The following is a 125,722-nucleotide window of genomic DNA, read 5'->3' as shown; positions in this document are numbered from 1 at the left end:
CTTGGTACAATGGACCATGTTTGGCAAAGCTTTTGGAGGCCAAACACCCAGATTAAAAGGAATCTGCAGCCTGGTAGCCTCTGAAGGAAGTGCTTACTCTGTTCTCCATGGAACTGAGGAACTGCGATGCCAGGACTTTGTATAGGATACAGTTTTCACCCAAACTTGCTTCCCCCTCGAGGCCGCCTGGCTGCAGAGGCATACTGAAAACAGTTTGAGCCCTGGCCAGTTTGGCTCAGCGGTTAGAGCGTCGACCTGCGGTCCCGAGAGGCCCGGGTTCGGTTCTCGCTAAGGGCGCGTACCTCGGTTGCAGTTTGTCCCCGGCCCTGGTTGGTCGTGCGGGTGGCAGCCACTCGATGTGTCCCTTTCACATCGATGTTTCTCTCTCTCTCTCTCTCTCTCTCTGTTCCTGTCTCTCCCTCCCACTCTACCAGAACAAAAAAGGAAAAATGTCCTCGGGTGAGGATAAAAAAAAAAAAAACAGTTTGAATGCCACCTTTTCAGAGTCTGGACCATAGGCACTATTTTACCAAGTAATTCAGGTTTTCCCTCAGTCGTCGTGACAAAGCTCAGCTAGTGGTGGAACCTTCAGAATGTGTATTTCCATTCAGCAAACACCCGTGTGCAAGACCATGTGGGGAATGCAAGGATGCCAGCCAGAAAGGGGTTAAAAGTACAGTTGTGGGGCAAGTGCTAAATAAGTAATGCAAATTCGATGTGGCTAGAGGACAATGGAGTTCCTGCAGCCTTGAATGACAGTAACTGACACTGTTAACGGTATGCCAGTCATTTTTAAATGCTGTATATACATTCTCATTGAATCTCCATCACAATCACACAACCGGGAGCACCATTTATAGATAAGAAACAGAGCCTGAGAGAGGTTAGGTGACTTGCCCACGGTCACAGAGTTGCCAGGTGGCTGGGAAAAGCCCTGGTTTGGTACCACTTTCTCCAAGAAGTCTTCCTCACCTCAGTTCCCTTCCAGTTCCAGGATTCCACTGGTTGTCGTGCCCCCTCCCTCCCAAAACACACACACACACACACACACACACACACACCCTTCCGGTCACTTGCCAGCTCTATCAGAGCACAACCTTCCTTCACCTTCAGAAAAGACTGTACTCTTCTATCATCCTTGTTAGGTTGGGGGCCGCGGGGGGCAGGGAGCTGGTCAGCTTCATCTCTGATTAAGGGCACAACCCAGAGCAGCCCACTGGTTTATGGGAATGTGAGGCCATTATTTAAATAACACAGCTATCTCCAGTCAAATTGAGGTGAAATGAATTCTGCTATCACATGAATCAGCCCAGCACTGGAATGTATGCTGTCTAACCAGGAGCCTAGCACTGGGCAAAACAACCTGAGAATTACAGGCTCCATCCCAGACCTAAACAATGTGGACTCAATGTGGAGTGCCAAGGGATGCCCAGGGACACAGAATGACAGTGAAGAGGGCAGGAGCTTCAGAGACCCTGACCATGCCTGACATGAGGACACCCCCTTTACTTTGCCCCCTGCCTCTGCATGCAGTCACCATGCCATGTGGATTCAACCTCTTAAATAGCATCTCTACCCTTCACCCCATAACCATTAGAGGATCGTTTTCATCATCCCTCTCCTCTCCCTCCCACAATTGTACCTGCCTCTAACTGTGGGCCTGACTCCAGTCTCCCTCCAATCCTTAGTCCCCTCTGCATCCAGGCTCTGGTCTTGCCCTGGGCACTTTCAGTGGTAAATCTGCAGCATTTTTACCTGGCTTTACAAACTGGAAATTTATCTGTTGGGTAAACGGCAGACAGACTAGGCATGGGCTTAAGGCACTAGCAAAGGATTGTTTAGATTTGAGATTTGATCTTTTTAAAAGTGTGAAGTGATCATGGGAAAATGTGAATTTTACTGGACATCATTTATTTTGAGGTTCAGTTTTGAATCCACATTGGGGTACCATCTAGCGTCCCCACAAGGTCCTTTGTGGTCCAAGGCTTACCAACACCTCCAGCCTCACCCTCAGCCTTGCCATTTGCGCCCGGGACTCTCCAGGCTCCACTGAGCAGCTCACCTGCCCCAGCCCAGCTCCACTGTCGTGTGATAGGGGGAAATCTCTTAACCTTGTGGGCCTCAGTCTCCTCATCTGTTAAAAGAGTGGGTTTAAATGTGTGAGCATGAAAGAAGTGACACAGACTGTGCCTGGGACATGTTAGTGCCAGTTGTTACCACCCATTGTTATGCTTCCTTCAATCTCATGGCTTTGACACAAGCCATTTCCTCGTCTACCTGGAATGCTTTCCTCCCACTGACCTTTCCTGTCGTCCCAATCAATTCCTTCCAGCCTTCTGAGCTCTGTCTAGGAGTTGATTCCCCCCAGTGCAGTGCCTTGACCATAAATGAATAAATGCAGTGAGAACGCCCCTAGAGGAGAGCAGGCTGTGCTGAAGGGGACTAGCATCAACTTAAGAAATGTCCCAACCTGTGGAGACTTTTGATGAGTTTATTTGAGTAAAATTGATGACAACTGCCAGGAAGCAAAATCTCAACGAACTGAGAAAAATAATCCAGAGAATGGCAGTTTCGTAGCTTATTTTATACATTAGAATCAAAGGAGGAGACTAAGGAGGCTTACATGAAATTCACTGATGGCAGATAAAAGGGGGTGGGAGAAAGCGAAGCAGGGGAAATATCTGGGGGTTGGATGGAAAAAACAGACCTGTTCTTCTTTTACATTGGTGGATACAGGATAGTTAATAGTTAACGTTTACAGCACATCGAGATGGTATTTGGGAAACAAGGTAACAGTAACAGGTTGTGTGGTCTGGTGCTCTGATGTGGTGGGTGTGACCTGGGGCATCTAGAAAAGGAAATTACTCTGATATTTCAAAGGTATGTTACCTTATGCAAAAAGACAATACACAGGCTCACTTAGGGTAAAGATTGACCCTTGTCAAATCAAGGAAGCTACAGGACAAGCTAGGATGTGACTACACACCATGACCAGCTTTCAGTTAGGAATTTTTATATGCAGACCATCGTTCGTGGTTACTTTTCGGTCTCTGAGTTTGAAGGCTCACCATGCGGGCCTCCACTGACCTTGTCAGGTTTAGTGTTGCCCTTTTTTGTCCACACTAGGCAATCCAGGAGTTTCCGTGAGAAGCCTCCTCTTGCAAGCCGCTGAGGGCCTTGACAATTGAGAAGGCGACAAGGCGGTTCCGTGCTCTGGGGAAGGGTCCCAGAGCTCCTCTGCAGGGGCGGAGCCGGTGCGCGTCTCCTGAGCACGGCTGCATAAGCACCGGGGTCGGTAGCGGGCACAGCGAGAGCTGGTGGTTGGGGCCAAGGGTGTTGGCCACCCGGAGACTGGACTCCTAGGCAGGTGGTGGGCGGGGCGGGCGAGGGCGGCCGGCGGCGTTGCCTGGGAGCGCGCTGGAGCCGGGAGGGTGGGCGCCCCGGCAGCAGGAATGGAGCAGGCGTCCAGGAGAAGCCCTAAACAATGTACCCAAAAGGAGGGCGGGAAGGCGCCAAGAGGACAGCCAGGAACTACGGTGGCGGGGAACTCGGCCGGGATGCTGGTGGCAGAGGAAGGCGCCCACTCTCTGGACCTGGCTGGCACCCGCGGGGCCCTTCCAGACGGGTCCTGGGGCGACACAGCGCGCCAAGGCGGGGCTGCCCGGTCGCTCGCTGGCAAGACCAAGACTCGGAATTCCCCTCCCCACCCGCCTGGCGAGGGCGCTCAGGAGCACGCCCCGCGGGAGCGCAGGTCCTTACTCTCTCCTGACCGGCCGCCAACCTGGAGGCCTCAGACAGGCCCCGTACCGCCCGCGGGCAGCCCCGGACAAGCCTGACGACCCTGGTGTCTGGCCCTTGAACTCCTAGTCGAACCCGCCCACCACCCACCGGCAGGTCGAATCTCCCCGGCGCCAACACTCACGACTTCGATGACAGTTCAGAGCGCCCCGCGCCCCGCGCCCCGCCCCGTTGGTCCGGCCTGGAGGGGGCGGGACCCAAAGGCCTCGAGCTGGACCGGCGGCCGCAGCCTCGGCGGGCGATAGAGACCGCGGGTTGGACTGAGCAGGGCTCGTGGGTCCGCACCTCCCTGAGCGCCCGGACTGAGCGGGCTTCGGCAGCAGCCCGACTGGAGGGCTCGGCGGCGACAGGCAAATTAGCCGACGGTCCCCCGTCCCCAGAGTAGCCTCGGCCCCAGGTGCTGGCGTCCACGGCCACTCGACTCAGAACCGCGACAGGTGCCGCGCGCTGGGCTCGCTGGGGACGGCGCTGAGGCCGCGGGCGACTCCCGCTCCGTCCCGCCCGCCCCAAGCCCGGCCCGCCGCTCGCCGTCGGGGGTGCCCCGGCCCCGGGCCGGCGGCGAAGCGGATGCGCGTCGGGTGAGCGCCGGCCCGGTCCAGCCCGCCATGGCCGCGCGCCCCGGGCCGCTGTGGCTCCTGGGCCTGGCGCTGTGCGCGCTGAGCGGCGGCGGCCCCGGCCCGCGCCCCCCGCCCGGCTGCCCGCAGCGCCGCCTGGGCCCGCGCGAGCGCCGCGACCTGCAGCGCGAGATCCTGGCGGTGCTGGGGCTGCCCGGGCGACCCCGGCCCCGCGCGCCTCCCGCCGCCGCCCGGCTGCCCGCGTCCGCGCCGCTCTTCATGCTGGACCTCTACCACGCCATGGCCGGCGACGACGACGAGGACGGTGGCCCCCGCGAGCGGCGCTTGGGTCGTGCCGACCTGGTCATGAGCTTCGTCAACATGGGTGAGTGCGGGCTCCGGGATGGGCGTTGGTGAGTCCGCGGTGACCGCGCGACACCCGCGAGAATGCGTGTGTGGGGACAGCGGGCCGAGTGTCCGGGCGCTCCCACGGGGGGCCCTCGGGGAGGAACGCGGGCTGCAGGGGAGCGTGCGCATCCTTGGACAGTGGGTGCCCCTGCAGTGAACCAGGAGTCATCGTGTGGTGGACAGGGCCCCACAGGGCAGTGGGAACTGCCCAGGTCAGGGTGGCCAGGTCTGAGGGGTGTGGGGCTCAGTTAGCTGTGGGTCGGGCAGGGCAGACGCAGGAATGCTAGTCTAGGGGTGTGCCCAGTCACCCCGCTCTCAAACACACCCAAGGGTAGGAATCATGTGATGTCAGGTGGACCTGGGCAGTGCCAGGAAGAGTCTGGTCCTGGGGAGACGGATGTGTAAACAGAGGCTGTGATGCTGTCACTGTGATAAGGGCAGTACTGAAGAGAGGGACAAAGTTCATTGTAGAACACCCGGGTCACATCACCAAAATGACCAGATCGAAGGAAAACCCACATGTCGGAGTCCACGGTAGCCTCTTCCAGAGCCTGTAGGTGGGGGTGTGGCTGTCAGGGGATCAGGTGGGGTAGGAGTTGACTTAGCCCAGTGGGGCAGGTCTTGCCATTCATGCCTAGAACCTGGGACATGGCTTGACATGCAGTGAGTGTCCAGGCCTCTGGAATGGCCCAGTGGGCAGCTTGGACCCTCTTTGGTCTCCCAGGCAAAGCCCAGCTTTCCCTCTCTGCCCAAATTTCACACAAATGTTGGAAGCCATTTACCCTTAAGTTCTCAAAGATATCTTTTTCCATTACTAAACTCTCTTTAATCTATAATCATGAATATTTGTCCCCCATCCACTCTTTCTCCTTTCTGTGGCCAGTGATGGGCAGGAGTCTGGGCTCTGAAAGACACCAGACTGGACCTGGGGACTCAAAGACTACAGCTCAGCTCAAGGTGGGGAGAGCTGAGGGGCTGAGAGCCGGAAGAGGACCCTTACCCAGGCCACCAGCCTCCCTTCACCTGCAGCATCACTCAATCCTCCCAACAGCCCAGTTAACAGCCATGATATTCATCTGCATCTCCCAGAGGAGGACAGTGACGCTTGGAAAGGCAGTGTCATGCCCAGGATAGCACAGCCTCTCTGTGGCTGAGCCAGGACAGGCCCAGGTGGTGTGGCCCTACATCCAGTCCTCAAGGACATTTCTGCTGTGATGGGGGCAGACTTTTAGGATTGAGGGAACTTTCAGAGTAGTTTAGGCAGAGGAACCCAGAGGATGGAGCAGCAGCAGGAATTGTGGGGTCCTCAGTTACGTGCTTCCTACACAAGGGCACAGAGAGGGGACAGCCAAAGAGGCCTGTCCCTTCCAATCCAGAACTGATGGTGGGCTGAGGTGGGGGAATGAGCAGTAGGAGGCAGCTGTTAACTTCTGCAGAGAGCCCAGTACCAAGCACAGGACTTGGGTCACTGAGTTCTAGATGCTGCCTTCCTGGTTAGAGGGCAGGGTGGGGACTAGGGACAGAATATGTGGAACTGAGGCTGGAGCTCTGTACTTGGGACAAGCTGACCCAGGGCTCAGGACCAAGAAGAGCTGTAGATGGAGTCACCCGGAAAATGACCCCAAGGGAGCCATCTATTACAGTGAGTCACGGCCCAGCCCATGTCCTGCTTCAACCCGCATCCCCTGGGTCAAGGCGTGAAGAGCCCTAGTGGGAGCTGCTGCTGTGATTCAAGCAGCTTCCTGAGCTCAGGAAGACCTGGTTCCCCTCCTGACTCTGCTGTGTGATCTTAGGCAAGTCCCTCCCCTCTCTGAGCCTCAGGTCCCTTCTTGTAAAATGGGGCTCCTAGTGCTCAGTGCATCCTCAGAGTTGTGTGATTGGTTAATACATGGGAGGAGCAGAAAGTCAGCCCCCTCTTTTAGGGTGACCCTGGGCCTCATCACTGCTGAGTCCAGTCCCTTCCAGCTACCACCCAGCCTTGGTTCAGATGTGACATGAAAGTCCTCATGTGTCTTACACACATGTAAAACCCAAAAACAGAACTTAAAAGCCAACCACAGGTGTTTCCACCTAATTTTAGAATAAAGACTAGCATTTGAAGTTCCATAGCTCTAGAAGTCCTCATTTTATCCATGCAGAACCATGCGAAGCTGATTTACCAGCCTTGTTTCATGGGCTCAGAGAGTTTGAGTGGCCAGCCCAGGCCCACACAGCACATTCATGTCATCATCCAGGCTGTGGATTCCAAATCCCAGCTTCTTCCTCCACCATCGCTGTGTGTTTTGTTAAGATCTAAGGCCTGTGGGATCAACAGGCTGGTCCTTGTGCAGTGGAAGCCCAGTTGTGGGTGGGCCCAACCAGCGGTCAGAAGGGACGTCTTTATTCTGACATACTAATTGCACTAGTAGAACTCTCAGTGAAAGTGGTTTTAACTGGTAATTACCTAGAGTGATGACACCTAGCAGGACTCTTTTCTCATTTGGAGGCCCTATCCCCAGGCCCCTGAACCACGTGGAGTCTGATAGCAGAGTTGCTGTGCTATCAGTGCCCACGCCCAGGCTCCCACACCTCCTGCCTCTATTGGCCTCACCTGGCTCCTGAGAAACAAGGCCTGGTGCCAGCCAGGTCCCTGACCACAGTGGCAGCCTGTGGAACCCAGAGGCCACGGACTTCTCACAGGCCTCCAGCTCATCATTCAGGCCTTGGGTTCTGAGCAGATGCTTTCAGAGCTCATGTCGTGATGGACAATGCCTGTGTTAGGAGGCCAGGGCTGTGGTCAGAGCTGGCCGCCCTGCCTGGCCTGTCTGTCAATCTCAGCTTTGTAGAATCTTGGCAGGAAACAGTGATGGGGGTCAATCAATACCCATGTGGAGCAGACAGAGCCTGTCCCTGGTGTTGCTTGTGCTCAGCGAGAGGAGAGGAGGCAACACCAGCGTCTTGTCCTGTCAGGGCTGCCGTGGATTCCTCCATGTCCTGAACCATGTCCCTTCCCTGCGCTGGGCCTCTGGGTTCCCATCCAGTCGACAGTGATGGAGCCAGAAAAATGAGGGCCTCCCCGCTCTGACCATGTGACTCTGTCAGAGATACCTCCTCACACCACCACCCCATCCCTCCGAGCACAGCTCCTTGGCTGCACCTTGGGCACTTTAGGCCGGCCCAGCCCCTCCTAAGGGGAGAAGAGGCGAGAAGGACCAACTCTGTTTCTCCTGAACCTTTTATCTCATATCAGTGTGGTGACAGGTACTCCTCTTCCAGATTGAGAAACTGAGGCACAAAAGCACTGCAGGCAGAAGTCCAGCCAGAAATGAATGGAGCCATCTTCCCTTTTGTCCTGCCCCTTCCCTGCACCAGACTGATTTCTTCCTGAGTCTTGGGTGACTGAGGACAGAGGTGTTGACAAACAGGCTGTTGGATTTGGGAGAGGCAGAGCTTGGTGGGAATGAGGCATTGGGCCCAGGTCCTGCTCAGCCCCGAGACCTGGAAGGGATGACTCTGTACCTCCATGAGCTCCAGGGTCACTTTCTTTGGTTCTTCACTAAGGAATTCTTCCGTTTTTTTCACCAGTTCACTCAACAAATAGTCATGTGGCACCTGCTCTATGCCATGCACAGTTCTAGTTACTGAGATATGACTGAACAAAACAACATCCCTTCCTCATGGAAATGACCTTGTAGTGGGAAAGACAAATAACAAACACAAGAGCCATAAGGGGATTGTCAAGTGGTCTAGAGAGTGACACCCCTGTCTGGACACAAGGAGGGGGTGGACAGTGGGAGAGTAGACAGGACTGGGATGGAGAGTTCTGACCTGGGACTTGACAGAATTTGCATTTTGACTCCACCACCTGCTCTTAGTGTGATCTGTACTTTCCAGTCCACCTCTCAGATCCTCAGTTTCCTGTTCTGTAAAATAGAGATGCTCATAGTACCCACCTTGTGGGGCTGCTCAGGGATCGTATGAGATGACACCCAGGGATGACCCCATGCCTAGACCTCCACACCTGTTCCTTCATTTGCATCGCAGGGTTATTGTCACATCTTTGTTTTAAGGAGTGAGGTTCAGAGAAGTTAGGTGATTTTCCCAAGCCACACAGCAGGTGGTCTCCCTGCCTGTACACCCTCTGCTCTTCTCTTACACAGAAGCTGCCTCTCCACCACCCCACACCTGGCCCATCATTAGGTCCAGTAAGTGCCTCTGAATCAGAACTCTACTGAATGGATGTTGTAAACTGTTTTAGAAGTGTCTATTGTTTGCGGGTTTACAGAAAGAAAATATGCTCATTACACAAAATTCAGACCACACAGGAACATATAACATGAGTGCCCCTGGGTGAGTGCCCTAGCAGCTCACCCCTCAGGCTCTGCTTTTCGTCACCACTCTTCATGTGGCCTGTTCTTTGATCTTCCTGTGAGTGGAATCATACAGAACATGCTCTTGTGTCTGGTTTTTCACTCAACATAGTATTTTTGAGATTCATCCATGAGGTTGCAGCTAAAGTAATTTTTTTTTTTTTAATCCTCATTCGAGGACATTTTTCCATTTTTTGTTCAGACAGAGTGGGAGGGAGAGAGGAAGAGAGAGAGAGAAACATCGACGTGAGAAAGACACATCAAGTTGTTGCAACCCACACAACCCCAACTGGAGTCGGGGACAAAATGCAACCGAGGTACGTGCCCTTAGTGGGGACTCTCTGGACTGCAGGCCGATGTGCTAACCGCTGAGCCAAACTGGCCAGGGTGCTATAGTTATTTTTTATAAATCAATTGTATTGCATTGCATGACTACACCACATTTATCCATTCTTATTAATGGACATTTGGCTTGTTTCCAGTTTGAGGTTAAATAAAGCTGCTCTGAGCATCCTTGTACTCATCCCTCTGTGGCTAAATTAAACCTGAGAGTTCATCCAATTCTGCCACCTGGGAGCTGTCAGATGTCTCCTCACTTTTAAGACACCTTTCATGTCAGCCAGTGTGGCTGAATGGTTGAGTGTCGACCCATGCACCAAGAGGTCACCTGTTCGATTCCCAGCCAGGGCACATGCCCAGATTGTGGGCCCGATCCCAGTGGGGGGCATGCAGGAGGCAGCCAGTCTATGTTCTCATTCATGGATGTTTCTGTCTCTCTCTCCCTCTCCCTTCCTCTCTCTCTAAAATCAATAAAGGGGAAAAAAAATAAAGACACCTTTGAGGTGCAGGAGGCCTACCTTCCAGGGCTGTGTGGGACTAAGCGAAATGTGCAGTAAGGCCAGCTGGGTGCCCGCCCATGGTAGGAACCTCACGGATGGGAGCTGATCGGTGCATTCCACCCTACTTCAGTGCCTTTGCCCATCTTATACCCTCTGCATACACCACACTCGCCTCCCTTTCTGGTTTTAAAAGTGGGTAGGCAGGGGTCTCCATAGACCTGACTCCTCCCCCCCTTCACTCCTCCCAAAGAGACAGGCTCCTTCCATGGTCAGAGCCTCCATGCTCCATCGTGTGTGTTATTCTTAGGGTTCCAGTCTCTTCCTGCTTGTAGATTCAGGTGTGTGTCTACCCTCTTTCTCCTTCTCCCCAGGAGACCATGCACCGTGAGAACAGGGACCCAATCTGACTTCCTGCCCCTCCCCCTGCCAAGCACCCCATCTCTGTGAGTCAGGTGCTCGGGTGGAGGAGCCTGGCTGGCGGGCGAGGCAGGGCCAGCCCTCTCTGTCTTTTCAGAAGCTGACGATGGGTGCGGCATGTCCCTGGGTCCTCCCCCGGGATCCTGAGTCCCTTCGGGGTCTTGCTTGGAGGAAGGTGGCTTCAGCAGGCATTCTCAGGGCACCTGTTGACAGCAGAACCTTGAAGACAGGTGTCCCCTGTACTGCCACCCAGGGGAACTCTAGGGCCGCTCATTTTATATCAGCTCGAGCCTGAAAGTCCACGTGGAGGACCCCAACCTGACAAGTGACCCCTGGCAAGTCTGCCCCTTCTGGGCCTCAGTTTCCCCACCTATGCAGAGTCGCCCTGAAGGCCTTTGCAGCTCTGACCAAAGAATGTGCCCACCCCTGCCTCCTGATGGGGGCTCCTCCAGGGGTGAGGCCCAGGGTGGAGGCACAAGCAGCCCACCTCCTCATGGGACACATTCCCCAGGGGAGAGAGGGACGTGTTCCCGAGACCACATCTTTCTGGGAAGCGCCCACAGTTCAGTTTTCCCCGGGTCTGAACTGGAGGGATCGCATCCTCCTTGCTCACATCTCCTTGGATCTGTTTTTGGCCGTGGCCGGCTTGATGTGGTGGCGTGTGCGGTGTTCCCTTTAATTTGGGTCTGAAGCCGTCTGAGGCCCGGACCGGTAATTATGAGTGCAGAGCCATTTATGGACAGAGCTTGAAAAAAGTCAGTAACGAGAACTGACTAAAAATACCTCAGCAATGAAACCCTGGGCCTCCTCTCAGCAGCACTGAGATTTCTGGCTCAGGAAGCCCTTCAGGAAGCAGAATCGATAGGTGATCAATTCTGTGGCTCCCCAGTGGGCCTGCACGGGCCGTGGGGACCCGCGCCTTGTGTTAGGTCTGAAGTGGGCCCCTTGGCCTCCGTTACTGGCAGGACCAGCCAGACAGGCCCAGCCTGTCCGCCTCTGGGGCCCTGGGGGAGCCTGCCCTCCACCTCAGGACTGGCAAGTCCCACGGGAAAGTGAAAAACATGAGTGGCCTCTGATGGACACACTGTGATATGGAAGCCTCTCTCAGACCAGTAGCAATTCCCTAGCTCAAGGGCTAGGGGTGCTGGACACTGAGCCACTCTCCTGGGGACCAGGAGCCCTTGGGAGAAAGGGGCCTGGCCCCCCTCTGGGCCATTGGAACACAGGGGGTTAATAAGGGGGCCACGGAGAGCTTCCCGCTTCCACTTCGCATTGTTTGGTCTCTGCCCCCAAACTGCTCACCGGCCATGGGGCGGATGAACCAGGGACAGGGGTCCCTGGGATGGGGAAAGGGCGAGCCCAGCAGGCTGATCTGTGGGGTCAGAGGAGGACAAGGGACTTTCACAGCTAGACTGAGAGGAAAGCAGCCTTCAGACATGGGATGGGGGCCACGCGGAAGAGGGTGGCTTCCAGGAGGGACGCAGGGGAGGGTGTTGGCAGCCAGTGGACCGGCAGGGCCAGCTCAGGGGGGTCCTGGAATGCAGAGCTGAGCTTGGGGGTCCTGGGGCCCTGCAGGGCTGGGGAAGAGTTTGAGGGCAGGAAGGACAGACGGTCAGAAGACTCTAGTCTCTTAACAGCTGCCTTGGGCTGGAGGAAGTGGGGGTCTTGTGAAGTCTTACTTTTGGGTCAGAAACAAGATAGACTTAGGTCATCTAGGTGACTCTAAATTTTGTCCAGGGCACAAAAATAGCTGAAGCCTTTGCTGGTGCAGGGCTGGTGGGTGCAGGGTGTGGCATCGGGAGGTGTAGCCTGTGAGGGGCGGGTGCAGGGCCTCAGGCATGGAAACGCAGAATGTTGACTGGTCGTGGCGGTAGAGGCCGCCTCCTGCCCACAGGGGCCCTTCCTGCAAACGTGGGACCGAAGGTTTAGGGTTGGAGGAGAAGGTCCTGTAATGCTTTAATTTTTTTTGGAGCCAAGGAAGGGGATTAAGAAAGTAAATCCTTTGAGTGTTTGCCACCAAGTGGAGTTTGTAGAAAATAAGGTGCCTGTAGAAACAGTGTCTGTCCCTGACCCTGGGTCCATGCCCCACCAGCCCTGGTGTCCATGGAGCTGGCTGTCAAGTCTCTGTTGGCTGCAGGAAACTCCAGGGGCTTCCAACCCACCTCCTGGGTCATGGACTGGCACCGCATCAGCAGGAGTTGAATTTCATCACACTGTTGCTGAATCAGAGAGATTCCTCGAATCACTGTGCCGAGTTCTTGAGGGTTGAGAGATAGAACTGAGAACTGGCCGTGCGAGTCACTCCAGCCTCATCTCGGACACCTCGCCCTGGACCCCTAGATTCCAGCTCCTCCAGCTTCCCGAATGTTTCTGGGACGTGCAGGAGCTTTGCCTTTGCTGCTCCCTCTGCCTGGAAGGCTCGTCCTCCGCCTCTTTATATGACTGGCCCCTTTCCTCCCCCGGATTTGACTGTTTCTCCCCTCATTTACCAGGTTTTAGAATAATGAACTGATTCCTAGCAGTCTTCCCAGGGGACAGTTGGCACTGCCTGAAGATATGGGGTTGTTGGACTGCAGAGCCTGGAGATGTTGCTAAACCTCTGCAGTGCTCAGGACGGTCCCAGAGCAGAGGAGTATCTGGTCCAAAATGACGAGAGTGCCAAGAATGAGACACCCTGTCCACAGCAACATGTTTCATGATCTGCTGCAGGTGTTATTCTCTTTGATGCTCAAATTGTCCTTTTTGGACCATTACAAAGCCTCTTCATGTTGGCTTCTGAGTACTTTTAACTCTCTCCTGGAGTTTCTGAGAGCTGCTGGCCCTCTGGTTCGAGCTGTCCCGGCTCTGCTCATGCATTCCCTGCCCTGGGTGGGAGAGCGGCCACCTCTCCCGGGCCTGGCTGAGGGGCGGGGTCCTCCGAGACTGTGCTGGGCCCTGGGGCTACCCTGGCCTGGCCATCGTGTGAGGGCTTTTTCAGTGGACAAAGCTAGGGAATATGTGTTTTCTGAGAGGAAAACACAGATCATGACATCAAACTGACATTTCCAATTCAAATTTAGGATTTTAGGCTTTTAGTTCAATCTTACATTTTTTATTTCTATTTTCTTTTTCACTGAATAACTTGGTCCTAACATTAACATACTATTTGCTTTGTCCTACAATTTGATGTGCTTAGAAGGGGACATCACTTCTGTGCTAGTCTTGGCTAAAATCCATAATTTCAATCTAATTTACCAAGAGAGCATCAGATAAACTCATCTGGAGGGACATGCCACAAAATAACTGACCAGTGCTCTTCAAAGTGTCAAGGTTAGGAAAGACTTAGCAACGGTTATAGATCAGAGCAGACCAAGGACACCTAACAACTAAATATGAGGTGGGATCCTAGATTGGATCCTGGAACGGAAAAAGAGTATTAGTGGAAAAACTGGTAAAATTCAGGAAAAGTCAATACTTAGTTAACGGTATTGTACCGATATCAATTTCCTGGTTTTTTATCATTATCCTATGGTTTGTTTATGTAAGATGCTATCCTCAGAAAGCTGGGCAAAGAGCTTGCGGGAAGCCATGTACTATTCTTCAACAGCTTTTCTCTACATCTAAATACTCTAAAATCATTTCAACCTAAAATCACTCCCACCCGTCCTCCTTGCATTATCCCCCGTGCCTCCCGTCCCGATATCCTTCACAGCTTTCTCTTGTTCGATAAGCACTACTTTACAAGTCGAATAAATGAAGTGGAAGTGAGTAACACTCCTGGATGGACTGGGGAAGGGGAGCGTTCTTAGAGCGTCTCCAGAGCGTAGTCAGAAGTCATCTCTCACATGCTCGCCCCCACCCCCTAGCCATTAGCAATCCAAGCCCCAGATTTTGCAGATGGGGGAAATAATTTACTATCCAGAAACCTTGCTCCAAATGCCAGTGGTTCCCACGCCCACCAGCGCCACCGCGGAGAGGACTCCTGGCAGGACGCACCTCTGATGGCCAGATTCCAGAACACAGGCCAGGCGGGGAGCACCCCCTGCTCCCACCCAGCCTGTCCGAATCTGCCAGGGAACCCCGAATGAACTTTCCAACCCCACAACCAGCAGCAAAATTTTACTGGGAAAACCCGAGAAATCACATTGTACAGACCTTCGCTTTTCCCATAAACTCCCTCCGAGGACCACGGGACACTAGCAGCAGGATGGGAGCAGCGACAGGCCAAGTCCCGCTTGGCTTTTCCCCTGCTGTCTCAGCCTCAGACGGTGGGGGGAGGAACACCGCAGTGGAAGGAGCCTACACGGTGGGACTCCTAGGCCCCTCCAGGTGTGTGGAACTGTGCAAGGAGACTGTGGTGATCTCTGTCCTTTGAGCTTGATATCCAGGAATCATCAGCACTTTCATGTAAAAAGGGTCAGTTTCTGCTTTGTGCCTGAGCCAGAACTTGGGTGCTGGCCCCCATGGTGTTGCCTGAGGGCTGCCTCTCGGAGCCTGGGCATCTTCGGGAGATTCCAGACCCTGGTTATGGGAAAGGTGGAGGCTGGGCATGAAGAGTTACTGAAAAGGAAATGCTCCTGAGTAATGTGTTAAAGCTGGGCTGTCACCGAATACCAGCTATAATAGCACATGGCTTTTTACAATTTCATTTGACCTGGTATCAATTGGTCATTTTGCAGGTGGGGACACTGAGGCCCTGAGGATCAAATGCCTTGACAAAGGTCAGGCAGGTAAAAAGGAGGCACCTTGAAGCTATCCAAATGCCTTTCAGTTGAATTGATACATTTGATGTTCTATAATCTTTCATTTCATACTTTTATTCAGAAAAAGAAATCAAATGGCTTTTTTTCCCTTCATGGCTCTTGAGTTTCATACATGAAACTCCTGATGGTGCTGGCTGGATGTCTTCACTTTGATACATCAATTAAGTTCAGAAATTGGAGGTCAGCACCCATCCCGACTCCTAAGGAGTAGCCGCGGCTCCGATCTCATAGTCCCTGTCCTTTGTAAAGAACTTCGACCGCCCTGCGTGGAAAGGCTCCTAGTCTCCCCACTGCACAGATGAGGAGACTGAGCCCACACGGGGAAAGGACCGTTCAGGGCGAGGACCAGAAGCTAAGGTTAGCGGCCAGGGCACCTACCCTTCTCAGTGCTATGTCCCTGGCTTAAAACAAGGCAGCCTGCCCAGGGACTCCATAGGCAGGTCCCAACAAATGCTTTTCCTCACTCAGCTTTTGGGGATATCTTCCCTAACCCAAAGGAGCAGCCAATGAAAGCTCTGCATCCACAGAGTTCCAGCAAAGAGAGGGGGCACTCCCTTTGGCCAGTTACAGGAATGTCTACTTTACTGGTAGGTCCCAGAAAGTTTTAAAAGCATTATTTTCCTAAAAGTTCCCCACTTTCTGGTGCTTGTCTGGAACGGCCAGGGCGGGCAGTTTCCTGTGCTGGAGCTCCCGGTGGTTCAGCAAAACACACGGGACGGAAGTTGGGAACTAGAGTCAGTTCAGGGGAACAAGGTGCTCTTGACCCGGGAAGGGAGGGAGGCCGCAGGGTCGGTGCCCGCCTGGAGCTGGCAGGTTTGTGGGTTGTTCCCTTTGTCCCAGGGGCCAACGTGAAAATCTGCATCAGGCCCGAAGACAGGGACTCCCAGTGACCCTGTAACCCACCTGTCAGCTCCTGGTGACCTGTGTCAGGGTCTGATGAAGGGTGTGAGGAATGACACCCTTCCCTCTCTGTGCCACACCCTGTGACGGCCAACAGCCTGGACCTGGTTCATCCTGCAGACCGGGGAGTCTTACACAGCCACGTAACGGAGGTTACGTGTGGTCCCTGAACCCGTGCAGTTGTCACCAAAGTTGTCTGTCTAGAACCCTGCCCTCCACGCTCTCCATCTGTGCGGAAGGACCCCGATGCCACCCTGTGTCTCCCTGCGGGTACTTGCTGGGTGTCCAGTGCCCTGTGTGCTGATGGCCTGGGGGTGAAACACTCCTCTCCTCCTGCCCAAACGTGTGTGCGCTGGCCCCACCCCGCACAGCTGTTTGCCCATCCATCACTGGACCAGGTTCCCACCACAGGACAGGAAGTGCTCCCCACATCCACCTCCGCCACCAGCCTGGTGACTTGTGGTCACTGAGCCCAGTAGCCAGAGAGAGAATTTTTAAAAAGACTCACAGACATGCAATTAAAATCTCAGTGTTGGGTTTGGGGGAAGGTGCTGGGCGGCTCCTGCCCCTGCTTTCCGGAAACACAGATTTTTAGTGTTTGAAAGTGACAGAAGGCTAAAGTGAGACGGCCCTAAATACACTGTCCTGGGCATTTCCGGCAGCTGGGGAAATGTGGGATTTATTTTGCACAAGCGGCCTCTTGCCCAGAGTGTTGGACCAGCCCCCGCAACGCAGCCACCTCGGGTCCCCCTCCAGCTTGTGCTTCTCCCCACCTCCACGCACAGCTTCCACACCACGCCACCCACCTGCTCCCCTGCTGCCCGGAACCCTGCCCCCCACTGGCCAGAGGCACAGCCCATGCTCCTAGGCCAGAACTCCAACCCTCCTCAGTCAGGCCACAGCCAGACGCACACCCATACCCCACCCTGCTGAGCTGTGGGTGGCCCTGGCCCACTCAACCTGTGCACTCGATGTCACCTCTGCCTAGAATGCCCTCCCACCAACTCCACCTGCCAAGACCCCGTCCCGTCCTTTAAGCCAGTTCAGATGTCACCTCCTCCAGGAAGCCTGCTCAGATTCCATCACACATGGGACCCTCCGACTTCCCCAGCACTTGACGGGGCCTCTCGAGAAGCTGTGACTCCTACCTTGTTGCTTCTTGTTCCTTTCCACCTCTCCTCTGGCCCTCCCTCCTCCTTCATCTCGTCCCAAGAGGAACCTTGACCGTTTGCAGTGTTTTATGGCTGTTGTTTCCCTGTCTGTGCTGTCAGTCCCTCAGCTCTAGGCCTTTGCTCACACTGGTCCCTCCCTCTGCAGTGTCCGTGTCCCATGTCCTCACAGACACCCCTCAAGGCCCAGCATGAGCATTCACTGTTCCCCAGGTCCCATCCACACACATCGATAGACTCAGAAGTGTACTCGGTCATGGCCCTGCCCACCCCGTGGCCTCTTCTGCCTTGGGTCTGAAGTCCAGCTCTCCAGAGGAGGGACACGTCCTCTCTGCCTCACCTGTGGGTCCCAGAGCCAGCAGGGGGCTGGGCTGAGACCTGCTGGGTTTGAGGCTTGGGGGCCAGAAATGGAAGCTGCCCTTGTGGGCCCCGCTGTGTGTCAGGCGCTGTGCCGGGCACCTCACTGCAGGGCTCACGGGGCCCTCTCAGCACCTGGGGCAGAGCCTGTGAGCCAGCCCATTCCCCAAGGAGGAAATGCCCCTCCCAGCTGCCCAGGACCCTGGCTCCCTCTGGGCCCTGCCCCCCGGGAGCCCGAGCCCAGAACCGGGAGTGAACTCCAGCCCACCTTGTCTTGCAGTGGAGCTCGACCCCGCCCTGGGCCACCAGGAGCCCCACTGGAAGGAATTCCGCTTTGACCTGACCCAGATCCCAGCGGGGGAGGCGGTCACAGCTGCTGAGTTCCGGATTTACAAGCTGCCCAGCACCCACCTGCCCAACAGGACCCTCCATGTCAGCATGTTCGAGGTGGTCAGAGAGCAGGCCAACAGGTGCTTGCCCCACACCCTGCCCCCAGCCAAGCCTCTGTGGGTGTGTCCGCCCAGCCGTGGGGGTACATTTCCCCGGGGACAGAAGGGGAGCTTCCTGGGAGCACATCCTCAGAGATGAAGGGTGCTTGGCCCAAGGCCCTGGCACCCAGGCACCCTGGCATCCTGGCATCCTGGCTGTGGGACCTTGGACGGGTCACTGAGCTCATAAACCTCAGTTTCCCCATCTGTCCACGGGGCACTAGCACCTTTCACGGTCGATACAGTGAGATAAGGCAGTGAGGCGCCCAGCTGAGAGCCAGGAGGGTCGATGCCTGCCCCACGAGTGGTTCCCAGGTGGGCACTGGAGACACGAAGGCAGCTGTGCCGGCTTCGGTTAATTGTTCTTTCGTATCCACAGGGAGTCTGACTTGTTCTTTTTGGATCTTCAGACGCTCCGAGCTGAGGACGAGGGCTGGCTCGTGTTGGACGTGACAGCAGCCAGTGACCGCTGGTTGTTGAACCACAACAAGGACCTGGGACTCCGCCTCCACGTGGAAACAGAGGACGGTAAGACTCAGGGGTCCGGCAGCAAACCTTCCCTGGGCTCTGATCAGAGAGGTCTGGGTTGAATCGCAGCTCTGCAGCTTCCTGACTGAAACCGTGGCAGGTTACTTACCTTACCAAGCCTCTGTTTTTCTCATCTGTAGGGAGGATTCACTCATTCATTCATTCACCAGGTGTGTGGGGACAGAGCCTCCTTTATCCCAGGCAGTGGGGATAGAAAGCCCGAAGGTGGGCCCCAGACTGGCGTGTGTGGCGACATCGAGGGACTGCCATGGCTGGAGCAGAGTGGACCAGGAGAGGCTGGAAGGAGAGGAGATTGAGAGGCAGGCAGGGCATTCTGAGTCGGGGTAAAGCAGGGTAAGGGGTTGGAGTTTTTAGGGAGCTTCTTGAATGGAATAGCAGTGGAAGGTGGCAGGATCTGATTCAGCTTTTTGTGGAAGACCCCCCCAAGGAGGTGGGCATCACTCCCATCCCTCAGTGGGGGCTCTCCTCCGTGACTGGCTTCTCGGAGGACAGTGTGTAGGGGGAGGGGAGGGAACTTGACAGTGGGGAGAGCTGACCAGCTCCATCTCAGCCAGGTGGTCAAGGTTCCTATGAATAACTCATTTGGCTCCTGGATATGGGGGATGAGAAGGACACTTCTCCTTGGGGGTCTTCTCCCAAAACCCATAACCCCAGTGTAACCATGAGAAAAACATCAGACAGACCAAAATGAAGGACAGCCTGCAGAATGCCTGACAAGTACTTCTCAAAACTGTCAAGATCATCAAAAACAAGGAAAGCCTGAGAATTTGTCACAACCCAGAGGTGCCTGAGGAGTCGTGATGACTCAGTGCCCTGCAGGATCCTGGGAGATCAAACGGAATTTGGGGAAAACTAATGAAATCCGAATGAATGGTGCTGTTAAGTTCATAAGAAGATACCAATATCAGTTCGTTGGTTGTGACACGTGTACTATAGTCATTTAAATGTCACCATTTCCCAGGGACATGGGGTCTGGGTATATGGGAATTCTCTGTACTATCTGCAACTTTTGGTTCATCTCCACTACTGTAAAGTAAAAACTTTATTTATCATATGCATAAGAGGAACGCCCCTTGGCTTCAGTGGGGTGTGTAAACTGGGGGACGAGAGTGGCCGAAGCCAGACCTGCCCGGCAGCAATGTCCAGGTGGGGCTGTGAGGGTGGGCAGCAGCAGAAACGAAAGAAGTGGGTAGCAGAGCCCTGGCCGGTTTGGCTCAGCGGTTAGAGCATCAGCCTGTGGTCCTGAGAGACCCGGGTTCGGCTCCCACTAAGGGTACGTACCTCGGTTGCAGTTTGTCCCCGGCCCTGGTCGGTTGTGCGGGTGGCAGCCGCTCGATGTGTTCCTTTCACATCGATGTTTCTCTCTCTCTCTCTGTTCCTCTCTCTCCCTCCCACTCTACCTGAACAAAAAATGGAAAAATGTCCTCGGTTGAGGATAAAAAAAAAAAAAAAAGTGGGTAGCAGAGTCGGAACAAAGTGGACTGAGCCAGGGGATTTTTTTAATAGTTTTTTTTTTTAACGGAGGGGAGGTTTGAGGCAGGAAATGCAGAGTTCTCTCTGGGCTCTGATACCCTTGATAACCCTGGCAGTCATCCATAAAAATGTCATTCCGGGACAGGAGCATGCCGGAGACACAGGAACCAGTGACATATAAAAGTGCATTTAGAGTGGGGAGGGGGTGCCAATGGGGTAAAAAAGGAGAAATATCTGTAACAAAAAAATAAATAAATAAATAATTTTTTTTTTTTAAGTGCATTTAGGGCCTTAAAACTGGAGCAAGCCACCTGGGGAAGGGGCTCAGTGACGGAGAAGGAAGGGACTGGCGGCCCAGTCTTCTCCTGAGTGGCACCCATAGGGGGCCTCCGTGCCCTAGGACCAGGTGGCTACTCAGGGTCAGCTCCTTCCCTATCTGGGTGAACAGTCCCAGGCCAGGTCTCGCTGCTGTCTGCCCTTCCTGGGCCAGAAAGCTCCTTACCTCGGGTGCCCCTCAGTCAGAGACGGAGGCCAGGCGGCACAGGGGCACCAGAGGGCCAACGCATCACCTCCCTGGCACCCCAGCCAAGCCTGTCCCTGGCAGGGCCCATCCCAGCAGGCTCTGGAGCAGCCTTCAAGGGCCAAGGGCTGCATATGTGGGCCCACCACCTGCACTTGTGCCGGGGCCAAGTTCTACACGGATCCACAGAGGCCGCGAAGGACATCTCTGACGGGGCGAACATCATGGTTGGCGAATTCGGGCTCTGTGGGACTCCCCAGAACCTGATAGGGGTGCTGCTCAAGACCCACATGAAGGACTTGACCGTGATCAGCAACATGGTATGGACAACTGCTAGCTGGACGTTTTACTAGTGACCAGGTGGGTCACCCACATCTCATCAGCCACACCTACCTGGGTGATGACATGCTATGAGCGCGAGTTATTGGCTGGTGCACTGGAGCTGGAGATCACACCCAGGGCACCTTGGTCCAGTGATCCGTGCAGACAGGGCCAGGTGGGGCTGGGGTACCCACCTTCTACATGCCCAGGGCCTAGCGGGACCCAGTTCAGGAAGGAGGCACCCCCATCGGGTACGACCATGACTGCCACATCACCATCATGAGTCAGCCCAGACAGGTGAGGGAGTTTCTCCGGCAACACTGTTTTGGGGCACGCATCACGGCGGATTTTGCTTTGGTGAAAGGGTGGAAGGGCAGCTGTGTGGGAAATGTCATTTCCAGGAATGTCAATGTGCCCATGTGCAAAGCTGCCGAAACCTCTGTGGCGGAGGTTGAAGAAATTGTGGATGTGGGGTCCTTTGCTCCGGAAGACATTCATGTTCCTGACATATATGTAGATCACGTGATACAGGGAAAAAGTATGAGAAAAGAATTGAGCCCTTAACACTCTGGGAAGAGGAAGAAGGAGAAGCCAAGTCTGCAGATGAAGGGAGTGAATCGTCGAACGGCAACTCTTGAATTTGAGGCTGGCATGTATGCCAACGTGGGCATAGGAATCCCTCTTCTGGGCAGGAACTACATCCACCCAGTATGACTGTTCATCTCCACAGTGAGTGGGATCCCGGGCTCGGGGCCATTTCCATTAAAAGAGGACGTAGGCGCAGACCTCACCAATGCGGGCAAGCAAACGGTCGCCATTCTTCCTGGGGCTGTTTTCTCCAGCGACCACCCATTTGCTGTGATCCGAGGGGACACACCCACCTAACCATGCTAGGAGCCATGCAGGTTTCCAGACAGGTGACCTGGAAGAAGGTGAAGGGAATGGGGTGCGATGGATTTGGTGTCCAGTATCAAGGCCAGAGTAGTGGTCACTGTGGAGCACCGCACCAAGGCCAGGGAGCCCACAGGCATGGAGCAGCGCTCGGTGCCCCTGACTGGGGAGCGGTGCGTGGCCCGAATCATCATGTAAAGGGCCGTGTTTGACGTGCACAGGAGGAAAGGCCTGGCGCTGGTCGAGCTCCGGGAGGCCTGGCGGCGGAGGACTCCCAAGGGGCACGGGGAGCGCCTTTGCCGGCTCACCCGTCAGACCCGCGCAGCAGGTGACAGCCTGGCTGGGAAGGGGACCTGGCTCACAGAGGCTGTTTTTCACTTTAACCTCAGGATTTCATCCACACGAACTTGGGAACCGCATTTATCCATTTCCCAAGCAGTCTGACCAGTTTTCTCCGGCATCTCAGGCTTTCTACTGCTAGAAAGACTTTGTTCTCTCAAGAGGGAAATCACTTTAAATAAAATAAAAGGAAAACAGAGAAGTTTATCTTGTATGTTGCGAGTACTCAGAATGGTCTGCTATAGCTGTTGAGGACATTGGATGCCCTCTTCACTGTGATGCTTACGTTAAATCTAGGCAGCTTGCCCGGCAGGTGTGGCTCAGTGGTTGAGCGTCGACCCATGCACCAAGAGGTCGCTAGTTCAATTCCCCATCAGGGCACATGCCCAGGTGTGGGCCCGATCCCCAGTGCAGGGCATGCAGGAGACAGCCAATCAGTATTCTCTCTCAACACTGTTTCTATCTCTCTTCCTCTCCCTTCCTCTTTCTCTAAACAAAAAAAAACAAACAAACAAAAAAAATCAATAAAGAAAAAGAAAATCTATGCAGCTTGAGATGATCCCGCAGGAAGGATTTCCTCCTTCATGAATGAATCATGGATGTAGGGGAAATCAGGAGGGAGGGAATAACTCCACCCAGAGTGTAGCTAAGGCACCATTTTACTAGTACTATGAAATGTATGTAACATAAGTGTCGTTTTGTGACTGGAAGACATGCTTTCTGAATGAAGGATTTTTCTCCTTTGGCCCTCCTGACTGTTCTGCTGGGGTCTTTCTAAACAAATTGTTGCTAAATTTGTTTCCCTGTAGCCTCACCTCTCTTCCCCACACATATCTCCTCCTCATAGCTAGACGTCTCCGGAGGAAAGAAAGACCACCTTGGTGGGACAGTGACCCGGTCATGGGAGCTACTGAAGGGGCGAGACGGTTGGTGCTGACATGCCGCCAGGAGTTTCCTCCATAAATATTCTCAAAGACTTAAAAGAAAAACGTGGCTTTACCTGTGTGTGTTTGGAGACCAGGGTGTTCAAACCTGATATGGAGCTTGAACTTTTTGAGCATAGCTCTAGGGGGCGTACAGCCAACATGAGCCCTTGGGTGAGAGCAGGAAATTCCCGCTGATCAAGGAAGCCCCCTGTCCACTCAGGGGCTGCTGGGAGGACTTGTTCCTAATTGATCTACTGTGTCAGTCTCTCTACACCCAGGAGACCCCAATAAGATCCTTGAACAGACAACTGCACAAGGAAAAGCAAACAATGAGTAGCCTCAGGGGAGCAATCAGTGCTGGCCCCTCAGTGGACAGGGCTCTCCAGGGAACCGGGACAGGGCAGTGGCACACCCAGGCCCGGAGGGCTGCCCGGGCCCACGGCTGTCCCCATGTGTCAGCCAGGCCATGGAGCTCCCTCCAGTGCCACCTTGATGACAGCTGCCATCGCTCTGGCTCCCTTGCCTCCTTGTCCCAGCCTCAATGGCCTTTCCCCTCTGCTCGCAGAACTTCCTGCGTCTTGTGGCCTGTGTCCTGGTGGTTCTGCTGCTTCCTCATGACAGCACCTTGCCATGACCCAAACTCTCCCAGACGGCTTCTGTCTGGGCTCCTTCCAGCAACAGCTCCTGCAGCTACAACCTCTTGTCTTAGCAGGTTCAGTCCTGCGTGGAGCCTCTGAGGGGCCCGCGCATTGGTTTTGTGGCAGGTGACATCATAGGTCAAAGGTTAGTCTCAGGATTAATAAGGTGTTCAATTCACTAAGGCCCCTGGACACAGGTCTAAAGCACAGCTGTTTAAAAGCTGACCTTTGAGCCCGGCCCCTGTGGCTCAGTGGATTGAGTGTCACCCCATGGACTGAGAGGTCCCAGTTCGATTCCCAGTCAGAGCACATGCCCAGGTTGCCGGCTCCACCCCCAGTGGGGGATGTGCAGGGGGCAGCCAATCATTGTTTCTCTCTCACATTGATGTTTCTCTCTCTCTCAAAAAAAAAAATCAATAAAACTTTTTTTTTAAAGGAACTTGGGCTCTGGAATGAGGCCAACGTGGGTTAAACCTGGGCCCTGGGACTTTGGTCCAGTGTCTCCGCCCACTGAGCCCGGTGTCCTCTGTGGCGTCAGGAAACAGTGAGTGCCCTGCTGTGGGCACTGCTCAGCTGAACCAGCATGGGCCAAGCCCTGGGGCTGCTCCCGTCGGCTGGTGTCCTCAGTCCTACAGGAACACCCGGGAGTATGGGGGAAGGTGGACCTCGGGCAGAGCCCCAGACCGAGGGGGAGTGACTCTGGAGGTCCTCAGTGACAGGGAGGTCCAGGATTACCGCAGAGACGAGGGAGACCATCAGTGTGAAATAACACTCACACCTGTATGCTTCACGAGTGGCCGTGCACACGACTCACTAATACCGACCCTGTGGTCCACCGGCCCTCCTCCCTCTCCTGCAGACCTGCCTTCCTGGGGGTGGGGGGGCCGGGACTCGGGTCTTCAGATGAGGAACCGAGGCACAGGGCTCCCCTCGGGTCCTCCGTGGTGCCCCTGCCCCCGCCCCCGCCCCGGCAGAGGTGCCTGCTGTGCCCACGTGCAGAGCCACTGCCCTCAAGTGACTGCCCTCTGTCCTCTCCCTCAGGGCCCAGCGTGGATCCTGGCCTGGCCGGGCTGCTGGGGCGACGGGCACCGCGCTCCAAACAGCCTTTCATGGTCACCTTCTTCAGGGCGGGCCCCGGCCCCATCCGGGCCCCTCGGGCAGCGAGGCCCCTGAGGAGGAGGCTGCCGAAAAAAACCAACGAGCTGCCGCATCCCAACAAGCTCCCGGGGATCTTCGGTGAGGTCCGGAGCGCCTGGGTCCGAGGCCCGCACATTGGCCGACAGCCAGTGGTGGTGACAGCCTCTGGCCCTCAGAAGGGGTTAAGCCAGTGATCACCTCCAGCCACCTTTGCTCATACCCTCCTTTGCCCCGGTGGAACAGCCACTGCACTGCCGCTCAGGCCTCCCTGCCACCTGGAAGTCCCTTCTGTGCTTTGTCCTGGCCACCAGGCCTGCCCAGAGGTCTCCGTCAGAGTCAGGGGCCCTTCCTGCGGGCAGCCCTGCCTGCAGCCCTCAGCCCCTCCCAGGCCCCCTGCGGCCCTCAGCCCCTCCCAGGCCCCCTGCGGCCCTCGGCCCCCTACCTCCCAGGCCCCCTGCGGCCCTCGGCCCCTCCCAAGCCCTCGGCCCCCTCCCAGGCCCCCCGAGGGCCGCTGCTTAAGCTAAGGTCCCCCCACCAGGCAAGACCCACAGGACCCCCTGACCCGACCATGTGCCTTCCTTTCCTTCCTGGGAGTCGGCCCTTGGGCTGGCCTCAGTCGAGCCACTGACCTTGCAATGGGTATGGCAGGACAGGTGGGGTGAGGGCAGGAGGTGTCTGCAGGAAAGGAGGACGTGCCACAGCCTGAAGGCAGACGGATTCCCAGGACTTTATTGGAGCATCAGGAGGCCCGCAGGCTGAAGTCAGGGGAGGCTGGGCTGGACTGGGCATGGGGTTACTCGGGAGCCACTGGGAGCCATGGAAGGAGTTGGGCTGGGTCATGGCACCAGGAGGGCTGCAGGGATGGGCTTTATGAGACCAAATGGTTTCTTTTTGCATCATTCATTTATTCCACAAATGCGCTCATCGGGGTATTCCTCACCCTGGGATCCGCCGTGGTAACTGCACAGAGCAGGACCCCAGAGAAGACCTTACACCATCTGTCCCTTGCAGATGACGTCCACGGCTCCCACGGTCGGCAGGTTTGCCGTCGGCACGAGCTCTATGTCAGCTTCCAGGACCTCGGCTGGCTGGTAATTTCTACTGTACCCTTCTTTCTTAGATGACGACCCCCACCTGAAGATTCTAAGTGTATCTCCAGGAGGGGACAGAAGGGAGAATTTTACTTTCTCATGTGTTATTTTCTTCTGTATTTTCCATATTTTCTACAAGGAGAGTGTATTATTTTTCTAGTGGAAAAGTGCATTTTGGTAAAAACTATAAAAATGGAGCCATGACCTATCTGGCTCAGCTGTTAGAGCATCAACCTGCAGACCAGTGTAGTGGGTTTGATTCCAGTCAAGGACACATACCTCTGTTGCGTGGTATGTCCCCGACTCTGGTTGCACAGGAGGTGACTGATTGATGTGTCTCTCTCACATCTATGTTTCTCTCTCTCCCTCCCTCCCATTCTATCTGAAGATAAATGGAAAAATATCCTTGGGTGAGGATTTAAAAAAACACAAAACAACTGTGAAAATGGAGACAGCCTGAACCCTGAGCCGTAAAGTGTCAGAGCTACAACAGGGAGACCGAGGCCAGGGTGGCCGTGCCTCTGAGCCTTTGCAGTGACAGCAGCTACAGGAGACGTGGGCGGGGCCGGCAGGAGGGCAGTGCCCAGTGCTGATGGCAGGTGTCGGGGACAGAGCTCTTTCCAGCCCTGACTGCTCTTGGGGATAGATGTCAGGCTTTGGGGGTCCCTCCCCAGGAGGGGTCCGAGGGTGGGTTGACAGGTCCCTGAGGCTGAGTGAGGGAGTGTGAGGGGCAGCCCTGAATCCTGCTGTGACAGGTGCTGGGTGGAGGACTTTGGGAAGGGCCACATGGGTGGGACTCACCTTCTTCCATTCCCTCACCCAGGATTGGGTCATCGCCCCCCAAGGCTACTCAGCCTATTACTGTGAGGGGGAGTGCTCCTTCCCGCTGGACTCCTGCATGAACGCCACCAACCATGCCATCGTGCAGTCCCTGGTCAGTACCCAACCTGTCCTGCCTGGACCCCAGGGAGGGTGCACTGAGGAGAGGGGCTGGGACAGCCTGGAGGGGATGGGAGCACCTGTTGGGGTCTCGGGGAGATTGCTCTGCCTGGAACCTGGGCTGAGTTCATGTGTAGTTAAATTCTTACACCTGTGCAGGTGCTGGTCCCCCATGGCCACACTGAGTCTGTTGACTGCTGGTGCACACACACGTACACACACATACGTCTTCAGCCTGGGACGGGGGCCCCTCATTAGCCGCTCTGTCGACTTCACCAACGCCCCCAGCACCCATCCCAGTGCCCTCATCTCCCTGCACAGGCGTGGTGCCAGCCCGTGCCCCAGGTTTCCCTCCTTCCTGCCTCTGCACTTGCTGTTCTGCCTGGAGGACCTGCTCCTCTGCCCTGGGCTCAACCAGCTCCTGACGCCCTGCATGCCTGACCGGTGGTCCTTCCCTGCCAGGGTGGTCACCAGCACTCTTGCTCCTGCCGTGCTGAGGGCCTGCTGTGATTGTTGTGCCGCTCCTGGGGGTCCCGATTATCTATTGGAGTGTTTCCCCTGTGTCCTCTTCCCACCCCACCAAGGATGAGAGCAGGGACCATGTCAGGGACATTTCTGTGCTCCCTGTCCTAGCACAGCAGCCACAAGGCATGTGTGAGAGATACATTTGTGTTGGAAATGAAAAAACTACCATTATGCCCATTTAGCAGATGAAAAACTGAGGCCCATGGATGTGCGATTTATACCCAAAGTAACAAAACTTCTGATTTGGTCTCTTAGTGGCTCAAAAACTAATCGAATGGAATGGCACCTTAGACTCCGCAAATCAATCTGGTGCCAGATAGAATAAAAAGTCGCTTCTCTGTCGCTGATCTGATAAAGCTCTGGTCTAGGTTGGGGTCCCAGAAAGGCAGCATCCATGAGGTGCCCACCTTCTCTCTCCAGTGTCCCAAGTCAGGAAGGGCCCTCCCCGGCTCCCAGCCACGTAGAGCCCCAAGGCTGGCACACCAGGGTGGTGGTGCCTGGTTTCTTTCACATGGGCCCACGAATGCCAAGCCCAGACACCACAGGGGAGCTGGGAAGTTGGGGAGCAGTGGCCCCCATGTCCCACTCTGGCTGGACATCTCTGCAGAGACCTCGGCTTCCCCAGTGGGTTGCAGAGGTTCTGGACCCCAAGCCCGGCTGACAGTTCTCCTGGAAGGCTGGCTCAGAGCTGGGGCTTCCGGGACAAGGCTGGGCACTGGGGAACAGGGAGCAGGCTGCTGGACACGCCCCCCTCGGACAGCTTCGTCCAGGTCCAGCTCTGCATCTCCAGAATCCTGGGCGGTCCTGGGCCCTGGGAGAGGCCACAACACAGGGATGGAAGCAGGTTTCCTTTCCTCTCCTGCCCGCGTCAGTGTGCGGCCCCGGCGAGGAGTCCAGTGCAAACTCAGCTCATCCTGCCCGGTCTCAGGATAAATATTTGTATGGAGGCCGAAATAGCTCCTCCGTCAGGCTCTTTCTTGGTGGGAAACTGTTCAGGCGGAGGGAGCGGGCGCGCTGCACCTGGTCCAGGTCCTGCCACGACCCCCGTGGCCTGTGTGTCCCCAGTTTCCTCAGCTGCCAGAATCCCACTTGTCTTAGAAGCTGTTAGGAGGGGTGCAAAGTGCTCTGAGAAGGAACGGCGTTGAACACCCAAGGGTCACCCAGGAATCCTTGGCTTTATCCAGCTGTCCCATGAACACTCACTGGGTCCCAGTCCGGAGGGGAGACAGACCACAAACAACGAAGGTGGACAAGACATGATCAGGGACGTTACAGAAGCCCAGAGCAGAGGGAGGGGTGGAGGGACCCCAGAGGGGCGGTGCTGCAGGGGCCTCAGGCAGAGGGACCTGCCTCCAGGTGCAGTGTGTGCTGGGGACCAGCAGGGGCCTCAGGTCTGAGGGGAGTGGGTGTGGCGGGGAGCAGGCAGGTGCCCAGCTGTGCCCTAAGGGCCTCAGGGCAGAGAAGGGGTCAAGGAGGGCAGATTTTCTCATGAGCCCTGCCCTGGCTGCAGGCCAGGGGAGCAGGGAGCAGCTGGAGACCCAGGTGCAGCAGGAGCTGGGGCTGGGCAGGTCCTGGGAGGCCCCCCGTGCTCAGGCCTCTGCCTGCTGCTCTCCCTGGCCAGGTGCACCTGATGAAGCCGGACGCGGTCCCCAAGGCGTGCTGCGCGCCCACCAAGCTGAGCGCCACCTCCGTGCTCTACTATGACAGCAGCAACAATGTCATCCTGCGCAAGCACCGCAACATGGTGGTCAAGGCCTGCGGCTGCCACTGACCCCCCCTCCCCCAACTGCAGCATTTCCCCTGATGCATCAGACCCTCTCCAGAGGCTGAGACCCTCAAAATGCCACCATCGCTCTGGTGGGGCCCACAGAGGGCTCTCATACCTCTGCCCATATACCCCAGGACTGGTTGGTCCTCTCCAAGCTCGTGCCCCTTCCCCGGGCCGTGGTTTGTCCCACCCCACTTGCAGGGCCCGATGCACACAGCCCCTTGGGGTGTGACTGGTGTCTGCAGTCAGCGCAGGCCTGCCTTAGGGCCTGTCCTTGGTGATCCTGGCCATGCTGTGGGCCACCTCGGCCAGGCAGAGGAGCACCTGCAGGGTAGGCTGGCTGGGCCAGGGTTACGGTGTGGGAGCAGACACTGCCCCTTCCCGGGGCCTAGTTAGACACAAACATGCCCTCAGTAGTGTGCTGGGCTCCTGACTCGGCCTGCCTGGAGCTGGCACATTAGAAAAAGAACAAGCTGGATGGGTTCATGCTGTGGGCCTGCCCTCCTGCCTGAGGACGAGGTGTGACCCCCAGAGAAGCAAAGAACCTTGGGGGCTTCCAGACCCTCCCAGTCGCCCTGTGGGGCTCAGCACTGACATAGGTAACTCCTTACAGAGGCGGGGCCGGCGTGTGCAGTGAGGTCCTGGCCGACTAGAGGCACAGACGTCAGCACTGCCTGTTCTCCTGCCCAGGGCCATCAGTAAGCACCTGGGCACTTTTCCCACTGAACCTGGGCAGGGTCTCGAGACTCAGCACAAAACTTTGGGAGTTGAAATGAACTGGTTCCCACCCCCCCACACACTCCCCATGCTAAGGAGCAACTCATTCCCCTGCAACAGAGCGCCTGGGCCGCCTCTGGCCAGGGTGGGGCGAAGTGGCCACTGCCCATGTCTGCTAGGGTCTATGTGCCCGAGTCCTGTCCTGTTTCTGGGGGCCTCTGAGCCAAAAGAAAAGGCCCCTGTCCCAGGAAGAGACGGGCAGTAATTAGGATGAGCTGGGCGGGAAGATTCCCGGAAACCACTGTTCTCCTTGGAGCAGCTGAGGCAGTTGGAGTGTTTATTTGATTTCTGACTTGCTAAACCTATAATTTACCTGCTTGGAACAGACAGAGTTCAGCTGCCCAAACCCTGAAATACTGTGTGATTAAAAGCAGATCCTAGGCCCACCCCAACCCACAGACACAGCCCACAGAGGCAGAATGACCCATGGGCTCAAGGACACGCATCCCTGGGATTCACTCCGCACCCTGAGGACAGGCTCGGGGAGAGCAGGTCTGGAGCCGGGGTGGAGGCTGCGCCATGTGCAGGGCAGCAGCCCCGACAGCTGCCCTGGGAGGGACTCTGGGAGAAAGTGCAGAGGAAGAGACCCTCCCCGTGCGCACAGAGGGCGGCCCAGACTCTGGAAGGTAGTGAGTTTCCCGTTAGCCTGGGCTTCAAGTTCAGGCTGGCAGGACTGGACCAAGCACCGGTGGAATGTCAGGGGACGTCTTCTGGTGCCAACTCGGCCACTGTCCCGCTTGCTGCCTGGACTAGTCCCGTCCCTGATTCCGGCTTGTTTCCCATCTGTGCCATGAGCGCACAGGACTTCCATCCCCAAAGGCTCTTTGAGCCCGAGGATGTGCCTGCCACCCTGACCCTTGTCTCTGAGCTGGTGCCCAACTGCCACAGGACATGAAACCTGCCACTTTGGGACTCCTTGAACAGTTCTCCGCCCAGCCCGGGCCAGTGGAGGCCTGGACACTGCCGACATGTCGACGTTTGCTCTCTCCACTGCCTTGCCCCTCGTGTGCCGACAGGAGCGTGACACTGTTCACCCAGGAGAGCTGAAAGTGCAGTTGTCACGACTTCCAGGCCTTCCAGCACCTCCGGCCACCCAGGCGGACACAAAGCCCGCGAGACAGCACTGTCCCGCTACCAAGGCCACCTGTTTATCTTCTGCCCCCGCCACATCCAAGGCTGCACATGAGAGGCATGAACAAGGGAGGTCAGCTCAGGCCCACTGACAGCACAGCAAATGCTGCCACTGAGGACGCAAAGGAGCAGGCGGGTCTGGGCCCCTCAGTGTGGTGTGCACTGCCCTGTCCTCCCCCTACCCCCCACCCCCCACGCGGCCAGCACACCAGCCAAAGCCCTGTTCTTTCGTGGACGTAGGGAACTGGGAATATGCTCCAAGAAACCCCTCCAGTTTCTCAGGAAAGGAGGCTGTGGCCAAGAGAGTGCCTTTTGCAGCCCGCAGACCTGGCATCAAATCTGGCTCTGCCTGGTTAGTCTGACTAAAGGGCGTGACCTGAGTGCGGTCCTCCCCTGCAGAGAGGGGTGTTGCTTCTGCCCTGGCAAGGCCATGATGGGATCAGCTCTGTCCACAGAGCACTCTGCACCGTGTCTGAACAGGTGTGTGGAGTGCGTCGCATCTACTGGTGGTCTTATTTTAAAGTAATTTGCAAATGTGGACCTCTGGTGTGCCTTCTAGTAAACCTCCCTCTTCCCAGGGTGTGTCCTAGAGGTGCTGCTGTAACTTCAAAGCTGTGCATTTCCTAAAAAATCTAAAGTTGGTAATCACAGGATGGGGGTAGACCTGCACTCCCCTGCCGGGAAGGAGCCCAGGCCGCCGTGTCTGAGCCACCCCCCCACCCTCCCCACCCCACCCCCCCGCCATGATCCGAGCGCAGCGCCCACCCGCAGCCTCCGCAGAGGGTCTCCCCTTCCTGGGAGCACCGAGAGCTCTCTCTGTCAAGGTTTTCCTCGCTGAAGAAGGTATTGCACATACACTGAGGAAATTTTTGAAAATGAACAATACAGACATGCATAATCCTACCGCAAAGAGATAACCATTGTTAAAGATTCCTTTGGTCTTTTTTCTTGGTACATATGTCTTCATACATAAAATATGGATATTTACAAAGATAGAATCATATTCTATGCACTGCTTGGTGATCTGATTTATCCAATTTATGATACAACTGGAAATGTTATTAAATGTTCTTTGAAAACATAATTCGCAGCAGTGTTCCACGCCCAAACTTCTGCCTTGGTTTCCTCACAAACCCAGTCTCACCAGTTCTTCCCGAGAGAGCACTGAGGGGCCCTAAAGACCCTACCATCAGAGCCCCCAGGATTGGGATGGAGACAGCATGGTCACCGGGCCTGGACCTGGCACCTCACCTCTGAGCCTCAGGTCAGACTTGTACAAGGGTCACGGGTGGGCCCAGGGTAACTTCTGGGGAAGCCCATGCACAGCACAGGCTGAGCAATCGTCACCCTAATGTCCCCAACCACCAGCCTCCTGGCCACTCTGCTGGTCCCCTTCCCAGGACAACCAGGGAAGCACAGAAGTGACAAGGTCCCCCCACCACCTCTCCCTTGTTTCACAGGGTTGTGAGGCCAGCCCTCCATCCTGGGGTCTGGCCTGGAGCCAGCCTGCTCCATGTCCCTGCAGGTCATACCTAGATTGGCCGTGCTGAGAACTTCACACACACCCTCTCTCTGGGACAGCACACTGGCCCTGAATGGCTGCCATTCTCCTGGCCTTGCTGCTGCCCGTCCTGACAGCCGTGACTGACCACCTGTGAGAGGAACACCGGATTAAGAGGTGGCCTCCGCTGGGAACATTGGCCATGGGAGTGGGCTCCAGCCAACTCCAGGGGGAGAAGCCCCACTGAAGCCTCACACAGGCTGGCTCCGGATGCCAGGGTAGGGTTGGCACCCTCCCTCTGCAGGAGCTGGCCTGGGATTGTGTGGGCCACAGGCCAGCAGGCTTCTCCCCCCACCCCCAGGCTCAACCTAATCTCAGCCCAAGACAAGAACTAGCCCAGCCCAGAGGTTTCTGAATGTCGAGACTTGACTCAGTGACTGGCAGGCAGCAGTCCTGGGAAGGTGGCCCAGCCAGCCAAACACTGCACGGCGAGCGACCCGCCTAGCACAGGCTACAGACCACGGCACCAGACTTCGATGTCCAGGTGAGGGGGCGGAGGTAGGAACCACCCTGGCTGGTTTCCTATGTGTCCCCAGCACCAAGCACAGTGCCTGGCAAAAGGAGGATCCTGGACACTCTGTGGTAGTACAACTCTGACTACTGGTATGAGGGCAGAAGCGGAGTCCATGCAGTACCGAGCGAGAGAGGACAGTGGCACTTTGCACCTGCTCTGACCTCTGCTGCTCTGCTCGTAGGAGGGTGTGCCCTCAGGGACGGCCGGCTGGGAGGTGGAGCAGCAGGGGACCTGCAAGCAGGAGGCAGCACAGGAACTAGGATTTATTTTACAGGAAGAAACGCCCAGGAGCCACACTGGTGGGCCCAGAGGGGCCTTGGCAGCAAAGGCCTAGGAAGGCCACGCACAGCCATCCACGTGGGAGGGTGGCGCCTGTGTGGGCTCCCGGGCCCACGACCATGCCTGGGAAGAAAGAGCCACAGGAAGCCCAGGCCATGCTGGGAGAGGAGTGCTCCAAGCTGACCCTGTGAAGGGCCACGACACGGACACATTTAACAAGTGCTGGCTCCCGGGGCTGCGAATCCTGGACACGCAGGGGCCATGCAGAGAACACGCCTCTCACACGTACTCCCCACAGTCGGAGATGATCACCTTCTCCTTCGGCTTCCCGTCCTTGCTGCCCTGGGCCTTTGTGGGTGGAAAAGAGAAGAAACTGGGAGGGAGGGTGAAGATTAAAGGGGGCTTAGAGACACCCACCCACCTCCCATCCCCAGCCTGAGCAGAGGCAGCCTCCTCCGGGAGCAGCTGAGCCCATCTCCAGGCCGCAGGGCACCTGGCCCCGTCCACGGGCTGTGCACCCAGGGCCTGGGCAGCCACCCACCTCAATCTGCCGCAGACAGACTGCTGATGCCCATCTTCCACTCAAACGACAGTTAATGAAACGAGGAGTAGGGTTGTTTCAATTATTTTGTACTGATTTAACCTTTCATTCACTCAACAAATACTTACTGTCTACTTTGTAACCAGACCCTGTTGAGCCCTGGGGACACAGGTCCCAGCTCTGGTGGAGCTCAGTCTAGTGGAAAAGAGACTTGTGCTGTGACAGCGATGACACAGCCAAGCCCAGTGACAAGACACCTGTGCAAGGGACAGACGCATAGAGGCAGTCAGATGAGGGGCCGTGTGTGTGTATATATGTGAGAGAAGTGTGTGGGTATGCTATCATGGAAGGCTCCCCGGAGGAGGGGACATCTGAGTTCAGTCTAACAGGCCCAGGTCAGCAGGGCTGAGGGGGAGCACGAGGCGCTGCAGCTCGTCCTTGGCAGTGAGAAGGCCGCCCCCTCAGCTGGGCCTCCGCACTGCGCTCCCTGTGGGTGGGGACCGTACCCCATTCTCCCTCAAGGCCAGAGCGGGGCAGGGGGTCTGGCCCAGGACAGACCAGCCCTGTGAGCACCTGTTTAAATAGCCGTGTGTGTGTGTGTGTGTGTGTGTGTGTGTGTGTGTGTGTGACAGATCCAGACACGGTGGTGCAGAGCCTGCGTCCTGCTCTCACGAGGCTGACATTCTCAGAAGGGAGACAGAAACTAAATAGGCAGAAAAATAAATGTGTAACATAATTTCAGGTGGTAAGTGCGTGACGGAAAATGCAGCTGACTCCAAAGGGGAAGGAGATGGCAGGAAAGGCCATGTAGGGAGAGAGGGAGGGCAGGCCCTGGACGAGGTGACACGTGTGACCCTGGAGGAGGCGAGGGCGCACCCTGTGGACACAGGACGAGGAACGCTCCAGAGAGGAGGCAGCATCCGCGGAGACCCCGAGGGGAGTGAGCTGTGGGGTGTGAGGAACAGCGATGAGGTGGGGACACAGGCAGCGGGGACACAGGCAGCACAGCAGCAGGCCCGTGAGGTGGGGAGGGTCCGGGCCCAGGCCGTCAGTCAGCCCTGCTGGACGGACCCTGCAGGTGAGGCAGCCCGGGAGGGCGTCCGCAGAAGGAAGTGCTTGGGTTCCATGGAGAGGGACCGCTCTGACCACCTCGAGATTAGACTCCGAGGGGGAAGAGGCGGGAGCGGAAAGGGAGGCGAGCTCGGAAGACCTGGGTGGTGGAGGGTGAAGAGCGGCTGGGCCACAGGGGATGAAGACAGATGGATCTGACGTGTGGTGACGGAGGACAGGGGTCCGGGATGAGTCCTCAGTTCCTGACTCACTGGCCGGGTGGATGGTGGGGCCACTGACTGAAACAGGAAGAGGAACTGGAAGAGTTTGGGGAGAAGAGCAAGGCTGTTGGATGTGTGACGCCATGGGGGTCCCAGGGGAGCGGCAGGGAGAGACTGGCCTGGAGAATGAAATGTGGGAGGAGTAGCTCAGAGATGTGACAGAAAACCAGGGATGGGATGGGGTGGGGTGGGATGGACAGGGGTTCTAAGTAAGGTAACTCTGCCCCCTGGAGGCTACTTGGAAACTGCATGGTGTGTTTTTGGTAACACTCAGGGAGCTACTGGCATTAGTGGGAAGACAGCCAATGTCCTGTAATGTCCCACCTAATGAATGACACCTCTGGCAGGGCAGAAAAATTATGGTGTTGGGGGAACAGAAGAATGTCAAGTTTTATAACAAACTTCATAGAATAATTCTCTTTAAACTATGTGTAAGTGTGACTAATACACATTTTTTAAAGTTTAGACTGAGCCCTGGCTGCTTTTGCTCAGTGGTTAGAGCACTGGCCCGAAGACCAGAGAGTCGAGGGTTGGACTCCCAGTCAAGGGCACGTAACTGGGTTGCGGGTTTGATCCTTGGCCCGTCGGGGTCATGCAGGAGGCAACCAATCAATATGTCTCTGTCACATCGATGTTTTGCTCTCTCTCCCCACTCTCCATCTAAAAAAAAAAAATCAATGGAAAAATATTCTCAGGTGAGGATTAAAAATGAATAATAATACAAGGCTAGACTGAAACAAAAGGATTATGGGTAAAACCACCATTATGCATGCTCAAGAAAATCTGAAACACAACAACTGTCAACAGCACTTACCTCTGGGAGGTGGGCTGCAGACCTTAGGGAAAACACTTTTTTAGCTTTTCATTTAAAACCTTAAAAATAGTAACTCTCCAGTGGAAAAACCTGGCAAAGACCTCCTTAACCAGCTGATCAAAGTTAACATCCTTACATGATGCACCGACAAGGAAACCACATTCTCCCGGGTATTCTGCCAAATACATCATCTCACCTAATCCCGAGGAAGCACCGGGCTGCAACCTGAGGGACGACCTTCAAAGACAATGAAAACCGAGACGGAAAAGATGGACCTCAGTCCAATATGCACACTCCTGTCAGGGAAGAAAAATGGCCGAAATTACTATCAGGAAAAATATTGGGATGATGAAATTTGAATATGGCCTGAAGATCAGTTAATAGTGTTGTACTGATGTTAAGTTTCCTGATTTTGATAGTTGTACTGTGATTAGTAAGGGAATATTCTTGTTCTCAGGAAATACATACTGGAGTATTTAGGAGTCAAAGGACATGATTTCAACTTCCTTTCAACTGGTAGAGGAGGGAAAACATATGTATATAAATAAAATGATAAAGTATAGGGGCAAAAAGGACATTAATGAATGGGAAAAGGACATATGAGAGTTTCTTATACTATTTTATAAAATTCTTATTATATATATTCCTGTAAGTTTGAAAATATGTCAAAACAAAATTATCGCAAAAAAATCCCAATAGCCCTGGCCGGGTTTGCTCAGTGGTTAGAGCATCGGCCTGTGGTCTGGAGGGACATGGGTTCGGTTCCTGCTAAGGGCGTGTACCTCGGTTGCAGTTTGTCCCCGGCCCTGGTTGGGTTGTGTGCGTGGCAGCCACTCGATGTGTCCCTTTCATATCGATGTTTCTCTCTCTCCCTCCCACTCTATCTGAACAAAAAAATGGAAAAATGTCCTCGGTTGAGGATCATAAAATAAATAAATAAAAATCCCAATAAAACCAAACCAGGTGGTAATTAAAATATTTTATCTTTCAACTGCTTATTCTTTCCAATGGTCCTATGCCTTTACAGAGTTTCAAAAATGCCTCACAGTTACTGGCTGCTGGGATCCAGATGCCTCCCGTGGCCTCAGGCAGAAACAGCGTCAGTGGTGCCGGATTCCAGCGGCCTCGGCCTCAGCTTGCTCAGCCAGCAGCCTCCTGGCAGTCCTGGCCGGAGCCCGCTCACCTGCCATCAGGGGAACCATCTGGATGCGGCTGGCTGGCTTGTTCCCAATCTTGATGTCCATGTCCACCTGAGGATTGGGCCGGGCCTTTTTGGCAGTGGGCTCTCCCTAGGCGCAGAAGAAATCGCTAGGTTAGAGAGAACTCCTGACTCCCCGAGTAGGACAGCGAGTCTTCTCCTGAATACACGCCCAGAACCCAACCGCGGGGAGCCGGCTGGAGCGAGGTGCCGACAGGGGAGGCCGTGGCCCTGATGGGGCTGCAGAAGGCAGAGGCCACGGCCATAGCACCCAGCTGGACATCAGTGCCGGGAGACCACAGCACCATGTAACTCGAGCCCCACCCGCAGGTACGGCATCTCATCACACTCGTCCTCCCTGCAGTCACAGGGTAACACTGTTCTGGCCCAACACAACTCTCAGCACCTGCAAACCCCAGCGCAAGCCCCCCCACCTCACTCCGGTTAAACGGACCTGACCCCCTCCCTCTCCGCCTAACCCTGCGTAGTCACAGGTTGGCTGCACTGGAACCAAGGCGGGCAGTCAGCCGTCTTTCTTGGGCCTAAGTGCTCAGAAGTCAGGAGGTTGGAGCTTGCTTTAAGCTCCAAGCGGACAAGGCTGACTAGATAAATAAAACGTTCACTACAAACCCTCCATTTGCTTGACAGAGAAAACTCTATTGTCTCTGACCTCCTCGGAATGTGGACAGGTCAACAGACAGGTACTGAACTGCCAGGCCAAGCACTGGGGCTGTCACGGAAGACGTGGCTCCTGCCCTGAAGAACTGGCTATGTGGGGAGGGGGATGGCCACACGGTGACAGGCGCACAGCCTTGCTTCAAACCTCAGCTCCCCACTGGCAGGCTGTGTCACGTTCAACACGTTATTTGACCTCACTGTGCCCAGTCTGTCACCTAGAACTGGGGATAATAATAGTACTTATTGAAAAGGACTGTCAATAGGATTAAATATTTGTGAGGCACTTAGAACAGTGTCTGGCATTGAGCAAGCAACAGTCAGACACTGCTGGATAAGTCATGACAAAACAATGCAGTCAGTGCTTGGACAGAGGGCTCCACGGAAGCCCAGAGGCCATGGGAACCCAGGAAGGACACCTTCTAACTCAGCAAGTTTCCTGGAGAAGTAGCAGCCAAGCTCAGCGGTGAAAGGTGAGTAGGAGTTAGCCAAATAGGTTGGAAAGGGCATTTTAGGCAAAGGAACTGCTTATGCAAAAACATGGAGATTTATAGGTAACTACAAATCTTGTTTCCTAGAATAAAAATGGGGATACAGCCCTGGCTGGTTTGGCTCAGCGGTTGGAGCGTCGGCCTGTAGACCAGAGAGTCCCGGGTTCAGTTCCCACTAGGGGCACATACCAAAAAAAAAAATAGGGATACAATGTGGAGAAATGAGCAGGGTCGGAACATGGGAGCCCTTCTACGCTGTGATGGAGCCCCGACTCAACCCCAGATGAGAGATCCTGGAATGCTCAAGAGCGGCATCATCAGATCTGCTCTTCAGGAAGCTCCCCTCGGTGCTCAGGACGAGACACAGGCCTGGAGACCAGTCGGGAAGCTGCCATCACTTTCACAGGAGAGAGGAGAGAGGCTAAGCCAGGAAAGTGCGGCAGGAACACGGGCGGAGAGCCTCAGGAAGACATGAAGATGAAAGTAGCAGGCTATGGCAATGCATCGGGAATAAATGGTGAGGGGTTTGGTGACCATGTGGAAGACAGCAAAGTTAACAGGATCAGCCCGCTGCTAATTAGCTGTGCCCAGTTCTTTGCCACTTTGCTCTCCAAGAGGACACCTCATGTATGTGTGTAACTTGTACCCAGGCAAAAAAAGTTGTCACCGGGAAATGTCAAGCCTTCAAGTCCAGGTCTTAGGAGAGGTGAATGAATGACAGTAAGAGAGACTAAGCTGAGCAAAGGGAAGTCCCACCCTTTGTCAAGGCAGGAAGGGCACGGTCTATGTCTATGTCCAAAACCAAGACTTTCACAGGGACAATGCCTCTAACTTTGCTGAGAACCTCAAACTCTTTATTTCCCTGGAGGTGCTACATTCTCCCTCCACTATGAACTACTCTCTTCGTGTACACACTACCAGCATAGCAGGAAGTGAGGCAGGGATAAAAAGGCAAGAGGCCAAAGTGGAGGATATGATGGGGAATCCGTGGTTGGCCCCACTGGCCTGGTCTGGAAGAGCCTTCCTTAACCCCCCATCATTGGTTTGGTCAAATTGAACTGTCCTCCCAAAGAGTTCAGATTTAGTCTGAAAAGACTGGCTTGGCCCTGGCAGGTTTGGCTCAGCGGTTAGAGCGCCGATCTGCGGTCCAGAGAGGCCCGGCTTCGGTTTCCGCTAAGGGCACGTACCTTGGTTGCAGTTTGTCCCCGGCCCTGGTTCTGGTTGGTCGTGCACTTGGCAGCCACTTGATGTGTACCTTTCACGTCGATGTTTCTCTCTCTCTCTACCCCCGCCCCTCTCCCTCCTGCTCTGTCTGAATAAAGAATGGAAAAAAAGTCCTCCAGTGAGGATAAAAAAAAAAAAAAGACTGGCTTGGCCGGTGTGGCACAGTGGATTGAGCCTTGCCCCTTGGACTGAGAGGCCCCAGTTTGATTCCCCGTCAGGGCACATGCCCGGGTTGCAGGCTCGATCCCCAGTGGGAGGTGTGCTGGAGGCAGCCAACAGATATATCTTTCTCATATTGATGTTTCTCTTTCTTTTCCCTTCCTTTCTCTCTAAAAAATCAATATAAACATTAAAAAAAAAAAAAAACTGTCATATACTCAGCTGCTTAAACCTTGTTAGGTTAAAAGAACACCCAAAAGCCTGTCATTTACTTCTAAGAAGTCTGAGACTTACAATTAATTCTCAGCTGGGAGCCCGCACCTCCCTCCCCCAACAGCAAGCTAAGCACAAAGCTAACCATAAAAAGTCCCTGAGCCCCATACACTTCCTTCCTCCCGACAGGACGGTCTATGCTGGCATGGTCTTTGGATCTGAAATTATAAGGGTGAATGCAGTTACCAAGTACTGAGTCCACCTTAAAAGTCAAGTTCAGCTCTGTAACTGGAGAAAAATGGGATCGCTGAATGTTGGGAGACACGTTTCATTAGAGAGTAAGAGAGAACATGGAATGAAGCATGGACTATTCACTGTTCAAGAATAGGTGGTCATAGGGCCCTCCCCCAAGACAGCGGCAGCCGAGCAGACATCACCGCTACCGGGGCTCCCCCGCTGTTGGATATCAGCGCGGTTTCTGGGAGAAGTGGAAGCAGCGGCCAAACCCAGCAGTTCCGGGGTAATCCAAGAGGTGTTGAAAGGACTACACCTCCTTAAGAAGGCTGCCAAAATGTTCTCACAGCTCAACTTGTTCAGCCAAAGTGAAGATCTGGAAGAGACTGCTTCCACCGACCTGAAGTGCCTGACGGAGCCAGCATTTCAAGGAGGCCTCGCCATGAAACAAGCGAGCGCCTACATCCCTTGCAGTAGGCTGGAGAACACTTTTTAAACTACTTAACTCGGTGCCAACACTATCATGTGGCAGAGTTTGAGTTGCCCAAAACCAAGAACAACTCGGCTGAAAATAACACTGCTAGTTCCTCCACGGCCCATCCTAGTCTTGTTGCTATGGCATCACAGACAGGCTGAAACAGAGATACAAGCAAAGGAGGAGACGAGCGTGGGCTGTCGCACTGAAACCTGCCATGGGAAGTGGGGAAGCTGATGATAAATGTGCTCCTGAGGATTACCTCCTCCACCTCCGAAGGTAGACCGGCATGAGCTTAGAAGAGACTGAGCACTGAGCAGGAAATAACGATCCTGAGAGACTCTTCAGAAGAGGCATCAACTTCTCGCTCATCTCATCAGGCCAAGTCTGCAGGGAACCCCTCCTTCTCTCTCGGCACGCGCCCCGAGCCCAGTATTTGGAGCAGGCTATCCAAGGCTGGCGTCGGTGACTGGGAATGATTGGTATGCTCAGCATGAAGTCAGGTGCTTCACCAGATCAAGGACTAGCAAAGACATCATTAGGTTCAAGAGCAGTCGGTGACAGGAAGAACAGGAAGACGAGCAAACACACCCCCCCCCCCCCCCGCGCTGGCAGTGGGATGACTGGGACACCCGTCCCAGGGGCTGTGACAATGGACAGAACATGGGTTAGTCTTCCCACAACAAGATGGGACTACGGGGCACACACCTTCCCCAAGAAGGAAAGCTGTGCAGTCTCCCCCTCAGCTCTGTACCACAAAAGCAAAGACATTTGATCCAGTGAAGTGTCAAGCAATTAAGTGAGTATTTGTCGCCTAGATGAAGAACCAGCGATTTCTGTCTTGGTATTATCTTTGTCATGTTGTATTTCAATTTCTTAAGTGTAAAGAATACTGAGAAATAGCTCTGTATAATCAAAGGTTGCATGAATTCTCCTTGAAAAATAAAAGTGCCCCAGCTGGTTTGGCTCAGCAGTTGAAGTGTTAGCCTGCAGACCGAAGGGTCACAGGTTCAATTCCTGATCAAGGGCACGTACCTGGGTTGCAGGTTCCATTCCCGCCCCAGTCGGGGTCGTGCAGGAGGCAACCAATCAATGTGTCTCTCACATAGATGTCTCTCTCTCTCTCTCTCTCTCTCTCTCTCTCTCTCTCTCTCCCCCCCTCCCTCCCTCCTTCCCTTCCACTGTATCTAAAAATCAGTGGGAAAATATCCTCCAGTGAGGATTAATTAACAACAACAACAAAGTCCCTTCTATTACGTGAGCCTATGCAGAAAAAAAAAAATGATACTAGGAAAAGTAGATTTTTCTTTTTAAGGGCTTGTTTTAGACCTTTCCATAAAAATCAAAAAACATGAAATAAGATTCTTAAATAAGATTTATGTTGCTCATTTTCTTAGAAACAAAGCTGAATAAGGTACTATTTTTATTTCCAGCAATTAATAAAAAAAAAGACAGCATGAAATGGCATCCTTATTTCATGCATAGTCATGAAGATTGATCACAAAGATTATTTTTTATCCTCACCCGAGGACATTTTTCCATTTTTTGTTCAGGTAGAGTGGGAGGGAGAGAGAGGAACAGAGAGAGAGAGAGAAACATCGATGTGAAAGGGACACATCGAGTGGCTGCCACCCGCACAACCAACCAGGGCCGGGGACAAACTGCAACCGAGGTACGTGCCCTTAGCGGGAACCGAACCCGGGTCTCTCAGGACCGCAGGCCGACGCTCTAACCGCTGAGCCAAACCGGCCAGGGCCAAAGATTATTTTTTAAATGGCCAAACACTTAAGGGTTTTGTGTAGGCAAAATAATGCCCCCCACACTCACCCCCTGCTAAGGTGTCCACATTCTACTCCTTGGAACCTGTGAATATGACATTACATGGCACAAAGGAGTTAAGGTTACAGATGGAATTAAGGTTGTCAGCGGATCCTAAAAATAAGGACATTATCTGGATGGGCCCATATAATCACACGGATCTTCTAATGTGAAAAGGGAGGCAGAAGAGTTAGTCTGAGAGCCACAGTGTAAGAAAGACTCGCCTGGTCATTGCTGGCTTGAAGATGGAAGGGGCCAAGAGCCAAGGAACGTGGTCAATCTCTGGAAGGTGGAAAAGGCAAAGAAACACATTCTCCCCTTGAGCCTCCAGAAGGAACACAGCCTGTCGACACCTTGACTTGAACTTGGTGAGACCCATTTTGGACTTCTGATGTCAAGAACTGCAAGACAGCACACTTGTGTTGTGTAAATCACCGAATTTGTGGTGACTTGTTACAGCAGCAATAGGAGTTCATTTCTTCTGAAGCATCCAACCTGTCGCGATCCTGTAGGTTTTCTCTTCCTCGGATGTGAACTGGTTTAACTTCACAGCCTCATTTCTCAATGGCTCAGAAGAGCCTCACTTTTTAAACTAGAGACAGAAACAGCAGCTTCCATAATCTCTTCTGGATACTTCATGAAATCCTGCCTCTTATGCAAGATTCACGATTTTACCTTGCAATCAATTTACACTCTATTTGCGGTGTATTGCCCTAGAGCAGTAATTTTCAAACCTTTTCATCTCATGGCACACACAAACTAATTACTAAAATTCTGCGGCACACCAAAAAATGTATTTCTGCTGATCTGACAAAATAGGTATAATTTTGATTCATTCACACTGGACAGCTATTGTGTTTGGCTGGTGTCGTTTTTTTATTTGACAATCCAAGGCAAAAGAGATCAGTGCCCCTGACTAGTCATGGATAATATGTTTTAAAAGTTCTTGCGGCACACCAGTGTGCCCCAGCACACTGATTAAAAATCGATGCCCTAGACTTTTTAAAGGTCAACACACTTTCTGAAAGGATTGGAGAGTATTTTAAGCTTTGCAGACCACATACAGTCATACAGTCTCTGCTGCGTATTTGTTTTTTTCTCCACAACCTTTTAAAAATATAAAAACCATTTAGCTCATAGGCCATACAAAACAGGCTGCAGGATGATGGCTCTGGCCCATGAACTGTAGTTTCCTGATCTCCGACGTAGATACAGGGCAGTCAGAGAAAGACTGGCCAACAAAGATGGTTGGTATTTATTCACATGTTAAATGGGGAGAATATCTAAACAAGACTTAATTTTATAAATAGTTCTTAGTGAACACTTTCAAACAATGACAGCTTTTGCTTCCTATACAACTTTGACTATGGAAACTGGAAACACAGTATGTGCACGAGGGTCCTGTGTACTGTAAATAAGCACCAAATAACAGCTTCAGTAAAAAGCAAAGATTCTCACCCTGGCTGATTTGGCTCAGTGGTTAGAGTGTCGGCCTGCGGACCAATGAGTCGCGGGTTCAATTCCAGTTAAGGGCATGTATCTTGGTTGCAATTTGTCCCCGGCCCTGGTGGGGTCGTGCGGGAGGCAACCAGTCAGTGTGGCTCTATCACATCCATGTTTCTCTCTGGTTCTTTATCTCCCTCCCTCCCACTCTATCTGATAATGAGTAGAAAAATATCCTCAGGTGAGGAATAAAAAAGCAAGGATTCTCAGCCATACCATGTCATCAGTAGCTGTTGCAATATCCTGCCAAAAAAAAAGTTCATGTCTGCTGTTCAACTCTTCTTGTAGTTAGCACTTAAATGAATTTCCTATCTCTTGGCAACTGTCACCATCAAGCCACTGTAGAGGTTGAAGAGTACCCCTCAAATTTCACATCTACCCAAACCTCAGAATGAGCCTGTTTAGAAGCAGGGTCTTTGCAGATGTAATTAGTTAAGATGCCACACTGGATTAGGGTGGGCCCTGAAGCCAATGAGCAGTGTCCTTCTAAGAAGAGAAGACACAGACAGACACGTACAGGGAAGGCCATGTGAGGATGCGGCAGAGATTGGAGTGATGCAGTTACAAGCCAAGGAATGCCAACGATTGCCTGAAGCCACCAGGAGCCAGGAAGTCTTCCTAGAATATTCTGAGGGAGCATGGCCCTGCCAATACCCTGATTTCAGATTTCTAGCCTCCAGAGCTATGAGAATAAACTTCTATTGTTTTAAGTCACCAAGTTTGTGGTAATCTGTTATGGGAGCCCCGGGAATCTATTATACCCACCCAAATGGAGAGTGGCACCTTTTGTAACAAATGACAACAGTAACACTAGTCAAGTAGTGAACAGTGAAACTCACCTCTTCCAACTCAAATTCAACAAAAGCAAATCCTCGGTGCTTTTCTACAATAGCAGAAATAGGTAGTTAATTATGTGGGCAATAGGAGGAGGCAGGGCATATCTAAATGCCATTGAAAAAGTAAAAACCTGGCCGTGACCGGTTTGGCTCAGCAGCTGAAGCGTCAGCCTGCAGACTAAAAGGGCCTCGGGTTCGATTCCCACTCAAGGGCACATATCTGGGTTACAGGTTCGATCCCTGGCCCTCGTCGGGGTCATAAGGGAGGCCACCAATCGATATGTCTCTCGCACACTGATGTTTCTCTCTCTCCCTCCCTCCCTTTCACTCTATCTAAATATCAATGGAAAACTATCCTCCAGTGAGGATTGACATAGTTAACAATGCTTCCAGAAATATTAGTCATTTTGTTTACATCAATATAGCTAAACAGTGACAAAATTTTAAATTTTGTACTATCAAGGTCTACCGCTGCACAATACAAGTCTTCAGTTATTTTTCTAAGCATTTTTTTTTTTTATCCTCACCCGAGGACATTTTTCCATTTTTTACTCAGATAGAGTGGGAAGGAGAGAGAGGAAGAGAGAGAAACATCGATGTGAAAGGGACACATCGAGTGGCCGCCACCCACACGAACCAACCAGGGCCGGAGACAAACTGCAGCCAAGGCACATGCCCCTAGCGGGAACCGAACCCGGGTCTCTCTGGACCGCAGGCCAACGCTCCAACCGCTGAGCCAAACCGGCCAGGGCTTTTTCTAAGCATTTTGATAACATCTGTTTACAAGACTTATAGACTGTAGGGAAAAATGCTATCTATCAGTTATTCATTCCAATTGAGCATTAACTACATACAGAGTGCTGACCTCACTTCTGAGTTAGGTGACGACTGTTTTAGCTGACGGAGAAGAAAAGCAACAGGAGTTACTAGTTTATAGAATGCAGGGGGAGAAGGGTCCCCAAAAGCCAGTCTTACCATTTTATTTAAGAAGTGAAGAACTTGCCCTGGCCAGTTTGGCTCAGTAGTTAAGAGCGTCAGTCCGCAGACCAAAGAGTCACAGGTTTGATTCTGGTCAAGGGCATGTACCTCGGTTGCAGTTTGATCCCTGGTCCTGGTTGGGATCGTGTGGGAGGTAACCAGTCAATATGTGTCTCTCACATTGATGTTTCTCTCTCACTCTCTCCCTCTCACTCTATCTGAACATAAATGGAAAAAATGTTCTAGGGTGAGGATTTAAAAATAAAATAAAATTAAATAAATAAAAAACATGCCAAAAAAAAAAGAATTGAATAATTTAAGGCTCAGAGAGTTTAAGTGTCACACACAAAGTTAGTGGCAGAGCTGGGTCTAAAACTATCTTAAAAAGTAACAACCAAGGATCAAATATAACCATGCACTGTAACTGTGATACCGACTGAAGGAAAACTCACCCAGGTGAGCAGAGACCAAGGCTCCATTGTCGAGGCTGAGCTTCCCTGATGCTCTCTACTTTTTTAAAAAGCACAGCTGCCAAGAAGGGAGGTCTAGTCATAAGATGTGGTGGGGTTTCAGCTACCCAGCAAGGGGTATGAAACACCAGTCCTTTCAAGATTCTTCAGACTATCTTCTTACTGATTCTTACTATACAGTTTATGTATTAAATGATCAGAAATCAAAGGCCCTAAATGGTTCCAATGTGGAAAAAGCCTTTATTCAAATCCAACAAAATGTCAATCTCTGTAAATTTCAGCTCATAGCCATACCACCATCGTGGCCTCATTGTCACATTCTTTTTCCGTCACCAAAATCAGTGATTTTGACCTACAGAGACACCCTCCTGAACTTCATTACATATCAAACATACACAGGAGGCACATGATGTTTTTTTCTCAAGTTCTTTCTCTGGCATTAGGAATCTAAACATGAGACACACTGAAAAGACTCATCTGTTGCATTATCCAGTGGAATCTGAGTATCTGTGATGTCTCCAAAAAGAACAAAAGCAGCATGAAGAACTTTGCCATCCACTTCCTCTGTCAGCCCACCTGCAAAGGCACAAGCTCCTTCTGAACTAACGTCCTCCATGCTCTTGGTACAGTTGCTGCAACAATGTGTTAGCAAGATATCCACAGGGAGGAAAACGAGGCGTCCCTAGTCTTTTGGGTACACAAAATGACTTCTCCCCATCCCTCTTCAGGCCTCCATCTAGCCCCTCTGAGATTCCTAAATGAGCTCACCACCTCCAGTTTCTCTTTCCTCCACACAGCCACTAGAATGATTCTAAGAGCAAACCTGACTACAGCACTGCCCTGCTTAATATGGCCCCATGCTCACCAATGCCCACAAGATGGGTCTAAATTCCTTAGTATGGCATGTAAGACCTTCATAACCTGAGCCCTGCTCACCTCTGTAGCCTCTTCTCCCCTCCGCTTGGTACTAGACTACTTCACTATTCTGCGCTTTTGCTCGTGTTTTCCATTCAGGCCAGCAGTGTGCTCCCACTTTGGATGCCTAACTCCTGACATATATACATACATATATATATATTTTAAATATCTCTTTACTGATCTGAGAGAAAAACACTGATGAGAGAGAACGACTGGACGCCTCCTGCATGCTCACCACCAGGAACCAGACCCACAATTTGGACATATGCCCCCACCAGGAATCAAACTGGTGACCTCATTGTACATGGGTCATGCTCAACCACTGGGCCACGCCGGCAGGCCTAACTCCTGACCTTTCAAACCTATCTCTGGCCTCTGCGCCTCCAGGATGTTTGCCCTCATCTTTCGAACTCCCAGGCCAACCCTCTCCGACAGTCACACGATTGCATCATAGTGCTCACCAACCGCAGTGAGGCTGTTTCCATAACCCCCCAGCTATTCTGGGAATGCCTTCACCCAAGGACCCAGGGCCCAGAGTTTAGGATGCGGTCGGAGATCCCAGTAACAGATCTTCTCACCAGCTCTCTAGGTCCAGGGTCAGAGGGAAAAGGGCTCTGGGCAGCGCTAGGACCAGCGGAGCCATTATGTCGCGAGCACCATTCAGACTGCGGGGTGAAGCCCCATAAGATACCCAGTCCTGTCCGCCTCGTGCCACCCGGGGCCAACCCCGACCTCCATTCAATCAAGTCCTTGCCAGTGAAGACCGCGTTGCCCCACGCCGCCTCACCCACCCACGTAGAGAACCCTCTTGGTGGCAGCCATCTTGTATCCCAGCTCTTCCGCCGGAAGCCAGTGCCCGAGCCCCGCCTCCCCCCGCCAGCTGGCGCCGATGCTGCTGCACCAACCAGGTCCGCCAGCTGCTAGGTGTGGAGGGGCAGCCAGACAACAGAAAACACAAATGCGTAGCCGCAGTAACCTCGGTCGTCAGAAAATGGGAGAATCTACTGTAGACTGGGCCAGACTTTAAGGAAAAAGGGGAGCTGGCCAAAAGGAAAGAACATTCCATGGAAAGGGATCACGTGGGTAGGGCCCTGAGGAAGGACAGCCTGCCGGCTCAAGGAAGGGAAAAAGGAAGGGTTCCTGGAGGACGGGGAGGGGAAGTAGACTGGTTGACCTTGCCAGGCTCTGGTAGTTTCCACGACTAAAGGAACCACAAAACACCTCGGACTCAAGCAGTTGTTTGCTGTTGTCACCAGACCCATCTCCCAAACCTTTTCCCACAGCCAGGGGAAGCCCCAGTTGCAACATCTGGGCAACTGTACCTGCTGACCTGCATGCAGGGCAAACCTGTAGGAGACAAGCCACCAGCAGCACATCATGGAGGGAGGGGCCAGGTTCTGCGTATCTCATCCTGTGTCCTTCAGAAATGTGCCATCCCTGTATCAGATCCAAGGCCTGCTCTGATCACTTGTTCCCTCAACTTAAAAGGAGCCAATACAAAGTCCTCCAATAACAGAATGCAATGGGACAGTTCTGCACACCTAGCTAACCCACAATAGCCTGCTTATAAGGCCAGGAAAGGATAAGCTATACAGAACTTTGACCCTATCTGCATCCTAAAATTACTTCCAGTGAAATGAGATTTATAAAAGAAAACTGTGTGGTCAGAGTAAAACATAAAACAGAGGCAGTTTTATGGAGATTTTTTTTTCTTTATTGAGAAACTTAAGACTTGGGTACATCAAATAAAACCAATTTCTGGGGGAAGGCGGGGGTAGAATCAAAACCCACAATAGAAAAAAACAAAACAAAACAAAGTTAAACACTATCTGGGGCCACAGCAGAACCCAGATAATATATTCTTTTAATTGAAAAATTCTAGGTGCTTCATAATTGACCTTTTGATACAAAATGACCTATTAAATTTGCAATTTGTAGTTCTTGGTGTTGAGGTCCATAGGACAAGCTAGGGAGTCTTCAAACCTTGAGCTGAATTCCATGAGGGGTTATTTGGCTTTTGAATCCTGAAAAGAAAAGCACCAACATAAATAATAAAAAGAACCCCCGAGATTCACTGAAATCTCTGGCGATAAAAGAAGGTATTACAGAGTAGGGCTTCTCAACCTCAGTGCTGACATTCTGGCCTGGATACAATTTTGCTGGGACTGTCCTGTGCAGTGCAGGGTGTTTAGCAGCATCCCTGGCCTCCACCCACTAGATGACAGTGACATAGTCCTAGTTGTGTTATGAAAACCAAAAATGTCTCCTGACATTAGCAAATGTCCTCTAAAGGGGCACACCTAATTGAGCACTGCTATAACTACAGTCCATAGAGACACCCACTTTTCCAAGCCATCTTATACTAAAAGTTTATACAATTTTATGGTTCTCTTGCTTAAATTCCAAATGACAAGCCAAGGGGCCATGGCTCCCAAGTCCAAAAGTTGACTGGAACACATACTGTAACTGTCGTTAGGTGTGTACCTGTCTCTCCCACTTTGACACCAAGGCCTGTGTCTACTGTGTTCCCAGGGCTAAGCAGTGGCTATACACACAACTGACCTCACTAATCTCAAACCAAACCAGGGAGATGCACATAGTTTCAATGTGCATGACAACACCTGTATATTCATCATTATTCCAAAACAAAAATGGGATTCTTGAGAAAGTCTGCTTATAACATCAGAAAAGGAGAATAAACTAACCAGGTGTTCTTTATTGAGAAAAACCGTTGTTTTGCTCCTTATAATTTACCACCTGTACTCTTTTCTCCATGTTAACTCATCCAGATGCCAGAAAAAGAAAAAACAAAAACACAGATGACAGCATACCCAAGCTACTAGGTTAAATGGCAGAAACATGGCTCTACATATTGTCCCTTATATTTTAGTAAGATATTCACCAGCCAAAACCATTATAGAAAAAAATAGCCAAACATACGTTTTTTTCCATGTCTAAGAGGTAGCAGCAGCAACAGCGCCCACCTTCTGGGCAGCTTCTTTCTTGGCATGATGAGCCTGTAGAACCGCCACAGCTTCATCCACCTATGAGAAACCTCCTGGTGGTCAGTGACATCTAAGGAGAGCCCCTCCACTCCTCTCTAAGGCCCAATGGTGGCTTCTGGCACTAACTGCTTTCTCAAATATGCGCACCACAGCAGCCCTTTCTCTCTGCCACACCTGGGGGTCCAGGGCTACCCGTCAGCCTCCGTGGCTGAGACCACCCTGTTCACCTTGGAGCGGAGAGACTCGGGGGACTCCAGCATGTGCAGCAGCTCGGAGTTGTCGATCTCTAGGAGCATTCCCGTAATCTTTCCAGCCAGGTTTGAATGCATTGTTTGGATGAGTGGGAACAAACGTTCTCCTGTGGGGAGATACTCAAGTAAAAACTCTGTTAAATCCCGGAAAAGAATGGACACTGTTGTCCAGTACCAGGCTTTGGCCCACTCCTCTGCAAACACGTACCCAGCATCTGTTTCTGTTCCTGGGGGGGTGCTGCAGCCAGCATGGAGGCAGTCAGGGGCTCCTGCCCCTGCACATGGACCGCAGGCTGGGGTGCCTGGGAACCAGGAAAGGCAGCAGGTTAGCATCAAGGAAAGGACACTTGATGGTGATCAAGAACCTGACCCTTCAACATCTATGTGAAAGAGGAGGTGGAGGTAGTTGCCCTTACTATCAAAAAACTAACTGCGGTCTTGAGGGGTGGCAAGTGTGAGGCGAGGAACCATGGTGTGGGCATAGACACACAGCCAACTACAATGAGAACAGCACGCTATTAGAAGTGAAATAAGAAAATAACCTACAATGCTTGGCAAACATCTATCAAATGATTTTGATTTAGTCAAGGCTATTTACCCAAGGTTGCCCAAGAGTTTGAAACCTTGTTAATAAATAAAATACAGTGAACGTGTATATATAGCTTTTGCCTGAAAATTAGTTTTTTCCCTTTTGAGTGAATTCCTAGTAGGGAGCTGGTCAGAGTCTGAACAGCAAATAATTTATAATTAAATCCCACATCACTGTATCAAATGTTTTCATTGTATCTAACACTTGAGGACTATTAACATGCAAGGTTCAATGCCAGGTACAGCCCTAAAAGTAGGGCCTTGTAGGCAAAAAATACTTCGTACAGCATCAAGTTCCAGGGAATATTCAAGTCAGAGAGCACGGATCAGGAGGAAACAGCTCATGGATCACAAGGCTGAGTATGGCTCCTCCAAGCAAAGCGCTACTGAACTTTTCAACAAACAAGGTGCACCGTGGCTTGCCTGGGTGGCACAGCTTGAGACAGCAAGTATCAGCTTAAAAACCTGAGATCTGGGTCCAATTAACCCAGCTCTTCAGAACTTCAGAAGTTCAACACCTCTGAAGCTGAACTTCTCTGTGACATGAAGTCCTTTCCTGCCTCAACGTACTAATCATCTTACAGAGCAGTGAAAGGTGACTAGGCCAGTGGAGGTGAAAGAGAAATGAAATTGCTCAAAGAGTTGAATGAGAACATAAGATGTTGTAAAAAGGAGAGTGGGAAGCACCAGCTGTCTCCTCTGGGGCATTTCTGAGTGAACTGTTATCAGGAGTAACACTTTTAAGCCCATTACTGCCCACTAGAGAGCCCCTCAAGGGCAGTGTCACCACACAGGATACAGCATCCTGACACAGAGCAGGCATTTAATACCTGTTTAGGGAATCAAAGCAAGGCATCTTTTTTTTTGGGGGGGGGGTACATGCCCCTAGTGGGAACCAAAGCTGGGACTCTAGTCCACAGGCCGATGCTCCAACCGCTGAGCCAAACCGGCCAGAGCAAAGCAAGGCATCTTTTAAATCACAAGGAAATGGGGGAAGTCCTTTAGCGCTGTGACAGGACCTCACCTGCAGAGGCGGTATGGCGGGGTGGGGACTACGGACACTGGAGGTGTACTTGTAAGGTGCAACAGCCCGAGGAGCAGCAGTAGCCACAGTAGCGCGAGGGGCTAAGTTCTGCACAGCTGTGGGAACACCTTAGGAAAAGAACAAGTAAAATTAAAGCCCATCAGTCTGGGCAAAGACCCGTCAAATCCCATCTTTCCCCATTCTGTGTGCATCCAATACCACCTCCAGACTGGCAGCTGTCAGTCAGCCCTTGCTGGGCGGCACCAGCCCCACCAAAGTCCATAGCCAAGCGGTCCGGGCACTCAGACCCTACAACAGACCAGCAAATGCACATCAGTGTTGGCAGCAGAGGTCCAACTGGCCACGCCCCACGGAAGGAGAAATTCCAAAGTATGTTCACACAACACATCACATATGGGGTCTCTACTGCTACTATTAAGGAACAGCCAACAGATAATATACAACTCTTTCCACCTCTAGGAATACAGGACATTCTCTGTAAAAAAAAAAAAAATTCCTTATCTCTTCCAACTCCACCCGAGAGAACGGGTTGCCTCTAGTCATCCAGATAACAAACTTCTACAACTAACCTTTTTCACGAGTCACCAATGAGCAAAGACTCTTAAAAGTAATCAACACTCCTAGAACGAATTGTTTCTCTGCCCTTTAGTACCTACCTACGCACACAGCTAAGACTGCAGAACCAGGATGCGAAGATGAGCCCAACACACTGACCGACCCTGGGCAGAGCCTAGTCATCTTGACTCCCTCCTCCCCAGGCCACACTTCTCAAGGCCAGTTTGCTCACCGACTCTCTGAGCAGTAGTAGGGAGGCCACGAGAGGCCGGAGCATTACCAGTTGGCGCCAGATGGCGGAGAGTTGGACGAGGCCCAGACTGGCGTATAGCACTTGGCATTCCTTGGAAGCCTGGTAGAAGACAAAAATTGTACATCAGCGATGAACAATGTGAACCAGAACCTAGGCTGCACCTCAAGGGAGGCAAGGAGGAGAGGCAGGGGACACCAGGGTAGGTATATCCTGAATGATCAAATCCCTGTTCCCCACCACCTACCTTGAGGTCTCCCACCTTGCTGCCAGCGTGGATTAGGTCTCATCTGTGCTAACTGGTTAGGTGTGTAATATGGAGGTCTTCCCTGAGCCTGGAAGAAAGAGCACCCAAGCCCTTTTATTTTAAGGATCTCAGTCCACACTAGAGAAGTATCTTATCTCATCTCACTACCAGGCCTTGACTAATTCAGGTAGAGGCTCTCTCTACTCAAAAGCTTGGGGGAAGGGAAGGTCAGTTAACGGGGATTCTTTTACTTTACCCTGATCAGTGTATGTATGACCATGGATAAGTCCTTCCTCATTTTATTTGAAGGACCCTTAGGCTGACGTTCTAGAACTCTGATGTCCCTGACCACTGCAGGAGCCGCTGTCAGGCAGGCTCGGAAGCCATGAACATAGAGCAGAGACCCACCTGTGGAACTGCTGGCACAAAGTAGCCACCAGCTGCAGGTTGGAACTGATTTAAGATGGCATTGGCAGGGAGTGCTCTCATTCCGGCCACCCGCTGCATATACTGGTTGGTCAGGTGAGCCTTTCGCTCTTCCTTCCTCTGGGCCAGGGCGACATACAGTGGCTTGGAGCCCACGATGCGTCCATTCATTTCAGTGACTGCTTTGGTTGCCTCTTCAGGAGATGAGAAGCAGACAAAGCCAAACCCTTTGCTTCTCCCATCCTCCAGCATTACCTACCAAAGGAGATCAGCTTAAGAAAAAGGCGTTCTGTGTGCAAGCAGCTATTAAGAGCCAGAAAACCTGGGTTCTGCTGAGAGTTATCATGTCTAGGAGAGGTGCTCTGCCCCGTCCCAGGATGCACCCCAGACCAACTGAATCACAACTTCTAAGGGTAGGATCCTAGGCACTTTCTTTGTTATATTCTAAAGTTCCTAAACACCATGATATGGCTAATGGTTAAACCAGGAACTGAAAGATGTTTCCTGATACCTAGCAGCATAGCTACCTCCGGGTACCCACAAGACATCTGGACGGTAGTGTCAAGCAATTTAATTATAGAGTTCATCTGCCCAAGACTTGGGTGAACAAAAAATACGCTCTTAGTACAGTTAGGATGGTTCTGAAATACTACATGTGGGAAGGAGTTAAAACCAATGACTGCCACCATTACTTCAATGGAAGTAACAGCAGAAAAATGACCAGCTGGGACAGTTGGATTCTGGTCCCAGCTCTGCAATTTCTAAGCTGTACAACATTAACAGAACCCTTACTTGCCCTCTCTGAGCCTCAATGTCCATGAGGCAAATAACTACAAAGTCACACGTCTACTGGTGCAGGTAGTCTTTTTTCAACATTAGTCGTTCATATAGACAATCTTTTCCTCACCTACAAAGATTCTTTATTACTTTCCCTGGCCAACATGTTCAGAAGCACTGTGGCAATGTGAGCGTGCTTGGCACCATTCTGTCTTAGCTCACTGCCCGGAGAGCCTCCTGAAGGGAGAACATGGGAGTAAAGATGTGCATCAGCCCAACAACTCTCTACCAATGAAGTGGGCCACAGGTAAGATTAAGACACCTTCATCATGAAAATGGTGCCTATGAAACTCGAAGATGTGGTTCTTTTGCCCTCTTCTTGCAAATGCCAAATGGACTACTGTTCTGATAAGACTAGCATTCCCTGCACTGATGGAGGCCAGTCAAGGGGATGATGAGAGGGAAGGGGCGAGAAACTGGAGAAACTCCATAGGGTGGCCTCTAGTCAACTCCCTGCTATAACTGATGATGACACTCCAGGTGGTGAGTAACTGAAGCTAAGAGCCAGGGCAGGGTCACCTGGAGTCTTTACTGGCCCAGCTGGCATCCTTTCTCATCACCGAGAGGACTTTGTGACACCTGCTGCACTTCTGCTGAGGTGGACTAGTGTCTGCAATAGGCTATGACCCAAAACTTTCAGATCCTGTCACACTCCCAAAGTACCAAGGACAGACAGTATACCATCTTCATGTAACCAGCACTCTCTTGCTCAAGGACTCAAGTTCCTTGACTTTAAAATGGGGTTCATAATTACTCACCCTGCTAATTCAGTTAATTTGATTATCAAAGAAAATCACAAATGACACATATGGCAAAACATGAAAAAATCAACTTCCTGCTTCCTGAGATGGAAGTTCCCATCCCAGCCCCCAAATCCTCACAATATTATCTTCATTCAGGGAAAAAGTGTCGCAGAGTTGTAGAGACAAGCCCCAAGACAAATGGAAAACCCGTCTGGATTTCCTCTGCTCTTTCTGTGGCACCATCTGTCCCCACGCCAGCACAAAGCAGCAGAGAATGGGAAAGATTCAGGTGCTCTGGGGGGTTGGCAGTAAGGGACTCAGTCAGATTCATCTCCATATCCCAAGACTTGGGAGACAGCGCAGTAACAACCTAATAAATTGTCATTCTCCAGAGCATACACTCAAACAGCTAATTGAATGCCAGAAGGAGTTTGCCAGATTAATGTGGTAGCTATTCTCAGAAATGAACACAATTTAGATCCTATTCCGTCAGTGAAACAAATGCCAATAAACTGCTAAAAGATTACAACTTCTGCTTTCAATCCCAGAATCTCAGTATAAAATACCTTAGCACTGGTGATGGATCCGAAAGGAGAAAACTCTTTCCTTAACTTCTCATCATCAATGGTGTCATCCAAGTTCTTAATGTAGAGATTCACCCCCTACAGTAGAAGGATCACTGTTAATTGCTCTTTTATTTTATTTTTAAAAAATATGTTATTGATTTTATGCCCTGGCCAGTTTTGCTCAGTGGTTAGAGCGTCAGCCTGTGGTCTAGAGAGACCCGGGTTCGGTTCCCGCTAAGGGCACGTACCTCAGTTGCAGTTTGTCCCCAGCCCTGGTTGGTCGTGCGGGTGGCAGCCACTCGATGCGTCCCTTTCATGTTGATGTTTCTCTCTCTCTCTCTCTCTCTCCCTCCCTCCCTCCCTCCCTCCCACTCCATCTGAACAAAAAAATGGAAAAATGTCCTGGGTGAGGATAAAAAAAATATATATATATATATATATATTATATATATGTATGTTATTGATTTTAGAGAAGGGGAAGAGTGAGGGAGAGATAGAAACAGCAATCAGCTGCCTCCTGGAGATGAAACCAGAGACCTCTGGGTGCATGGAACTACTCGACCAACGGAGCCACACAGGCCAGGGCAGCAACCCATGTTTTTTTTTTATCCTCACCTGGGGACATTTTCCCATTTTTTTATTCAGATAGAACGGGAGGGAGAGAAAGGAAGAGAGAGAGAAACATCGATGTGAAAGGGACACATCGAGTGGCTGCCACCCGCACAACCAACCAGGGCCGGAGACAAACTGCAACCGAGGCACGTGCCCTTAGGGGGAACCGAACCCAGGTCTCTCTGGACCGCAGGCCGACGCTCTAACCGCTCAGCCAAACTGGCCAGGGCGCAACCCATGTTCTAATAAGCCCTGCAGGGGATTCTGATGCAGGCTCGAAGTCGAGAAACCACTGCCCTAAGATTCCAATGACAGGAGCATTAACGCAGTCGGCTGCCATTATCGTCCACCCTTATAGCTGCTCCGGCTGACCACTCACCCAGCAGGGCTCTTCTTGCCCCCATTCCTAAGGGAACCTACATGACTACAACAGACTGAGGCTTCTGGAACAAAGTCCCTAAATGACCTGCTACATCTAGGTGCCTTGTCCACACACACAGTAAATTCCCTGCTGGCAGGCTGTGCAAGACCACCTCTCACCTGGTATCGACTGATTCGCTCTTGTTTTAGCTGTTCAAATTTCCGTTTTAACTCAGCCTGCCGTTCCACTTTCTTCTGTGCACGGCCCACAAAAATGACTTTTCCACTGATTTCTTTTCCATTCATCTCTTCCACGGCCTAAAGAAGAAATAAACATGCATGTTTAAAACAAATGCAGAGGCAGGGGCCTTGCTCTGGAGGTTTGTAAGTCCCACCAAACATACCGAGAAAGAAAACTTCCCTACAGGGCTAAAAACTAACTCCACTCCATCTCTGAAGTCAGCTAAGCAAATCCAAACTTCCTCATCAGTAAAATGGGGTTAATATTTAGATGGCTTATTGGCCCAGATAATACAGGAAAGAAATAGTACAGTTGTATAAATACACGCATAGCAGATATGAGCCTAGCTTGATCATCTGGCTGTCACTAGATTTCTCAGGTTCTTTTGTGGGTATTAAGTGACACATGTCCAGGGCCTAACACAATGCTTCACCCACAAGTAGCTGTTGTCCTGTTATCAAATCAACAACTCTCTGGCCCTTAGTTCCCTCACCTATGAATGGGAACAAACACCTGTCCTATTTTCAACCTACAAGGCTGAACAGCTAAGGTGACAGGTATGTGCCAAGTGCTTCGAAAACAGTTAACTGATACGTTAAGGTGTAAAACCCCTTAAGAAGGCCACTCCAGAGTACAGTAACTGTGCATCACTACTGAACACCAGATAATTCCAGCTCCATTCTACATATTATCAAGGCCCTGCCCACACTCTGGGGCCACTTCCTACAAAATTTTCCCGACCCTCGTGGTACTCTCACCTTATTGGCATCCTCGTGTTTTTCGTAACTCACAAAGCCAAAGCCTTTGGATTTCCCACTGGGATCTCTCATCACCTTGACACTTAGGGTCTTACCTATTACCAAAGGACAGAACTATTAGTAACACCATCTCTACCACAGCTCAAGGAGAGAGGCTTCTCTAGGAGCCCATCTGAAGCAACCTCTTGCTGAATGCAGATGGACTAGAAGAAAGAGGCACCATGCCTGGCCTTCTAATTCTGACCAAGCTGCTGAGATGGCCTTGGAGCTCAAATGAGGTAGAGGTAAAGCCAAGAGCCAAAGCCTGGAATCTGTTCTTATCTACCCTGTGACCTTTGTCACGCAAGGTATTTTAGTTCTGGGTCTAGGTGCCCTGTTCTCTTAAACAAAAAGAGATGAAGTCCAGGTCTGATGGACTGTGAGAGAGGACACATAGAGTAAAGGACCCAACTTACCAAACTGGCTGAACAGCTCTTTCAGACTCTCATCATCGACCTCTTCCCCAAAGTTTTTGATATACACATTGGTGAACTCCTTGGCTTTGGCTCCAAGCTCAGCTTCTCGCTCTTTTCGAGACTTGAATCTGCCCACAAACCTGAAAAGAAACCACAAGAAACTGATCATCCCGAGGAACAAAATTTGATTTCCAGGGGTCCAAAGTTAAAGGCTGACAGGAGAGGTTAAAACACAAGTCCCAGTCCAACCACCAAGAGAGTAAGCTCAGAGATGCCCAACTCCCCACAGAAAGAGAAAAGAGGCAGGACTGTCCTGCAGGGACCAGCCCCAGGGCTCCTGGCTCAGACCAGGCTACTCCTACCACATCACACTGCCTTCGTGAAGAAACCTGATGACCATGTTTTTTTAAACGTTCATTTCTGTGCATCTATGTAAATGCATAGAAAAGGTCTGGAAGGATACAAACCAAACTGTTAACAGTGGTTAATGTGAGAAGTGAAATTGCTGGAGTGAACTACCTTTAATTTTTCACTTTATTCATTTTAGTGTTGTTTACACTTAACAGGAATGTATCCGCACACTGAGTATCTTTAGATGTCTTTCTAGTGATACCTTTAGGAGATTTGACAACTGGGCACATACACATTATCAGTGCAACTTATCCCTGGTCTGTTCAACAACACAAAGGATAGAAATTATTTTAGCTTACTATTGCCAAGACTGACTGTTCCTTCTCCTCTCCCTGCATGGCTTAGCTAAGATCCCCATCTCTCCATTCTGCAATAACCACACCAAAGCAACATGGTCTATTATGAATATCTTCTGCAATGGGATGAGATTTTTCCATTGTAACCAAATTTAACTATTACTATGGAGCCAGCCTTGGGTTAGAAGGCTACCGAGTCATAAGTTAGCCAAGTGGAGATCTGGGGACAATTTGGCATCAGCCCTAGCAAGTGACCCCATGGACAGACCAAGGTCTCATGGCTAATATACAGCTCCTGGTCAGTCCAGGGCCCTCTCCACTCTGCCGCTGGCCAAGACCCCTGCTCAGAGTGGGCTTAGAGCTGTCTTCCAGCCAGCCCCAGTTGCCGATGCTCACAAAACCCACAGACGTATGCATTTAAGGGAGAGGCGGCAGGCAGGCCATGGCTTGGGCAGGAAGCCCACCTTGGCGAGTCAAAAGGGCTGCCATGGCTCAGCAGGGAGACTCACCAGCCCTGGAGTGGAGAGGTAGGAGCAGGCCACACTTAGGCCGAGAGAACCAGTAGCCGCCTTGTGTGTGCCAGTTAATACCGAGGTGGGGCCACGGCTGGCTCATGCGATGGCTGTTGCTCCGGACTGGGACACTCACACTTTGCGGTCATTGAGGAGCATGCCGTTCATCTTCTCAATGGCCTTGTCTGCAGCCTCTTGGGTCTCGAAGTGAACAAAGGCATAACCCTTAGAGCCGTTCTCATCACACACCACCTGTCAAAGACAAGGCAGGCCACTTTAGTGCCACCGCGCAGCTCCAGAGATTAGAGGGTCTCTTCCTCAGGGTTTCCCGTGTCTGAGGCCTCTAGCCCATCCATGAGCAAACAGCAAGAGACTACAGCAGTTAAGGTTTTTCTTAACAGGCACCCAATGATGTTCCATTTACAAATGGTAGCCACTATTAGGCTGCTTCTATTCCAAATGTTTTCTTCATTAAAAACACTGAGAGATCTTGGTGCAAAACCAGTGCTGCAGAAAGACAAATCATTTCCCAAGCCTGCAACAGAATTTCAGTCTAGTGTGGAGTCAAACATGTAAACAACCACCACACAAGTTGTACACAAATCTCCACATAAACAGGTGCATAAAAAAGGAAGAAAGTGAACTTATGCTTCTAAGATGACTACAGCTTCCTGGAAACCAGAGGCACTGTTCTGAGTCCCCCACCCGAGAAACCTCTTCATGCTTTCCAAAGTTAGAAGACAAGAAAGATGTTTCAGGCAGAGGAAAGAACAAAGACACAAAAGCACCTGCTAGTTATGCTAGGCTGTGGTACGAGATTATCTGCAGGGAACTTTTAAGCCTAGGAGCCATTTCCAGAATTTTGGAAATTACCATACCCTGTCACCCAATTCCTTTTTTTTTTTTTTTTTTTGGTACGTGCCCCTAGCAGGAACCAAACCCAGGACTCTCTGGTGTGCAGGCCGACACTCCAACTGCTGAGCCAAACCGGCCAGGGTCTTGTCACCCAATTCCAAGGCAGTTTCCCGTTTAGTATTTATCTTGTTTTCAGGATGCAATAATTATTCTGCTGAAATCATTTAATCAATGTTTACCTTGCAGGACAAAATGTTTCCAAAAGCAGAAAAAGTATCATAAAGTGCCTTGTTATCTATAGATTTGTCCAGGTTCTTGATGAAGACGTTTCCCACACCAGATTTTCTCAAAGAGGGGTCCCTCTGAGACCACATGATGCGGATTGGTTTTCCCTTAATCACATCAAAGTTCATAGTGTCCAAGGCCCGCTCAGCTGCAAGAGAGAAACACATTTCAGTCAAGGATATAAAACACCTCACAAAGGTAACAGCCACTATCCCAGGAATAGATAACTCCAGAACTTTTCAAGGTAATCACGCTGACAAAAGGCAACTCTTAAAATTAAAGGGCATCATCTGGCTGGTATGGCTAAGTGGTTAAGCATTGACCCATGAACCAAGAGGTCGCCAGTTCAATTCCCAGTCAGGACACATGCCCAGGATGTGGGCCCGATCCCCAGCGGGGAGCATGCAGGAAGTGGCCAATCGATATTCTCTCTCATTGACGTTTCTCTCTCTCTCTAAAATCAAGGGAAAAAATAAATTAATTAAAGGGCATCAACCTGGTTGGTGTGGCTCAATGGACTGAGCGTCATTCCATGTACAGAGAGGTCGCTGGTTGGATTCCCAGTCAGGGCACATGCCCAGGTTACAGGCTTGATTCCCAGTATGGGGTGTGCAGGAGGCAGCCAATTGATGTTTCTCTCTCATCGATGTTTCTATCTCTCTCTCCCCCTCTCCCTTCCTATCTAAAAAAAATATATTTAAAAAAAATTAAAGGGCATCAGATTGTTCTAGCCTGCGTTGCTACTGAGGGTAGAATAAGTTCTAGCCGAAGAATTTATGTCATGGCTTAAGACTCAACCTCTCTCTGGGTCTGCATCCTTGTTGAGTAAGGTGGGGAGTTAGGCAAGATCATCTTAACAGCCTGTGGCGCCAGGATCAAATGATAACAGTGGTGGGGGATTTGTTCCAGTTCCAAGGCACCCCCCTCATGGATGCTTGACACCATGGATGGCACCAAATCTTATATATATTGTGTTTCCCTATATATGCATACCTATGATAAAATTGAATTTATAAATTAGGCACAATAAGAGATTAATAGTAACATACTATAATGAAAGTTATAAAAATGTGATCTCACTGTCTCAAACTATCTTATTGTACTCTACTCAACTTTTCACTTAAATGAAGCACTTTCCAAATTGTCTGCATCACTACTCTTGTGCTGTAGGGCCATTATTAAGTAAAATAAGGGTTACTTGAGCACAAACACTGCACTACCACAGGGCGATCTGATAACTGAGACAGCTACTAAGTGACTTGACTAACTGGAGGGTAGGGTAGTACACAGAGCACGAATATGCTGGACAAAAGATGACAAACTGATTCAGACAAAAAGCCTGAATCATCAAAATGATAAACACTAATGGTCATTCATGGAAATATTCTTTGTATTATGAGACAATAACAAGGATAAAACTGCAACACCTTTCTGCCTAAGTAGACAGTGCAAGTAGGCCCTGCACCTGGTGGTTTCCAGGCCTTCAAATGACTTGGTGTCCCACCAAGTTCTCCATTCAGGTTGGTTCCTTAGCTTCCCAACCAAATCCATGTGTGCACCATGGAAACCATTTAAAGGACCAGAAGCTAAAATGTATCATCACCTACAGTTAAGAGCAATTCTCTTCACTTGAGTAATAAGGACCCAGAGCTAATGGCCACTTACCCTGACTTATGCAATGATGTATTACCCAGGAATGTCCTCCACAGAAGGGATGGGAAGTGGGGGTGGGATTTCCTACCTCAGGCACCATCCCACTTAAAAAGGGGACAAAATTCCCTAACGGCCCCTCCATGAGCTCAGCTGTACACCCAGTCAAGGGAGTACCTCCTTTTCAATAATTTCCAATCACCTTTCCCACCTTCCTCAGGTGGACTTCTCAGTGTGGGAGGGGAGGAGGTCAGGAAATGGGAGACAGGGCAGCTCCAAGTCAGGAAGTCCAAGCACAGCAGCGTTTGCTTGTGATCGCCAGCTGAGAGAGAAAGCCTGGGACCCCAACTTATGTTGTGTTTCATTAGTTAGCAGCGAAGGAACCCATTTCAACACAGCTCCTCTTCTATTTCCAGACAGCACTGCAGAAGGCAAGTCAGCTTAGTCTGACAAATCGGACTGCACTTATTTATAGCAAGGAGAGGTCCTGCAGAGGCATGTGTTGGCAGACACACTGACCAATGGCTCCTGCTACTATCTCTAAGTGACAGAACTTTTATTCAGAAGAGTCAAGAAGGCAGGCATCAGCCAATGTACCCACTACTCCCACCTAAAAAGGCCATCCTCAGCTACCTTCTTTGTGCCTGTGGCCTGATACAAGTCAGCTCACAGCACACTAAATTGATGGGAGCAGTGCCTTGTGTATTTTAAGTCCAATCCTCTGGTCTCAGCTGCATCCTGAGCAAGTGACACTCTGTGCTTCATGGACAACAAAGTGGGGACAAAAATAGGGACCTGGAGATCCTCTGCCACAGAATGGCTTGTTTCTCCCAGTAATGATCTCTACAGTTGTTCCTTTTTAGTCCGGAGTCACGTGCAGCCCCTGATTAGGTTTCCTCTGGCCTCACCCCTGCCACCGCGCCTGCAGCATACCTCTCCACTCCACTGCTCCAAGCCAAGGCCCAATGTGGGCTCACAGAGCACTGCACTGGCAGTTCCAGCTTAGCCTCCCACCTTCTGCAGTCCCTTTTCCTTCTCAGGAGTCCTCTATTCTCCAGATGGGATGAAGTAAAGGGTTTTGACAAGTGTAAAGCACTGTTCACAGGTGAGATGATATTTCCCACCAGCCCATCAGATTTCCATAGCGAAGCGTCCCCAAACTTTCTTGAGACTCATTCTCCACAGCCCAGGGCTTCATCCAGGGTGAAGAACTCCTCTACCCTAGCTGCAAACACCCGGACCAGGGAGCTGGCCTGGCACATGAAGCTCTGGTGGTGCACACAAGTGCTTGCTCAAGTTTAATGCACACAATTCTTCCTTGAAAGACCTTATCAGCATAAAATAAGACAGACTCTTAGTCCAGAGTAAAGTAGGGGAAGGGGCAACAGTTTTGCAATCTACAATTTTTGCAGGAATTGTGTTTCAACTGTCCTTTTTGGCAGGCCTGTGAGGGGCACCAGTCCATGCCCACTCGCCAGCAAGGGTCTCGCTAATAGACTAGCCCCACTGGAGCAGGACCACACACACGGAATGACGGTGACTTCCCTCTGAAACCGTTTCAGTCTCCTTGGGTTCCAACTCCACTGCCACCACCAATCAGCCCAAGGTCACCCAGTTAGCAAGTGGTGGAAACAAGGCTGAAACTCTGGTCATCTGATGCCAGGATCCCGTGTTCTCAAGCCCCGCATCCTGTTCCCCACTACGGACTCTGTGGCAACCTGCTGTCGTGACGCCCCTTCCATGTGGGTAGCGACCTGCCCGGTGGATGACTCCTGGGGCCCCCTGGGATCCCGAGGATTTGTGGACACGGGGCTTCCACTCACCGTCAGCCGGCTGCTGGAAGTTGACGTAGGCATAACCCAAGGAGCGGCGGGTGATCATATCGCGGCAGACCCGGATGGACAGCACAGGCCCCGCAGGACTGAACTTTTCATACAGCATGGCCTCGGTGACGTCCGAGTGCAGGTCACCCACGTACAGGGAGGCCATGGGGTAGCTGCTGGCCGCAGCGTTCATCTCCCCAGCCCCCACCACCCCAAGCCCCGCCAGGAGGACTTCTTACAGGGACCACACAGGACAAAAGGGGTTCTCGGGCCGGGCCGCGCCGCGGCGCACAGGTGGCAGAGCGAAGCTGGGAAGCTGGAGGCTCAGCGCAGGAGGGGACAGGGGAGTTCGGGGGCGGCTCGCTGGAGGCTGAAGACCGCAGACAAAAGGCTCTCAAAAACAATATGGCCCTCCCTGGGAGTTTGTAATTTTCAGCTGTCCTGGTCTGAAGCTCCAAATTTCAAAAAACAAATGTATTAAGACGGGGACTTCCCTCCAAATTACAAAAATTCGTAAGGAGCCAACCAAACGGTGCCCACGCGGCCTCCGGGACACGCGTTTCTCTTTAAATACAGGCCTCGGGCTCCCGGCGACTTAAGGCTACAGCAGCCAGGGGAGCGGGATACAAAATAGGTGCGGGTGCCGGCTGGGCGAGCGGGGGCCGAGCGCGCAGCCGCCTCCACGCCGGGCCGCAAAGGGCAGCGCGGACACGTGGTGCGCGGGGAGGCCGGCGCGCGGGGGGCGGGGGCGAGGGGCTGCCACGCGGCGCGGCCGGCGGCCGGACTGGAGGCGCGTGGACGCGGGCGGCTCACCACCGGACCGACAGACGGGGACCGACGGACGCCCAGGTGCGGCGGCGGCGGGCGGGCAGGCCGGAAGCGTGCAAAAGTGACTTCCCCGCGGGCTCTCCGAGGAGGATTCGCTTTTTCTTTCTTTCTTTCTTTTTCTTTTTTTTTCAGATTTTAAAGCGTTTTCGGGTTTTTTTTTATCTTTTTCTCTTTTTTTTCTTCAGGCTGCTGAGCCCGAAAGCGACAGAGGCTGCGGCGACCCGGAGCGGAGAGAGGCGGCTGGGGGAGCCACCGCTCCATTTATACCCGCCCCGGGCGCTGCTGGTCGAAGGGCGCCTCGCGACCTGGGCGCAGTCGTGCCCGCCCACTCGGCCCGGGGGCCCGAGGCGGGGCGGCCACGCGAGAGCGACCCGGCGCGGCTGCGCAGTGCCACAGCGACCCCTGGCGCGCGGAGGACCGCTCCGCGGGGGGCCCTGTGCCAGACCCAAGGACCTGTGGCCAATTGAATGCTGGTGCCAACAGCTTGCCTCTCCTGGGAAAAGAACCCAAAGATAATTTAACCCACCCACATGCATAATGTTTATAAACAATGGACTGCTTAATTTTAAAATAAAGATGACATAAAATAAATTATAATTATATCATAGATGTTCCGATATGTAAATGTTTGAGCCCAAAGTAGGAGAAACCATTCTAAAGTTTTCAGAATACTGGGACCTAGCTGTAGAATCAGGCATGGACAGCTACAACTGCAGTAGTATCTATGGGTGATGGGATTTTCTAGAAAGATGAACAAGTTTTGGTAAAGTTTCATAAAACAAATATCATCATCCCTCTATTTACATGTTAATAGTATGTCTGGAAAGTTAGTTGACATTCAAGAGCGCAGAAATACTTTCTGTTTCTATGTAAAAGGGAGTTTGTGTCTAGGCTCTGTGGGGGAGTAACTTTATTTCAGCTGTTCTAATAATTAAATTGACATGAAACATTAACAAGAGAAAATAAATAAATGTAATGATATATGTACATATAGAAACTCTATACATGAGATAGTCAGACCCACAGAAGAGGTTCAGAGACAGAAAGTTGAAATAAAGTTTACATGACATTCTGAGCTAAGTATGAGGTAAGGTGCCTCCGGGCTTCAAAGGGGAAGAGGGTCATTTGCAGGACAAGAAGAGCAGATGTTGAGTAATTAGATGTTTGCCTACCCTTTCAATAGGTTGTAAAAAGTGACTTCTGGTAATAACTCTTATTATAGGCAAGACCTCCTATTTAAATTCTTTAAGGGATGGGGTAAAATTTTCTCCTGAGCCCGCAGATCTCGATTGCTTTCAGCTCAAAATAATTCGCATGCCACAATGACATACCTTATTTTTTTCGTTATTGATTTTAGTGAGAGAGAAAGGGAGAGGGGGAAAGAGAGAGAAACTTCAATGAGAGAACAGCGATTGGCTGCCTTCTGCATGATTTGGCCCACAACCTGGGCATGTGCCCTGACTGGGAATCAAACCTGCAACCTCTTGGTACATGGGTCAACACTCAATCACAGCCATACCAGCTGAGCCACAATGGCATATCTTGGAGAAGCCTATTCTGAATGACTTTAGTCCCACCTTTAAAATGTCCTGAGAAACCCTGGCCAGTTTGGCTCAGCGGTAAAGTGTCAGCACGAGGACCAGAAAACTTCCTGAGAAGTTTTACATACCAGAACTTGTGTTTGATATATTGTTCCATATCTCACTAAACCAGTCTCAATCATGAGAATAGGTCAGCTCAGTTAAGCAGTTGTGTCTCATTTCAGGAGACAGTGGTGCAGGTGACTTCCCAGAGGGAGGCCTAGGGTGCAAGCAATCAAGAATTTAATAAGAGGCATCTGTATGTAAACAAAAGAAAAACAATGGTTAATGATTAGAACAGACTATGCAATCCCATTTCTGAGTTCTCAAAGTAGCCAGTCGAGATTTCTAGATGTCTGTCTGGAATCATCTTTAGATGGAATGAAGGCAGGCAGTTACAGTCTGATCAATTTTCCTGGTCTACAGTTTACATGTCTCAGGTGATCTATCTGCAACAGGCATGAAGATTGTCCATGTATGAGCTGTTCTGGTAATTTCTCTGAAGTTTATATTAAGTTGTCACATTTTAGCTTGCATGGATTTGGGGAAAGGACAGTTTTAGTTCTCAATGATTACAAGTTAGAAGGGTGGCAGAAAATTGGAAACATTCATTTGCAGAGTCATAGCTAGATATTGGCGGAAATTAGAAGAATTCAGCATCTAGTCCAGTTTATGGGTAGAAAACAAAAACCTCAAAAGACCCTTTCCGCCCTGGCCGGTTTGGCTCAGCGGTTAGAGCGTCGGCCTGTGGTCCGGAGAGACCCGGGTTCAGTTCCCGCTAAGGGCACGTACCTTGGTTGCAGTTTGTCCCCGGCCCTGGTTGGGTCGTGTGGGTGGCAACCACTCGATGTGTCGCTTTCACGTCGATGTTTCTCTCTCTCTCTCTCCCACTCACTCTATCTGAACAAAATATCGAAAAATGTCCTCGGGTGAGGATAAAAAAAAAAAAAAAAAGACCCTTTCCAATTCCTTCCACCGTCTCCTTCAGGCCTGAGCTGGAGCTCATTGCCCACGGGGCTCGCCTTGCCGTCGCCATGGCCCTCAGCGATGCTGACGTGCAGAAACAGATCAAGCATATGATGGCTTTTATTGAACAGGAAGCCAATGAAAAAGCAGAAGAAATAGTTGCAAAAGCAGAAGAAGAGTTCAACATTGAGAAGGGTCGTCTTGTGCAAACTCAGAGACTGAAGATTGTGGAATACTATGAGAAGAAAAAAAAGCAGATAGAGCAGCAGATGTCCAATTTGATGAATCAAGCAAGACTCAAAGTCCTTAGAGCGAGAGATGACCTTATTACAGACCTACTAAATGAAGCAAAACAGACTGGGCAAGGTGGTAAAAGATACAACTAGGTAACAAGTTGCTGGATGGACTTGTCCTCCAGGGTTTGTACCAGTTATTGGAGCCCCGGATGATTGTTTGTTGCCAGAAACAGGATTTCCCTCTGGTAAAGGCTGGAGTGCAGAAAGCAATCCCTGTGTACAAAACCGCCACCAAAAGAGATGTTGATGTCCAAATTGATCAGGAAGCCTACCTGCCTGATGAGATAGCTGGTGGAATTGAGATCTATAATGGGGATCATAAAATAAAGGTTTCCAATATCCTAGAAAGCCGACTGGATCTCATAGCTCAGCAGATGATGCCAGAAGTATGAGGAGGCTTGTTTGGTGCAAATGCCAACGGGAAGTTTTTGGACTAAGCCTTTGGGAGGTGGAGTTCATGCACTGCTCCGACGTGGAAGTTTCTGATATTTGAAGACAGAATGATCTGTGTAGCTTCCTCTCTGCTGTTTTAATATTCTCTATGTATCAGTGGATACCCTGTACTAATGTCCTCGCCTAATTGTTAACAATGGGAGAAAGGTTCACTTAATGTGATCAGGAACCTACCTAAAAGTTTATCTAAAAGGAACACAACTCGCAGTTGATTCTGCAGCGTGAAGGTGTAATCCGGTGGTGGTTGCATGGATGTTACCCAGTCTTCTGCTTTTCCTTTGCTTTAGTTCTCTCTCCAGAGGTGGTGTGTGTGGTGCCTGCAGCAAGTCTCTGCTCTGTAGGCTCAGCGTGCACGTGGCCATGCGTTCCTCTGCAGTAGTTGCTTCACGGTCACCACTTGAGCCTAGCAGTTCTCTTATCTGTGACTGATTTCAGATCTCAGCTGTGATGCTTTATTTATTGAAATGCTTAAATGAAAAGAAAAAAAATCTTCAAAAGACAACGGACAGTACTATAATCTATTATCCACAAAGGTATATTAGTGAAACATAATTTTCTCTCTAAAATCATCTCCATTTTGCCCTGGCCGGTTTTCTCAGTGGTTAGAGCGTTGACCCGTGGACCAATGAGTCACTGGTTCAATTCCTGGTCAAGGGCATGTACCTCGGTTGCAGTTCAGTCCCTGGCCGTGTGGGCAACCAGTCGATGTGGCTCTATCACATCGATGTTTCTCTCTGTCTCTCTCTCACTCCTTTCCTCCCACTCTCTCTGATGATTAAAAAAATAAAAAATAAAATCTCCATTTTTACCAAAGATAGCCAAATGAAAACTAATTTGTTTGCAAAATAAGTCTAATTTAATAAACTTGGCCTGTTATTTGTATAGTTACAACAAGAAATAGCATCTGATCATAGATCTTTTAAATCTGCTTTTCTGGAATTTTTCATTAGGAATCTACAGATTGAACTTTAAATGGCATCTCAAGGCCAGAAAAGCCAAGCCAAGGTCTTGCCATCAGACTTTGCCAGCAATACCTTTAGATTTGGGTTAATTCTTATCTTTTTCATGTCCCCAAAATATCTTGAGGTTCCTGAATCTGTATATAACTAGTTTCCAATTGTGTCCTGTTACAAGAAGGACAGATTCTTATTGAACTTATCAAAAAGCAATATTGCCGTGAAAATAATACTCACTGAGAGTTTCTGAATTCTGGGACGTATCAATTGGTTGCCCCTTGCACAACCCTGACCAGGACTGGGGACCGAACCATGGCCAAGGTACGTGCCCTCCACCGGGATTAAACCAGCGACTCTTTGGTCCGTGGGCCCACGATCTAACCACTGAGCCAAACCAGCCAGGACGCTGAGATTAAACTTTATATTAAATCTGCTCAGACTTTGTAGTCCACTATCCTCCAATACACTCAGTATTTTCCAGGTATTGTTCAAGTATCACATATCAGAAACAAATAGTTCCCATGTTTTTAAGTAGAATATAAAATTTTCTCTAAACTGGAATCTATTGGATCTAGTTACTATATTAAATTAAAAATGGATTGTGGCCCTGGCCAGTTTGGCTCAGCGGTTAGAGCGTCGGCCTGCGGTCCGGAGAGACCCGGGTTCGGTTCCCGCTAAGGGCACGTACTTCGGTTGCAGTTTGTCCCCGGCCCTGGTTGGTCGTGCGGGTGGCAGCCACTCGATGTGTCCCTTCACGTCGATGTTTCTCTCGCTCTCTCCCTTCCTCTCTCTCCCTCCCTCTCTATCTGTACAAAAAATGGAAAAATATCCTCGGGTGAGGATAAAAAAAAAAATGGATTGTGGCCCGCGGACCAGAGAGTCCCAGGTTCGGTTCCTGCTAAGGGCATGTACTTCAGTTGCAGTTTGTCCCCAGCCCTGGTTGGGGTCGTGTGGGTGGCAACTACTCGATGTGTCTCTTTCACATCGATGTTTCTCTCTCTCTCTTCCTCCCTCTTTCCCTACTGCTCTGTCTGAAGATAAGTGAAAAATGTCCTCAGGATAAATGTGAGGATAAAAATAAATAAATAAAAATAAATTAGGGCCCTGGCCAGTTTGGCTCAGCGGTTAGAGCGTCGGCCTGCGGTCTGGAGAGACCCGGGTTCGGTTCCCGCTAAGGGCATATACTTCGGTTGCAGTTTGTCCCCGGCCCTGGTTGGTCGTGCGGGTGGCAGCCACTCGATGTGTCCCTTCACGTCGATGTTTCTCTCTCTCTCTTCCTTCTCTCTCTCCCTCCCACTCTATCTGTACAAAAAATGGAAAAATGTCCTCGGGTGAGGATAAAAATAAATAAATAAAAATAAAGAATGGATTGCTCTGGCCAGTTTGGCTTGGCAATAGAGTGTCAGCCCGAGGACCAATGAGCTGAGAGTTCAATTCTGGTCAAGGGCACGTACCTTGGTTGCAGTTCCTCCCGGCCCTGGTCGGGGTAAGGCCATTCTGGAGGTAGCCAGTCAATGTGTTCCTCTCATGTCAATGTTTCTCTCTCCCTTTCTCTCCTTCTCACTCTATCTGAAGATAAATAGAAAAATATCCTTGCCCGGCTGGTGTGGCTCAGTGGTTGAGCTTCGACCCATGCATCAAGAGGTCGCTGGTTCAATGCCCGGTCAGGGCACATGCCCAGGTTGTGAGCCCAATCCTCAGTGCGGGTCATGCAGGAGGCAGCCAATTGATGTTCTCTCTCATCGATTTTTCTATCTCTCTCTCCTTCTTCCTTCATCTCTCTCTAAAATCAATAAAGAAAAATAAAATTAAACAAAAGTTTCTGAATTCTGAAAGGATCAAGTAGGGAGAAAAAGATGTTTCAATTCTGCTTACAAAGTGTAACTTACCAAATTGCTATAAGTCATAGTTAATTTCAGAGGAAAGTGCTGCCCTGGCCAGTTTGGCTCAGCGGTTAGAGCATCGGCCGGTGGACTCGAGAGTTCCAGGTTCAGTTCCCACTAAGGGAACATACCTCGGTTGCAGTTTGTCCCCAGCCCCGGTTGGGGTCATGTGGGTGGCAACCAGTCGATGTGTCTCTCTCACATTGATGTTTCTCTCTCTCTCTTCCTCCAGCTCTATCTAAAAATAAATGCAAAAAAGTCCTTAAATGCAAAAAAGTCCTCAAGGGAGGATTTTAAAAAAAGAGAGAAAAGTTGTACTTATAGCTGGAAAACCAAAAACAAAAAATTAAAGAGCTAACAATGTCTCAAACAAGAAGTCTTAAAATTATAACCATCTGCCCTGGCTAGTTAGCTCGGTGGTTAGAGCATCGGCCTGCGGACCAGGGAGTCCCGGGTTTGGTTCTGGCCAAGGGCGTGGACCTTGGCTGTGGTTCGTCCCTGACCCCGGTTGGGTTCGTGCAGGTGGCAACCAATCCATGTGCCTCTCTCACATTGATGTTTCTCTCTCTCTCTCTTGCTCTCGCTCTCGCTCGCTCTTTCGCTCTCCCTTCCACTTTGTCTGAAGATAAATGTAAAAATATCCTCAGGTAAGAATTAAAAAAAATTGTAACCATTCTTTTTTCTTTTCTTTTTTTTATCCTCACCCAAGGAAATTTTCTTTTGCATTTATCTTCAGATAGAGCGAGAGGGAGAGAGGGGGAAAGAGAGAGAGAAAGAAACATCAACGTGAGAGAGTCACATCAAGTGGCTGCCACCCACACAACCCCAACCGGGGCCGGAGACAAACTGCAATGGAGGTACACGCCCTTAGCGGGAACCGAACCCGGGACTCTCTGGACCGCAGGGCCGATGCTCCAACTGCTGAGCCAAACTGGCCAGGGCTGTAACCATTCTTATCAGTTCATTCAGTCTTATGTAATTAAAACTGTGCTTGAATCCAATTTTTCCGTTAGTTTTCTGGACCTTGCTGGATGATTGAGAGGAATAGGGTTAGTGATAATTCCAAGAAGTTTGTAAGACTTCCTGTCAAGACTTGTATGATTTGCTCAGTGAAGTGTGTGCCTCGGTCACTAGAGAGTATGGAAGGTAGATTTCATGTGGGAAACACATTTTCTAACAGTTCCTTTGCCACTGTGAAGGTGTCAGCCTTGACAGGGGAAGGCTTCAATCCATCTGGAAAACATACATACAACAAGAACATACTCATAACCCATACTAAGTGGCACTTGAGTGAAGGCCCGCTTAAGTGCACTATGGTGGATGAAAAGATGCAAAAACCAAAAAACTGAGGTTTGCAAGGGAGCCTAATAGAACCAAGCTTCCAAGCCCAGTCAGCGTGGCTCAGTGGATTGAACATAGTCCCACGCACCAAGAACCAAGCATCCGTCTCGGATCTCCCATAGCCCTGACTATTTGTTTAACTTACAGCCATTGTTTTCCCATCTTAGTTTCTCTGATTCAGTATCAGACTGTTGTCATATTCCACGGGCATCAAGGTGGCCAAAGTCTGGCATTGAGGGGTTGTTTTTGCAGAAGCAGAATGGACTTCATCCACATGTGCCGCAGCCTTTATAGATTCCGTTGCTGCTGCCTTGGCATGCAAGTCAGCTAGGGCATTTCAAGTACAGAAAGTTAGCTCTTACTCTTGAGGGGGTTCGGTTTTCTTAAGTAATCAGAGACCTAATATGACAGCATAAAACAAAATTATCTTGGTAAAACTAAAATCTTTGCTTTTTCAGCAGAAAACTTTTCACAGTATCTTATCAGGAGCAGACAATAGTCTAGGAAAACTTTGTCCTTTCAGCAGATAAGAGAATATTAAATTTAAGTACATTATTGATATTAAAGCTTTTTAAAACAACCCTTCTAACAAATTCATTTAATCTTATCCAGTTTGATCACACATAAAATTTCTTTCTCAAGATTTCTTTTCACAAACCTTCTACAAGTTTCTGTGTTCCTTTTCATTTGTCTCTTGTTCTCTTACCCCTTCAGAAACAACAAATTTATTTTGGGGACAAATCTTTTCTTTTTTAATTCTCTCAAAAATGTATTTTTATACCTAGATTTCTATTACTGAAAATATGTTATTTTCTTCCACATTGATTAAAATTTTTAACCCTTAGAAACCTTAATTTTTAGTGAAAACTAGTAAGTAGTTGTAAACTATCTGTTACACCAGTATTCTTTAGATCAATAAATTTACAAACACATTCCATAACTTCTAGAATACATGCTCCCCCCCCCCCCCCAGGGGAGAGCGCGAACGCAGTCCCCCACTACCACTAGTTGTGCAGTGGAGTTTCCCACATTTGGGGAAATCGCAGGGGTCAGCACATCCGTGGTGCAATGGACAAGACTCGCCCTGGGAAAATCACCTTCACGATCATGGTATCTCCCTGCCAGGTAAGTGTAATACATGCTTTTTCATAGTACAACCTTTCAGGGAAGTACAAGACACATTTACTAACAGACCCAAATTTCTTTAGCTCCTCTATAATAGGAAGCCAAAACTAAGTAAATCTATGTTCAGTGATGAATATTTCACTATTTTGTCTCATTTGGAAATGCTCTGGATAGTCAATGAATTTCCATCATTTAATTTAATTTATCAACACTTTAATTTTTTTTTTTTCCTTTCAAGGGTAAAAATTTTATTTTTAAAAATATAGAACGCTTCACGAATTTGCGTGTCATCCTTGCACGGGGCCCTGCTGATCTCTGTTTCGTCCCGATTCTAGTGTATGTGCTGCCGAAGCGAGCACTGATTTAGCAACGCTTTAATGTTTCAAGTTATTGAAGAGATCTAGGAAACCATTTTCAAGTACATATAAAGTATAATGATTGCTCAAAAGTTCACCTAAAAAAGCTTTTATTCTATTTACATCTATTTAATTTATTTTTTTCTCAATTACGTTTAGATTACTTATGAGAATTTCATCACACCGAGTTCTTTTTCTTGCTGACAAATTTTGCAAAAGTTATAACATGAGCCCTGGCTGGTTTGGCTCAGCGGTTAGAGTGTCAGCCCATGGACCAGAGTCCCGGGTTCGGTTCCCGCTAAGGGCAAGTACCTTGGTTGCAGTTTGTCCCTGGCACTGGTTGGGGTCCTGTGGGTGGCAACCACTCATGTGTCTATCTGGCATTCATGTTTCTCTCTCTCTCTTCCTCCCTATCTCCCTCCTGCTCTATCTGAAGATAAATGTAAAAATGTCCTCGGGTGAGGATTAAAAAAAAAAGTTATAACATGAATCCCCAGTCTATTTGGCTGCCAAATGCATACTGATATATGCACATTCCGATGGAAAAGACCAAAGAGGAGGTCAAAACCAAGCTCTCAAAACACAGGCCAAGATTGCCCGGCTGGTGTGGCTTGGTGGTTGAGCGTCGACCCATGGCACCAAGAGGTCGCTGGTTCGATTCCCGGTCAGGGTACATGCCCAGGTTGTGGGCCAAATCCCCCCCGGGGGGGGGGTGCAGAAGGCAGCCAATCAATGTGCTCTCTCATCAATGTTTCTCTCCCTCTCTTTCCCTCTCCCTTCCTCTCTCTCTAAAATCAATAAAAAAATTTTAAAAAACCCTAGCTAGTTTGGCTCAGCGGTTAGAGCGTCAGCCCACGGACCAGAGAATCCTGGGTTTGGTTCCTGCTAGGGGCACATGTCTCAGTTGCAGTTTGTCCCTGGCCGCAGTTGGGGTCGAGTGAGTGGCAACCTGTCAAAGTGTTTCTCTCACATCCATGTTTCTCTCTCTCTCTTCCTCCGTCTGTCCCTCCTACTCTATCTGAAGATAAATGCAAAAATGTCCTCGGGTGAGAATAAATTAAAAAAATAAAATAAAACATAGGCCAAGACAAATTACATAACAGCACAACAGTGCCCATCTCTGGGAGGAAAGGATCCAAAAAACTGAGAGTACTCATACCAAATAACCCAAAGTCACTAAGCCCAAGGAATTATCTCCACAGATATATTCTCCTGCTAATCTAAATGTAGAAAAAGGAAAACAAAAGGACTCTCACCACTCTGCTTCCACTGAACTCTGCAGATGGAGATCTGAGAGTCTGACTTGGCAAGAATGCCTACCTTTCTTTGCTCCTGTTTGAAGTCTGAGGATCTTTCTACAGCAGCAGTTCAGGGTGAGCAGTGCCCAGCTGGCAAAGTATCCTGCTCACAGCACCAACTCTGGGGAAGGAAGGAACTTTCCCCTACCCTCCTAGGTTATTTTTATTTTATTTTTTTTGTGGTACATACCCCTAGTGGGAACCAAACCTGGGACTCTGGTCCGCAGGCAGACGCTTAACTGTGGAGCCAAACTGGCCAAGGCAAGGTTATTTTTTTTTAAAATATATGTTTTTATTGTTTTTTTTTAGAGAGAGAGGAAGGGAGAGATAGAAACATCGATGTGATCGGCTGCCTTCATCTTGCCCCCTACTGGGCATTGAGCCTGCAACCTGGGCATGTGCCCTGACAGGGAATCGAACCAGGACCTCTCAGTCCATGGGACGATGCTCAATCCACTGAGCCACACAGCCTGGCTACCCTTCTAGGTTTTTTTGGCTGGTCTAATAAATCGACATGAGACCGACTAACAAGTGAAAATAAACAAATTTAATTACACACATACATGCAGAAACCACACACACATGGGTCAGAGACAGACAGGCAAAATGAGGTATATACGATTTTTTTTTTTAATCCTCACTTGAGGATATTTTTGCATTTATCCTCAGATAGAGCGGGAGGGAGAGAAGGGGGAAGAGAGAGAGAGAGAAACATCGATGTGAGAGACACATCGAGTGGTTGCCACCCACATGACCCCAACCAGGGCTGGGGACAAACTGCAACAGAGGTACGTGCCCTTAGCGGGAACCGAACCCAGGACTCTCTGGTCCACAGACCCACGCTCTAACCGCTGAGCCAAACCGGCCAGGGCTATATATAGTATTTTGAGCTAGGGATGAGGTAAGGCACCTTGGGGCTTTCTAGGGGAGCAAGGTCATTAGCAAGATGATAAGAACAGATGTTTGGTAATTAGAAGTTTTCCCTGCCCTATAGATAGGTCATAAGAAGTTATTTCTGGTGATAACTCTTATTATGGGCAGGCTCCAAAATTAGATTCTTTAAGGGAAGGGGTAAAAATTTCTTGTGAGCACACAGGGTATCAATTGCTTTGGCTCAAAATGATTCACATGACAAAGTGGCATATTTGGGGCAGGCCTGTTCCCAACGCCTTCAACACCAGCCTGTCTTCCTGTCTTCAAGGCTCTTACTTCTACCTGAAATAATGTTGCTCATACATGTGTTTACCTGTTTGGTGCCTGTCTTTCCCCCCATTATATAGTTACACGCTTCACGAGAGCAGAAACCCAGAACAGTGCCTAACACGGCACATACTCAATGTTCAATAAATACTCATTAAATAACAAGTGAATACTAGGCACCCACGAGCAGAGCCCACTCAGTCCCTGTCCTCATAGCGAGAAGCTTGCTTCTGTATGACCTTGAGCAAGGGAGTTCACATCTCTCACTGTCAGGTTTCCCACTGTGTCATTGTGAGAAAAAGCTAGTACACATAAATACTTGTGAATTGTTTGTATACATGTCAATTGTCATTATACCAAGCTACATTTGTGCAAAGAGAGGAGAGTCACTGGAGTGCAAACGAGACAGAACAGCCTGTGTAAAGGCCCTGAGCAGGGAGTGGGCTGGAGCTGAGAACTCCCCCACTCTGGGGGAGGTGGAAAATGCAGCCTGCTCTGGGAGGCTTGAAACAGTGTGGACTTTATCCTGAGATCAAAGGGCAGAGCTGAAGGCTTTTAAGAGGGAAGTGCCTTGGCTCAAATTACATAAAAAACAAATAAACAACAAACAACAACAACAAAAACACACCTTTCTGGCCGTAGAATGCAAAAGTATTAGAGGGTGAGCGCAAGGGAACCTGGGAGGTGATGGCCACTAAAATGGTGGCCATGGAGATGAAGTAGCTTGATTTGTAAAAATTTAGTATCATTTGTGGTCAAATGGACGTGGGGAGTGAGAGAATAGGAGTCAAAGAGGGTTCCCAAGTTTCTCAGAAACAAAAAGATTAGATTGCGCACATCTAAACACAAGGTTATCACGTAGTCTTAGAAGGAAGAGATATGCAAAGCCACCAAAGCAGCCACCTGGATTCCAGGACTGCAGACTACAAACAGGACTTGGACTTGATCAGAGCTAAAAGGAGGTGGGCAGAGGCTGAACAAATGACCTGGCCAGTGATCTGGAAGGAGGCCCAAGTACATCAGAACAAATCCACCTTTATTGGGGACGGGAGGGGTGCAATTTTTTGTTTCACTGGGGCAGAACCTACTCTCTGTGGGTCTGTACTTGATAGGTGTTTTGACATGTCAAGGGAAAGAATGTGATCAAGGTTGGGAAGAGGAAGAAGAAAACCTTCAAAGTAAGGAGGTGGGGCCCAGCAGGTGTGGCTCAGTGGTGGAATGTCGACCCATGCACCAAGAGGTCGTTGGTTCGATTCCCAGTCAGGGCACATGCCCAGGTTGTGGGCCCAATCGATGTTCTCTCTCATCAGTGTCTCTAGCTCTCTCTCCCTTCCTCTCTCTAAAATCAATAAAGAAAAAATATTTAAAAACAAACAAATAAATAAAAGCTGGAACGGACCTAAAAATACTATCTGTAAAGGTCAAGGGGATAAATAAGGAGATTCATTACGGCTGTCTTCCAGTGCAGGGCCCAGGCTGGCTGCTGGCCGCAAAGATGGGCCTTTCCCTGGAACTGGTCACAGTCTGGTGGGAACAACTGACTTCCGGGTCAACTATGACAACCCAAAGTCTATGGAGTTAGGTGGCACAGACAGGAGCCCCAGGCATTAAGGGGGGCAATTATCTGTATCAACTGTGACAATCAAGGAAGCCTTCCTAGCCCTGGCCGGTTTGGCTCAGCGGTTAGAGCGTCGGCCTGCGGTCCTGAGAGACCCGGGTTCGGTTCCCACTAAGGGCATGTACCTCGGTTGCAGTTTGTCCCCGGCCCTGGTTGGTCATGCGGGTGGCAACCACTCAATGTGTCTCTTTCACATTGATGTTTCTCTCTCTCTTCCTCCCTTGCTCCCTGTGTTCTTTCTGAAGATAAAATGCAAAAAATTGTCCTCGGGTGAGGATTTAAAAAAATGGTATCTCTCTGTTGTGTCAATGCACGGTTAAGGTGATTGCCTTTTCATATTTTTTTATTGTTTTCATTGCATTATCTTTGAGTTGACTGAGCTTGGCATTGGAAGAAAAGGCATTTACCAAGCAAACAGGACCCTTGGTAGAAGCCATTCTGAGCTAAGACTACAGACACCCCAGCTGCACTGCCCCTTCCACCCTTCAGGACCTGTGCGTTAGCTGGAATCTCTCCTGGGACTCACCTTCCTGGCTGGTGCCTTTCTAATTCTCTGACTCAGCTCAAGTCATCTCCTCCTCCCCTGAGAGGTCATTTCCCTCTGTGATTCTCTGCCATGCACTCTGCTTTACCCTTGCGGAATGCACGAAAATATAGACTGTAGTCATTTATTTGGAGTGTGAGCTCTGTGGGCCAGGGGCATCCCAGGTCTTTCTTCTGCTTCAGTTCCCAGCACAGAGCAGGTGCTCAAAAATCTTTCCCACTCACCCAGTTGCCCAAACCAGAGATTGGGGGCATCATCCAGTTTCGCTTCTCACCCAGCTCCCCCAATCACATCCAACCAACCCATCTCCAAGTCAAAAATCCTGATCCCACTGAGTGGTATTTTCAAACCTGCCCCGACCCTCCCACTGCAACTGGTCTCTCAGCCTGGGCCTCCTCCCCACTCCCTTCCACTCTCTGTATAGCAGCCAGTTATCTTTCCAAAGTGCAAGTTCCATCCTGTCACTCCCGTTAAACCCTTCAGCAACGCTTCCTTGTCTTAACAAAAGCTTCCACAACGCCTAGCCTGGGTTCTCCTCTCCCGCCTTGCCCTAGCTTCGCCCTGCACCTTCCCCACCTTTTTTGAAATCTTCAGCCAGGAGGTCTGCTCTGGAAAGACATCATGTGCTGGAAATGCCTCCTTCTTCATGGCCCGGGGGTGCCAGGTTGTGTCAGTCTTGTTCACCATTGTATTCCTGGTATTTAGCACAAGGTGACATTTGGAAATCCTTCCTCCCCAACTCCTTCATCAAATAGCTAGTGAGCTGGAGGCTTAGAGGGCAGTTTTGCAGGAATCTAAGCAGAGAGGTCTTGTTGTTTTGCAGGAGAAGGGAGGGATGATGGTTTAGCAGCTGCAGTGGGGAAGGACCACTTTGGGTGGAGGATAGGAGAAGGAGCAGACAGGCCCTCGGGGAAGCAAAGTCCAAGGGAGTCAATTCTTCCTGAAGGCCGAAGGCTTGGGAGTGATGCAAGCTGTGGAGGATGGGTCAAGAAGACCAACGAAGCTGTGCGGGCTAGTGGTAAGGGGCTTGGAATTTCCGCCGTACAGATTTACCAGTTATCAACATTTAAGTGCTAGAAACTGTGTAACCCACTTCGTTCCTGGAAGTGCGCAGAGTGGTCAGCGGTGGGACGCCTTGGAATGGAGACTATAGCACCTGATTGGTGGTCAGCCAAGAGTCCCAGCACTGGTCTGCCTGAATGAAGCTGGCTGCACACTCGGTCTGGAATTCAGGAAGCCCCAGGGCTGATGCTGAGATGGGAGGATTGCAGATGAATCCACTTATCTGCAAAGGCCTTGAATCAGCAAAGGAAGATAAAGGAAGAATTTTCTTTTGGGCAGAGGGTGCGGCCTGGGTGGGCACTGGTGGGAGGGGCAAGCTCCCCCTCCCTGCAGATCCCCATGGCACCTCCCTGGTTGCCTGCAGGAGCCTCCTCACCTCCCTCCCACTCCTTTGCCATCCACTCTGAAGGTGACAGCCAGAATCACTTTTCAAAAATGTAAATAAGCCCTGCCAATGTGGCTCAGTGGTTGAGCCTCGATCCATGTACCAAGAGGTTGCTGGTTCGATTCCCTGTCAGGGCACATGCCCCAAGGTTATGGGCCAGATCTCCAGGGGGGTTCGCCGGAGGTGGCCAATAGATGTTCTCTCTCATCGATGTTTCTATCTCTCTCTCCCTCTCCCTTCCTCCCTCTCTAAAAGCAATAAAAAAAAAAAAGAAAGGTGAAAATTCATCCATTACTCCCCAATAAATAAACAAACTGTTAACAATATAAAAAAATGTAAATAACACCATATCCTCAATGAGGGAAAAAGGAGAAACATCTGTAACAAAAATAAATTTATAAAAAGTTTTTGAAAGAAAAAGAAAAAAAGACCATATCACTGGTCTCAGCCTCACCCGGACGAAATCCTGTTCGTCTCATGGTTGCTAAGATCGGAGCTAGCAATGTTTTTTTCCAAACTGAGGTACTAAGGGGGATGATTTTTGGTGGGACAGGAAAATACATTTTGAAATTTCAGCCAAGTATTAGAAAAAATATGAGTGGTATGTCAATCCTTTGATTTCACTAATATTTTGCTTAGGGAAAGGATACACAGGGAGCCAATTAAAAGGAAAGTTTTCAGGACGCCCTGGCGGGTTTGGCTCAGTGGTTAGAGTGTTGGTCCATGGACCAGGGAGTCCTGGGTTCGATTCCAACCAAGGGCATGTACCTCAGTTGCGGTTCGACCCCAGCCCCAGTTGGGGTCGTGCGGGTGGCAACCAATTGATGTGTCTCTCTCACATCAGATGTTTCTCTCTCTCTCCCTCCCACTGTCGAAGATAAATGTAAAAGTGTCCTCGAGTGAGGCTAAAAAAAATTTTTTTTCTAAAAGGAGAGTTTTCAGGAAATAACGAGCACAGGTGGAGCCCCATGCAGGGGGCACTGGAATGACTGAGGCCCCTTTTCAGCCTCGCCTGCCCTCTCTGCCCTTCCCGCTCGGCTCTAGTATACTGGCCTGCAAGTCCTTGAAGATGTCACCTGCTCATCTGCCAGGAATGTTCTGAAATGTTCTCTCCTGCCTCACTCCTCCACCACCTCCCCCATCTTTTGCTCAGATAATGCCCACTCTCCTCCAGAGCTCCACTCCTCCCTCCCTCTCTCCTGGGGGTGGGAACGGGGTACCTTGTGGTCAGGGTCCCTGGTGTGTTATCTCTCAGGCTCCTGTACTTGTCCTTCCGGTACTTTGGGATGGCCTATTTTGTGTCTGGAATTGAATCCACAGCCACCACTAGAATGCGAACTTCTTGAAGCTGGACTGTGCCTTCCTCACCATTGTATGCCCAGCAGCTAGCACAGGGCCAGGCACGACTACGCACTCATGCAGATGAATTCATGAGCAAATGAGTGAAGTCAGTGACTCCACCTAGAGTGTCCAGCGTGTTGACACACCCTGCTTTTGTGGCTGCCCCTGTGGAATTAGGAATTGCTTCTGCACCAGCCTTTGAAAAGGCGGCCCACATTTTCATGTTGCATCAGGCCTCACAAATTATATAGCTGGTCCTGAGCAGAGGGTGGGGGAAATTGGGAAGTGAGGACAATGGGGGTGGGGTGAGGTGGGGGTATGGCTGAAAAGGATGAAGAATGGGGTCTCAGCCTCTCCCTTTTCACCTGGTACTGGTTCTGTCACCATGTGGCAGATCTGGGTCCTCCTCCTAGGGGGCTCAGGAGCGACATGCAGGTCAGGGGCTTCTGTTCCAGGTTTCTTTAAAAAAATTTTTTTTTCTTTATTGATTTTTAGAGAGAGAGGATGGGAGAGGGAGAGAGAGATAGAAACATCAATGAGAGAGAACACTGACTGGCCGCCTCCTGCATGCCCCTCACTGGGTATTTGGCCCACAACCTGGGCATGTGCCCTGACCAGGAATAAAACTGGTGACCTCTTGGTGCCACACCAGCTGGGTGTCCCAGGTTTCTAAGGGCCTCCAGCCACTCCTTCCTGGCCCTGGGTTTGACCTCTTCCTCCTGGCCTCTCCCCACACCTCAGTGTTTGCTCTTTCTAGACACCCTGCCCCTTGATGCCAGACCTTTGCTACAGGAAGGTTTAGGTCCAGAATACATGTTTTAATTAAAATATTTTCAAAACATTTTCAAAAATCCCAGGGAATAATGGAACAAACGCCCATGTGTTCATTACCCAGCATAATCGAGTGTTAACACTTTTGCTCCAGATACAATTTTTATATAAAATAAATAGAACACTGCAGATAAGGCTGAAGGTCACTTTGTTCCTCTCCCCAGTCCAGTTCCTCTGCTCCTGTCCATTCCCAGGCACAGCTGTTATTATTCATCTGATGTGTATCCTTCTAATCTAGTTCCATTCACGAAACAGACTGTGTGTTCATAGCAGCACTGTTTGTAATGGCCAAGTGCCCGTCAACTGATAAATGAATAAACAAGTGTGATATACCCAGATAATGGAATATTATTAAGCATTTAAAAAAGCTCTGGCTGGTTTGGCTCAGTGGTTAGAGTATCGGCCCTTGGACCAAAGGGTCATGGGTTCGATTCTTGGTCAAGGGCACATAACTGGGTTGCAGGTTCAATCCTGGGCCACAGTCGGGGTCCTGCAGGAGGCAACCAATCGATGTGTGTGGGTCTCTCTCTCTCTCTCTCCCTCCCTTCTTCCATTCCACTCTATCTAAAAATCAATGGAAACATATTCTTAGGTGAAGATTAACAAAAAACTGAAAAGAAATGCAGTGCCATCCAATGCTAACACAGACCAGCCTGGAAAACGTCATAGGTGAAGGAAGCCAGACACAAAAGGCCACACAGCCCTGGCCTGTTTGGCTCAGCGGTTAGAGCGTCGGCCTGCGATCCAGAGAGACCCGGGTTCGGTTCCCGCTAAGGGCATGTACCTCAGTTGCAGTTTGTACCCAGCTCTGGTTGGGTCGTGTGTTCCTTTCACATCGATGTTTCTCTCTCTCTCTCTCTCCCCCACTCTATCTGAACAAAAAATGGAAAAATGTCCTTGAGTGAGGATAAAAATAAAAAAACAAAAAACAAAAAAAACCATGTAAACAAAGCTGACAAATCCGTGAAGACAGAAACGAGATTAGTGGTTGCCAGGGGCTGGTGGGGAGGAAGGAGGAATGACCAGTGACTTCCTTGTAAATAAGGGCTTCTTTGGGGGTGATGAAAAGGTTCTCCATTAGATGGTGGTGACAGTTGTATAACTCTGTAAATGTAATAAAAACCACCGAGTGTATACTTTAAAATAGTGGAAATGGTGAATTTTATCTCAATCATAAAAAAAGACAGAATGTGATTTTTAAGTATTTTCCTAAGTTTCATACTGTAGCTATCTTTCGGCATCTTGTATACTCAGCATTTATTGCTACATGTAGGTCTGGTTCATTTATCAGATGCTCAGTTGTTTTCATTAGAGGAACGTGCCTTAGTTATTTTTCTAATGGTGGGCATTACAGGTGATGCAGTTTTTCTGTGTGAGCAGTGCTTCCCCCAACAGCCTTGACAATGTCTCCTGGGGCACATCTGGGGAGAAATTCTCTGGGGTAATTGCTGGACTGTAAGGAAGACAACTTTTCAAAATGTGTCAAATTGCTCTGTAAGTGGTTGTATCAATTACACTCCCATCAGCAGCTTATGAGTTTCCACAAGTCCTTACCACCAACGCTTGATATTATCAGACTTTGATTTTTACCTATCTGATGGCTGAGCAGTTTTATTATATTGGTATTTCCTTTAATCCTAGTCATTTTCCTTATGTTTCTCCTCCCCGCCTTCCCCCCTTCCTGCCTTCTTTTCCTTTTTACTATTTTCTTGGCTATTCTTGGACCTTTACACTCCATATGGATTTGGAATCAGTTTGTCTAGTTCTTGTTTAGGTTTTTCATTGGAATCGTTTTGAAATTATAGATTTATTTGCAGGTTATCTGGGATCATTACTATATTGAGTATTCCCACCCACAAACAAATGATATATTTCCATTTGTTTAAGTCTTCCTTTACTTTTTAAAATAGACTTTATTTTCTAGAGAAGTTTTAGGTTCCCTGGAGTGGCAAGTACAGAGAGTTCCCACACCCCTTTGTCCCCTGCATACGACAGCTTCCTCCCTACCATCAACATCCTGCACATCCCCATCAGGAGAGAACATTTCTTATAATCGGACCTCCACTGACACATCATTATCATCCAACTTCATGGTTTACATTAAGGTTCACTCTTGGTATTGCACATTAAAAAAAAATATATATATATGTTGTCACTGCCCTGGTTTGGCTCAGTGGTTATAGCGTCGGCCCGTGGACCAGTGAGGCCAGGGTTTGATTCCGGTCTAGGGCATATACCTCGGTTCGGTCTCCAGCCCTGGTGCTGGAGGGCACCAGGGCCAGAGGCAGCCATTCGAAGTGTGTCTCTCTCTCTTTTTCTCCCTCCCCCACTACTCTATCTGAAAATTAACAGAAAAATATCCTCAGGTGAGGATTAAAAAAAAGGTTGTATTTCTTTCTGAGAAAACATCTAGTATTTTCTTGTTAAACATAGTTCCAGGTGCTTTATAATTTTTTGTAGCTATTAGAAATAGTATTATTTTATTGTATTTTCTTGTTTCTTGTTGATAATACAAAGAATTCAACTAAAATGCTCTTGTTTGTGTAGGATTATCTAGCATTTAGCAATCCTGCTAAATATTCTTATTAGTTGTAATACTCTGCATTAAATGCTTCCTTTCTATTTTTTTAAAGAGAATTAAAAATATTTTCTTTCTTTATTGATTTTAGAGAGAGGAAGGGAGTGGGAGAGATAGAAACATCGATGAAAGAGAACATCGATTTGCCACCTCCTGCATACCCCCCACTGGGGATTTGGCCCACAACCTGGGCATGTGCCTTGACCAGGAATCAAACTGGTGACCTCTTGGTGCATGGATCAACACTCAACCACTGAGCCACACCAGCTGGGTGTGCTTTTAATCCTTTAATGTATTAAAGCTCAGAATATAGGAATTGTTTTCCTGGTGTTAAACCATCCTTGCATTTTTGGCTAAAATCTACTATGTATTTCTATATTTTTATATAATGTGCATTTTTATGTTCTATTATTTAGGATTTTTGCATATATAATCATAACTAAGCTTGTTCTAAGATTTCTCACCTATAGTTGCACTTGCCTGGGCTTGATGCCAAGGCTATACTAGAATTAGAAAATGAGTTAGGTAGCTGTCTCTCCTTTTTAATCTCCTAAAACAGTTTGTATAAAAGTTGTATTAGAGTTCTCCAGAGAAACAGAACCAATAGGGTGTGAGGGGGCTGGGAGAGGGAGAGGAGAGGGGAAGGGAGGGGAAGGGAAAGGAAGGGAAGGGAAGGGAAGGGAGGGTGGGAGGGAGGGGAGGGGAGGGGAGGGGAGCGGAGGGGAGGGGAGGGAAGGAGGACTTATAAGAAACTAGCTCATAAAATTTTGGAGGCTGAGAAGTCACAAGACCTGCAGTTGGTAAGCTGATGGCCCAGGAGAACTGATGTATATAGTTCCACTCTGAGTCTGAAGCCTCAGAACCAGAAGCACTGATGGTGTAGGTTTCTGTCCAAAAGCCAGCGAGCTTGAGGCTCAGAAAGATCAGATGTTTCTGTTTGAATCAGAAGACTAGAAAAGACCAATGTCTCAGCCCAAACAGTCAGTCAGGTCAAGTTCCCTTTTACTCAGCCTTTTGGTTTTATTCAGGACTTCAGCTGATTGGATGGTGCCCATCCACATTATAGAGAGCAATCTGCTTACTTAATCAACCAATTCAAATGGGAGTTTCATCCAAAAATACTCTCACAGCCCTGGCCGGTTTGGCTCAGTGGTTAGAGCGTCGGCCTGCAGTCCCGAGAGACCCGGGTTCGGTTCCCGCTAAGGGCATGTACCTCTATTGCAGTTTGTCCCCGGCCCTGGTTGGGTTGTGCGGGTGGCAACTACTCGATGTATCCCTTTCACATCGATGTTTCGCTCTCTCTCTCTCTCTCTCTCTCCCTCCCCCCCCCACCCCCACCCCACTCTATCTGAACAAAATATCCAAAAATGTCCTCAGGTGAGGATAAAAAACAACAAAAAAAAAACAACAAAAAAAAATACTCTCACAGACATACCCAGAATAATGTCTGAGCAAATATCTAGGCACCCCATGGCCCAGTGAAGTTGACACATAAAATTAACCATCACATAAGGAGAACATGTTCTTTGAAAGTATGGAAAACTCAGCTGTGTAATTTATTGAGCCTGTTATCCCTTTGTGTGTGTTTGTTTCGGTGGGGAGTTTGGCTAACTTATTTTTCATGAGCATTATTTCTGTGGAACCATTCTGCCCTGCAGGGACCCACATGGGCTAGTCCTTCTTGTTTTCCTCTGAGGAAGACTGACCTCCACTTAGTCTATGAATACTAATAGGATCCAGGAGACTAAAGGAACCAAGAACCATGGACTGTTTTATTTGTAAAAACTGAGAACTTTGGGCCTGCACCATTTAGGGGTTTAGATTTAGCATAGCAGTTATGAAGTTGTTATTTTATTTTATTTATTTATTTTTTAATCCTTACCCGAGGACATTTTTCCTTTTTTTTGGTTAAGATAGAGTGGGAGGGAGAGAAAGGAAGAGAGAGAGAGAGAGCGAAACATCGACATGAAAGGGACACATCGAGTGGCTGCCTCCTGCAAGACCCAAGCAGGGCTGGGGACAAACCGCAACCAAGGTATATGCCCTTAGTGGGAACCGAACCCCGGTCTCTCTGGACCACAGGCTATGCTCTAACCGCGGAACCAAACCGGCCAGGGCCGAAGTTGTTATTTTAATCGACCACTAGAGGGCAGTAATGGATCAAGAATGAATACAATACAATAAAAGGGTTTAGAATCGCTAACATTCAGTAGATGAAAGGTAGGTTTTCCCGGTTTGTCCCATAAGGACCCTGAAGTTTAAAAAAATATTTTTTTGGCCCTGACCAGTTTGGCTCAGCGGTTAGAGCGTCGGCCTGCGGTCCGGAGAGACCCGGTTTGGTTCCCGCTAAGGGCATGTACCTCGGTTGCAGTTTGTCCCGGGCCCTGGTTGGGTCGTGTGGGTGGCGACCACTTGATGTGCCCCTTTCACGTCGATGCTTCTCTCTCTCTCTCCCTCCCATTCTATCTGGGCCATCTTTTTTGGGGGGGCAGGTACATGCCCCTAGCTGCAACCAAACCCGGGACTCTCTGGTCCGAAGGCCAATGCTCCAACCGCTGTGCCAAACCGGCCAGGGCCTCCCACTCTATCTGAACAAAATATTGAAAAAAGTCCTTGGGTGAGGATGAAAAATAAAAAATAAAAAAAATATTTTTTTGTTGACTTTTTAGGGAGAGAGAGGCAGGGACAGAGTGATAGAAACACTGATCGGCTGCCTCCTGCAGGCCCCCCAATGGGGATCAGGCCTGCAACCTGGGCATGTGCCCTGACCAGGAATCAAACTGGGACCTCTCAGCCCATGGGAGGACGCTCAGTCCACTGAGCCACACTGGCTGCGTGAGGATTCTGAGATTTAGAGAAGCTAAACGCTTGTCCAAATCATGTATTCTGGATACACAGACAATCTGGAATTTTAACCTAGATCTGCCTGACTCCAAAATTAATTGTTTCTGGTATAAGTAGAATAAATACTCATCTTGCACTCAATTTTTAAATTCTAGATCATTCATTCTAGATCAACATAGCAGAGAGGCTAATAATTCAGGTCTGTCGTCAGACCATGTGGATTGAAATTCTGGCTCCATCACATACTAGCTAGCTCCATAAGAGCTCTATGCCTCAATTTCCACATCTGTCTATGAAGACATTAGAATTTACCTCATAAAATTATTGAAAAATGAAGTGAGATGATACATGAAAAGTATTTGGAACAGCCCTGCTGGTTTGCTCAGTGGTTAGAGCATTGGCTCTCAGACCGAAGGTTCGATTCCAGTCAAAGGCCTATACATCGGTTGGATTCGGTCCCTTGTCCTTGTCAGGGCCGTGAGGGAGGCAACCAATCAATCAATGTGTCTCTCTTGAGTCGATGTTTCTCTCTCTCTCTCTCTCTCTCTCCCTCTCTCTCTCTCCCTCCCTCCCTCCCACAGTATCTGAAGATAAATGGAAAATATCCTTGGGTGAGAATTAAAAAAAATTTTTTTTAAGTATTTGGAACAGCAGTCTGGCACTTAGTAAGTACTTAATAAATTTGAGCTATTGTTATTAACTCAACCAATATTTATTAAGTCTAATACCACTATTTTAGGTTCGGAGGATGCATAACACACACACACACACACACACACACATCCCTGCTTCCTGCAGCTTACCGTCTAGGGAGGGAGATCAACAATAAACAAAATAAGAAAAATTTATATTTTTCATAGTAAGAGTAATGAAGTTAGCCCAAAATAGAGCATGAAATAAGGAGTGCTGGGCTGGCGGACAGAGCTGCCCTGGTGGAAATTAATTTCTGCTTTGATTCTCCAAAAGCGTCAGTCCTTTTCATCCTCACAAGTTGGACTCCAGTTCACCTACTGAATGGAAATTGACCTTAAGTAGGAAAGACATCCTCTTATTCGCACCTCCTTATGGAGCCCACCACTCACAAGTTAAATCATCTCTGGGGCCTGGGCACTGATATTTTTTAAAAGCATCCAGGTGTTTCCACTGAACAGGTGGAATTGTCTGAATATCCCTCTCTCAGTCAGCTGTCCACACCACCACAAACAGGAGTTTCTTGAACAAGGTCTGATCTTGGCAGTCACTCGGCAAAGCCTTCCATGGTCCCCACCGCCTGCAGGCTGAAGCCCAACCGGCGCAGCACGGAGGCTGTTCACACTTTGGACCCAGCCTCTTTCCATTAATGACACGAATGGCTATGACTGACTGAGCGTTTCATAGGACCCAAGCATATCATATAAAGGCTTCCCATGTACCCCATTCACCTAACCTTAGGAGAGATGACTGAGCTCAATTTCCTCATTTGTAATATGGGAACATTCCAAGAAAAGCATTTAGCATGATGTCTGGTACATAGGTGCCTCTCAGTTAACAGTAGCGATTCCTGTATCATCCGTGTGTTTTTTTAATCTTCACCGGAGAATATTTTGCCATCTATCTTCAGATAGAGTGGGGTGGGGGAGACATGAGAGGGGCACATCGACTGATTGCCTCCCGTGTGACCCGGCCATGGCCGGAGACAAACTGCCATGGAGGTAAGTGCCCTTGGCTGGAATTGAACCCACAACTCACTAGTCCTTGGGTCGATGCTCTACCGCTGAGCCAAACCGGTCTGGGCTCATCCTTGTTTATAGGTGAAAAAGCTGAGGTTCAGGGTTTTAAGTAACTTGCCCAAGGCCATAACCCTGGTAAGTGACAGAGCTGGAGCCTGAACCAAGTCTGGTTTCAATGCCCAGACTAGCTACCTTTCGCTCTGTCGCTGTAGGCCTGTGTTCAACAAAGAGCCAGCTTCCAGAGCTCACCTTGAGGAGGTCTCCAGGTCTTTGCACATGCTGTTAGAAGTCGCTCTCCGGGAAGCCTTCCTCCCGGCGCTCCCCTCCCCCATGACCACCCTGGCAGAGGCAGATACCACCCTGCGTCCCGCTCGGTCTTTTCAACAGACCTCTCTGCACTCTCACCTCACCAAACTCACTTAGAGAAAGGGTACACGCCCTCAGGATGACAGTGTCCTTGTCACCTCTGGCTCGGCCATCCCCGGCCTGGCATGGCACAGACCTCCATGAATGTTTGTTGCATCTGTTGTGAGTCAAATGCATGAGAGAGCCAGGCCAAGGGTGGAGGAGAGCAAAGCTGCTGGCAGGGACGCCTGCCTGTCCTCAGCTGTCATGTGCACACTCACACTTTTCTCTGGCCAGAGCCTTCTCACCATTGGCCAGAACTTCCAGTCCCCTGGCCCTGGCTCTCACTTCGCTCTCTGGCCTCCTTCCAAAGCTGACCAGCGGGTGTTTCACCTCTGTAGGGGCCTGTGCTATCCAGCAGTTTGAGTCCGGAAGATTCCTCCCCTCCCCTCTTCATTTATTCAACAAATGTTCATTGAACACCGACTTTGAGCCAGGAACAAGGCTTGGATACAGGGTAAAGAGAGAACCAGGCATTGTCCTGGCCTCACGGATCTTACGTGCCGGGAGAGGGGGAAACAGTCAACCAATCAGCACACCTGTAAGTGGATGTACAGTGGCAAGTTCCTTATAAAGAGAAAGAACAGGGGGCGTTGAGACAGGTTAACTAGTCAAGCACAGTAGTCAGGGAGGGCCTCTTTGAGGAGGTGACTTTTAAGCCAAGGCCTGAGGGTATGCAGAGCTCAGCCAAGCAAAGGGTAGGGAACAGCCTTCTGGGTGAGGGAATAGCATATGCCAAGTCTGGGATGGGGAACGCGGTTGGGGTGCTGAGTCCATGAAAGTGGGGCAGGGTAGCCGAAGCACAGGGAACAAGATTGGGATTGGCAAGAAATGAGGCTGGAAGTGAGGCTGAGACCAGAAGAAGCAAAGCTTGGATTTCATTTTTGGAATAAGGGTTTTAAACCAGCGTCAACGTGATATAATTCACACGTTTAAAGCTCTCTCTGGTTGCTGCTGAGACAAAGCAGGAGGCAAGCGAGGCGACCTAGGCAGGCAGGGGCCCGGGGGTAGGTGATGTGGTCTGTCCAGGGGAGGCCGGGGGGGGGGGGGTCAGGGAGACGTGGATGGACTCCAGAGATACTTAAGAAGTAGAATCTCTCAGAAGTTCCCAGAATTCCAGAAGAATTTTTAAAAACTTTATTGGATGTCTGCAACAACCCCAGCAACGGGGTGGGAGTTGGGGGCACCAGAAAGGCTTGGGAATATGAACCAAAGATACAAATTCTCAACCACAGAAACAATGGTCAGTCTCCCCACAATCTCTCGGGGAGAACGAACCCAAGATCAGCGAAGATGCTGAACATTCTGGGCCATTTCCACCTCATGCAATGGTGTCAACAGGTTCTTTTCGAGTTGAGTGCTGGGAACATGGACGTGAGGTTCCCATAGCCCCATCAGGAGTCATGCTGGGGCTTAGGAAGTCACCAAACTACCAGACTGACCTGGGGGGTGGTGGAGGAAGAGGGGCAGAAGGGGGGTGAAGAGGAGAGGGAAAGGTGGAGTTGGTCTCACCCTCTGCCACGCCCCTTCCCGTCTCAATTCCCAGGAGCCTGCTGCTGGCCCTGCCCTCCCTCCGGCTCCCTCAGGAGCACTCCAGGCCAGCGCCCACTCCTCCAAATGACCCCTCGCCCCAAGGCTGTGCATCTCAGGGGTGCAGGAGGGAGCCATCTGATGGGACTAAGCTGAGGACTGAAAGAATGACGAGCTCTCTACGCCCCCTTGAGGAATCTGCCTTTTCAAAGGAGCTTTCTGGGTCGTTTAAAGATCTCTGCCCTCTGCCCTACTTCTCCGAAAGGGCTCTTTTTCCCTAGGGTTTCTGCAAACTCTACTTTTGAACCCAGGGAGTCTCCTCAATTTAGCCTCTGGGGAGGGTAGTTCCATCAAAGGGTGAGGGTGGGAGAATATTTCCAGGGGTGACATTTGAAGTATTTAATAACCAGTGTGAAATTAAGCACCAACAAACACATTGCTGGCTGCAGGGCCCCATGACCTTGGGTCTGCCAGGCACAGGGTTCTGGGGGCAAAGCCATGTGGTGGGGACACTTGGAGCCACTCGGGGGATGCAGGTATAGGCCATCGAGCACAGGTGTGTTTCTACATTTTAACAACAGGTCTGGCAACACTGGCCCTGCTGAATGGCAGTCCTGGGTCTGCCCCGATCTCGTCCACTCTTCTCTCCCGCGGAGAATGGTGGCTGGGTCATCTGTTCCCTCTGCGCGGGGAGCAGTGGCCTGGAGCTGGGTAAGGCAATGGCCTCTGAGCACAGCCAGCTGCGTGGAATCCTGGGTGACTAGGCTCTCAGGCCCTGGACTCACTGTGACCTTGCCGGGCCAGGCCACCTCCGACTGTTCTTCCTCTCGCCCCTCCCCGTAGTTATTTTCGGCCAGCCTGACAGGCCTTGGCTGTCCCAGCAGCCTTGGCTCCGCGAGCCGGATGCAAACCAGGCGGCACAAACGTCTGGTTCTGAGTCCCAAGAGGACTCCTCTCTGGGCGCCATCACGTGGGAACATGGCTGTCCACACGGTGCACCGAGCAGGGACCACATGCCTGGGGAGGGTGACAGTGCAGGAGGCGGAGAGCTGGGCTCTGCTGTCCTGGCTCCTGTCTGAGAGTGCTGTCCCAGGCCTGGCGGGAAGGACAGACCCCCTGTGGCGGAGCTGTGCTGCTGCGGGGAAACTCCCAGCGTGTGCAGGGAGCTGCTGGTCAGCTGGAGGGTGGGTGTCTGCAGCTGGGAGGAGGCAGGAGCAGGCCCTTCTGCCCCCCCCCCCCAGGCCTTGGCTGTGGTGGACAGCGGGTCTGTCCTGCGGTTTGCTGTGATGGGGTGGGCCAAAGACAGGGGGCAGGGGCAGACAGCGCTCCCAGGAAACCCCTTTGTGGCGCCTGATCCTCTGCTGTCTCAGAAGCAAGGCAGACACTACGCCCGGCCCCGTGGGCCTGGGGAGGCTGCAGCCGGTCAGTCCTTGCTCCTGGCTGGGGTCTGATCTCTCTTGGGAAGCAGCCAGCCTCAGGCCACTGTGCTCTTGAGGTAAAAGCTTTGTTCCCCGAGCTGAAATTCATGCCTACTGCCCATGGACACGGGCAGGACAGGCCTGGGCAGAGCCTCAGGGCTCTTCAGGGGTTCATCTGTCCAGGTAAGAAGTGAGGCCAAGCCTGAGATCAGAACAGCGCCAGCAGGGCTGGGCGGGGCGGCGGGGACAAGCAGTGAAGAGGGGCCTCTGCCGGCGAAGACGCCCCCCGCCAGCCTGGGAGGCAGGGCCGAGAGGCACAGCCACTCTCAGGGCTCCTGGAAAAAGAATTCTCCTTGCTCCCGGGGAAGACGGCTCAGAAAGCCCCGACGTCTGTGATTTCAGAGACCCACGAGTGGCACAGCACGGCCCCTGCAGGCCGCCCAGCAGACCTGGGGGAAGAGGGTCTGGGGGCCGGAACGGTGGCATAAGCCAGGGACCTCCTGACACCGAGGGGTGTCGGGGAAGAAGACCGCAAGAGGGGTGCCATGTGGCTGCTCCTGGCAGCCCTGCTGCTGGGGGTCATGGGCAGGGGGACAGCTGGCCTCTCCAGAGGGCGGACCCTCCGGGTAGAAGCTGCCCCTCGACTGGGCAGCAAATTCCTCCGGGCTGGCAGGACGGTGCCAGCGGCCCTGCGCACAGGAGCGGTTCGGAGGGCTGGGATGGGGTAAGTAAGAGAGGAGGCGCTGGGGAGCACGGGGCCCGGCACTCTTCCTAGGATGGCGAGCTGGCTGCTGGGCGCTGACAGCCCTGGACAGGGGAAGAAGGACCAGGGCCAGGCAGGGAAGGCCAAGGGGCTGGCAGGTGTGGGTGAAGGCTCCATCTCGGCTGCGTAGCTGTTGAGGTGGGAGAGAAGGCGAATCCGGACAGGGTCGGCACGGCTGCTGGGTCCTTCCAGGACCCCCAGGTACCTGATGACCTCAGTGAGGCACTCCCGGAAACCTATGCTCCTGAAGTCGACTGCCAGGGTTCGGGCATCAAAGAATCCTGCAAAGTGAGGTGTGATGAGGGCATGCCCAGTGGGGACACACAATGAGCCTGGGGACAGACTACCTGAGTTCTGACCTGCCTCCCTCACGCACCTCCTACGTGACCTGGGCGTGTCACCTCACCTCTCTGAGCCCGTCTCTCCATCTGTAAAGTGGGAATCATCATCCCTACTGGGGTAGAGGAGCTGGGTTGTGAGGATCAAATGAGTTCACTAAGCTATGAAGCATAAATTGTAAAGTACTGTTTTCAGCACAGTCTATGACTAATGCACAGAAGAAGCTGTGACCAAGATAACTTAAGTAGACAGTTGCCAGGTGTAAAGGGCTGTGCAGGTGGAGGCGGAGGAGAGTCCTGCCTGCTGATGTGGGCAGGGGCTGGGACACTCCTCGGGGAAGGCCGTGAACCCTGAGGCCACTTCACAAGCCGCCTGACCATGGATAAGTCTCCTAATTTCTCTAGGTCACAATTTCCTTAGCTGTAAAATGAGCATATAACACAGTACCTGCTACACACAGTTATGAGGGTGAAATGAAATGAAATGGTGCACAGAGATGCCCAGTAAGTTAAAAAGCAGCTACCATCTATATTACTGGCGTGGCCGCTACAGGAATCCTAGTTTGTCCGCCAGCCCAAAGGGCAGTCTGGAAAGCAGGACCCCACTCTGGTCCACAGCTGCTGCCATCAGGTGGGGACCCTCTCTTTGGTTGATTTCAATAAGGAGTGACCAGGGGGGCTGCCCACTGCCCCTCCATACCTGCCCTTCTCTCCACACCACCTTCTGGGCAGACACAGAACAGCCCTGGTGAGCAGCGGCCTCATGACTATGGCAGCAAATACCCAGTCCCTGGTTCACAGCTGAGGCCACCACAGAGGGGCAGCTGGGCAGGAGACGATGTTGGGAGTCAGGTCCCCCTGGAAGCGAATATTCTGGCTCTGCTGTACCCTTCGCCGTGATGACTGAGTAAATCTCTTCACTTTCTGTGTTCACTGTTTTTTCAACTAGTATGTGTTGAGTTCTTACTTAGCACTTAATTTGCATTATCTAAGTTAATATTCATAAAAACCCTTTTATTATTCCCATTAGAGATGAGGAAACTGAGAAATAGAGATGTTAAATCATTTGTTTAAGGACATAAAGCTAGTAAGTAGTAGAGCCAGGACTCAAATCCAAAGCCAACGCTCCTAACCACAGTTCTGTCTTCCCATTAGCCCGTAGCCAGAAGATGGGGTGACAGCAACCCCACCCACAAGGCTTTTGTGAGAACCAAGTGAGATAACATTAGTGAAAGCATTTTGAAACTACAAAATGCTACCCAAATATTAGTCACTGTTTTTCTTTTAATTGGATAACCACAAATGTAGTTTGAACTACCTCCCCCACGGGTGATTAGTGGCACGAGTTTCTACTGCTGGCTGTGCATTCCTTTGGCAAAAGTCCTCAGAGTGACCACCTGCATCAGGGTCACTGGGTGTGCTTCCTAATCTTTCAAATTCCTTAACTCCCATCCAGACCCACTGCCTCAGATCCCTGGGGTGTGACCCACGACTCTGCCTGCCCACAGGTGACACTGCTGCATGCTGAGAGGCACTAGGTTGGGCCACTTAAATTGTAACTGTCCCCTCCGGAGGGAGTAGGGTAAGGTTTTAGGACTTAGGTCTCTGTGGCCAGGTCCATGGAGCTTTCAAGGTTTCCCAGTTGAGAAATCACCAAATACCAAAATACACAGAGAGGCTCCATGTAGACAAAATTTCTATTTGTCCAGCAGTCCTTTTAATTTCTTTTCCCCTTCATTGATTTTAGAGAGAGAGAGGAAGGGAGAGGAGGGAGAGAGAGAGAGAGAGAAACATCATCGATGAGAGAGAACACTGATTGGCCGCCTCCTGAATGCCCCTCCCTGGGGATCAGGCCCACAACCTGGGCATGAGCCCTGACCGGGAATTGAACCAGTGATCTCTTGGTGCATGGGTCAACGCTCAACCACTGAGCCACACCGGCTGGGCAGTCCAGCAGTCTTTTAAAGCACAGTTCTGCTGGGCTGGTGTGGCTCACTGGTTGAGCATTGACCCATGCACCAAGAGGTCACCAGTTCGATCCCCAGGTTGTGGGCCTGATCCCCAGTGGGGGGCATGCAGGAGGTGGCCAATCAATGTTCTCTCATTGATGTTGCTATCTCTCCCTACTTCTCCCTTCCTCTCTCTCTAAAATCAATAAAGAAAAAAAAAGTTTTTAATAAATAAATAAAGCCACAGTTCCATGACTGTATTGTAATAGACTAGTTCAAAATAACGGAAGGAGTTACATTTGTATTCTACTACAATCCCGTGACTGATCTTCAGCTGTAAGCATGACATATGACCCCAGCACTGCCAAGGACACAACAGCCCGGAAGGCTAGACCAGTGGTAGGCACACTAATGAACCATCTGTGCTAACACTCTCAGGCTGGCTGCTCCCACCAGGATCCCAGTGAGAAGGGGCTCATTCAGGCTAATGCTTAATGAGGCCCTGGGGGTGGGGTCGGCAGGAACAGTCTGTTGGAGAAGGAGTGGATTTGAGGAAGGCATTGGGACAAATGGAGACACTGAGTGGAGAGGGAGGTGCTGAAAAAAGGAGACAAGTTTGCGAATGTTCTGACTAGACCTGCTTCAGCTTCTGTACAGACTGAGCTCCATGAGGGCAGGACCTCATCCCCTCTGCTTAGCCCCCAAATACTGGCTGCATTAATGACTCCCAGAAGAGTAGAGCATCAGTACCTGTGCCACCAGTGGCGTGGAGCATTTTCAAGTGATCTACCGTCATCTGCAGGACCTCGGCTTTCTCCAGCTTGGAGGAGCCCTGTGTGTGCAGGAGACAGAAGAGTGAAGCCCCTAGTTGCCCTCCGTGGCTCACCTCCCCTGCACAGCGTCATCAGCACTCACCGTCTGTTTTCCAAGCTCCCTCCCCCTCCATCACTGCCTGCAGTCGCCTCTGCTTGGGCCAAGGTCTTCAAACCTAACAATTCTCTTCAGTTCTGTTAGCCCGTTTGTCCACTGCCCTGCTAACCACCCTTCTTGAAACCTCTGCTCCCTTGACTCCTGTGACACTTTTTCTTGGTTCTCCGTTCACCTTGCCTCTTGCTCTGCCTGTCCCTTAAAATGGTGCTGTCCCCAGTAGGTGTTGGCTCATTTTTCTCGCTCTGTACACTCTCCCCAAAGGATCTTGTCTATCTCTGTGGCTTCATAAACCATCACCAGGATGACATTCCTACATTCTAGACCAGCTCTCTGCGGATCCAGGTTCCTACTCACCACGCCCGAGACCCAGCTCATCATCTTGCCTCCAAGAGCAATTGCTCTTCCTCTATTCTTTCTCTTGGGAAATGTTTTCTGAGCCTCCAGCATCACCTGGTCTCCCAGGTGAAACCTGAGGGTCAGACTCTCCATGTGAGTCCCTGAAGGGTGGTAGCAGGTCTAGTTCATGGTGGCTGGTCTTGTGAAGATTTCAGTGAACGTCTGTGGGATGACTGACTTGTTCTCATCAGCAGAAGAGAATATACATGACCTATGACCGTGCCCTGGAGCACAGGTGTGTGTCTTTGAAGCTGTCTGATTGAGGCAACTGTCTGACCTCCCACTGTCGTTCTTCCGCCCTGACACGTTCAATGTCAGACCGTTCACTCCCTGAACAGCCTGTTTCACTTTCAGTAGCTTTGGAAATGCCAGTAGTGTAGAGGATTAGGGCGCTTTAGAATCACAGAGTTCTGTGTTCCAGTTCTGCTCTGCTATTAACTAGCTGTGTGACCCAGTGTAAGTTACTTCACCTCTCTGTGCTTGTTTCCTTACTTGTGCAACGGGCAGAATAATTCCTATTCTTCAGGATCATTTTGAGGATTCAATTCAATGGGACAATGGACACAAAGTCACAACACCCACGATACCTCAGTAAGTATCAATTTCTATTCCCCTTATCCCTGGCCAGTGACAGACATCAGTAAATGACATCACAGGATTGCATGCAGCTGCTACCAATCAGTAAGAGATGCCATGATACATGAACTTCCTCTGCCACTCACACAGATGTCCCCTACCACAATCAGCAATGTCACATACCTGCTTCTCGAAGGCAGTGGGGACCAAGCGCCGAAGTTCAGAAAGGCTGCTGTTGATTCGGTCTCGGCGCCGTTTTTCTATGATCTAAAAAAACAACCACCAGAATTTACATACAGGCACTTCACAGTCTGTTCAACGAGCCTTGATGGACACTGACTCACATTTTCCTTCACAATATTTTTGCGACGGAAACAAATCTAATCTTAATTTATGGAGAGGGAAACAGGCTCAGAGAGGGGCAGTGACTTGTTTGTGGTCACACAGCAAGGAATTGCAAAGTTGGGAGAACTCAGATCTCTTGTCTTGATCTGAAGGGAGACATTCAAACTACTGGTACAGCACCAACCAATCAGAACAGGGACTCCACCTGCGCTGGGGCAGGCCCTGGAGACCCCTGCTGGGCCATGAGGTCTGAGGAGTCAGGCGCTGTCCTCTCCAGCTGTGAAGGCCTTTCCTTCACACTATCTCATTCTCATCTCACAATACCAGTAGCAGACTACTGACTGCAGGGCAGAAACTGTGACCCCCATTTTATCAATAAAGAAAATGAGGGCTGGATGGAGGTGGTTTGCCTAAGGTTTTCTGGTTAGTGAGTGGAAGGGCTGGTCTCTGCCAGATCTCTGGTCTCTGGGATCCAAGTGCAGAGGCACAACTGCAGCATCTTGGGGGGAAGTGGGGCTGGGATAAGCCGGCCAATAGCAAGCAGGGGTGCTGTCTTCTTCTGCCCCCTTACTCCCCCCTCGGCACACATAAAAAATGAAAGTTTTGGGCTCAGAAAGAAGAGGAGGAAGGCTGGGATAAACAACACTTTGAGGTAGGTAGATACTGTCATTATTTCAGTTACAGAATTGAGGAAATGAGGCCCAGAGAGGTTAGGTGTCCTGCCCAATGTCATCCTGCTAGCTACTGGCAGAGCCAGGATTTGAACCCAGGCGATCTAGCTTGGGGTGATGTTTCTGACCAGGTTTCTGTTGGCTAGGCCCCCAGGGACCCAGGGTAAACCTCTATTGGGCAACTCTAGTGAGACGCTCACCCCTCTGCGTTTCTTCCTGGCTTGAATCTGCGAAGGGCTGGGGGTGGACAGCGGCCTGGCCATCTGGCTGGAGAGGCAGAGGAAGAGAAAGACAAAATTTTCAGAGCTGGAGGACCATCTCCCTGGCCTGGGGTGACCTCATGGGGCGAGCACAGCCCCCTGCTGGGCGGCTGCGGTCTCCCAAGCCGGGAGGAAGCACAGGGCAGACGTGGGAGGGAACATATTCTCTCCCCTTCTCCCCAAGGCCCACTTCTCCCTGGGCCAAGGGGCCAAGTCTTTCCCTGCACTGGGTTAACTGCCCCCCCGGGTGGGGGGCAGCTCCGGGTCGAGGAGAGCTCAGTTCTCGCCTCTGCCCCTGCCCCATGCTCCTCTCTCTCGCCGCCGGCAGGCTGGAGGGCGGGCATCGGAACCTCCGCGGGCCACTCTGGCTCCTGCAACCCGATCCTCGGGCGGGGCGGGTGAGGGCACGGGCCAGGGGCGGCGGGGCGGCCGGCGGGTTGGGTTTCAGAGGGAGCCGCTGGGAACGAGCGTGGAAAGAGCAGATGCCGCTGCTTCCCACGGGCCGGGCGCGCCGGCTGCCTGCCCTCCGCCCAGGCTGCAGCTGCCGCCACCTCCCACGCAGCACGGCTGGGGGCTAGGGGAAGCCGCATCTGGGTCACAGGCCCCTCTCGGACTCTCGGGACACTGCTCTGGCCTCCGCAGACCTGCATTAGTCGCCTCCCTCCGAAGGCCCGGCTAAAGGAGGGATGTTTGCTCGCACCCCAGGAGTTTCCGTCACAGGGAAGAGGCTCAGCCCTTGGGCTTTTCCTGCCCAGACTGTCCGAAATCTCCCCAGCCCAACTGCTCGCCCTCTTAACGGTTTCTCTTGGAATGGAGGGGATTCCCGAGCTGCACTGAGGACCATTCATTTGGCCAGCACCCTAGAGGTCCCATTCAGGCCCAGGGCTGGACTGGATGGGTCAGCCAGGCCCCACCCTCCAGATGCTCAGCTTTCATGGAGAGACACCAGGTCCACAAATAACCTTAGACAAGGTGAACCCACTACCATTTCAAATGCAAAATGATGCCCATCTGAACCGGAACCCCATCCTCCTGGGTTTCCATCTCAGCAAAGCCACTGTCTTCCAGTTTTACAAGGGGGACACCTGAACACCGTCTTTAATTCCTCCTCAGTCCTCACACCACCTCCCCAAAACCTGAAATACATCTCATCTCTGCCCTCCTCATCTCCACTGCAGCTCTCAAGACGGAGCCTCTTCATCGAACAACTGCAAGAGTCTACTGTTGGGCCCCTTTGCAACCCACTTGTTACCCCTTACAAGCAGAGTGATTGTTCTTTCTTTCTTTCTTTCTTTCTTTCTTTCTTTCTTTCTTTCTTTCTTTCTTTCTATCAGGGGAGGGATGAGGATGGGGTCTGCAGGGGAGGGGTGAGGACGGGGTCTGCGGGTGGGAGGGGTGAGGACAGGGTCCATGGGTAGGAGGAGGGGTGAGGACAGGGTCTGTGGGTGGGAGGGGTGAGGAAGGGGTCTGCAGGGGAGGGGTGAGGACAGGGTCCATGGGTGGGAGGAGGGGTGAGGACAGGGTCTGCAGGGGAGGGGTGAGGACGGGGTCTGCGGGTCCAGAGTGATTGTTTACATGCAAATCTGATTTTGTCACTCTCTTAAAATTCCTCAGGGGGTTCCCAGAGCTTTTAGGATCAAGGCCACCATCTTTCAGGTGGCCCAGCTGGCCTCTGTTACCTCCTAGACTCAATTCTCTTTTGTTCTACGAGTTCCAGCCTGTGAATGTACTAACTCCTTCCTGTGGCTGCACATACTGTTCCCCTAGCCTAGAATTCTCTGGCCCACCCTGTCTCCCCACCCCCAAGCTCCAGCCCTGTTGCCTGATCATTTATACCACCCTCAGGTCTCAACTCAAACGTCACCTTCCTGGAGAAGCCTTTTCTGACATGCCCCCTCCTACTAGGTTAGGTATGCCACACTCCACACTCCCCCAGCATCCTGCATTCACAGCAGTTAGGCCCCTTTGTTGTTTTATATTTACATGATTGTTTGGTTAATGTCTGTCTCTCCAAGTCCCTGAGCTCCAGGAGTTCATGACCCATGTCTGTCTCATTCACTACTGTAGCCCCCATACTCAGCAAGTGGTTGGAACATGGCAGAGCTCATGGTTGAGCTCCCTCCTGCCCCCGTCTTTGGCATTATTGTCCTAGGCCTTTGTGGAATGGGGGCATATGTGGCTCACCAGGAAGGTCCAGGCCCCCATCTTGGCATCAGAGGTTGGATAGTTTTCATCATCTGCTCAAAGAGCAAAGATTGCAGGAGAGACCAGATCAACATTTGTCGGATTCTGCTGCTACACCCTAGCTTTGTGCAGCCACATCTGGAAAAGGATATCTCCATCCAAACATCTGGACAAGAAGGGTTGGTAAGAGACCAGCGAAAGCTCCTGGGAGGAATGGCCCAGCATGCTAGGTTCAGGGAACAGATGGCCAGATCCTGAGATCTGTAGGGCAGCTTGTTTACAGAACTTCACTGAGGACAAGCCCCAAGGGCCAAGGTATGCTAAGAAACACAGCCTTTGTCCCCCCAGGCTGGATAAGGCGTCTCTAGGGGTATTGGGTTAGCTTTGCCCACGTCACTGCCTCTGAGTCTGATCCCTCCTCTGGGACCATCTGTTGGAGACTGACGTACCCCTTTCAGGGCAGGTGGCTCTGCCACCCCTTATTCTAGTCTCCTGGTCCCTTGTTCGCTGCAGCGTTATCCTATTCCCATATCTCACATGCAAACCTCACTTCAGTTTTCCTGGCATCACTATGTACATATCCCTCCTGTGAGCCCAACAAAAGCCCCACTTTACAGAGGAGGATGCTGAGGCTCAGGAGATGAGGCAGCTTGCCCAGCCTATGCAGCTGCTATGGAGCGAAGCCCGCATGGGAATCCACGTCTTCTGGCTCTAAATTCAGCATTGTTTTCTTTCTTAATTCCCATTTCCTGTGTCTGAATAGCCCTCCAGTCCCCTTATCCTTAATGCTCCCAAGAGCTCAGCCTGCACTCACTTCCACTGTGATCTGGCCCTGACACTGACAGGGAGGAGGTGTGAGAGCTTCTTGGCTGAGGGTCTGAAAACGAGGCACATTTTCAAGGACCCAGAGAAGACATGTTGATCACCAAGATCAGCTTCATGGACCTTGAGTGGTCCCTAGCCAGAATTATGGGGTGGTCTCTTGGAGTGGGGGCAGTTTTCTAGGTGGTCTGGCTGCCGATCCTGACCACCCTCAGTTTCCTGTTGGGAACTCCCCTGTGGAGCCTTTGTAGATAATCCCACTCATTTTGCATCAACCAAAGGCAGAACCACAATGTCCTCAATAAAGGGATTTCAGACAGCACTGAGCCCACTGGTTAAAGGAGGAAACTCAGAGAGGGCAAGGGATCTGCTCTAGGCCACACAGCAAATTAGAGGAAATTTAGAATCTACTGGCTTTTAATCCAGTGCTGTTCCCATTGCTCCCCACAGAGTCATTGTCACAACTTGTACATTTCATAGCCAGTACTTTTTGCTCTAAACAGCACGTCTACATTCACTTGTCTCATTTATTGCACAATAGCCCTGGGAGTTAACTATTATTGGGACCATTTCATATTTAGGAAAGATAATCATTTGAAGATGGAGTGACAGAGACACAGAGTGAAGAATCATGTCCAGTAAGTCTAGTCTTCAGACTTCAGTAGAAGTCTTTTCATTAGACTATGTGGCCTCATGAACATGTTTCTTCCGACTGAATGGCAACCCCTTAGAGGGCAGCATTAATTGGCTTGTGTCAAAGCAGGGAGATATGCTTTGGGTTCATTACTTCATCATTTCCTCAAAGCCTCATGCTGTGAGGTAGGTATTAGCATCCCCATTTTGTAAGAGAGAAATCTGAGGTTCTGAAATGCCCAAGTTAATGGTGGGGAGAGTCAAACTCAGGTCCATCTGACTTCAAAGGCTGCCATGTGCCTTAAATCATGTAGGAACAGTCCACAGACTCTGACCCAGTGCTTGGCATGTGGCAGGTGCTCATTAAATGTTTGCAGAAGGGAAAGGGAGATGCTATATTCTCAGTTCAGTCCCAGCATGTGTCCGGGGACTGGGTTCAGATAGGAGCTCTGTGGGTGAGTCCCACGGAAGAGGCAGGATACCACCACCAGGCAGATGCTCACGGTGACATGGAACACACTCTGCTCTTTACTCTCACATCTCTGAGTGTGGGGGGTTTGCGCCCTGCCTCTGACCCCCAGGGAGGCTGGCTGCCCCAGTCCCATGGCCCTTGCCACTGTTTATCTGGCTGTCTTTGTACATGAAGCTCTTCTTCTCTGAGAGTTCCCTGAGGGCAGAGGCTGAGCAGGATACATCTGGGTCCCCCATAGCCAGCCCAGGGTCTGGGCCACAGCAGGCATCGTTCAGTGATCCCTGAATTGAAGCATTGATGTCTGCTGGGGGGAGGGCCTTTTGGTGAGTGCTACAAAGAGGGGTCTATAAGTCAGCTCTGCCAGATGTCCAACTGCTTTCTCTCCTCTGATGGGGTCTGCTCCTCTAAGAATTGAGATAGTCTCGCAAAATGGGCTCTGGCTGAAAGAACAAGATGCTACATAGGGAAAAACTGCCCACTGATCCTTTAGGCCACAGCCCAATGCCACCACCTTCAAGAAGCCCTCCCTGCCACCTCTGGTTATAAGTGACCTCTACCTGTTTGGGTGCCTTCACAGCCCACAGTCTGTCTCTCCTTCCATCTTCCATGCTGTCCATGGTCTTTGTGTGACCTGGCAGGTCACTGGCCAGGCTGCATATTCTTGAAAGACAGAAGCCAGCTCTGATCAGCCTAGCTCTCTGGTATCAATTCCGTGAAGACCCAATGACATTGAATTTGAGACACCCCCCGACCCTATCACCACCACGTGGTGCTGGGCCCTTTGCCTGCTCCTAGCAGGCAGACTCAGAGAATCACTTCTCTAAAGAGTGGTTTTTGCTAGACAACTTAAAAAGCCTACTAAGTTGCATAGACAATTATATTATAAAACCTAATGTACAGTATGCAAGAACTATATATTGTCTTATTTACAATTATAAGCTATAAATAATTGAAAGCTGATGGCATTTTACTAGGATTTGTGATTGAGGCACGATCCCCTGGTCTCAGAGACTGGAGATCATTGAAATTATGAAATGCCCTCACAAACATCCCTAAGAATAAACTGCACACCCCTTCCAATTCTATTCTAGAGAGTCAGATTTGGATGAGTCGGGAGAGATGAGAGAGCCCTTTCTGTCCTCCCTATTTTACTGCTGAGGAAACAGGCTCACGAAGGGAAAGCAATGGCCCAAGGTCACATGGTGAATTGGTGGCGTATTTGGGGCTGGGATACAGGCCTTCAGACTCACAGTCAGCCCCTGTTGCTCTTTCAGGGTTCTCATTATCATGTATTGGGTGCTTGACACTAATTAAGCATTTGCTACACCCTAGGCCCTGTGCTAAGCTCTTGACATATACTACTTCATTTGATTTTCCCAATATTCCTATGAGGTTGGGTCTATTATTTATACCCATTTTACAGATGAGGCAACTGAAACTTAGGTTGTTCACAGAACTGGGAAGTAGCAGAACTATCCCTGTGCAGTTTGTTCTACAGGTTTGAAGCAGGTCGGAATATTTACCAAGAGCGGAAAGGCATTAGCAGCAAGGTGGTGCAGTAGAAAGGGCACTGGAATTGGCGCCTAGGCCCATGCACTGACCACCAGTAAGTCAGCTATTATTTTCTGCAATATCAAAACCATATTCAAAGCCCAATTTGTTCAAGGGACAGAAGTCTTTCTTCCCATAGAGGCTTTCTGTGTACTATATACAAAGTGCACACAAATTAGGGTGAAATTGGGAAAGGAAGGCTATTCTGCATAGTCAACAGATTCTGGACGGGGGGGGGGGGGGGGGTGCCAACCATCTATGAGGGTTTTTCCTAAGAGCTTCAGGGAAAACTCCTCGCCAATAGCCTCACTTGGGCACTTCAACAGAAAGAGATCATCAAGGAGACATCAGACCCATGAGCTGAACGCTACCTCCATCCCTGCATCCCGAGCCCTACCTGGCCGAGGGCACACAGGACCCAGGCCCTCGAGCGTGTAATGGCACACACTGCACTCCTTCCCCCGCCCCCTACTCACACCTGCGTCTCCGGAGGCCGCATCGAGGGCCGGTCTCCGCGTTTGCGGAGCCCGTCGGCGCGCTCTGTCCCCCACCCCGCTCCTTACCTAAGCTCGCCCTCGCGGCCCACGTCGATGGGTCCGTCGGACTCCCCGTCGGAGCCACTCGGCTGCCTAGGCCGCTTCATGAGGAGCGCAGGCTGCCAGGTCTCCGCCGGGCAGTGCAGGCTCCCGGCCGGGAAGTCGGCCCCGCCCCGCCCCGCCCCGCCCCGCCCCGCCCCGGCCCGGCCCCGCCCCGGGGTGCCGCCACCGCCCTTTCCCAGGGCCTTTTTCTGCGCCGCAGCCCCCGGCGGCTCGGCGCCCCCTCGCCCCCGCGGTGACGCGCCGGCCGAGCCGTGGGAAGGCCCCGGGCGGTCACCGCCCCCACCGACGGCTGGGAGGTCCGACTCGGCTCTGCCGCCTCGGCCGCCGCGCTCTGGGTGGCCTTTGGCAGGTGCCCTTGGACGCCTCCTGGGAAAGCCAGGGGTCCCGGTCTGTCCCTAGTTTGCGCCGGGCGCTGCCCGTCTTTGCAGGCGCCGCTCCACGATGCCCCCAGCTGTGCAAAGGTTGACCCCACCGGCTCCGGCCTTGGGGTTCTGGGGGCGACCGACAAGTCTGGTTTGGTGAGGGCTGGTGGGATGGCTGTGGCCTGATCCAGGACAAGAATCCCCCAGCAGCTTCTCCCGTAGGGGTCAACCAAATGGGGTGTGTGTGTGTGTGTGTGTGTGTGTGTGCGCGCGCCCGCGCCAGAGAGTGGGTGGTGTAGTCAGACCTCTGAGAGGCTCTGTCATCCCCTAGAGGGACAGCTAATGTGGCTGCACCACTAGAGCAGGACGGGCTCTGGCCAGGGTCCATGAAGACCTGACTGGATGGGGGGGCGGGGTCTCTGGGAATTAGTTCTCAGTTGGCCAACTTCCGAGCTGTCCTGGGAGGCCAAGAGCACCAGGAGAGGGTCATTCTGAAGCAGGTCTCAAAATGGGGCAAGTTGGCACCCTCCAGCCTACCCCCAACAAACCACACTGTTCACTCAGTGGGTGCTCCAGCCCCTAGAGAGGGGTGCTCAGAAGATTCTGAGATTCACCTGCCATCTCATGGGCCAGTACCTCAGAGAAGCCCCCAAGGCTCAGAAGGAAGCAGATGGGAGCATCCTAGAAAGGGACTTCACAGGAGGGAGAAGGAGATGGGAAGGTGGGCCTGATGTGGCAGGTCAGAGAAGTCCTTCCCTTTGACTCACCCACCAGGACCCAGAGGACGCCACCCCTTCACTTGGAGAATGGGGTTGGTCGTCTGGGAATGACTGCACCTTCACTCCACAGCAAGACCTGCTCAGGGACACTTGATTATGGTGGTGGGAAAGAACATTCCCATGCCCTCTTCCACATGTGTCCACAGACACGACCCCAAGTACACAAACACATACATACAGACACACACTGATACACAGCTGGTATGAGCAGTCATTACCCACAGCCTGTGCTTCCTCTGGACACCTATGGACTCTTCTTACAAACGCCTTCAGCACTCACATAACTTCTGTAGGCACACACCAGTGGAGTGGAAATCTCGAGCAAGAAGTTGCACAACCCACGCACTATGCATTCCCTGGAAAAGCAGAAATCAACCTGCCCCCGAGAAATCTGCCCTGTGTGCCTGACTGAGACAGCAAGGCTGCAGTGGAGCAGATTAGCAGGGGAGAGTCAAGGGCTGTGGGTATGTTCATGTGAGATGCCCTTGGTCATTAAAATGGGGTGCACAGTTACATAGGGGGTCTGGAGCTCAGAAAAGAGGTCTAAGCTGGATATTTAAATTGGAATTGTCATAGGTAAGATGTGGCACTTAAAGCTACTGGAGTAGATAGATTACCTAGAGAGAAAGTGTGGATGGAGACAGAGGAGGGGCCCACCTGAATAGTTAACATTTTGTCAATACCGTTAAAACACCTGTCACTGTTTTGTAAGTGTTAACTCATTTAATCCTTGAAAACACTATAAAGTAGTAATATTATTATCCCCACTTTCCAGATGAGAATAGCACAGAGAGGTGGAGTGACTCTACTTAAGATGGGCAGGTAGTAAACAGAAGGGCTGGAAGTCAACAAGGCAGTTCGGTTCCAGAACCAAACCATTAGGCTTTATTACCTTATACAGCTCTTAAACATGAGGCTATGTTATCTAGTTCTGAGCCTAGAGCCATGCCATCAATACAAAGCCATGAGACAGCCCTGGCCAGTTTGGCTCAGCGGTTAGAGCGTCGGCCTGCGGTCCGGAGAGACCCGGGTTCGGTTCCCGCTAAGTGCGCGTACTTCGGTTGCAGTTTGTCCCCGGCCCTGGTTGGTTGTGCGGGTGGCAGCCACTCGATGTGTCCCTTCACGTCGATGTTTCCTCTCTCTCTTCCTCTCTCTCCCTCCCACTCTATCTGTACAAAAAAATGGAAAAATATCCTCGGGTGAGGATAAACAAAAAACAAAAAAAAACAAAAAAAACAAAGCCATGAGACACACGCAACTACTAAGCACTTAAACTGTGGCTAGTCTGAATTGCTATGTGTAGTCCATGTGAGCTACACACCAGATATTTTTTTTAAAGGAAAGAAAGAAAAGATCTCATCGATATTTTTAATAATGATTTCATATTGAAATGATATTTTATACATATTGGATTTAACTAAAAATATTATTGAAATTAACTTGTTTTCTTTTTTGGTATTTTTATTTTTTTAATCCTCACCTGAGGGCATTTTTCTATTTATCTTCAGATAGAGTGGGAGGGAGCAAGAGGGAGAGAGAGAGAAACATTGACACGAGAGGGACACATCGACTGGTTGCTTCTGGCACAACCCCAACCAAAGTAGGTGCCCTTGGCCAGAACTGAACCTGCGACTCATTGGTCCGTGGGCCCACGCTCTACCGCTGAGCCAAACCGGCCAGGGCTCTTTTTAGTATTTTTAATGTGGCTACTAGAAACTCTTTAATTGTTTATGCAGCTCCCATTCTATTTCTACTGAACTGTGCTAATCTAGTGCATGATTTCTTAACCTCAGCATTATTGACATTTGGGCTGGAAAACTATACTGTGTGGAGTTGTTTTGTGCATTGTAGAATAGTTAGCAGTGTCTCCAGCCTCCACCCACTAAATGCCAGTAGTACCTGCCTCAGTTGTACAATTAGTAATGTCTCTAGAAATGGGGATGGGGGACATCTATAATACTTTCGACAATTTAAAAAATGTCTGTAGATAATACCAAATGTTCCCTGGGGGAGAAATCACCCCTGGTGGAGAACCACTGGTCTAGAGAAACTCCGATTTAGATGTTGAGCAGAAGAGAGAGAGCTGTGAGCGGACACTGGGAGGGAACAGCCAGGGAGGTGGAGGAGCCAGTGTTTTGAGTACTTGGTCATAATCCTTTAAAATGTCAGTCAGATCATATCACTTCTTGCTTAAAACCATCTATAGGCTTCTTATCACACTGAGAATAAAATGCCAACTGCTTCCCCTGCCCTCTGTGTAGGGTGACTGTATCATCTAAAAAAGTTATCATCTAAACCTGGGCACCTTTGGAAGTGAAAGGAGAAAATACTGGTAACTATGCAGGGACAGTGCAGGGCACTCCGGATGTCTGGTCAGCCTGTGCCCCTCTGCCCCGCACCTTGCTCATTCAGCCCTGGAGCCTTCTTGCCATTCCGCAGGTATTTCGTGCTTGTCTGCATTTGGCGTTCCTTTAACCTGGGATCCTCTTCTGGTGCTTGCTTCGGCAGGACACATGCTGAAACTGGAATCCTCTTCCCCCAGATCTTCTCGGATTATCTCACTTCACTCAGGTCTTTGCTCAAATGTTACACCCTCATCAAGGACTCTCTTGACCCCCTATCTAAAATAGCCACCAAGCCCTGGCAGGTTTGGCTCAGCAGTTAGAGTGTTGGTCGGAGAACCGGAGAGTCCCGGGTTCAGTTCCTGCTAAGGGCATGCACCTTGGTTATAGTTTGTCCCCGACCCTGGTTGGGGTTGTGTGGGTGGCAACCAGTCGATGTGTCTCTCACGTCAATGTTTCTCTCTGTCTCTTCCCCCCTCTCTCCCTCCTGCTGTGTCTGAGGATAAATGCAAAAATGTCCTCGGGTGAGGATTAAAAAAATAAAATAGCCACCAATCGCCCTGGCTGGTGTGGCTCAGTTGGTTGGAGCATTGTCCCATACACCAAAGGTTGAGGGTTTGATTCCCAGTCAGGACACATACTCAGGTTACAGGTTCAATCTCTGGTCAAGGAGACAACTGGTTGATGTCTCTCTCTCTATCTCCCCCTCACACTCCCCCTCTCTCTCTCTCTCTCTCTCTCTCTCTCTCTTTCTCTCTCTCTCTCTCTCTCCCCAAGTCCCTGGGTGACGATTAAGAAACAAATAAATAAATAAAATGCTTATTGAAATGCAAAGAACCTTTAAATAAATTAAAATAGCCACCAATCCCCCAGTCACTCTGTATCCCCCATCTCGCATCATCTCACCACACAGCACCTATCACTGTCATTGATATACATGGTGGTATATTTGTTTTTTATATATATGTATATATATATATATTTTTATCTTTTTCTTCAAGAAGATCCTTCAACATTTTATATGGTTCGGTGGTGATGAACTCTTTTAGCTTTTCCTTGTCTGGGAAACTCTTTATATGGCCATCAATTCTAAATGACAGCTTTGCAGGATTGAGTAATCTTGGTTGTAGGTTCTTGCTTTTTTTTTTTTTTTTTTAAATCCTCACCTGAGGACATTTTTCTATATTTTGTTCAGATAGAGTTGGGGGGTGGGGGGCAGGGAGAGAGAGAGAGAAACATCAACGTGAAAGGGACACATCGAGTGGTTGCCACCCACACGACCCAACCAGGGCCAGGGAAAAACTGCAACCGAGGTACGTGCCCTCAGGGGGAACCGAACCCAGGTCTCTCCAGACCGCAGGCCGACTCTCTAACCGCTGAGCAAAGCCGGCCAGGGTTCACGTTGATATATTTGTTTATTGTCCCTGCCCCCTACCAGAAGATAAACTCATGGAGGGTAGAGATTTGTCTCTTCTGTTCACGGCTGACTCTCCAGCACCCAACACAGTGCCTGGCATGTAGTAGGTGTGCAATAAACACTTGCTGGCAGAACTAACTCATTGGAGAAGCTTGACTGACGGGAAAGTGCACTAGGAGAATAGCTGGAGGGAGACATGGAATCCAGGCTGTGTTTGCTTTTGCTTTGTTTTGTTTTAAGCTGGGAAAGAGTGGGGCATTGACCAGGCACCAGGAGACCACCACTCCATGGGACTTTCATGAAACGGCCTCCACATCGACTATGAAGTTCTGGGGGCAGGAATCATTTTTGCTGTTCAGAATTATGTCCCTTAGTGCTTAGTAAAGTGTCTAGCACCTAGTAAGCACTTAAAATTTTTGTGAAATAAATAAAACAAAAAATAAAATTTTATTGCACTTACAATGTACCAGGCACAGTACTATTTGGCATACATTAATTCATTTAAACCTCACAACAACCTATAAAAGAAGTTAATATTATTATCTATTATAATCTTATTAAATGAGACATAAGGTAGTTAAGTAACTAGTAAGTGGTAGAGCTGAGACTCTTACTAGGCAGGCTGGTACCCAAATTTATGCTAGTAACCACTGCATCATGTGTTACAGTGGGGTGGACCAATCTGGAGACTCATGCAACAAGCCAGGCAATTGAGGCTGGTTTGAGGGGATGAAGAGGGAACAGATCCAAGTGATGATGGGGTCCTGTATGGGTGGCTAAGCGAGTGAAGGTGACAGGCACCAATGGAAAACACAAGAAAAGGTGAAACGTTCAGTGTGGCCATGCTGTTTGTGAGGCTCATGGGACACCCAGGAGGAGAACCCAGAGAGGTCAGGGCTGGAGCAGAGATTTGGTGACTGGTAGCTGAAGCCATGAGGTACATGAGATGTCACAAGTAGCTAGGACAGAGCAAGTAGGAGGAGAACCCAGCATAGAAGCCTGGGGGACAACGGCCAGAGAAACCCTGGGAAGGAGGAGAGAGTCGGGTCAGAATGGAGCACCAGGGGCCCAGGCCAAGAAGGCCAAGAACAAGGGCTTCGTCACCAGTCCAGGGGCTCTAAGAGGAAGCTGTGCAATCATGAGGTCACAGAAGCCTTGGTATGAAGGGAGAAGGCAGAAGCAGGGGCCACATCCATGGATCAGGAAGTGTCTGAGGGAGACGGAGAAGCGGGTTTGAAGAAGGGGCAGGTCAATGAGACAGGTCGCAAAGGCAGCTCCAGAGGCCAGTAGGGTCTCAGGGTGGGGGTGGGGGGATTTGCTTGCTGACAGAGACAGGTTAGGATTAGGCAGAGGTGAGCCCTGGGGAGCCCAGGAGTAGCAGTCTGTCTCAGTCCAAAGAGAGGGAGGCAGAGAGGGGACCTCCACCCTCCCTACTTCCCCATCCCCCAGCCCTGGATCTGAGGGAGCAGGAAGAGACTTTCAAGGGCAAGTTTCAGCTCCAGCAAACTTTCTCAGTCTCTGGCTCCCACACTAGGTCAACCCCTGTCTTCCCTCAGGGCTACTATTCAGGTTACTAAACTGACATGACCTCGGCTCCAGATGGTTGGGTTGCATGTGGACCATATGCTGAAACAGGGACGTCTGCTAGGCCAGCACTGAGCTTCCAACTGCCGGGTGGCAGAGTATCTGGGTCCCAGAGGAGAGGATGGTTGGCACAGAGAAGCTGGGCAGTGGCTAGCAGTTAGTAACTGTGCAATCATTTGTGTGTGTCTCTAGCACATAAAGGCAGGAACCAGGTCGAGTTTGCTCGCCATCCTCTCCTCTGTGCCTCCCAGTGTCTGGAACATATTAATACATATTGGCCAAGTGACTAGGGATAGGGAGGGCAGCTGGCGGGCTCCTGAAGGCCTCTACCTTTCCTGTGGAGAAGGTGGGGCCTGATCCCCGGGAAAAGTCACAGAGTCATAGCAGGTACTATCCTGGTCCAGGGCCTGGGGAGAGGTGGGGGTAGGTGGAATGGGGGGCTGGAGCACCTGGGTACCACTCAGTTTATCCTCTGCAGAGCCTTGGCCCTCCCTTTGTGTCTGGGGATACTGACACCCAGAGAGGAGCAGAAACATCCCTGGTAAGGCAGGAGGTGAGCCAGGATAAGAGAGGCCTTTTTATGCTGTGGTTTTCTCATGGGTAAAATGTGACGGTAACAAAACTACTCACTCCATACGTTTGTTGTGAGGATTAAATGAAGTAAGATGCACAGAGCGGTGCCCGGTGTTCAGACTGAGCACTCGGTGCGGTTAGCATCTGACTAAGCCTCTGTTTCCATACATTTTCTCCTTAGGAGTTTCACCTGCTCCCATGGCTTCACCTACTGTAAGCCAATGATCCCCAAGTTTATATGTCCAATACAGACCTTCTTCTGAGCTTCGGACCCATATATCCAACTGCCCAGTATTTCTCCTTGTACTCATGTTGGTCCAACTACGTGCCGAGACCTAGCCAGGGTGTGCTGGACTTGTCCCGGAACACCCCGCCCGGAGCTCTGTGACGAGGCCACACCTACATGGCCTCCAGACCAGATGTCAGGCTTTCCCATCGCCACTTCCCTGCTTGGTGTTTTATCCTGAGAACAATCTGAGCCTCCGTTCCTCAACCCCTCCCTGACCCCTGCTCTCCCAGGCCCTTTCTGTCCTCCCCTTGCCCTCCTCCCCTGCTCCCCTGGGACCCATCAGGCTCACTCCCCATCTCCCCAGCTGCCACCACAGCTGGTCACTGACGGAATGTGCAGCTGCTGTGAGCCACATGTGATGAACAGGCGGTGCAGAGCCAGCCCTGGGGCCCACAGGGGCGGGGGTGGGACCATCTGTCTGTGTCTGTTTGTCTGTCTATCACACACACACGCACGCACACACGCACACACACTCCCGAGCACCTTCCCCAGGGAAGGTGGTGGACAATATTGGTTTGATTCCCTTCTTCATCCCTGGGCTGCAGAGTTCATGAGGGTCATGCTCCATCTTTGGGGGGCCAGTGGCCCCTGAGAGCAGACTGGCTGGGTTGGCGCAGGTATTTCGATGAACACGCAGGTCTGTGTGCAGACAGCTCAAGGCCCACATGGGCTGCTCAAGGCCCACATAGTGGCCGGGTGATCAGAGCCTCCCTAGCTTTCCCAGGCCCTTGTGGGGGTAGTGGGGAGAGCCCGCAATGGAGGCAGCCAGAGGCCTCGGACACATTCCAGAGCCCCCTTGGCAGCACCCAGAGGCTCCAGTGGCCTCTCAGCCCTGGGGCAGCGCCAGCAGCATCTGTCCTGGTTCCCACACTCTGGCTTCTCCGGAATCTGCAGATTTCTCTTCCCTGTGAACATGACGTCAGCACAGACAAGGACACTGGGGGTGGAGGAAGGAGAGGACTGAGGAAACCATGCTCACTGATGTCAGATGACCATGGGGAGGGGGAGGGGGAGGGAGGAGACGGTCCTCGGCATTGCCCACACAATAAGAAGATGACTTGGCCTCTGTCACCCAAGACTGACGGGTCCTGGCCCTGCCCATTACATTCCTGTCAGAGCCCCTCACCAGCTCTCAGGGCCTCAGTTTGTTCATCTGTAAATTGAAAATGAGACTAGCATCCATCTTCTACGTATAATAGTGAAGGCTGTAGAATCTTGACCTTTTTGGAGATCCTTCACAGTCTGGGCATAGCTCACTCTCTCACCAATTCCCTGATCTCCACCCTAATCTTGTCATATATATATATATATATATATATATATATATATATATATAATATTATATTATATATATCTTATATATCTTATATATATTTTTTATATACATATTCATATTAATCCTCACCTGAGGATATTTTTCTCTTTATCTTCAGATAGAGTGGGAGGGAGAGAGAAAGAAACATTGAGAGGGACACATCGATTGGTGCCTCCCTCATGACCCCAACTAGGGCCGGGGATGAACTGCAACCGAGGTACATGCCTTTGGCTGGAATCGAACCCGCGGCTCATTGGTCCTTGGGCCAACGCTCTACCGCTGAGCCAAACTGGCCAGGGCTCTCATGTGTTTTTAGAATACAGAACATAGGTTCTTGCTTCTGAGTCTATATTGTCTGCCTTGAAAGCCCTTCCCTTTATCTGGAAAACTCCAACTCAGCCTTCAAAGCCCAACACCAAAGCCCCTCTGTAAGAAGCCTGTCCAGTCTTCTTCGGGTATTAGCACTGCCTCCTTGTACTTCCATGATTGCCTCTGGAGTAACCTAACCTCATCCTACAGCTACTGTCTGCTCACCTGCCCTGACGGTGGTCCCCAGGGAGCTGTCCTTTCTGGGGCTGATGGCCACTCTTGGGAGCCCAGGCACATCACCCCATAACCTGTGGGTGTCCAAGCATAATCAGGACATGGCTTTAGGCCTGGCACCGCCCTGATACTGCCAAGGGAGCTCCCACCAGGTCTGGTCTAAACAGGCAGACAATGTAGCTTACCAACTGCCAAGGTATTGCTTAAACCCCAAAACAGCCACGGTCCCCCTTCCCCCACCCAGACCAGCCAAGCCAAAGTCCTACTGTACAGATGGGGGAAACGGAAGCCCAGAGAGGGGAAGTCAGTGGTAGAAACCAGATTAAAACTCAGGGCTCCTACCCCAGTCTATGGCTCTGGGGCCCTTTTCCCCTCTTGGGTGGAGGATATGGAAGCTGAGAAGTGATAATGGGGTCAAGACAGGGTGTGGGTTCGTGGGAGCCCCGGACTGGGGAAGCAGCTGTTCCTTACCTCTGGCTATGCTGGAACTGGTTTCACCATGTCCCCGGTGTTGACAGGGAACCCACACTTCTATTCCTCCACTGCGTGACGATGAAGACTTGTAAGACCGTCAGGCACAAGCCATGCTGAGGGCAGGTAGGTGTGGCCCTATGGCCCAGAGAGGTCAGGTCTTCTAGAAGACAGATGCTGGGCCAGTGAGAGGCGGACGAGATTTACTGAGGAAATCATTTGTCAGGACAAAGGGAGGGAGCTGGAGTACACAAGCAGAGGCTTGTAACCATGATGGAGGTCTGACACCCAGCTTCAGAGGGCGAAGGGAGGATGGGTAGGAAGAGCCTCAGACTGCAGTGCAGCCCTGAGAAAGTCTTGGTCAGGCTCAGAGTCAAGATTGTCCATTAGAGGAGACCCATGTAGGGCAGAAATAGCCTGGCGCTAGTATCCCCGCTGTGCCCAGTCACCGATGGGAAAGCATGCTGTCCTCGGATCTGAAGGTGCAGTAGCTGGGGGCCATTGGTTAATGACACTCCTAGCAGCTGGCTCTCTTGAAGGCAAATATGAGTCATATGCTCTTCTGGCAGCTGCAGAAAATACATGCTTTGCAAGGTCACCCAGCCCAGTGAGCAGGTGACAAGTTCACACCCTTGGGCTGTGGCTGCACTATGTTAACATTAGGGTGAGCTTTAAACCACAAAGAACTTCACAGGGCTTCCAAGGGACTTTGCCAGATGGGTAAAAGAATGAAGATTCAGATGAAATCAGGTGACAATGTGGTTTTCAGAGGGAATAACACTGAACTTCGAGCAATACCCTGACGTTAAATTTCCTTTCTACTAGGGTGTGTCCTCAGACAAGTCGCTTCTCCTCTCTAAAACTCGGTTTCCACCACTGCGAGATGTGGGTGAGAATATCTCACTCATGCCTTCCCTGCCATATCCAAAGACAATGGGATGAAGGGTACCAGCCTTTTTGTCTCTGGAAAGATGGCTCTGCTTCTTAAAGAGGTGCCTATTTACCAAACTTGCCCCTGGAGTAACCCAAATGGCAGAAAATTATTTGTACTACCCCTGAGGCTCAGGAGAACAGCATACACACTAACTTAATGTAAGCTCAAATTTTCTTATGTGTGTTTTATCATAAAAATATACAAGATGCCCTGGCCAGTTTGGCTCAGCGGTTAGAGTGTCAGCCCACAGACCAAAGAGTCACGAGTTCGATTCTGGTCAAGGGCACATACCTCGGTTGTAGTTTGTCCCCAGCCCTGGCAGGAGGTGATCAGTCAATGTGTCTCTCTCATGTTGATGTTTCTCTCTCTCTCCCTCTCCCTCCCTCCCTCCCACTCTACTTGAAGATAGATAGAAAAGTATCCTCGGGTGAGAATTGAATAAATAAATAGAAGAGTCAATATAGTGTAGCATTTAAGATACACACTCTGGAGCCTGCCGACTTGAGTTTAAATCAAGATATGAAATTTGCTAGCTAAGAACCTTAGGTGAGTTACTTTACTTCTCTGGACCTCAGTTTCCTCATCTGTAAAATGGGGATAATAATAGTACCCACTTCATAGGGTTAGTGTAAGAATGAAATGATCTGAATAACGTATTTAGAACAGAATCCGTTCTATTTACTGTTGTGTGAATTTGTAATTTTATTAATTTTATCCTTGAGTAACCTGCTTATAAAAAATGTTGTTGTTGCCCTGACCGGTTTGGTTCAGCGGTTAGAGCGTCGGCCTGCGGTCCTGAGAGACCCGGGTTCGGTTCCCGCTAAGGGCACGTACCTCGGTTGCAGTTTGTCCCCGGCCCTGGTCGGTTGTGCGGGTGGCAGCCACTCGATGTGTTCCTTTCACGTCGATATTTCTCTCTCTCTCTCTCTCTGTTCCTCTCTCTCCCTCCCACTCTACCTGAACAAAAAATGGAAAAATGTCCTCAGGTGAGGATTAAAAAAAAAAAAAATGTTGTTGTTTTCTAAATGACTGACTGGCAAGTAAAGCTGACCACCAATAAGCAAAAGAAAAGAACCGGTAGCTCCCAGGCCTCGGGAGGGCTCTGCAGGTTGAGAGGGGAGGGCACAGGAGGAGGAAGAGCTGTGTCTCGGTCTCCATCCCCTCGCTCCAAGCCAGGCACGTCTCTTCCGCGCTGTGGGGGTTTTGCTCCCAGTTACAGTTCAAGATCACGTCAGAAAGCAGAGGATTCAGTTATGGCACCAGAGGCCTGGGCAGGAGAGGGTGCTGGGCCCCACCCCTTTCATCGGCCCTCCCGCCACCCCTGCCCTCTCTCTCACCTCAGACATGGTCCATTGGCTACAAACCAGTGATAAAAACTTCACAGTGAGACCAAGACCTCTCAGAACACAAAGTTTCCATGACGTTCTCAAGCAGGTGACCCCAGGGTCCCTGAAGGAATCTGCTGGACCGGAGGTATGAGAAAGGAAACAGACAAGAGATCACATTTCTCCTTATTCCTGGTGATTGGGTGGGAAGATGGGGGACTCAGGTCAGAGAATCAAGGGGGCACATTCGGGTCTCATGTTGGCAGGAGGCAGAGGCATGGTTAAGATAAACTTGGATAAGATAAGTTATGCCAGGCTGGTAGGGGTATGATCACATGTGGGAGCCAACCTCCAAGATGACCTCTGATTAGCTGTACTTCCTGGTGTCCATGCCTGTGTGTAACCCCTCCCACAGTGTATCAGGTTGGTCTGTGTGATCGATAGAATAAAGTAGAAATGATATAATGTCACTTCCAAGCCTGGGTCATAAAAGACAGTTTTTAGAGTAACTTGGTCTTGCACACTCTTGGATTACTCGGGAGGAAGCCAACAGCCACGTCCTGAGGACACTCAGGCAAGCTGCGGCGAGGAACCGAGGCTGCCTGCCATCAGCCATCGGAGTGCGCCATCTGCAAGCGCGTGCTCCAGCCCCAGTCCCGTCTTCAGGTGCCTGCCACCCAGCTGACAGCTTGACAACAACCTCATGACGCCTAAGCAAGAACCACCCAGCTCAGCTGCCCCTGGATTCCTGCCCCACAGAGACTGTGACATAATAAATGCTTATTGTTTTAAGCTGCTAAATATTGGGGTAATTTGTTATATAGTACCAGATCACTAAGACTCCCATACCTTTGGTTTTCCACCCAAATAAGCCACAGGTGATTCTTTGGTGATTTTTTTTTTTTTTTTTTTCAGATAACGTGGAAGGGAGGGATGGGGGTAGAGAGAGAGAGACAGAGATAGAGACAGAGAAACGTTAATGTCAGAGAGACACATGGACTGGTTGTCTCCCACATGACCCTGCCCAGGGCTGGGGATCAAACCTGTCCTTGACCGGAAATCAAACCCTTGACCCTTCAGTCAGCCAGCCCACGCTCTAACGGCTGAGCCAAACTGGCCAGGGCTCTTTGGTGAATTTTTTTTTTTAGGAAAGATGTCCAAAATACTTTACAATATTGATCAGAATGATAGTTCTGAAATGCATAGGCCACAAACAGCTGGCCCAGGCCTATCAGCCCTGAATTCAATCATTCAGTTACAGGCACAGTATTGCCACCCACTTAGGGCTGGGGACGCCAAAATGAAACTGGAGATACTCCTTTGGGCTGTGGGAGAAAGAATCGTGGACCTAAATATTGTTCAAGGGAGGAGGTTGTCTGTCCCTCAAGATGCATGGAGTTTTGAGGGAGCCCTGTGAGGGAGTGGTGTTTGAGGTGCTCCCTGCAGGCGTCAGCAGGGGGAGGTGGAGGGAGAAATGTGGGTCGTGAACAGAGGGTGCAGACATACCGGAGGTGTGGACTGTGGAGGGTGCCGAGGGGCAGGAAGAAGGATGATGTGAGGGCTGGGGCTAGAATCGAAGTCCCCCACTTCCTCCTCCATCTTGAACCCTTTTTTAGCTCCTCTTCTTCCTCCCACTCAACACCCCCCACCATGGCAGTTACAGATCGAGTCCGTGCCAAGAGCGCTGCTGGGGGGGTTTGTCTTCTGATGGGCTCAGGCTGTCTCATCGCAGAATCTCCCCCCAGGGTGGTCTTCATGTGGGGCAAGAGGGTCTGCAGAGGGACACTGGCACCATGGATGGTACTGACCTCAGGCCTGCTCTCTCTGTGGTCCCCATTGGCATTTTCTGAGCAGACCATGAGCCAGTCTGTGAATACAGCTGTGAGGAGGGAAAACAAGACAAATATATTTATTTTAAATGTCTTCTATTTATTTGAGTGGCTTTTAAGAAGTAGAAGCCCATGTTGTAAAATTGAGGTGTAGAACAAGCCTGAGGAGTGAGAAGGATCCACATCGACGAGCATGTAGCACCCTTAACATGGGACCAGGTCGATGTTGCGGAGCCGGACGGAGCTGGGGGCTGGTGAAGGCTGCTAGGGGACCAAGGAAGGCGAAGCTGGGAAGATAATGAGCAGTCTTATCTACCCCGAGGCAAGGAAAGTCCCCTAGATGGAAAAGCATGTGCTCCATCTCTTTAAGGGGGCTCTTAGGAGGTTAGGTTAGAAGGAAGACCAGGCCAGCTCACATTTGCAAAAGATAGAGGTAGAGCTATCATTAAGCAAATGGTATAAAATAGGGCTTCTCACAGGTCAATACAAACATACCACATGTAGAGGCTTCATTTTAAATCTTGCTCTAAATTTGGGGTACTGAGATGCTTTTATCTCTCTCTCTCTCTTTTTTAAATCCTCACCCCAGGATATTTTTCCATTTTTTGTTCAGATAAAGTGGGAGGAAGGGAGGGAGAGAGAGAGACAGAGACAGAGAGAGAGAGAGAGAGAGAGAGAGAGAGAGAGAGAGAGAAACATCAACATGAAAGGGACACATCAAGTGGTTGCCACCCACACGACCCAACCAGGGCCGGGGACAAACTGCAACTGAGGTACGTGCCCTTAGCAGGAACTGAACCTGGATCTGGAACTGAACCCGGGTCTCTCTGGACCACAGGTCGATGCTGTAACCACTGAGCCAAACTGGCCAGGGCCTGAGATGCTTTTAAGTAGAAAACTAGAAGCTAATGATATGTGTGTTATTAAGCTAATAAAGAAGTTTGTATGTACACAACTTAAAACACACAGGGATGAACCAAGTTATCTCTAAGGTCTCTTACAGATCCAAAACTCTGTGAGTCCGAGCGTGATATCCTTACACTCAGTTACTCAGTTCTGAAAAAAACAATTCACTAGGCCTGAGCCAGAGGGTGTGAACTGGAGACTGAAGGGCCATGTTTAGCTTAGAAGGTATGTTTTATTTGGCTGTGCTGCACAGTGTTTTCTAAATTCAAAGTAGTTGCCAACATTAAAAAGTCCAGGTTTGTAGCGCCTTTTAAAAATTAGGGCAAACTATCTGGCAACACCAGCCCGCATTCCCACAGGGAAGCACCGTGTCACACAGAGCAAGTGTTCTCCGGTCCAGTGGCGACCCTGCCTAGGCCTCTTTGCTTTGTCATTTCCTGCCTGGCCCCTGGAGGCATCAGGGTTTGGGACCTGGTCCAGGCATCCTGTCTACGGTGATCTCATGATTTTCTATTTAGTGGAAGTTGTAAGTCTGGTCCGGAGGCCTTTACCCTAATTCCCTGGCAGACCCATCTTAACAGTCGGTCCATGAAGGCATATTTACCCGCAGACCAGGAGTGTGGGAGTCAGTGACCATGTGCCGAGCTTTGGCTTGCCTTACAGATGAGCAACTGAAAAGTTGCTAGCCATAGTTCACTTTCATAAATTGAATCCCAAAGGCCTTTAAAGGATGGTCCATCAGGGAGATGCTTCTTGACCAAGGCCAAGGGTAAATCACTTTTGGGCCAGACTAGAACACCCAAGCAGAGGAAGGGATCCCAGCCGAGGCGGGGCTGGGTCAGGGGTGCAGTGGAGAAGGCAGCTGCCCTATCCATGGCCATGACATGGCAGGGCAGCTGTGCAGTTAGCAGGTCTTGCAGGTGCCTAGGAGGAACCACTGAGGTCCATCTGTGTTGGTGCAGTGCAGTCTTCCCCCTGTCCATGTTAGCCCTGGGCTGTCAGGGGGAGGGGAGAAACAAGTGGAGATGGTAAGGCAGGTGTAGCCCAAAGGGGTGTCCTAGCAAAGATTCTACCATTTCCTTCCCAAGGCTGCAGGGGGCATGGTGGGAGGCAGAGTGTTAAGAGCCAGGACCTTGTTGGCCAGAGGTGGGAAGCTGGAGAGAAAGATAAAGGGCATGGCCCCTGCAGCCCCTTTGTACAAATGCCCATGAGATGATAGCAATAGCCAGAGCTAGTCCCAGAAAGCGGGCTGGCCATCCCTATGTGGGGCCCAGGACATTTAGTCAACAGATAACCATCCTGTATGTACGTACACACACACACACACACACACACACACACACACACACGCTGTCAGCATAGCTATCTGACCCACTGATTTTAAAAAATGCGGTTTTTATCCTGGGGCACACACTGAGTGTGTCCACACACACATCCACAGTGGTTGTTGATAAGATCAATTAGCTCTTCAGACAGGTACATTTAACAAACATTTTCAAAGCACTAAAGTACATTTTGGCTAAGTTACCTGCCAGAGTCCAGCACAGCACCAAGTACTATGGAAGGAGAGAAAAGTAACCAGTAAATAAAACCACAACTACCGCCACAAGCAGCTGAGTGCAGGACTGCATTGCCACCTACTGGTGAGAGGGGTGTTTGCACTTTCCTTGAAGACGGTGAAATCCAGACACTGCTTCTCAGGCACACCTAAGAAGCTGTCGACTGGAATGAGACCCTGGCAATCTCAGAGTTGAACTAAAACATCAGAAAATAAGCATTCAGGGCTTTGCATGCCCCATCCAAAGTAATATCCAATGGCGATGGCAAAATAGGGTTTCATCTTTCACGCCCACTCCAACCCACTGGCAGTGACTGTCTAGAATGCTGGGTTGAGAAGGATTCTGAGGCTTAGCAAGGAAGAGTATCATGATGGAACAGCGACAGCAACCGTGGCTGTAGGTAAGACAGCTTCCACACTTGTCATTCTTGTTGTGGATCCTGGAACCTTGGTAAATCTCTGACTCTGCAGATTTCTCCTGCTTCACAGTTCCATTATGAGGGTATGTGTGTTTCTTGCCCACACCTCGCAGCACAAGAAAACCGCCGTTCCAGTTTTCACCGGAGTTTTCTCTCTCACTTGATCAGCAACTCCTGAGCCAGCAAAAGCCCTCACTGGGACCGTCCTTGTGAAGAGCTTGTGTTTGCTTCCACAGAGAGCGCATGGATGACCTGTCAGGTCTGAGCGCTGAACTCAACACTGAGCACTTCACTTTATCCAAAATTCCTACTTAGCTAAGGCCCATCCATCTACCGGCATTTATCATTCCCAAGCGGCCCCATGAGGGCGGTGACAAGTCAAGAACCACAAACCACCCTGAGCAGATGTGGACAGCAGCTGGGCTTAGCCCTAGACCGGGGTCCTGCTCCCTGCCCCTCAGCCATCAGCTTGGGAGGGCACACTCAAGTCAAATCTGTGCATCAACCACATTTCCAGTTACAGCGGGCCATGGGTCACATGAAAGTAGCCAAAACTAAAATCTTAATTCCTCAGATGACAGTACTGAGGTACTTAGCTAGGACCTGTGAGACTCTAGCCCCAACGATGCCCACAGACGGGCACGTCCCCCACGTGCTGCCCCCTCGGCAGTGGAGCCAGCCTCTGCCTCTGAGAGCTTAGGTGGACGTGAGCTGGTCTCTCCCAGTGAAGGGCAGGCTGGGGACGTTAGCCTTAGCCCAGGGGTCAGCAAACTTTTTTCTGTAAAGGGTCAAATAGATCTTTTCAGCTGCATGGTCTCTGTTGAAATAATTCACCTCTGCTGTTGTGGTGTGAAAGCAGCCTATACATAAACAAATAGGCATGGCTGTACTCCAATAAAAATGTTTTTTGGTGTTTTTTGTTTGTTTGTTTTTTACAAAAACAGGTAGTGGGCTCTACTTGGCCCAAGGAACCATAGTTTACCAACCCTGCATTAGCCCAATTCAGGGTCTTCAAACTGGGTTCCTCAGAACTTGGGGGTGTTTGAGGTGCTCCAGGGGCTCTGCAAATGTTTGGCTCTAATATAACTTCCTCTTAGCTATTTAGGAAGCTATCACAAATGTACCCACTCAAGTGCATTAGGCATTTTAACATGCAAGGGATCAATATGTTAACCGACTGTCAGGTGAACTGCTTTGTTATGGAGCTTCTATTGCCATCTCTCTGCACGTCGGGCCCTATGGCAACATGGTTAAGAGCCTGGGTCCGAACGTCAGCCAGATATGAGCTTGAGTCCCTGCGCTGCCACCCACTAGCTATGCACAGGCACCACCAAACAGAGGGGACACTGGCCACCATGCTGGAGCAGCCTCCAGAAGCTGCCTAAGAAGCCCCTTTTACTGGATCGTGGGAAGAAGAAGCAGTCACAGTGGAGGTACCAAGGCAACTGAGGTCATTGAGGGACGCTCAGGGACTCAGGCCAGAGCTATTTACCAACTGTTAGGGAGACATTTCAGTATTTTAAGCACCAGTTTGCTGCTCTGGTGCATACCAGTTGAATATCAATATAATGTCAGATCCATCTTGAATTTGAACTTCTTGCTGGTTTTGATTTCTTCTGGCATTTTCTGCTATATCCCCAATATTCTGATTGGGCTCTCAGGAAGGGGAGGGGCCGTTTTGCATCGATCCTAACGGTCTCGGAGCTTAGTAACAGGGTTTCTGTTTTTCTGCTAGGGGTCAGCTCCCACAGAGTCTGGGATTTTGTTGGCAAATATTTCCTGGGACAAGTTCTGCAGGACTTGATGCTTTTGGCTACAGGGGTCCAGCATGTCAGGAGCTGTGGTCTCTGCCTTAATGCTGCAGAACAGGTTGGGCCTGAGGCTTTGGTGCTCACCTGGCTTTTTAATTTGCCTGGTGAATGCTCCTCCTCACCCCTTAAAATAATCAGATGTGTCTGGCTGCTGCCCAAGTCTGCCCTCAGGACTTCTGGCCTTTTATTCCAGCCTCTGAAAGCCTTTTCTTCCAGGCCTGAGATGCTCACTTATGGTTTCAATAATAGAATTTGGACCCTACTGTCTTTCATTGCCCAGGGCTGTCTGTCTATTAATGTTGGCTCCAGTGAAAACCAGGCTTTTACTGCATCTTATCTGCTTCCAGCATCATATTTTTCTGCTTCCTGAGAGACCTAGAAGAATTATGGTGCTTATCACTAGGCCCTGGGGACAGGACTTCTTGGTTCCCAGAATCCCTGGGGTTTATCTTAATTAGGCAACATCTGCTGCTGCCTTCACAGTGCACCATGTCTACTGTGTGTCCACCATGGTCACACAGCCTGATGCCATTCTGTGGGCTACCAGTTGGTTCTGGGAGCCCTGGAGGCTCATCCAAGGGGGTGACTCTAACCCGGGGGGGGGGGGGAACGGTGAGCAGAAGATGTTTCTTTGGTTCAGCCAAGATCAAAAGTGACTTGGGTGAGTTCTCTGACTTCCTTCGTTTCCTCTTAGGTCTCACAGTGTCTCTGGCTGGGCTTGGCGCATGGGTAGAGGAAGGAGCTCAAAACCAGGCCCTGGGCCCTGAGGCCTCCTCCGCTGCCCAGAAAGATCCCGGCTTTGGATGAAAATGACCTTGTGCAAAGACATTTTCCTCACCTGCCCTTCCCCTGGTAAGGCCGTCAGTGCTGGGCATCTGGCCCCGGGCACTCAGCACAGTCATGCCCTCCCTCTCCAGGATCAGCCTCTAGGCACTGATAGTAAAAACCCAGCCAAGCACTTCAATTCTGGCCTGAACTGTTGCTCATTTTGAGAACCACCTCTGCGTTCTCACTTTTTTCTCCTCCCTGGATGATCTTTCTGCCTTACACTGGTGAGAACCTGTGCCCATTCAGACCCTGGGCTGAGTCCTCAAAAGGACAAAGGTCAGGCCCCAGATGGCCCTTTACCCCCTTCTCCTGCCCCCACAAGTGTTCCAGTTCTCCTGCACACACCTCCAGGCTCCTGCCCACTTTGATTATACTGTTGGCTTTCTTCACAAAGTGCTTGCTCACAGCTGGGAGCTGGGCAACCAGCACCCCCATACAGATGTCTGCTCACACCTCTGGGTCTTCCTGAGGGACCAGCCATTGGTGCCCACCATTCCCCCAGAGAGAACCTGGCTGGTCAGAGAAGGAGGTGGCTGTCATCAAGCAATGAGAATTCTATCTCGGAAGTGGTGACGAAGGGGCTGCAGGGCTCCTGCAAGGGTGGAGGACTCACGGCTGTACCTCAGAGCTCCTTCCTCTCTAACTGGCCACTGCCACAGACCAGACCTCCTCATCCCACCTCAGCTCAGCCTGGACAACCTCCCACTTCAGCCACTGAGCTTTCTCCCCCTGGGCCCACCACAGGAAACCCCAATACTCTGCCTTTGTTCCCACGGGCAGGGCTGCTTGGTGACACAGCAGGATACGATAGCTGAGGGGGTGAGGGTTGAGGTGCAGCAGATGGCAGGCGGGAACAACTGAACTTTGGCTAAAAGCAAAAGCAAAGGAAGCTGTGAGCAGGCTGCCACTAAAGTGGCTCCCCAGGGAGTGCCTGCAGCGCCTCCTGCTGGCTGCACCACAGTTTGCATGCAGGCTTGCTTCACTCCCTCATTCCTTCACAGACCCCCCAGGCCTGGCAGCTGACCCCTGCTGACTCAGATTAGAGGATCACAGGAAGCAAATGGATCTTCTTGTCCAGTGGTTTCCAACTGTGTAAAATTATAGGTAGAGTTGCTGTGGGTAACTGTGCATTTTGCCCAGTTGACAAAGGCTTCTGGGCTGAGGAGCCAGTGGGGGCTGACATCCTACTTATATCCTGCTAAGTGAGCTGTGCACCCCGGCGTGGGTACTGCCAGCCCAGAGAAAGCGCCTTCTTTTCATAATTCACAGTAGAGACAGCGTCCTTCTGTAATCTGTGCAAAGGTGCTGTGTAGACCAGCAGCCCGGGCACAGAATGCTTCCTTCAAAAAGGG

General features: G+C 50.7%; 4 protein-coding genes, 3 non-coding genes and 2 pseudogenes across 14 annotated transcripts; 4 read left to right on the top strand and 5 right to left on the bottom strand.

The window, feature by feature from the left end:
• The first annotated feature begins 4,085 nt into the window (after positions 1-4,085).
• On the top strand, positions 4,086-29,141 carry LOC118626644 (bone morphogenetic protein 8B). Its single transcript, XM_036256623.1, has 7 exons — positions 4,086-4,737; positions 17,814-18,003; positions 18,401-18,549; positions 24,720-24,914; positions 25,827-25,906; positions 26,730-26,840; positions 28,992-29,141. The coding sequence occupies exons 1-7, from the start codon at positions 4,404-4,406 to the stop codon at positions 29,139-29,141; spliced, it is 1,209 nt and encodes a 402-aa protein (XP_036112516.1). The 5' UTR covers positions 4,086-4,403.
• OXCT2 (3-oxoacid CoA-transferase 2) lies at positions 19,709-23,674 on the top strand. Its single transcript, XM_036255497.1, is given in 10 exon segments — positions 19,709-19,716; positions 20,629-20,747; positions 20,750-20,878; positions 20,881-21,018; positions 21,021-21,410; positions 21,413-21,503; positions 21,505-21,749; positions 21,752-21,827; positions 21,829-22,103; positions 23,577-23,674. Coding segments are annotated over 10 exon segments (1,569 nt in total).
• Positions 29,142-33,548: 4,407 nt separating the features above from the next.
• PABPC4 (poly(A) binding protein cytoplasmic 4) lies at positions 33,549-65,122 on the bottom strand. 5 transcript variants are annotated; one of them, XM_036256289.1, is made up of 20 exons: positions 64,050-64,722; positions 60,531-60,724; positions 59,573-59,688; positions 58,218-58,357; positions 57,763-57,857; positions 56,944-57,081; positions 55,792-55,887; positions 53,628-53,900; positions 53,220-53,307; positions 52,955-53,074; positions 52,369-52,455; positions 52,147-52,274; positions 50,743-50,836; positions 50,511-50,641; positions 50,254-50,322; positions 46,821-46,924; positions 37,940-37,949; positions 37,270-37,375; positions 36,283-36,382; positions 33,549-33,748 (listed from the first exon to the last, which is right to left on the bottom strand). In XM_036256289.1, exons 1-19 carry the CDS (start codon positions 64,240-64,242, stop codon positions 36,363-36,365), a joined length of 2,202 nt encoding a protein of 733 aa, XP_036112182.1. In that variant the 5' UTR covers positions 64,243-64,722; the 3' UTR covers positions 33,549-33,748; positions 36,283-36,362. The 5 variants fall into 5 exon arrangements, with proteins under 5 accessions (XP_036112182.1, XP_036112178.1, XP_036112179.1 ...); XM_036256285.1 differs by lacking the exons at positions 33,549-33,748; positions 36,283-36,382; positions 37,270-37,375; positions 37,940-37,949; positions 46,821-46,924 and adding an exon at positions 48,967-49,302 and having other exon boundaries at positions 50,219-50,322; positions 64,050-65,122; XM_036256286.1 differs by lacking the exons at positions 33,549-33,748; positions 36,283-36,382; positions 37,270-37,375; positions 37,940-37,949; positions 46,821-46,924 and adding an exon at positions 48,970-49,302 and having other exon boundaries at positions 50,219-50,322; positions 53,003-53,074; positions 64,050-65,122.
• Positions 38,922-41,427, top strand: LOC118626143 (annotated as a pseudogene).
• LOC118627416 lies at positions 55,387-55,518 on the bottom strand. Its single transcript, XR_004959161.1, has one exon. It is a non-coding gene; the product is annotated as a small nucleolar RNA SNORA55 (small nucleolar RNA).
• Positions 65,123-67,485: 2,363 nt separating the features above from the next.
• On the top strand, positions 67,486-68,111 carry LOC118626971 (annotated as a pseudogene).
• A 5,211-nt stretch (positions 68,112-73,322) lies between these two features.
• Positions 73,323-73,485, bottom strand: LOC118627404. The gene has a single exon (XR_004959149.1). It is a non-coding gene; the product is annotated as a U1 spliceosomal RNA (small nuclear RNA).
• Positions 73,486-73,733: 248 nt separating this feature from the next.
• On the bottom strand, positions 73,734-73,836 carry LOC118627339. The gene has a single exon (XR_004959097.1). It is a non-coding gene; the product is annotated as a U6 spliceosomal RNA (small nuclear RNA).
• A 16,966-nt stretch (positions 73,837-90,802) lies between these two features.
• On the bottom strand, positions 90,803-114,816 carry HEYL (hes related family bHLH transcription factor with YRPW motif like). 4 transcript variants are annotated; one of them, XM_036257531.1, is made up of 6 exons: positions 105,050-105,144; positions 103,493-103,595; positions 98,765-98,831; positions 97,732-97,815; positions 96,397-96,478; positions 90,803-93,640 (listed from the first exon to the last, which is right to left on the bottom strand). In XM_036257531.1, exons 3-6 carry the CDS (start codon positions 98,825-98,827, stop codon positions 92,970-92,972), a joined length of 900 nt encoding a protein of 299 aa, XP_036113424.1. In that variant the 5' UTR covers positions 98,828-98,831; positions 103,493-103,595; positions 105,050-105,144; the 3' UTR covers positions 90,803-92,969. The 4 variants fall into 4 exon arrangements, with proteins under 4 accessions (XP_036113424.1, XP_036113426.1, XP_036113422.1 ...); XM_036257533.1 differs by lacking the exons at positions 103,493-103,595; positions 105,050-105,144 and adding an exon at positions 114,761-114,816; XM_036257529.1 differs by lacking the exon at positions 103,493-103,595 and having other exon boundaries at positions 105,050-105,141.
• Between the last annotated feature and the right edge of the window lie 10,906 nt (positions 114,817-125,722).

Source organism: Molossus molossus, unplaced genomic scaffold (assembly GCF_014108415.1).
Source record: "Molossus molossus isolate mMolMol1 unplaced genomic scaffold, mMolMol1.p scaffold_m16_p_12, whole genome shotgun sequence".
NCBI classification, from domain to species: Eukaryota; Metazoa; Chordata; class Mammalia; order Chiroptera; family Molossidae; genus Molossus; species Molossus molossus.
Note: the sequence above shows the minus strand (reverse complement) of the source record. Positions and strands in the feature narration are given on the sequence as shown.

What these genes read in the sequence shown, in the direction of transcription:
- LOC118626644 (XM_036256623.1), top strand. Translation starts at nt 4,404, where the DNA reads ATGGCCGCGCGCCCCGGGCCGCTGTGGCTCCTGGGCCTGGCGCTGTGC. An exon ending in CATGAGCTTCGTCAACATGG is followed by an intron (nt 4,738 to 17,813) that starts GTGAGTGCGGGC and finishes CTTGTCTTGCAG; the next exon opens with TGGAGCTCGACCCCGCCCTG. An exon ending in TCCAGGACCTCGGCTGGCTG is followed by an intron (nt 25,907 to 26,729) that starts GTAATTTCTACT and finishes TCCCTCACCCAG; the next exon opens with GATTGGGTCATCGCCCCCCA.
- PABPC4 (XM_036256289.1), bottom strand. Translation starts at nt 64,242, where the DNA reads ATGAACGCTGCGGCCAGCAGCTACCCCATGGCCTCCCTGTACGTGGGT. An exon ending in AGCGAATCAGTCGATACCAG is followed by an intron (nt 55,888 to 56,943) that starts GTGAGAGGTGGT and finishes CTTCTACTGTAG; the next exon opens with GGGGTGAATCTCTACATTAA. An exon ending in TTGTGCCAGCAGTTCCACAG is followed by an intron (nt 53,308 to 53,627) that starts GTGGGTCTCTGC and finishes TCTTTCTTCCAG; the next exon opens with GCTCAGGGAAGACCTCCATA.
- HEYL (XM_036257529.1), bottom strand. Translation starts at nt 105,129, where the DNA reads ATGAAGCGGCCTAGGCAGCCGAGTGGCTCCGACGGGGAGTCCGACGGA. An exon ending in CCAGGAAGAAACGCAGAGGG is followed by an intron (nt 97,816 to 98,764) that starts GTGAGCGTCTCA and finishes TTGTTTTTTTAG; the next exon opens with ATCATAGAAAAACGGCGCCG. An exon ending in CCACGCCACTGGTGGCACAG is followed by an intron (nt 93,641 to 96,396) that starts GTACTGATGCTC and finishes CTCACTTTGCAG; the next exon opens with GATTCTTTGATGCCCGAACC.